The 144179-nt window shown below is 42.5% G+C and overlaps 1 protein-coding gene across 2 annotated transcripts; it reads right to left on the minus strand.

Annotated features, from left to right (window-relative positions):
* Positions 1–55397: 55397 nt before the first annotated feature.
* On the minus strand, positions 55398–115097 carry ZNF280D (zinc finger protein 280D). 2 transcript variants are annotated; one of them, XM_063449088.1, is made up of 21 exons: positions 114990–115097; positions 96176–96326; positions 93394–93456; positions 92946–93301; positions 86229–86343; positions 85381–85593; positions 85098–85265; positions 84267–84385; positions 83770–83999; positions 79262–79419; positions 78222–78322; positions 74921–75067; positions 71836–71970; positions 71010–71284; positions 68925–69065; positions 64774–64836; positions 64512–64630; positions 64322–64361; positions 59937–59982; positions 58235–58275; positions 55398–56643 (listed from the first exon to the last, which is right to left on the minus strand). In XM_063449088.1, exons 2-21 carry the CDS (start codon positions 96318–96320, stop codon positions 56016–56018), a joined length of 3303 nt encoding a protein of 1100 aa, XP_063305158.1. In that variant the 5' UTR covers positions 96321–96326; positions 114990–115097; the 3' UTR covers positions 55398–56015. The 2 variants fall into 2 exon arrangements, with proteins under 2 accessions (XP_063305158.1, XP_063305159.1); XM_063449089.1 differs by having other exon boundaries at positions 56532–56638; positions 114990–115041.
* Positions 115098–144179: the final 29082 nt, after the last annotated feature.

Consider the following 144179-nt stretch of genomic DNA (forward strand, 5'->3'; position numbering starts at 1 on the left):
CCAATTCAGTGTCCTGCTGCTGGGGAATAGAGACTGGGCTCTCTATTCCCAAAAAATCACGCTGCTGCTGGGGGGTAGGACCAACTACCTCTGCCCCCTGTAACTCAGCCTTCCGCTGGGGAGGGAGGACGCTGCTCTCCTCTCCCTGCACTTCACACTGCCTTCCCGGCATATCACTCTGCTGCTGGGGGGTAGGACCAACTACCTCTGCCCCCTGTAACTCAGCCTGCCGCTGGGGAATGGGGACTGGGCTCCCAATTCCCTGCAATTCACACTGCCGCTGGGGAATGGAGACTGGGCTCCCAGTTCCCAACAAATCACACTGCCGCTGGGGAGTGGAGACTGGGCTCCCAATTCCCAATAAATCACGCTGCTGCTGGGGGGTTGGACCCACTACCTCTGACCCCTGTAACTCGGGCGCAGAGACCACGGTCCCATCTGCACTGGTGTGGGGCTTACTGTCTCCCCTTGGTGTGCTAAGCTGCCGCTGGGGAGAGGGGGTAAGAAACTCCTCTCCCTTACACACTTTCAGCAGCTGGGGAGCAGGGCTGACCCTCTGTACTCCCTGTAGGCAGGGCGCAGAGACCACGGTCCCATCTGCGCTGGTGAGGGGTTTACTGTCTCCCCTTGGTGGGTTAGGTTGTCGGTGGGGAGAGGGGGTAACAAACTCCTCTCCCTTACACACCTTCAGCCGCTGGGGAGAGGGGATAACAGGTTCCTCTCCCTGCACCGTAGACTGCCGCTGGGGAGCAAGAACGGCACCTTCAGCTCCCTGTAACGCACACTGCCGCTGGGGATCTGGGCCGACTGCCCAGCATCCCTGTAGGGCCGGTAGAGAGACCGCAGTCCCATCTCCACCTGCCATCTGTGGGTCTTCCCAGGACCAATCCGTGAGGCCCCTCAACATTTGTGAGTAAGGGCCACCTGCTTCCCCACCTGGCAACTCTGGCTGCTGCTGGGGATCTGGGCCGGCTGCCCAGCATCCCGGTGGGCCCGGTGGAGAGACCTTGGTCCCATCTCTACCTGCCTGTTGTGGTTCCTCACAGGACCAGTCTATGAGGAACCCCACTTCGGGTTCCTCCCGCCGCCTCAGGGAAAGACGGCTAACCTCCTCGGATGCAGCCTCTACTCGGCTGATGTAACGCTCCTGCTGCTGAGCATACTTCCTCTCTTTTGCCAACCGGAATTCTCGGTCCAGCCTTGTGTTTCGCTCAGCCATGACCTGGTTCCAGATCACCCGGCGTGTCTCCATGGGTATATCATCCCCATACTCGGCCACTCGCTGCCTCACCTCGGCCAGCCAATCATCTCCAGAGCCAGAACCTTCCATACTTGTCTGCTCCCAGGGGCGCTGCACGACTGCTAGCGTTGCCCTCAATTTGTAATCCAAACGAACTGTGTCTCCGAGCTGCTTTACCTCGCACTAGGACGCCATCCCACCGCTTGCCACCAATGTAACGGATCACCTGGCACCCCGACTGAGTACCTCCGTTAATGGATGCTCCTAGTGCTTCCTGAGGACTCCAAGCACTCTGGCAGACACCACAATCACCGAATCCGAGAAACCTTTTAAATTCTCCCAAGCATATGAATGCTGTAGACCATTGAATAGGAACCATACGAATAGGCTTGTACTCCTAGCAGTCAACTGGAACAGCACTCAATAAATCCTTCCCCCCAATAATGAGACGACACATCACTTTGAGGGTAAAACAGGAACTCTGGACTGGCTCATCCAGCCTGGCTTTTATTACACTAATCCACATACAGGCCACACCCAGGGGGAGGCATAAAATAACCAATCACATACATGGTTCAGCCCACACATCCCCTCCCCTCAGATAACATTAAACTCAATTATCCGGTACACTTTTTCAGCCAAGTTCTGGATGTACCCCAAAACCCGGGGGTACACCTTTAAATCCAGCATCGCTGGATAGCCCTTATTCAGGGGGACAACATATCCAAAATTCAAGTAATTCGGATGAATGGTTCGTGAGATATGGGGTTCTAAAGATTTGACCGACCGCATGGGTAAAGTATCCGAAAACAGTTCCATGCATTTTGGCCCTGCGGTCGGTCACAAACAAGGGAAGGAAAACAGACGAATTGCCTGTGTTATAGAGCCTGGAGAGGGTTTGAATGAATTCCCTTGTTTATGGGGTTCTTTCTACCGAACGGCGGATCATTCGGTAGTTTCCATACGAATTTCTGGAAGTATGGAGGTCTCAGCGGTGTTTGCCTAGTCAAGTGTCCGATTTTAGTTCCAGACACTCGACGGCAAAACACCGCTGTTCGGTAGTTTAAGATGGCCGCCGCCACGTGTTTGTTTCCCGAATGGCGGCCACCCAGAGGACAAAGAATACATTACACTGATTGCCAATTACCCGTTTGCAACATTGTTGCAAACTGTAATTGGAGGCACACTTATTCCTGGGTGGTCTGGTTGTTCGGTAGTTTCACTCAATATAATAAATGGAGTGATTCTACCGAACAATCAGAAGAATGCTGCATACATATCCCAGGTTAAACTTAATACACATATAATATTACAGGCAGTACACTAGAGTATGTATCACAGTCTTAAAGGGACAGTAGTCCCAAAAGTCCCAATATGTCCATAGATGCTGTTAAAAGGGCCAGTAGCAGCAATATACAGTACAATATGCCCCAAATAACCCAGGGGCCATAGTCAGCAGGTAGGAGGCTAGCAAACAGGCTTCTCCAGGGCCCAGTGGCGAGGTTGGTTTCGCCACAGTGATGTAGCTAGTAATTGTGTTTGCAGACATACACTAAACAAAATTATAAATTTTAACATTTTTCAAGAGCTGAACTCAAAGATCTAAGACTTCTTCTATGTACACAAAAAAACTATTTCTCTAAAATATTGTTCACAAATCTGTATAAATCTGTGTTCATAGGCGTGCGCACGGGGTGTGCCTGGGCACACCCTAATACCTGCGGCACGCCTATGGATTGAGACCGGCAGGGGAGATCTCAGGATCTCCCCTGTCGGCTAATGCAGAGCCGGCGCTATCTGAGCACTGGCTCTGCTCTAAGCCTCCATGGGCCGGTGGGGAGATCAAAGATCTCCCACACCGGCCCCCAGCAGCAGGGAGGGAGGCAGGAGAGGACCCAGGGAGCACTATCTAGCAGCTCCGCCGGGTTCCTCTCGCGAGATCTGAGCATTGTTTGTAATTGTATTTAGCTATTTATGTTTATTTCAGTGTTAGCAGCATTGAGTTGTTAGGTCACATATTCATTGTCAATATTTAGGTGTTAGATAATTAAGAACATTAGATTGTAAACAGTGCTGAGGTTTTTTTTTTTATGGTTATTTTTTTTACCCTTTCCATAAATTTTAACAGTGTTATTTTTTAATTTTGAGCCAGTCTTTAATGGGTTGTAAAATGTTGTAGTATCCTTAATTCGTAGTAAAAACATTTTAGACCAACAATTAGATTTAACCCCTTAAGGACCAAACTTCTGGAATAAAAGGGAATCATGACATGTCACACATGTCATGTGTCCTTAAAGGGTTAAAGGGACACTCCGTTGCCCCCCCAAAATAATTAATATCACTGTTTAGTAGATACACTTCAAATGAATACTTGCATGCATTTAATGATGCATTTTTTTTATCAGTAGTATGTCTAAACACTACTTGCAAAATCTGCAGTTATCTTGTCTGCAACCTTTTAAAGCCCTCCCCTTCTAACCCCGCCAGACTTTCCTTGGCTGTCCAATCACAGACTTCCCCATGCAGATGAGAAGTGTTTACAATGCAGGTGCTCTGGGCGATTGCTGCCTCTTGAGTTTAGCTCCACTAAGCTAACCAAACCAGGAAATAACATAACCTGCTGTATGATTGAAAGCCAAGGAGTGTAACCAGGATAATTTATAATAGTGTCAATTTCTAATGAAATCTGCATTTTTTTGCAAAATGAAAAGAAGAGGGCACAGTCTTCACATATAAAGCTTTTCAGCAAATTAAAGTGCTTTAGGAGTCTGGAGTATCCCTTTAATGAAAATTAAAGAGATACTCCAGACTATAATATTTAATAGCTCTTTTTGCATATGTAATATACATGCCATTTCCATCTTTTTTTTTTCTGTTAGCTGAAATATGCTATTCCTATAGGTGGCAGATCTTGGCATCTTACCATAAGAACAAATTATGTTATGATACTCAGAGCTAAATGAAAACTTATTATAGTTTGAAGAATCCAGCTATCTTAAGTTATCACTAGCCAATTTTTGGAGAAAAAAAATGGGTGAGTCTGCCAACCACGTTTTCCTGGGAAAAAGATAGATTGAAGACAGGACTTACTGTATGCACGTCTTGAATTAGTTTGTCCTTTAGAGTCTCGTCTATCTCATTCACATCCACATTGAGGAAAGAATTTATTGAACTCAAATCTGTCTGAATGAGTCATGGGATGAATGACCAGACAGACAGCTCTGTCCCCTGCCGGCTTGCCAAAAACTTTATTATTAAACACTTTTTGTGTTGTTGAAATTTTTTTTTTATAATACCAATGCAAGATAGGTTACAGAAATAAAGTAAAAGGTTTGGCACATACGATTATAAACATGTTTGTACATTTCTCAGTAAAGAGGTAATTATCACACGTACAACAACCCAATATTTATACGTTAACAGGAGTGTGTGAAGTTCTTAGGGAGAACGGCCATGTAGAGCAAGAGAATTTTAAATATAACCCGAATGGGGTGTTATAGTGTGGCCTTCTTCTACTTGTGACCCTGATCAATGTGTTATCGGGGAGGGTGAGGGTGGAGAGTGGGTTGTCAGTGGTGTAGTATAACACACCATACTATAAGGGCAAAGCCCAAAGTTCCTGAGTGCCTAAGCATAAAATTGCGGGCAAGTCGGCTTCGTAATGTAGTAAAAAAAATTAAACTGGTAGTAAATCAAACATTATCTAAACAAAACATTAAAGTTAGAGCTCCAGATGTATAATTTGGCTCTCAGTGTAGTCAGGTTTCTGGTTGCGGAATCAGGCGATCTGAGGATGGAGATGGAGCTGGCTGGTACTCAATCGCGCATGCTGGTTCGTTCGTCAGTAGCCTGTTTGGGGATAGATAAGCCCAGAGCCCTAAAGAAGATTGGTGACTTGGCAAGTGTACAGATTTTGTGTACAGTCACATTGTGTGTGACCACCAGGAACCTGGGAGATCTCCAGTGGTATTCCACTCCCGCTGCTCTCAAGTAGCTGGTGACCGGATTCAGGGATTTTTGCCACTGTAGCATGGATCTGGTGAGGTCCTGGTAGATAGAGAGACTTGCTCCCTTGAAGGTTAGTGGTGTCTTGCCTCGGAGTGCTGACATCAGGAGTCTTTTGTCCTGTGAGGTAGAGCAACGCACGATCACATCTCGTACCATAGTAGAGGCTGCTCTGCCTGATTATGGTAGATGATAGATCCCATCCAGGGTATATTTCTTAGCATGATTCAGGCTACGAGTCACCTCATATAATGAGGGAGCTCGTCAGGTGTAATGGTGTCAGGTATCCCTCTAAGATTGAGGTGATTGTGTCGTGTCCTGTCATCCAATACTATGTAGTGGATTGAGAGTGCTTGTTGCTGGGCTTGTATGGCCAGTACAGAGTTCTGTAGGGATGACAGTCCCTGCTTGACAGGGCCGGACTGGGGATACAAAGGAGCCCTGGAAAAAAAATCTATGCCAGCCCCATAAGTTATTGCACCATATATTGTTGCATGTAATATGTAAGTAATATGTAATATGTATGTATTGCTACCTCAGATGATTGAGTAAAATATATATATATATATATATATATACACAGTTCGATGGGAGTTTTGCACTCCAGCTCTCCTTTAGATTTCAGCCCGGTGCTCAGCTGCACATAAATATAACCTCCAAAAAGAAAGCTAACACTCAAGGACTTAAACGTGAAAAATATAGGCATTTAATCCAAATTGTCACGACTGTGAACTGAAACGTTGACAATTTGGATTAAATGCCTATATTTTTCACGTTTAAGTCCTTGAGTGCTAGCTTTCTTTTTGGAGGTTTTACATATATATATATATATTGCTATATTTCAATATTTTATATGGTCCTTTCAGAGTAAACCGTTTAATTATACAGTAAGCAACTCACATGCAGACACAGACAATCTCACTGACACACACAAGCTCATTGATACACAGCCTCATAGACAAACATTCTCACTGATAGATATAAGCTCACTGACATAAAAACACAAGCTCACTCACTAGCAGGCACACACACATGCAAGCAAGCCCACTAACTAGCAGGTGCACACACACACAGCTTAATGTAGTGGTTCTGGTGTCTATAGCCTGTCCCTGCAGGCTTTTTAATGTAAACACTGACTTTTCAGAGAAAAGGCAGTGTTTGCCTTGCTTCCTAGTGACAGACACTCCGACGGTCACTAGAGGTGCTTCCTGTGTCAGTGCGGATTGGCTGAGATCATCAAGCTTGATGATCTCAGCCATAGAGGCAGGGCCAGTCGAAGGGAGACCAGCACGACGTGGGGTGGGGGGGAAAGTGAGTAAAAACACTATTTTTAAAAACACACACAGACACACACACATGCCATGACAGACACAAACACACCTTGAAAGACACACACCTTGAAAGACACACACCATGACAGACACACACACATTGACAGACACACACACATTGACAGACACACACACACCATGACAGACACACACCATGATACAGACACACACACACCATGACACAGACAGAAACACAAACACACCATGACACAGACAGATACACACACCATGACACAGGCACACACATACCATGGCAGACACACACACACCTTGATAGACACACACACCTTGACAGACACACACACCATGACACAGAAGGACCATGACACAGACACACACACACACTGTGACACAGACAGACACACATTACATGACACAGACAGACACACACACACCATGACACAGACACACATTACATGACACAGACAGACACACACACCATGACAGACAGACGCACACACCATGACACAGACAGACACACACACCATGACACAGACAGACACACCATGACACAGACAGACACACACACCATGACACAGACACACACATACCATGGCAGACACACACACACACACCTTGATAGACACACACACCTTGACAGACACACACACCATGACACAGAAAGACCGTGACACAGACACACACACGCCGTGACACAGACAGACACACATTACATGACACAGACAGACACACACACACCATGACACACACAATACCATGACACACACACAGACCATGACAGACAGACACACACACCATGACACAGACAGACACACAAACACACATACCATGACAGACACACACACACCTTGACAGACACACACACCTTGACACAGACAGAACATGACACAGACACACACACACACCGTGACACAGACAGACACACATTATATGACACAGACAGACACACACACACACAGACCATGACACACACACAGATCATGACACACACACACATCATGACACAGACAGACAAACACCATGACACAGACAGACACACACCATGACACAGACAGACACACACCATGACACACACACATACACTCACACTGACACACATAATTGCTACATGTGTGCAGAGAGCTGGCTGACCTGCGGCCGCAGGGGGAGCTCTGATGGCGGCCGCAGGGGGAGCTCTGATGGTGGCCGTAGGGGGAGCTGGCTGTGCTGGCTCTGCTTCCCCACCCTCACGTCATATTCCGGCCTCTGTCTCATTAAGCTGCGCGCTGTGACGGGGAAGCAGAGCCAGCACTGCCAGCTCCCCCTGTGGCCACCATCAGAGCTCCACCTGCGGCCGCAGGTCAGCCAGCTGTCTGCCCTGCCCCAGGTGCCGACGGCCCACTGGGAAATATCCTGGTATCCCGGTGGGCCAGTCCGGCCCTGCTGCTTGAAGTCTGATATGTCATCCTCCAAGGTTTTCACCCTGTCAGTGACTGCTTGCACATCTGCCTTAATGCCTGCCACGTCGGCCACGAGTTAGGCTGTATGTGGTCTGCTTTTAACTTTGTGGGTTCATGTTCAGCTGTTCCTGATATCTTAGCAGGTGGTTGCCGCTGCAGAAGTTCCCCCTATGTCTCTGGACACTGAGGGTGATTCCAGAGGTGGCTTTTTAGACCCTCAACCCATCAATGCTGGGACAGGTAAGTAAGTGGCAGGGTAGTCTTCTGCCTCTGGGTCCCCGGAAGGCTCAAATCTGCTCAGCAGTGCCGGATAATATAGGCTTGCAGTGGGTCTGTAGGCTCCAGACTTGCGTTTCTGCCATTTCACCTTAGTGAGATGTACAAATGGCATAAGGTACTCCTGTGGTGTGTAGTTCTTGTAACGCTGGCCAAGAGTAGGGTGTTTGAGTGGTTGAAACCTCTAAAATCAGGTTTTTTATCAGCCTGCTCCGGTTCGTGGTTACGCTCCGCCCCATAACACTTTTTTTAATTGAAGATTGAGCCTTGTCTAAAACCACAAAAGTCCCCACAAGAGTGCTCAATTATTTGATCAATTTGATTCCATATATAAGACCATTTGCCTTCTTGCCTTCAACACCATATTAGTAAGGTTAGGCTCAAACATGCTTGGCAAATTCGATTCGATTACTAGGATGCCAACAAAGCTTAGTGGGGTTTTGGAACATTTTTGGGTGCACCTCAGATGTGCACAAAACGTTGTAGGTATAGAAGGGCGTGGACAGCCTTGTTGAAAAAGGTGTTTCACTCGATAATCAAGATAGCGTGCAACATTATCCAACAGAATCCACTCCGCTGACTATGGAGGTTCCTCAAGAGAAAAGAATGGCTGACCCCTACTGCTGTAATAACAGATTTGTCATCTGTGTCTTCCTGTGTGTCTTCCACCTTGCCCTTTTCTGAATTATACAAATTCTCATGTGAGCTATTCAGAAGCTCCACTTCTGCCTCCTCATGCATATGACCAGAGTCTGTAGTACTGTCAGGTGCAGAGGCTTTAGCTTTCTTCCAAAGTCTAATCACTTCAGCCCGATGAGCATGGGATCTTCTATGTATATCTTGCGCTGCATCAAATGTAGAAACAAGTCTACTGTTCTTAGTTGATCTGGAGACCTTATGAGAAAGGTATTTAGTCATAGACAATGCTCTGCTAATAGGAATACATTTAAACCAGTAATATGTGTATACCATTTTGGAACCATTTGGGAAGCCGATTCTAAAGATTGGAACTGGTCAGCGTCAGGGGTCTTAAAATACACATTTTGTGTGTTGCAGATTTAGTGGTTGCTTGTAAATAGGCTTATGAAAGAGATTTAGAAAGTGTATTGGTCATAGCGCCCATTGCAGCAAATATCGTGTCCGGAACCGATTTAGACATTAAAGTATCTATAAGGATCATATCTTATCTAAGGATAAATTAATATATGGTTAATTTTTTCCTTCACTGGGGACAGTAGATAGAAAATCTATTTTCTGAACTTTAGAAGGGTCCTTAAAATCACAATGATTCCTAAAGGGTCCAGCATTATCATTAAAGTTTGGCATTCTGTATGAATATATAACATGTGAGATAACAATTTGAAAGAGAAAGAAATCCTCAAAAGATTAAAATTAACTCAGAAAGAAAACAAATCTACCAAAAAAAAACAATTGTATCAAAATAATGAACTAAAATTAAGCAAATAATTGGAATATAAAATGCTAAGTGTAATATTAAATTATATGAAACAACCTATTCAAAATTATGGCAAATTTACTACAGAATAGATTAAATTCAGTTAAGATTTCTGAGGAACTTTAATTCCTGCACACATCCCACAGAGGGGATTTTACCAAACAACAGTTAATATACAACTGTGCTCAAAAGTTTGCATACCCCGGCAGAAATTCTGAAATTTTGCATTGATTTTGAAAATATGACTGAGCATGCAAAAAATATGTATTTTATTGAAGGATAGTGATCATATGAAGTCATTTATTATCAAATAGTTGTATAGTTGATAACAGAAATCACCCAAATGGCCCTGATCAAAGTTTACATATCATTGAATGTTTGGCCTTGTTACAGACACACATGGTGACGCACACAGGTAAAATGGCAATTGCAATTAGTATCTGTGTATTAATAGTCAATGAGTTTGTTAGCTCTCACGCATTTAGACTGAGCAGACCAGATACTGAGCCATGGGGAGAAGAAAAGAACTGTCAAAAGACCTACGTAACAAGGTAATGTAACTTTATAAAGATGGAAAAGGATATAAAAAGATTTCCAAAGCCTAGAAAATGCCAGTCAGTACTGTTCAATCCCTTATTAAGAAGTGGAAAATTTGAGGATCTCTTGATACCAAGCCAAGGTCAGGTAGACCAAGAATGATTTCAGCCACAACTGCCATAAGAATTGTTCAGGATACAAAGAAGAACCCACAGGTAACCCTTAGGAGAAATACAGGCTGCTCTGGAAAAAGACAGTGTGGTTCAAGGATCACAATACGACAATAGTTGAACAAAAATAAGTGGCATGGTCGTGTTGCCAGAAAGAAGCCTTTACTACACCAATTCCACAAAAAAGCCCGGTTACAATATGCCCGACAACATCTGCATCTCTATGAGGAAAATTCAGCGTCCACTTGCAGAGCGTGGAGACGCTGAACGGCAGTGCTTCCTATTGTGCATCACTGAGCCAGGAAGCACCTCCAGTGGCCATCTGAGGAGTGGCCACTTGGAGGTGTCCATAGGGGCAATGAAAACACAGCCTTTTGTCTGAAACTGTAGCGGTACTTATCTTATCAGCAGTTTCTAGATACTTTTGGTGGGCTTCCTTACGCAAGGACGTCACCGATTATGTACAGGCATGTACTACTTGTGCCAGTATGAAGTCTTCTCGTAGAGTTCCTTGTGGGTTGTTGCACCCGTTGCCCATACCCGAGAGGCCTTGGTCCAATCTATCCATGGATTTTATTGTTGAATTGCCTCCTTCGAATGGTAAAACAGTCATCCTGATGATAGTGGATCGGTTTTCTAAGATGGCTCATTTTGTGTCTCTTGTCAAATTGCCCTCTTCCAAGGAACTTGCTTCTATCTTCACCAGGGAGGTGTTTCGGTTGCATGGTATTCCTAAATCGATTGTATCCGATAGGGGTAGCCAATTTATTTCCAGATTCTGGAAAACCTTTTGTTCAGAAATGGGTATTTCTCTCTCGTTTTCGTCCGCCTACCACCCCTAGTCTAATGGAGCTGCTGAACGTGCCAACCAATCCCTAGAGCAGTATCTTTGTTGTTTCGTATCCCATCATCAGAACAATTGGGCTGACCTTCTTCCTTGGGCTGAGTTTGCTCGTAATAACGCTGCTCATGAATCTTCCGGTAAAAGCCCTTTTTACGTTGTTTATGGCCGGCATCTTGTTGTTCTTCCAGCTGCATTCTCCTTACAGGGCATGCCAGTTCTGGATGAGCATTTGGCTGGTTTACGTACTACTTGGCAGCAGGTTCAGCGTTCTTTGGTGGACTCCACTGCTTGCCAAAAGGTTCAAGCTGACAAGCATCGCAGGGCGGCTCCATCCTATGTCGTGGGGGAGAGGGTTTGGCTTTCCACTCGCAATATTCACCTTAGTGTGCCTTCTATGAAGTTGGCTCCTCGTTTTATCGGTCCTTTTCGTATCTTACATAAAGTTAATCCTGTTTCGTATGCCTTGGATCTACCTAGGAACCTATGTATTCCTAACGTCTTTCACACCTCCTTGTTGAAACCCCTCCTGTGTAACCGTTATACAGGGGTCGCCTCCAGTACCTGGTGCATTGGAGGGGCTATGGGCCTGAGTAACGCAATTGGATTTCCACTGACGCTGTTCACGCTTCTCGCCTTGTGCGTTTCTTCCATTCTCGTTTTCCTGCCAGGCCGGGCCCTCCCCGCCCGGTGGGCGTGTTTTATGGGGGGGTACTGTAGCGGTACTTACCTTATCCGGGGCTGGCCGAGGTCCTCAGTTCCTGCTGCGCGCGGCTCGCTCAGGGCTCGAATGACGGCGGGCACTGACCGCGGGATGCGGTCACGTGTCCCGCCTAGCTCCAAGAGCGCGCCGCACGTCTCGAGCACTCTCTTAACCCCTTAAGGACCAAACTTCTGGAATAAAAGGGAATCATGACATGTCACACATGTCATGTGTCCTTAAGGGGTTAAAGGGGAAGTGGGAGCCGAAAATTAAAAAGGGTCTCCCATTGGCCCCTGTCATCCCACATTCTCCATACACTCACATTTTCGGGGCGTGGATATGACAGGGGCCAATCAAATTAAATGTTAGGGTATTTATACTTACCTCTCCCTGTCCTATCGTGGTTTCTGTTTCAGTTCCCTTTAGCGCTTGTTGTGATTTTTCGTACTTGACCTTGGCTTTGTATTTGACTCCGTTAATCTCTTTATCCCTGTTTTGTACTGTTTGCCGGCTTACGGATTACTGTGTACCAGACCTTGGCTAGTTCTTGTTTTCGCTGTCTCTTTGTGCTCTTGACCTCGGATCGTTCCTGACTCTGTATTTCTCTCCTCTACGTCTAGTCCGGCCATTCTAAGGTCCGGTAAGACGTATCTCTGCTCTATATTGTCAATTGTTGGACTAAATCTTGCGAGTTGGGGTAAACTACCATGACAGAAACAAACTGTGTTTGCATGAAAATGCCTGAATGCAATAATTATACTCACCAGAACAACTACATTAAGCCGTAGTTGTTCTGGTGACTATAGTGTCCCTTTAATATCATGGAGTCACTCTGGGGAGATTTTAAACATGCGGTTCATCAAAGACGACAAAAGACTTTGCATGAGAGAATGAGTGCGTGAGCACACCAGGCTGCCTGCCAAACATTTTAGCCAGCTCCGATGATGCACTCGTTCTATGATTGTTAGGGAGAGTTCCCAGGTGTCCCAAGAACGGGATGGCTGAAGAGGACCAGAAAATTGTGTCTGTCCCACCAAAATCAGGACAGTGGGAAGGCATATATTGTGTATTCCCATTCATGTTAGGTTAAAAAATGTTGCTGCCGGGGGCGGGGCCGGGCCGCCGGGCCGACCAGACGCCATCTACATGAGCTCCGGCGTTGCTCAGAGTAAAAATGATCAAAATACAGATCCGAGGCACCCTAAAGCCGGGTAACCTGTCAGCAGAGGAAGAGGAACTACTCCGGCTACCTTTGGAGGCCGACGGGACGACATACCATAAGCAGGGTGAGCCAGAGAGGCCATGCCAGACCTACACGCGGCTGAACACCCGACCCGGCCGCAGTCAGCACACGCGGCACAAAGCCACAGCCCCGAGACATCAGCACGGGGGACAGAACTGCCTAATGTGGGCTTACCTCTGGCCCGGGGCACGGCCCTGCCCCCCCCTCTCGGCCGGCGGGGGTTATCCCGGCCACATGGCGGTGACCGGCGCCTCAGGGGGAGCTCCCACATGGGGCGCATGATGGCCGCCTATACTGGCAATAAGCTGTATGAAGAACAGCAAGCCAGCAGGAGTGGAATCTGGAGGAGAAAACGGAGACACCCCGGGGAGCCACGCAGACCCTGAACTAGCAGGGACAGCTTACCACTGGCAATACAGCCTGCAAACAGCATGGGCGAGAGGGCCCTACAACCAAACACGAGGAACATTGCCTGCACCTGCATAGAGCCATTTCAGCATCCCACATAGGTGGAGAAGGCAAAACGTGAGAGACCGATAATAAGAGCAATACTCACCAGGGGGAGCTGACCTGGACGGCCTGTGCGGAATTTGGCACTATTGAGTGCCGGACAGACCCACCGGGATTGCAACTGGCCAGCAGGAAAAGTGAGTGCCCTCACCTCTGGGTATGTGGGGTCCCCAGAGAGCTATGTCCCTGATGCCGCGAGCCCTGTGGGGCGGGATCACGCGGCCCTCCCGGCGGACCGGTGGCTGGGAGCGGCGAGCACCGGCCCCAAGAGTGTGGCCGGCACCAGGAGAGACATTGGGACACACGCTTCACTGAGTCTGAGGCGGCGATGGGGAGGTGCAGGGAGTGGGTAGCCCACGGACTCTAGGTGTGGGGGTCGAGTGAACTGATTCAGCTCCCGAGTGCCCACAGCGCCGCGGAGGACTCGGGTGCTGGGCTGGAGCAGTCTCGGGGGGGACGGATGGAGACTCTAGGTCTTGGGTGACACACTGCGACCGCACCATGGGAGGCCCTCCATGGACTGACATCAAAACTGGTCTTGCTCCCGTATTGACTTGCCGTTATTTTCATCCCCTCTTTTAAATGTTTGTTTCTATCTGCCCTAATGAGCATTCTCTATCATCCTGCTTGTTATTACTAAGTGCAACAGGACAGCCTGTACAACAATAATGTTTAACATGATTATAATGTCATTGCAGGACCTGCTCGTTAACCACTGCTTAGGCTATCTGGGCAAATAGCTACATAACTGATATCCACATGCATACACCTCCATTAAGGACAGCTCTGCTTTTCAATTGCTGTAATTCTTATAGTTGATATTTGTGTACGCACTCCTAAATATAGAAAGCCAGAGATGAGACGCGCAATGAGCGACCAACGCACCTACTATAAGTTCTTGATGCATATTAAGGTTTTTAGTCTTAACGTTTTTTTTTTAATTCATGACTGATGCGAACATTTTCTCACCATGTCATATAGACACAGTTTAAGCTGTTTAGCAACCAGCAGCAATTGCATGTTTGTATTACTTAGAATGGCTAAAATGCCCTTACAGGGGCTAAATTATACTGTTAACTGTTTAGTCACACAGCCGTATACGTCACTGCTACATTGACATACTGGAGTGACTCTCCGCATTAGCTCTAGTATGCATAAGTCATCTATGGTTGCTTATTAAAATGGCCAGACGATAGCACAACGTTAACCATTACGCCTCAACCTAATCATAGACATAACTATGCTCATTGAGGCATATATTCGTAAACTAACAGCTCTGATGATATTGCACTCAATCTGCGACATGCTTATTCAATACATTGAGACGCCTGCCTTTTATAATACTGTTGTTATATACGATTATTGTACTACACGTTGTATTACATTCTCAGAAATGCTTGTTCATTCTGATATATATGCCTCTGCGCAGGCAACCACATACTACATTTATCGCCTTAAATTGTGCCTGCTCAAGATCTTTTGAGCAACCAATAAAAATATTCAAAACAAAAAATGTTGCTGCCATCTAGGAATTTTAATAATATATTTGTTTTTGGTCATTGTTTTTGCAGTCCTTGTCATTGAATTCCCACCTCTTGTATATGTCACCAGTATTAAGGTATTAAACTATTAAAGTATGGCATTGCTGTTTAAGTCCCTAACACCAGCCTCACATAAATCATATACAGCTACTTTCGACATATAACACATGATCTCAAGAGTGCACTCACATAAAATCCTGTTGTAAAAAAATATAGTAAAAACCATAAAAAATAATTGTAGGCTGGATTTATTTCCAGCAGTCAGCTGTTCAAGTTGTATGTAAGATATGGCTTCATTATGTTTTACAGTACCAACTAAATGTTTAATCACTACCAAGAAAGCTCAGGACAAAACACAGCATTTAAAGACACATTGAAGAACATTTTTCAAAGTGCTTTGTTCTAAAAAAAAGTGGTGCAAACATTTAAAAGTAGAGGAGTCACTACTGGAATGTGTCTGTTGATTTCGATGGTATTTCCCCACTCCAAACCACTTTTTTGGAAAATCTAGACAAATATGTGTTCACCAAGAAAAAAATAGATATACGTGTATTGGTGTTGGGGATCTCAAAAACACACGTTTCCATGAAGATCAGATGTTGGAGACAAAGTTACTAAGAGCAGGGAACGATTTTGGTCATTCACCCTAATGGTTACATAGATATAGTATCAATTGTTCTTCTGTAAGAGGATTCACTGCTACAAAAACTACAACTTGAGCATATCGATTTCCACAGTTCATTAACTATATCTGGACTATGTGCCATGACCTTGGCTACAGAGTTCCTGGTCAACCTGCAAATTACTGGCATTATGATTCTGGGGTTCCGTTGGTTATTTAGAGGACAGGAATGTTATCTAACTTAACTTAACTTAAATTTAAGTTCTAGGTCCAGAAAAGTCTTGACCACTGAAGCAAACTCAGTTTCTAATTGAACTAACTGCTATATAGAGGAGCAAGAAACAGTTTATTAGTGTTTTAGCCTCCTGAGAACCCTTAGCATTCCATTTTAAAAAGAAATACTTATAGATTAAATATAAAGACAAATAGTTACAATCCATACACCTTGACAGCACAATACCTGCATTGCCCCAGTGCATGTGACCAGGAGGCATACTGTAGCAGATAAGACGAGATACTGAAATGTATTGGTCAGACAAGAAAATGATGTTTGATATTTTCTAGCTTATTTGCAGCAGAGGTGGAGATCAGAAACAGTTTTATTTAAACAATTATGGATTAGCCATTCATGCAGACGGTCATCAAGATGTCATTAAGTCCTCTATCCAACAAGTACAGAGCAATCAGCACATAAAGGATCTTGACTGCAATAGCTTTACATTTAAATGTGTTTGAATTGAGGATGAAGCTGTACCTCTCAGAGTCTGGGTGAACATCCTCCGAAGAGACAGCTGTACATTAACTGATGGCCATAGACTGTAGCCGGGCTGGAATTAACTATTGCTACCTGTAACGGTAATATACCCCAACTCGCAGGATTAAGCTCAACAATGACAACACAGAGCAGAGATACATCTACCGGACCTTAGAATGGCCAGACTCGACGTAAAGGAGAGAAATACAGAATCAAGAACGATCCGAGGTCAAGGGCACAAAGAGACAGCGTAAACAGGACTAGCCAAGGTCTGGTACACAGTAGACAGTAAGCCGGCAAACAGAACAGATAGGGATCAAGAGATAAACAGAGTCTGTAACAGCCTGTAACAAGGTCAAGTACGAAGGAACACAACTGAACAGAACAAGCACTAAAGGGAACTGAAATAGAAACCACGATAGGGCAAGGTACTAAGGGAAAAAGGTGAGTATAAATACCCTAACATTTAATTTGATTGGCCCCTGTCATATCCATGCCCCCTAAACGTGAGTGTATGGGGAATGTGGCATGACAGGGGCCAATGGGAGACCGTTTCAGATTTCGGCTCCCACTGTCCCTTTAAGAGCACGCCCGAGACATGCGGTGCGCTCTTAGAGTCAGGCGGGACACGTGACCGCTTCTCACGGTCACTGCCCGCCTTTCTAGTATTGCCGTCGGAGGAGTCGCGCGCGGCTCGTGCAACAGCAGGACCGCGCGCGGCGCGAACAGAGGACCCCGGCCGGCCCCTGGAGAGGGTAAGTACTGCTACAGTACCCCCCCCGAGGACACGCCCTCCAGGTGGGGAGGACCAGGCCTAGCAGGAAAACGAGAATGGAAAGAACGCACAAGGCGAGGAGTGTGAACAGCATCAGCGGAAATCCAACTGCGTTCCTCAGGCCCATAGCCCTTCCAATGCACCAGGTACTGGAGCCGACCCCTAAGAAAACGAGAGTCAAGCACAGCAGCAACTTCAAACTCCTCATGACCCTCCACAGAAACAGGAGGGGGAACATGCCAGTTATTACGGTTGCGTATGTAGGGTTTCAACAAGGAGGTGTGAAAGACGTTCGGAATACGTAGGTTCTTAGGAAGATCCAAGGCATACGAAACAGGATTAAACTTATGCAAGATACGATAAGGACCAATAAAGCGGGGAGCCAACTTCATAGAAGGCACCCGAAGGCAAATATTTCGCGTGGAAAGCAAAACTCTGTCCCCCACGACATAGGATGGAGCCGCCCTGCGATGCTTGTCAGCCTGAACCTTCTGGTTCACCAAAGAACGCTGAACCTGCTCCCAAGTATTACGTAAACCAGTCAAATGTTCTTCCAAAGCTGGCATGCCCTGTAAGGAGAATGCAGCCGGAAGAACAACGGGATGCCGGCCATAGACAACGTAAAAAGGGCTATTACCGGAAGATTCACGAGCAGCGTTATTACGAGCAAACTCAGCCCAAGGAAGAAGGTCAGCCCAATTGTTCTGATGGTGGGACACGAAACAACGAAGATACTGCTCCAGAGATTGGTTGTCACGTTCAGCAGCTCCATTTGACTGGGGGTGGTAAGCGGAGGAAAACGAGAGAGAAATACCCATTTCTGAACAAAAGGCTTTCCAGAACCTGGAAATAAATTGGCTACCCCTATCTGACACAATTGATAAGGCAATGCCATGCAACCGAAACACCTCCCTGGCGAAGATAGAGGCCAGTTCCTTGGATGAGGGTAACTTGACAAGAGTCACTAAATGAGCCATATTAGAGAACCTATCCACTATCATCAGGATGACTGTTCTACCATTCGAAGGGGGCAATTCAACAATAAAGTCCAAGGATAGATTAGACCACGGCCCCTCGGTATGGGCAACGGATGCAACAACCCACAAGGAACTCTACGAGAAGACTTCATACAGGCACAAGTGGTACATGCACGTACGTAATCGGTGATATCCTTGCATAAGGAACCCCACCAAAAATATCTAGAAATTGCTGATAATGTTTTAGAAATACCAGGGTGTCCAGTAGTCTTAGAGTCATGATACAATGACAAAATATCTAGTCGTTCGGGGACATCAACGAACAGTTTATCAGCAAGTCTCTCACTAGGTGCTATGTTTTCTTAGCTTGTATAACCTGCAAGAGAGAAGAGGAAATAGATAGAACAGTCATAGCAATTATCCTGTCTGGGGGAACGACAGGGGAAACATCAATTTCTTGTTTGTCAGCAGTTTCAAATTGCCTGGACAGAGCGTCTGCTTTGGTGTTACGATCACCCGGTCTGTAGGGGATGATATAATTGAAATGAGACAAAAACAGTGACCACCTGGCCTGCCTAGAAGACAATCTTTTTGCTTCACTAAGGTAGGAGAGGTTCTTGTGATCCATAAAAATGAGAATGGGATCCTTAGTACCTTCTAATAAATGTCTCCATTCTTTAAGTGCTAAAATAATAGCAAGTAGTTCGCGATTGCCCACATCATAATTTTTTTCAGCCTTGGACATTTGTCTGGAAAAGAAGCCACAAGGATGCAATGGCTTTTCAGGTGACTCTCTTTGGGACAAGACAGCACCTACCCTGATATCAGAAGCATCAACTTCAAGAATATAAGGCAACGAGGGGACAGGGTGCTGTAAAAAAGGAGCAGAGGCGAACGTAGTCTTAAGAAATTCAAAAGCCTCAAGCGCCTCTGGGGACCAGACACGAATCATCCTTTTTAGTCAAACGGGTTATGGGCGCTACAATAGAAGAAAAACCTTTAATAAAGCGTCTATAATAGTTAGAGAAACCAAGAAAACGCTGAATGGCTTTCAGACCTTGAGGTAGAGGCCATTCTATGACAGCAGAAAGCTTCTGGGGATCCATACGAAAACCTTTAGCGGAAATCAAATACCCCAAAAACTGGACTTCGGATTGGTCAAATAAACATTTTTCCAGTTTACAATAAAGACCATTCACAACAAGGGTTTTCAAAACCGTAGTAACATGTAAGTGATGAGTGTGGAAATCTGTACAATATATCAATATGTCGTCTAAGTACACTATTACAAATCTGTGAATAAAGTCTCTTAAGACGTCATTAATAAATTCTTGAAATACTGCTGGGGCATTACAAAGACCAAATGGCATCACAGTATACTCGTAATGACCAGACCTAGTGTTGAATGCAGTTTTCCATTCATGGTCTTTCTTAATACGTATTAAATTGTATGCACCTCTAAGGTCCAATTTAGTGAATACAGTAGCGTGTTTGAGCCTGTCAAATAATTCCGTGATTAAAGGTATAGGGTATGCATTTTTGATGGTGATTTTATTTAGACCTCTGTAATCGATACAAGGTCTTAAATCACCCTCTTTCTTCGATACAAAAAAGAATCCCGCTCCAGCCGGAGAAGAGGATCTCCTAATAAACCCCTTTTGTAGTGATTCTTTAATATACTCCTCCATGACATGGTTCTCTTGAATAGATAAAGGGTACACTCTGCCTTTGGGAGGTATAGTGCCAGGCAATAAATTGATAGCACAATCGTAGGGTCGGTAATTTGTCAGCCTCCCTTTTATCGAAGACAGTCTTGAGAGATAAGTACTGAGGAGGTATAACAGTAGACAAAGGAGGAGTAGTAGGAACGTTAATAGAATTCAACGGGGTGACTTCAATAGTGCAAGACTCATGGCAGGCCTTGCTCCACGATACTATTTTCCCTGACTCCCAGTCGAAAATGGGATTGTGAGAACGTAACCATGGGTACCCTAACACGATGTGAGAAGAGGGAGAGGAGATGACCTGAAACCGAATGGTTTAAAAGTGTAAAACCCCTGTATACATGTGTAACGGTACAGTTTCATGTGTAATAACTGGGGAGCATAATGGTCTACCATCTATGGCCTCAACGGCCAAGGGTATCTCCTTCTCTCTGATGGGAACGTTGTTTTTCTTAACAAAAACAGAATCTATGAAATTCTCAGCTGCCCCGGTACAACCAGGGCTAGTATGTTTTCAGCTATGCAATTCTCTCCCATATGCAGAGAAACAGGGAGAAGAAAACGGTTAGGAGGCAATTTAGGAGACTTAGATATCACACCCAAGGCCAGTCCCTATAAGGTCTTAGGTGCGAGAGTTTCCCGGAAGCACGGAACATTCTTTTATCATATGATCCCTCCTACCACAGTACAGGCAAAGACCCTCCCTTCTCCTATGCAATTTTTAGGTATCAGAGAGTTTGGTAACCCCTAACTGCATGGGTTCCTCCTCTGATACTTTGAAGCTCTCCGATTTATACATCCTGGGAGCATTAGGTGTAACCAAACGTCTATTCCTGTTCTTAGTATAGAGTCTGTCACGAATCCTATTATCTATGTCAATGATGTAATCGATAAGATCCTCCAAAGAGATAGGTAGCTCTCTAGCCGCCACCTCATCTAATATAGTGTCAGACAATCCTTCCATAAATGCAGTAGTTAACCCATTGTTGGTCCAATCTACCTGGGAAGCAAGGGTACGAAACTGAATAGCATAGTCAGCAACAGACCAGGATCCCTGTTTAATTCTCATTAAAGTTCTGGTGGCATTCTTTGACCTTTTAGTTGTGTCAAAAGTTCTACGAAAAGCCGTAAGGAAGCTATTGAAATCATGCACCATAGGTCCATTAGCCCCCCAAATAGGATTTGACCACTCAAGTGCTTTATCAGTAAGTTGGTGCATAAGGAACCCAACTTTAGACCTATCAGTGGGAAAGGAACGTGGATACATCTCAAAGTGGAATTCTATTTGATTAATGAATCCCCTGCAAGTCTTAGCTTCCCCTCCATACCTAGGAGGGGGTGTTAAATGGGCTGAAGCATTAGGCAAAGTAGATAAATCAGGAAGAAGAGGTGTAGGAGGATCTGGTACAGTTACTGGAATAGTTCTAGATAATAGCGTCTGGAGAGCCTGGGCTATCTGATCCATACGGTGATCCTGCTCTACAAATCTAGCCTCATGAGAAGCCATCTGATGAGCGAAATCTGCGGGGTCCATGGCCCTATTGTAATGTAACGGTAATATACCCCAACTCGCAGGATTCAGCTCAACAATGACAACACAGAGCAGAGATATGTCTACTGGACCTTAGAATGGCCGGACTCGACATAGAGGAGAGAAATACAGAGTCAGGAACGATCCGAGGTCAAAGGCACAAAGAGACAGCGTAAACAGGACTAGCCAAGGTCTGGTACACAGTAGACAGTAAGCCGGCAAACATTACAAAACAGGGATAAAGAGATTAACGGAGTCAAATACAAAGCCACGGTCAAGTACGAAAAATCACAACTGAACACAACAAGCGCTAAAGGGAACTGAAACAGAAACCACGATAGGGCAGGGAGTTAAGGGAGAGGTAAGTATAAATACCCTAACATTTAATTTGATTGGCTCCTGTCATATCCACGCCCCCTAAACGTGAGTGTATGGTGAATGTGGCATGACAGGGGCCAATGGGAGACTGTTTCAGATTTCGGCTCCCACTGTCCCTTTAAGAGCGCACCCGAGACATGCGGCGCGCTCTTAGAGTGAGACGGGACACGTGACTGTTTCTCGCGGTAACTGTCCGCCTTTCTAGTATTGCCGTCGGAAGAGCCGCCCGCGGCTCGTGCAACAGCACAACCGCGCGCGGCGCAAACAGAGGACCCCGGCCGGCCCCTGGAGAGGGTCAGTACCGCTACACTACCTCTGTTTCAACAACTACAAATAGACTGTTTCATCTTAGATCTGACGTAATATGTATTTAAAAAGCCAGTGGAGAAATAATAATGAGCACATCTAGTGCCCATTTTTACACAGAAGTGAAAGGCCCAGGGAGGTAAACCTATTTCTTATTTCTTCACACTTCAGATCAAATTGTCTAAAAGTTGTGTACTTAGATTGTCACAGATTGTGATTAACTATACAAGCAACATAATGGGGGATCCAAGTGCTATAAATGTTAGAGCATAAGTCTTACATCATTTAAAAACATCTTTACTTATGGTCATTAAACCGATAAATTTCAGTGGCAGAGAATATAATTTAGCATGATCCACCTCAGTTTTGTAACATGATCATATAATTCTTGGATCCCAATCTGTAATCATTCTACCGTTAATATACAAATTTACATAAGTAAATGGGTAAGAACCCATATGTGGAACACCGAATGAACACAAAATTACCCTCTATTGGGGAGGGCGGAGCCTGACCAGCAAGCTAGCTAGAAGTGTCTTGCATGAGCTTCTGCTGCACAGCGACAAACCCGGTGATTTTTAGGGCCGAAGTACTGGAAAACTGTACCTACGGAGCCCTACAAGCAGAGATACTTTACCCACAACTTTTGACACCGGAGCCAACGTTTTGAGTGCCCAGGAACCGCGGCAGCAAGGTGCGGTGTACCAGAGAGCGTGTGGGGGAAAGACGTCCGTTTTCCTCCTGCAGTCCCAAGACTCATCTGAGTGATGCTCTCCAACTGCCCCACCCCCCCGCCCTTGGCCCCCGGTGGAGTTTATCCTGGTTTCCGTTGACCCGAGCTGCCACAGCCTAACCCGTCCCAGAGGACCCTGTACTACTCCTGTGCTGATCGGGAGCTGAGGGAACCAAGATGCCGGACACACAAGGCTCCTCTACACGCGGCCTAAAAGTGTTACAGCATGACACAGCAGGCCCCAGCACTACAGCACCAGACACTCTTTACGTCATATTCAAAAGATTCTGGGCGAAGCTTTTAGTAGTAGTCCATAATTGTCTAGCTCATTAAACTGGTACCAATCATAGTTTGACTGAGTTTAAATGTTTTGTCACAAGCTTGTTGTTGGAGAGTAACAATGGCACTGCCAATGTTACTTGGCGGCACTTCCTAATTGTCTCTTTGTTGTTGTTATTTTTTTTATAGAATATATATAAGCATGTATGTTGTCTCAATGCTTATGTTTATGATGATGGAACAAATTACGTATTTGCATTTGCACCTGAACCGGTTGAGATATTCTTTTTTTATTTTGTATGAAATTCAAGCCTCAAGGTTTTTTTTCTGATCCCATTGTACAGCGCTGCAAAATGTGTTGGCGCTTTACAAATAATACTAATAATAATTGCTAACTAAAGCACATGTGGCTGCCTCTCAGAGAAGAGTGTGGGCACTGACAGGTTAAAATGAACTAATTAATTAATTGATTTGTTACGTTACCCTGTAGTGTTTATTTTTTTCTAAGCATACTATCTATATAGATAAAAAAAAGAAGCAAGGAGAGCCAGAGTGTGGAAAGAGGAGGCTCATAAATAGGATAAAGGACTACAAATGAGAGAATATCAAATTTTACAGTGGAATGCACAAGAGAAAGGGCTAGTTATTTCACAGACTGGACTGGCCACCAAAAATGAACAAAAAGTCACAAAGTAGACATGGAACTATGAAAGAGAGGGACTTAAGTCACAATGGGAGTCGTTGCCATAATAAGAATTGTGGAATAATACTCACAAATGGGACGGGAAATTGGAGATATAAAAAAGAACATAGAATAACAAAAGATGTTCTGTGTGCACTCTCTACTCATATCTGAGCCATCGTCCTATCACAGAGACAAACACTCCTACCCAGAGTCACAAAGGCTGAACTATATTGAATATTGGAAAGAGAAAGCAGGAAGTCTCAAAGTCACACAATACAGAAGTCAGAACATGTTGCAATGGGTTAAGAGGACAATTAAGTACTTCTAACAGGACACAACACCTACATATGCCCGTTTCATATTCCATGTGTATCGTTACATTCATTCACAGCGTAGGCTTACACAGCACATCCCGTACAGGTGTGCACCCAGATTTTTATTTTTATTTATTCATTTTTTTTAATAAGAGGAAATGATTTACTGAAATCTCAATATTAACCACATTTGCTTTCTGCAAACATTGAACAAAGTAAAGTGTACCTGTATAACTTTTTTTTTTTTTTAAAGAAAATAATACAACATAAATAATAAACTCTTAAAAATATAGAACAAGTTTTATATGACATGGCAAATCCACGGGGATCCAGTCATATGGAATTGCTGAAATATGCTCCATGTTAAAAGAAACCATATTTTATTTTGTATATAAGGGATAGTCGGGGCGGCAGACTTTCCATATCTGGCTATGCCCATTGCCCAATTATGTAACAGACAGATATTGTGGATTTGTTTTAGATGTGTTATGAACTCCAAGCTTTGAGGTCCATAGCAATCTCCAACATGGAACTCTACAGTCGGAAAGCCAAGGGCCCGATCAGGGCTATCAAGAAGCAGCTCCAGCACATGTGTTAGAATATTCCCCTGTTCACTTCAACCCCTTGTACACAATAGGGAGACTGTAGGATAAATATGGTGAAGTCTTGTTGGGTTGTACGTGGTTTTGCAAGAGAACCTTTCGGCAGGTGGTGATCTATGTTGATGTTGAAATAGTCTAATAAAAATTAGGCCCATATATTAGGCAAAATAAAAAAGTTAAATGTCTATCTGTGTTTGCAGTAAGCCAGTCCACAACCCCAAACACAAAAATAATGTTTTATAAATACACTATAATGTATTCGTATGTAGCTAACAGAATACACGTGTTATGGTTGATTATATATTTCCTACCTGTTCTATGTTAAATTTTGTATATATTGTGTATTAATATTGTTTTTGTATTTTATTGTACCATAATGTAACAATGCAGTGTTTTGTGGACCCAGGACATACTTGAAAACGAGAGAAATCTCAATGTATCCTTCCTGGTAAAATATTTTATAAATTAAATAAAATAAATAACTATCATTTTCTTTAATGCCGAAGTTGGAATTTTTATAGTGCATTTTGAATTATAAAAGCCTTTTTTATTTCATTTTTTAATACATTTTTTGTTAAATTTTCTTTTTTATGGTACACGTGTTGAAGTCGACTAAAAATACAGAGTTTCTATCCAAAATTGTCAGAGTTGAAATTATGATTTCTAAGGGTACTTGCACTATGAGCATCTAAATGTTGTCTCATAAGGATTTTCGAAAACCTTTCCTGGGGGGAAAAGATTCATTATTTTACGGGTTTTGGTGGCAGAACTGATAAACAAACATTTATACAAAAACAGAGGGATTTAAAAAAATGTCCAGCATATGTTTGCAAACTTTCCGACAACTTGCCAGTGCTCAATGTTTACTGAATAGGCCTCCAACTTAAAAAAAAAATGTATCTATTTGCACTTTAAGAAGTAAGTGACAGTGTTTTCATTTCTCTCTCGTCTTTGTTTGGAAATGTGTTGGTTGGCCATATGGTTGCTGAGGGGTTACAATAGCGGACTTGGAAAAATAGATGATAATGGTCACTTTGTGGCCGTAGAACCTTTCGTAACACTTTTCCGCAGCTGAGCTGCTAAGTGACTTCTTCAAGCATCTATTTTTAAATTGCAGACTAGGGGGCAGAAGAAAAGCGGGTGATGATTACTGAATGCAGCAGACAGATTTTATTAGGAGACGATACTGGTTTGAGTTCCCGTGCAACATATCTTTATTGGAATTGACAAGCAAAGATGAACAAAGCAAAATCCTCCCTCTCTCGTGGTCATATAAAGAATAGCCCCACGACTATGATAAGTTTTACCTTAATGAAACTGACACAGCACTTGCAGAAGCTGGTAGCGAATCTGGGGGAAAAAAATAATAAATAAGTCCAGCCGTGAGAGATTGCTCCCAAAAAGTGTTATTTCTCTCTGGCAAAATGTAGCATTCTTCTAACAGCAGTCCCCTCCTGATGTGTTCTGCTTTATTTGCAGGGAGGTAAGGTGATGCGTTGTGATCTCTCCATTATTTGAATTAAGTTCTCAGCGATTCCTTTGTTGAAATGTGTGCATATGCTGAGTCTATGTGGAACGTCACCACAGGCACTTGTCACAAAAATTAAACTCCCTCTCAAGCTTGTTTACTGTTGAGCTCTTGTCATACTGCTCCCTTGAGCCTTATACTGTCTGTTTTGTTTTTTTATTTTGTATTTTTATTTTTGAGGCTCTGCTTGAGATTTAATTTCTTCTCTGGGTTTTTTTTTTTTCTTTCTTTTTTGTTTATGTGCGTACTTACATTGCAGGTGCAGAAAAAGAAAAAAAAAATTGTACCAGATGTTAAAATGGAGCAGTAACATTAAGTATACCAGAAATTAAGAAGAACATTACATTAGATGAAGCCACTGCTTTTAGTTTACAGCACTATGCAATATTAATTAAGCTTATCATTCTTCGTTCAACAGGCTTATCCCATCCAATTTTTGAATGAAAAAAATATTTCACATAGTGATTAGATGTGATAGTTCTGTTATATTTTTTTATCCTTTCTTACTCGGAAAAAAAAAAAACCTGTTTAAATGTGTTAATTTCAACCAAATGTTTTTATGAACATACTGTTAAATAGGCTTTTTATAGCCACTGTGGTATATATGTCTCCTGGTTGTAAAAGCTAGTCCCCTGAACACATATCCAGGTTATTAATGTTCATCTTGCCAAGAAAGCAATCCTCCTGCCACTCATAAGCTTTTTGATTACAGGATTCAAAATATTTGCTCGCAAAAGCGACAGAAGGCACTGCACTCAATCTATCCTTGTTATTGTTGCCTTTTAATGTAAAAAACAAAACAAAACATGTAATTAGGACTACATACATCTTTATACGTGCTTGATCTTTTTGTGTGTGATCTCTTTGTGTGTAGCGTGTTTGAATGTAGGGGTGTGTTTGTATGAGGTGTTGGTGTTTGAATGAAGAGTTGAACTTGTGTGTAGTTTTGGTGTTTAAATTGTAAACAATATTGGTGTTTTAATACAGGGGTGTGCTTGTATGTAGTGTTGGTGTTTGATTGCAACATTGGTTTTATATGCAGTTTTAGCGTTAGATTGAAGGGGTGTGTTTGCATGTAGTCTTGGAGTTTGATTGGAAGGGTGTGTTTCTATGTCATGTTGATGTTTTGTATTTGAATGCTGGGATGTATGCAGACACACAATGACACACAAAGATACACACTGGCACACACAGATAAGTACACATACACAAACACACACATTGCAAATGACATATTTTTAGCCCTCCCCCCCCCCCCCCCCACACACTTTCATACCCCCACAGAAGGTCTTTCAGCTCTCCACCCATACAGTGTCTTTATCACTCAGGAGCTTTGCCCTGCTTGGGGAAGTGTCCTCAATTAGGGCAAATCAGTGATCATCAGAAGAGGAGTGCAGGTGGACCGGAGGGCAGCAGGGAGGAGACAGGGGTGGACCTCGCTAATGTGATTGTGGCTGGTGAGTGAAGGCCAAGGTAACTCTTCTAACTCTAATCCCACTCCTACTTAATTAATCTGTTAAAACATATCATCTCATCAGGACCGTATTCAAGCTTGGTCTTTCAATTGGTAAGGCGGGCATTATGGTTTGGTACTAGTTCAGTATGCACCTTAATATGGAGCACTCATTCAGCTATTTTCTACCCAGCTATGATGAACCCAGCTATGACTTTACATTGGCATGATCCTTTGAAAGTTAACATGATGGAATTTCTTCACTTTCCATTTTCCCATCCTTTCCCTTTCTGTTCTTTGATCGCAGAACTTGTTATTTAACTCATAGCATAACATTAGAACTTTTTTCTATGGTCCAACATAGAAATGGATGACTGGTGAGGATAAGTATCATTGCTAGAAAATAACCGCCATATTTTAATTTCTTTTCAAAAAAACACAGCTATTTTTGTTTAGTTCTACAAAATAATCAAAGCAATAATGTAATAAGAATACTCAGTTTCTCAGTTGACTATTTGGAACATGCACCCATATATACAAGAAGGCTACCCACCCGAGAGGATAAAATATATACATACTCTCAAAAACACAAATAAAAGCTGGTTAAAATGCTTGGGTGCAGATGTTTGAATATTTAGCAACATTTATTATCCCCCAGCAGCATCTGATAATACAATGTACCCCCGGCAGGGAAAAAAAGGTTTAATAATACTTTGATAAGGTGTAAGTCACAAAGTAGCCTGCCGAGGCTGGGAGATGGGGTAATTCTAATTAAATCTGGTGCTAACAGTTCAAACAATTCTTGCACCTGTTCCTTTACACAATAAAAAAACCTGTTACAGATTTGCAGGTAATGAATCCATTACATGTGGTTACCTGATGTTGAGAAGCATATAAAATGTATTTTATTTATACAGCCATGTTACATGTCATAGTTGTGCCATGAACTGCTCTTTCAAAGAGCTACTCACACTTGAAGTGGATAGAGCTTGTTATGGTGTGATGAAAGATCAACTTATGTATAGATTTGGACACTAACTTATGTAGCAGGGAGTGATTTTACAGAATATTGTCTCTTAAAGTAAATATCCAGTGAGCGTTGGCCCATGGCAGCTGTTAAGACAGTGACAAGGAAATTAATCTGAGAGGAGGTGAAATCTCATTATAATGTACATGATTTTGAGAGGTTACAAAAATGGATCCAACGTAAACCATTAGAATAAATAACATATTCCGTTACTTGTTAATTATGTTTTTTTTTGGGGGGGTGGAGTGTTCAAATAACCTTTTTTTTTTTTTAATTCCAAGACTTCTATCACCTATTACCCGGATACTAATTCTCCACAAGTACATGGTACGGCAACTCTGATTAACAAAAACTTTATCAGGAAAACGTTATAAAAACGCGACTTTCAATGAAAGGTATGCACAATGTGGCAGCCCCAACCACAAATGGATGAATTCATTGCTTCGATTATCCCGTGTTTTATTGGTTTTTATCTTTATGAATTAAGGTTAAGGTATTGACAGGTTACAAACAGGCCCTGCATGTATGAGGTCTCTTTCAGAAAATGACAAATGAGTCTACACTGATCAGCCGCAACATTAAAACCACTGACAGGTGAAGTGAATAACATTGATAATATAGTTACAATGGCATCAAGAGATGGAATATTCTAGGCATCAAATGAACAGTCAGTTCTTGAAGACCATGTACACCCCTTTATGGCAATGATGTTCCCTGATGGCAGTGGCACTTATCAGCAGGATAATCCATCCTGTTCACCAGTCCTACACGTGTGGGAGTTTGGTTGTAACAACCTCCTATCATGTTGCCTGGGAATATCTACCTTTTGTTTTCCTGCCATCATCCACATTGCCCTGTACCTAAGAACAAAGACTGTGTCTGGACCTTTAACTGTTTTGTGCAAAGGATTGGTACGTTTGATATGGCACTTCGGATACAGCCGAAGTGCCGAAGTAGTCGAAGTGGTCGCCATTAGACAATCGAACACGTGGTGGCGGCCATTTTAATTCAGTTGAACACGGTCAGCGGTGTGTGCCATCAAATCCCTGGAACGGAAATCGGCCACACGTTTGAACGAACACCGCTGACCTGTACCTTCCCCTACCCTTCGACACCGCAGCTGGAGACTAAGTCCCGTTCGAAGATTCGAACCCACGTTCGAAGATTCGAACGCACGTTCGAATGGGACTTTGTAAAATAGACCTCCACTTAACTAACAAACACTGCTAAAACTTAACCCCGTTTTCACTTCGACACTTCGACAGAAGTCGAAGTGTGTTGGACTATTCGAACGCTGCCTTCGGATGGGACTTTGTTCATTTTCAGGGCAGAAATAGACCGACCGCACAGCCTGAATCTGTGGAACTTTTTTCGGCATGCAAACAGGTGTGCGGTCGGTCCAAAGAGACATTTTATTATTTCTGGAACCCCTGAACAGATTTGTACGAATTTTGAATATGTTTGTCCCCAAGTTGTGTTCATAAAAATATAAGTTTTATTCCTGTATGATGAAAAATCAGAAAGTTATAAAAATGCATAAAAAGTCTAAGTTTTAGCCTGGAGATAATTGAGTAGATACAGTAAGAAACTCAATTATCTCCCAAGCAAAGGGGAGGGAATCTGTGGGTTGTAACCATTGTCTGATTGGTTAATATCTAATTGTTTGCGGGTGTCTCCCTTGCATGGGAGCACCATATAAAAGGAGAATACCTGTCATTAAACCTCAGTTCTACTTTACCCTTCAAAATGTAGCTTTGTCTTGTTCTTGAAAGGGAATCTGCTCAGCTAATCACTAGCTCTTTTAAGAGCTCTACCTCTCCCTCTCTACTTGGATCCAGCTGATAGAAAGAAGGCTACTCCATTACTGCACAGCATCTTGCCGGGAAGAAGGACGTCTCCAACGGCTGATACCCCCTCTCCACTGGGGTAGCCATTACATTGGTGAATAATGATATGGATAAGGACTCCAGGAGGGTGGAGTATGCATCTTTCGATCGGGCTTTGGCTCTGGTTTGAGAAGCAGGAGTTGGAGCGTTGTTGCCACAGTTGGACATTGAATCTGCATTTTGGTTGTTACTGGTTAATCTGGAATGTTGTCATCTTCTGGGAGGTCAATTTCAGGGGGTTGTTGTATTATGAAATGTGCCTTCCCATGGAATGTTCCATTTCCTGTTCGTATTTTGAAATGGAGTGGGTTGTTGTTCAGTTCTCGGGTTTTGCTTTGGTTATACAGTACCTCAAGGATTGTTTGTTCGTTGGTCCTCATAATGATGACGTGTGTGAACAGTTGATGATGGCTTTTCATTTGGTGGTGTTGGATTTTGATGTTCCGGTCACTAAACAGAAAACAGAGGGACCAGCGATCGTTTTATCCGTTTTGGTCATGGAGATTGATATATTGAACAGGGCTTTTCGTTTGCCAGAGGAGAAACTGTTGGTGCTCACCCAGGTGGTGGATTTAGTGAAAGGTGCCAAGAATGTACAGTTATGCCAAATGCAAGCTTTGTTAGGTCATTTGGCATTTGCTTGTAGGGTCTTTCCTAAGGGTACGGCTTTTTGACAACGTTTGTCTTTGACGATGGTTGGTATTAAAGAACCGCAAAATTATTCATGTGTTAATGTTAATTTGCAGGTGTGGAGTTCCTTTTTAGGTAAGTACAATGGACATTCCTGTTGGTTGCAGGAAACTGTATCAAACTCTGAATTGGAGCTCTTTACAGATGCGTGGGGTTCCGTCAGTTTTGGCGCAGTCTGGTAAAAATGGTGTGTGGCCATATGGCCCTCCAAGTGGCACGAGCTGGCCATCATGTGCAATTTGACATTCTTTGTACTATTCCCAATTGGCATTGGCATTGTGGGGGAGGATCAAACAGTGTTTTTTCACATGGACAATATGAGTGTTGTCCATGTGATAAATCTGAAATTGTCTGCGTCTTTTGCAACATCTGGTTCTGCTGAGTTTAAAGTTTTAAAGTGTGGATGCAGGCCCGGCCTGTCCCGGGAGTGTGGAACATGGTGACTGACTCTCTTTCTCGTTTTCAATGGGACAGTTTTCGAGAGTCAGCTCCAGAAGAGAATCGCGAAGGTCTTCGCTGCCCTCCGTACATATGGCACCTGGTTTTGGATGGTTGATGCTCTTGGTTTTGGATTCCGTGTATATAGGGTGGTCTGGTCTAGTTGGCTGGCTTTCGTGGATGGTACTGTGAGGCTCCTCGTTGGAGTCTGATCGCTTTGAGGGGCCTTGCGGTACTTAAATATGTTGCTTGTGCAGGGGAAGTTGTGCACAGCTGTGGAAAAGGCATTGTCAGTGCTGTCTTTTCTCTTTTGCTTTTCGGGTTGGATTGACATCACAAAAGAATTTTGCCTTCAACGGGTACTTAGGAGGTGACAGAGTAGGAGTTGTCCAGATCATCGGAATACAATTGCTGGTGGTGTTGCCAGGCGTGTATAGTTTGTAATTAGTTCTGTTGTTGTTGGTGCTTTCTTTTGTGGTGTTATTCTGTTCTCTTTTTGTCACAGCAAAGGCGTAGATCTGGCCTTTGATTAAAGTGCCGAATCGGCTTGGGGAGTCACAGCCTGCTAGGGCTCATGGCAGAAGGCAGTCTGTATAGGACTCTGGAGAAACACAGGTTATCTGTCTGTTGGGTAGTGGAAGGAATGATGGTGAATTGTTTGAAACTTTGATATTAATAAAGCTGTGGCCGTAGACTTTATCCAATACTCAGGCATCCTGTCATTTTCAGAGGCTATGGGGTAGTACAGTTTGGTCAGCATTTAAGGAATTAACTGGCACATGAATAATCCAGGATTTATGTATTTCCATTTTTTATTTCAATGGAAATATTGACAAAACCTGAACTGTTGCTGGGTCGTAAGAACTGGTTTGGGAAATCATTGGTCCAATCAATTATTTTCTTTACTATTCTCTTCTTCTGGAAAGATTTAGGTTTTCAAAAAGTCAAAGAATAATGTCATAGGTATCAACAATTGGATGGCCAAGTATCTAATCAGAGTCATTTTGGCCCATGATTGTCATGAATAGAATGAATTTAACAGGATCTGGTAACCCAATAATGCACATTTTTCCTTATGTTATTAAAATTTCATTGATTTGATTCAGACAATGTAAGGGTGCTCTGGGAATGCAATCATGCAGTTTTTTGGAGAATCCTGGGGTGCTTTGTACAAAACCAATACTTGCCACCAAACTGGCTTTATGGCTTTTATATCAGAGGTCTCATATAGTTGAAGTGAATAGCAGATTCTTTTATAAATACTTTAATACACTTATATGAGACCTGAAGAATATGAAGATGTAGAGTAATGTAATAATGTATAACAAAGGCAAATGAAAACTCTGTAAAAGGTAAAGGCAAGACAATATGCATCAATAAATGAAATTTTGGAATAACACATTAAACCATCACAAAAGCAATCATTTATTCCATGTGCTTTTAAATCCCAATCTCCACAGTAACAATTCTTCAAAACTATTAAAAAACAAAAATAGTTGATTCCCCCATTATATAATAAAAGGATGGGTTGGGATGAGTTCCATAATCCCCTCAACATTTGCCCAATGCAACAGAGTTTCTGTACAGAGTGTGTCCATTATTCTCCCTCGCATTGCTCATTCATTCAGAGATAATTTATTGCATAGAATCTTACGTAATTATACAGCATACGTGCGTTCGCCCTTCACCCAGTAATTAAAGGGTTTAATAAAACAAGAGACAGAGGAAAGTAATGTCACATTAGTCTTAAGTAAATTAACAAATAAATAAAAAATGACTATACTGCTTTCCAGTTTTTTTAAAATTCTGAGATCTTCGTTATATTTTAATCCAAGCCATTAGCTTTCTCTTGAGCTTTCTACTCCATCCATCCGGTAATACTGACGGAGATGCACTCAATATTTTTCTGAAGGACTGAAAAGGATTAATGGTGCTAAAGAGCACAGAGCTGAGTCGTTTTAATTTTTAATAATTGATATATGTCCAACAGATCCATTAACCCTTAATGTGGGGTTAACCATCAGCTTTTTGTAATAATGTCTGGGCTCTAACTGCATCCCTAATATGGAAACATGTTAAATATAAACAAGTCTTGAAAATAATTGTTCAATAAGTAAATTGCAGACAAAAAAATAAAAATCTCTGTATAAGTTAATTTCTATTTTTATAGCAAAATTGGTCACAGGAACCGCACTCACCCCCAGCGACCCCAGCGGACCAACACGTTAAGACAGCAAAAAAGATTTCCAGGCACTCAAAGTGTGAAAGCTGCAGGCAGATTTATTGTAACAAAACAGACAGCAACATTTCGACCTACCAAGAGGTAGGACAAAGCTTGAGCTTGACAAAGACTTCTTGGTAGAATAGGACATTAGCCCCCCCCCTTATTAGTATTTAGGGCCCCCACCTGCCGCTCAGGGGTGGGGGCCAGGGGGGAGGACATTATGTCCCCACCCCCTTATTAGCATTTAGGGCCCCCATCCGCCAGTCAGAGGTGGGGGCCAGGGGGGAGGACATTAGGTCCCCCCCTTATTCCAATTTAGGGCCCCCACCCGCCGCTCAGGGGTGAGGGCCAGGGGGGAGGACATTATGTCCCCCCCTTATTATTTAGGGCCCCCACCCACCGCTCACGGGGGAGGACATTAGGTCCCCCCTTATTCCAATTTAGGGCCCCCACCCACCGCTCAGGGGTGGGGGCCAGGGGGGAGGACATTAGGTCCCCCCCCTTATTTTACTGTAGGGCCCCAACCCGCCGCTCAGGGGTGGGGGCCAGGGGGAGGACATTAGGTCCTCCCCAATTGGTATTTAGGGCCCCACCCGCCGCTCAAGGGTGGGGGCCAAGGGGACATTAGGTCCCCCCCTTTATTAGTGTTTAGGGCCCCCACCCACCGCTCGGGCCGTGGCCGGTTCTAATGCTGGAGCCGCCTGAGCGCTCTGATAAGAGCCTCAGGCGGCTGCAGTTGCTTCTCCCCTCCCCTCCCTCCCCTACCTCCCCTCCCCTGTAGCGTGGCCGAGCTCCTCTCTGGTCCACGGTGGCCGGCCGGAGTGATAGGAAGGTGTGCACTTCCTGTCAGTCCGGACGGTTACAGGAAACAGAAACTCCTGTTCCGTGCGGAGTTTCTGTTTCCTGTAACCGGCCGGACTGACAGGAAGTGCACACTGAGCGTTCACCTTCCTATCATTCCGGCCGGGCACCGGGGACGGAGTAAGAAGAGGGTGGAGGAGTAAGAAGAGGGGAGGGGGGAGAGTAAGAAGAGGAGAGGGGAGGAGTAAGAAGAGGGGAGGGGGGAGTAAGAAAAGGGGAGGGGGGATAAGAAGAGGGGGGAGTAAGAGGGGAGGGGGGAGTAAGAAGAGGGGGGAGAGTAAGAAGGAGGGGAGATAAGAAAAAGAGGGGGGAGTAAGAAGAAGAAGAGGAAGGAGTAAGAAAAAGAGGGGGGAGTAAGAAGAAGAGTGGGGAGTAAGAAGAAGAAGGGGGTAAGAAGAAGGGGGAGCAATAAGAAGAAGGGGATAAGAAGAAGGGGGGAGTAATAAGAAGAAGGGGGGTGTAATAAGAAGAAGGGGGTAAGAAGAACAGGTGGGAGAGTAAGAAGAACAAGGGGGGAAGTAAGAAGAATACAGGGAGGAGGGGGTGAGGAGAACACATAGAGGGAGGAGTGAGAAGAACACAGGGAGGGTGGAGGGGGGGATGAGAAGAGCACAGGGAGGGTGGGTGAGTGTGAGAGACCGCTAGTGGAGGGTGGGGGAGAGGAGAGCTCTAAGGGACAGCTCTATAGGACAGGGGGCAGGACAGGGAGCTCTTTCACAATACACGCGCGCACACACCCACACACACAATGCATCCCTATACATACACAGAAACACACAATGCATCCCTATACATACACAGAAACACAACATGCTTACCTTACACACAGAGAAACACACAATGCATCCATTACACACACACACACACACAATGCAACCCTTACACACAAAGACAATGCATCCCTTGCACACATACACAGAAACAGACAATGCAAACCCTTACACACACATGCAAACACACACACAGCTTTTCTTACATACACACAGAAACACAATGCATCTCTTACACTCAATGCACACACATACAGACACACGCCTTGCATCCCTTATGCATACAAACACAGATTCACACAATGCATCCCTTACACACAACCAGAAACACATAATACATCCCTTATACACAAATACACACTGCTTCCACTACGTACAAACACACTGCATCACCTGCACAAACTGGTATCCCTATACACTACATACCATAAGCACACATATTAGATACTCTACAATAACACATAACACATCCCCTTCACACTCCACTCCCTGTGAGCGAACTCATGGTGTGGTGGAATCTCGGTAAAAAATAAATTTAGTAGGCCGAGATTTCCACGTGGTATGTGCACGTGCATATGCTGATGTATCGGTCGGTTGGTTGCACGTGGCAACGATACAATCAGTAGTGTACGGAGCATGTGCAGGAATACAGGATATACGAGTATTCCCCTCCTCCATTGTGCTGGGCAAGCCATGTGGTCAAACAGGAATTTAGTCTCTATTCTGTTGATTGGGTAAGAGTACGTGTAGGTGGAACTGATTATAGGAGGAGCTATATGTCTATATAAGGTGCCTACACTGTACGATCAGGGCTCAGATTTTAGCTGTTTTTGGTGACATTAGTCCCTCTGAGTCCCGGTCGGTGAATCGAATAAAGATCTCTTCCTTCCTGAAGAAACCTGTGTCCATCTGTCTGTGCTTGGCTTCCGTCAGTTTCTCCGGTATCAATGGGTGGGTGGAACATATAAGTGGACTTATGAGTGGGCCTTATGGGCATACTCACCGACACCGTCAGGCCCTGGGGCCCAGACCTTGAGCTGTGTAAGGGGCCCCAAAAAAATGGAGCTGCTTCCAATTCTCCCAGAACATTGAATTTTGTGACCACAGTTGCAAACAGCCTCCAGAGATCCTGTTCTACACCAGACCATGAAGCTAAACTGCAGCCCATCATCATCCTCATCTGGTTGTAAGTAGGCAATCTAGTATATTATTAGTGACACTAATCTATAATTTACCTCACATTAAAGGGACACTATAGCTTAATAAAGTGGTTCTGGTGTCTATAGCTGGTCCCTGCAGGCTTTTTAATGTAAATACACACTGAGTTCAGCACTGGTGTTAGTTCATATGGCAGATCATATAGGTGGGGCATTGTGATGTCACATGGGGGGGGGCGGCAAATTTTTATTTTGTCTATGGCGGCAAAAATCCTTGCACCGGCTCTGATCCTGGGCAGGTGCACCAGTCTACTGGTGACCCACAGGAGGGGAGTGCACTGATTGCACTGCACTCTCCTCCTGCCCAGACCCGTCTTTACCGCAGTGCAAGTGCCCTCTGCCCTTAATTTACAGTGGCTCACACTCACAACAAGCAGTGCCTGGAGCCCTTTGCAGAGACGGGAACAAAGAGGTTCTGCGGCAGCTGGCCGTCCTGCAAGCATTACATTAAACAGCTGTTCCCCATGCAGCCACAGGTGGCGCTGTGCTGGGAGAATGTGATTACTCCTCACTTCCTCCCAGCCTACAGAGCAGCGCATGGGAGAGAGAGGGGAGAAGGCATGATTTAATCTTACAATAAATCCTCTAAGCAAATCTTTATAAATTTTTGGGGGGGATCAGCTCTGTTTCCACAGTTTATTGGTGTTTACTCTGAAGTTGTGGTGGAATCTCGGTAAAAAATAAATTTAGTAGGCCGAGATTACCACGTGGCATGTGTACGTGCATATGCTGACGTATCGATCAGTTGGTTGCACGAGGCAAGATACGATCAGTAGTGTACGGAGCATGTGCAAGAATACAGGATATAGTATTCCCCTCCTCCATTGTGCTGGACAGGCCATGCGGTCAAGCAGGAAGTTCATTCTTATTTGTATTTGATTGGTCAAGAGAATGTGCGGGTGGAGCTTAATATGGGAGGAGTTATGTGCCTATATAAGGAGCCTGCACTATTGTCCGGGGCTCAGAACTTGCTGTATTTTGGTGACATTAGTCCCTCTGAGTCCCGATCGGTGATCCAATAAAGAATCTCTTCCTTCCTGAAGAAACCTGTGTCCATCTCTCTGTGCTTGGCTTCCGTCAGTTTCTCCGGTATCATTTGGTGCATTGGCCGGGAAGCTCATCGTTCAACGGTAGCTGAGAGGCAGAGGCGTGAGACGGTCTATCTTTGCCCACGTTCTCTACGGCTGCACCCCTGAACTTCTGCGTGGACCTCCCTTCGTCTCGGCGCCACTGGTCTGTTGTCCAGGAGATCATCGGCCTCTACGTAAGAAGTGCTGGGGTGTCCCCGTCGATGAGTGTGAACTCAGGTTCAGGAACGAGGAGGTAAGACAACTGCTGTTTTAGACGGCAGACCCACTAGGGGTATACCGATTGTGCGGTAGGCCCAAAAGGGGTTTAAATCTGTGTATGGAATCTGCCCCCTCTGTCGGAGGGAAGGAGCGAAGGCGCACCGCTCAATCGAACGCTCTTTAGTAAGACCGTTTGATTTGGTTTGGAGTCAGGCGGGGTTCTGTGTAAATAGCCCTAGCCGGACACCGGTGTCTTGTCTAGACTAGCGTTCTAGGGTGTATATTTTGTTCGCTAGGTCGGAGGGCCCGGGAGACTAAGCGGCGTCTGTGTAAATTCGGTTCGCTAGATCTCAACTCATCTTGACTAAGTGGGAAGGCGTGTAAATTTGGAACCCACTAGATTTTTGATAGAGTAAATAGACTAAGAGGGTTCTGTGTAAATTCCGCCCTCTAGTTCGCTATATGTGGTGCTTGGGCAGTGTGGCTAACCAAAACGGGTGTACATAGTTTTAGGTAGTCCATTCAAGGTACTGGCCAATAGTTTAGTTGGGATTGTATATGTGTTAAAGATTGTTAGTAAAGTGTATATCTTGTTAGATAGCGCGAGCTCAGCCGTCTAGCGAGAGTGTTAATAGTGTGTTGCTGTATCATAGTGCACGGTACCATAACCCTGTATATTTACTGACACTGTATATAAGTACTAATCATTGTCGTCTATTGCATGTTTAACACCATAACCACTAATAATTGTATTGTGACCTTAAATTGTGCTTTGACCTATGCTAACCGTACTGTAACCGCTATTTGTAAAAGACGATGTTACTGGGGTGTGTTATAGACGGGTAATTCGTATATAGAGAATTATAGCGTGGGTGACTGTATAGTTTCGCCAAAGGGCATAATATTGATTATTTAGTGACTGGTGTAACAGCTGTGTGTGTACGGGAATTCCCTGAGTGTTTATTGTGTTATTGTGTACGTTTCACTTGGTAACCGTACCACGTGGTGCTGTTGCCAGAGGAAACGGGTGTGACTGTTGAATAGAACGCGTGCATAGTATTCGTTGTCAACGACGTTCCATTGATAAGTATGGGCGCGTCGGAGTCAACGATTTTGGATCCCTTAGGTTGTATGGTAAAGCATTTTAAAAAGGGATTTAAAACATGTGATTTTGGGGTTAAAATGTCTCCTGTGCGTTTGGTCACTTTGTGCACTAGGGAGTGGCCTATTTTGGTTGCGGCATGGCCGCCACGTGGTAGTTTGGATCCAACCCTGATACAGCGTGTACACGTGGCTGTGTCAGGTAGGCCTGAACTTTACGGACAGTTTCCATATATTGATTGTTGGAGACAGGCCGTAAACGACTCGCCAAAATGGATTCAGATATGCCACGAGGAGCAATGTCGCCTCATGGTGGCCAGGACTTGTTTGGCCACTAGGACTGTGGTTAGGCCCATTTTGGACACGCCCCCTGAGTCCGAGATCCCTTTGCCGCCCCCTTACTTCCCTATAGGAAGAGGTGACGCGAGTGCAGGAAGTTCTATACCCCTCCCCTCATTGCCCTCATCCACTTCCGCTTCCTCCTCCAGTACAGAATCCACCCCCCCTCGTATTAAACCTCCCCTTCCGGAACCAGAACCACCATTCGGTGGTGACTGACCTAGTTGCTCCTCCATCTGGAAGAACTATTACTGTAATAGGAGCAACTGGAAGAAGTGCTGCAAAACCGGTTCTTAAAAGTCGACTCTGTACATTGGGAGGCCACGTAGTAAAACATCAATTCCTTTATATGCCTGAATGTCCAGTCCAATTGCTGGGACGTGATATGCTATCTAAGTTACAAGCGCAGATTACGTTCCTACCAAATGGAACAACATCCTTAAAGTTTAATGGACCTTCAGGTATTATGACATTATCCGTACCAAAGGAAGAAGAGTGGCGACTTTATACAGCGTTGACTAGCCAAAACCCTAGGAGTGATGAATCCTTATTCAACATACCAGGAGTTTGGGCAGAGAACAACCCACCAAGACTGGCCCGCAATATTCCACCTATTAAAATCGAACTAAAACTTGGGGTTTATCCAGTGAGCCTAAGACAATATCACATCCCGCAGAAGGCTAAGAAGAACATCCAATCTTATCTGGATAAGTTCATACGGTATGGTATCCTAAAATTCTGTACTTCCCCCTGGAACACCCCATTGCTGCCTGTTCAAAAGCCCGGTACAGATGAGTATCGACCTGTGCAGGACTTGAGAGCAGTCAATGATGCGGTTGTTAGTATACATCCAGTTGTGCCCAATCCATATAACCTGCTTGCTTTAATTCCGGGCGGGGCTACTTATTTTACAGTCCTAGACCTCAAAGATGCCTTCTTTTGCCTCCGAATTGCCGCAGAAAGTCAATGTATCTTCGCTTTCCAATGGGAAAACGCTGTAACGGGCTCAAAACGCCAAATGACTTGGACAAGACTGCCCCAAGGGTTTAAAAATTCACCTACCCTATTTGGTTCAGCTCTAAGTCAAGATCTACTGGATTTCAAGTCCATCCCAGGAAAGTGTGTATTGTTACAATATGTAGATGACTTGTTGATAGCAGCAGTTACAAAGGAAATATGTCAGCAAGCAACGCACGATCTACTACACATTCTCTGGAAGGCAGGATACAAGGTGTCTAGAAAGAAGGCTCAGTTGTGTTTGCCAACTGTCAAATATCTGGGATTCCATATCTCTGAAGGTCAAAGAATTATGGGGCCAGAGAGAAAAGAAGCTGTGTGCCAAATACCGATACCCAAGAATAGAAGACAAGTGCGAGAATTCTTGGGGGCAGCAGGCTTCTGTAGGATATGGATTCCCAGCTACGCAATACTGGCAAAACCTCTGTATGCAGCTATCAAAGGTACAGAGCACGACCCCTTCTTATGGACTCAAGAACAGCAAACGGCATTTGAAGATGTGAAGAAGGCTTTGATGAGTGCCCCAGCATTAGGTCTACCTGATCACACACGACCATTCTACCTGTATGTACATGAGCAAAGAAGAATGGCTGTGGGAGTATTGACACAGTACTTGGGATCATGGCAAAGACCTGTTGCCTACATGTCTAAACAACTGGATGCAGTGGCCAGCGGACTTCCACCTTGTCTAAGAGCCGTAGCTGCAGCCGCCCTGCTAGTAGCTGAAGCCGATAAACTCACTCTGGGTCAAGAACTTTATGTACGAGTCCCACATGCAGTACAGACGTTGTTGGATTACAAAGGAAATCATTGGTTTAGTAACAGCCGTATGACCAAGTATCAAGCAATGTTGTGTGAAAACCCAAGAGTGCATTTAGAGACTGTAAACACCTTAAATCCAGCTACCCTTTTGCCACAACCTACTGAAAGTCAACATGATTGTTTGGAAGTAATGGATGAAGTATTTTCAAGTAGACCAGATCTTCGTGATTTTCCCATCCAGAACCCCGATGTTCAATATTACACCGACGGCAGTAGTTATGTGAAAGAAGGGATCCGCTATGCAGGATATGCAGTAACAACGATAGACAAGGTGATAGAAGCTCGGCCACTGGCAAAAGGAACATCAGCACAAAAGGCAGAATTGATAGCACTGACACGAGCGTTACAATTGGCTGAAGGTTTAAGAGTGAACATCTACACTGACTCCAAGTATGCGTTTTTGACCACTCATGCCCACGGAGCTTTGTATAAAGAAAGAGGACTATTGAATTCAGAAGGCAAAGAAATCAAGTACGCAGCTGAAATCCTACAACTATTGGAAGCAGTGTGGGAGCCGAAAGAAGTCGGTATTATACATTGTCGGGCACATCTGAGAGGAGATGGTGATGTAACCAAAGGAAATCGGATGGCAGATAGTGCAGCTAAGCGTGCCGCTGAATCGGGAAGACAAGAGTATGTGGGGCATATAGCTGCTCTTATACCAACTCCACTGTCTCAATGGACTCCAGTTTATACAGCTCAAGAAGAGGAGTGGTTAAAGACTGAACCTGGAAAGTATTTGGAGAACAAATGGTATCAGTTAGAAGATGGAAGAATAGTCATTCCAGCATCACTAGCGGTAGAAATTGTCCAAAACTATCACAACGGGACACATTCTGGGAGAGATAGTACAGAAGAATCTCTCAGAAAACATTTCTACATACCAAGATTGTCCAACTTGACTCAGGCCATTGTACGAAGATGTGAAACGTGTGCTAAAAATAATGCAAGGCAAGGACCAGTAAAGCCACCAGGAGTCCAGTTTATGGGTGGACTCCCCATGTCCAATCTACAAATTGACTATACAGTAATGCCGAAATCTGGTGGACATCGGTACCTACTGGTAGTTGTGTGTACCTATTCAGGCTGGGTAGAAGCATGTCCTACTCGTACAGAGAAAGCAGGAGAAGTTGTGAGATTCCTGCTACGAGAAATAATACCCCGATATGGACTACCCTGCTCTATAGGATCGGACAATGGTCCAGCTTTTGTTCATCAGTGCCTACAACAACTGACTCATATGCTTGGTATAAAGTGGAGGCTTCATACGGCATATAGACCCCAGAGTTCTGGTAAGGTAGAGAGAATGAATAGAACTATTAAGAATCAGTTGGCTAAAATGTGTCAGGAAACCCAACTTAAGTGGAACGTTCTCTTGCCCATAGCTCTATTGCGAATCCGCAGTACACCTACCAGAAGGATGGGCCTCTCTCCTTTTGAAATCATGTATGGGCGACCACCTCCCGTACTTGGTAACTTAAGGGGGGATTTGAGTCAGTTGGGAGAAGGAATTACCCGGCAGCAGGTTGTAGAGTTGGGTAAGACTATGGAGGAGGTACAGAAATGAGTACAAGATAGATTACCTGTGAATATTTATCCCCCAGTTCATAGTTACCACCCAGGAGACCAAGTGTGGATTAAAGAGTGGAATAATGTACCGTTAGGGCCCAAGTGGAGAGGTCCTTATGTTGTTCTTTTGTCTACCCCTACAGCGATTCTTGGCAAGCTACAGCAGATCCAGAGAATCCCTGCAAGATCCGGTTAAAACGGTGACGAGGAACCTTGTGGATTACAAATTTTATTGTTTCAGAGATTTGGTAAGTGAGTGAGAAGGCCATAATAAAGCCTGTCCGCTCACCAACGAGTGTATAAGTCAGGAAAAGTCTCGAAGGGACCCCTGTGAAGACGAGCAGAACTCCATTCCCTGCAGCCCTTACATCCTGGAAGCTGAGGTGCCTTCGCACGGACGAAGACTGAGGATGACGACGAAAGATGTGTTTCTGATAATGTTTTTATATGTGTATTTTTATATTCAGGAAGGTAGAGGTACCGACACTCCTAGCTGTGAGGTATGCATTAAGACTACAAGAACAGGTAACCATATTTCCCAAACCCTAATTTGGCATTCGCAATACGAGTGTAAAGGAGATGTATCAAGATGTAGATACTTAAATATAGAATATAGTGTGTGCCATTTAGGAGTAGGAGAACCTAAGTGCTTCAGTCCAGAGTATCAACCTCGTACAATTTGGTTGACTCTCAGGAATGGAGATCCTCAGGGGACCCTAATTAATAAGACGGTATTAGAATCCGTACATTCTTCGGGTGTTCTGCTATTTGATGCGTGTAAGGCGATATCAAGTGGTAGAAAGCCGTGGAATGTATGTGGGGATCTTAGATGGGAGAGGACGTATGGGTCTAACGATAAATATATTTGTCCCAGTAGTAAAAATAAGTATGTGAGCCCTAGATGCCCAAATAGAGATTATAACTTTTGCCCATATTGGTCTTGTGTGGGGTGGGCAACTTGGGGACAGACAGTAGACAAGGACATGATTGTGACTAAGTTGCCTACCAGCCCATATTGTAAGTCTATGGAATGCAATCCAGTCCATATACTTATAAATAACCCCGACAAGTTCTTAGATAAATATGGTAATTTATTTGGGTTTCAAATATATGGGACGGGTTTAGATCCTGGGACAGTATTGTTTATAGGGATAGAGACTGATACGGTATCCTCCCAAACTCATCAAGTATACCATTCCTTTTATGAAGAGATGAGCATAGATAATAAGATCCCCCATAATGCTAAAAACCTGTTTATTGATTTAGCCGAAAGTATTGCTGGTAGTCTTAATGTTACCAACTGCTATGTGTGTGGAGGTACTAACATGGGAGACCAATGGCCTTGGGAAGCAAAGGAGGTAATGTCCGGTTCTGAGGCAGTTGACCAATTAATATCTACACAAGCCGATTATCATATGGGTGTTAGAGGTAAATCTGAGTGGAGATTAAAGACCTCCATCATAGGTTATGTTTGCATAGCAAGGAAAGGAATGATGTATAATACTTCTGTAGGAGAATTAACTTGTCTAGGGCAAAAAGCTTATGATGATGATACAAAGAATACAACTTGGTGGTCGGCTTCAAATGTCTCAGAACCATCTAACCCGTTTGCTAGATACGCCAATTTAAAGGATGTGTGGTTTGATCTATCCATCACATCTAACTGGAGAGCCCCAGCAAATTTGTACTGGATCTGTGGTAAGAAAGCCTATTCGGAGTTGCCACAGGACTGGGAAGGGGCATGTGTGTTGGGTATGCTCAAACCATCCTTCTTCTTGTTACCTATTGAAACAGGTGAGACTTTAGGTGTTAAAGTGTATGATGTGAATCATAGGAAGAAAAGGGGACCCATAGAGATGGGCACCTGGGAAGATAATGAATGGCCTCCCCAGCGTATTATAGATTACTATGGGCCAGCCACGTGGGCAGAGGATGGTACCTTTGGTTATAGAACCCCAATTTATATGCTCAACCGTATTATAAGATTACAGGCGGTGGTTGAGATCATTACTAACGAGACATCACAAGCGCTCAATCTTCTAGCGAAGCATAATACCAGGATGAGGACAGCAGTGTACCAAAATAGATTAGCCTTGGATTACCTTTTGGCAGTAGAGGGAGGTGTATGTGGGATGTTTAACCTGAGCAATTGCTGTCTTCAAATAGATGACGAAGGGCAAGCAATAGCTGAGCTTACTAGCCATATGGTTAAACTAGCGCATGTGCCTACTCAGGTATGGAAAGGGTATAATCCAAGTAGTTGGTTTGGTAGCTGGTATGAGTGGTTTGGAGGGCTTAAGGCAGTGGTAGGTGGAGTCCTACTGATTTTAATGTTGTGTCTACTCCTGCCGTGTCTTATACCCTTAGTAGTTAGGTCTGTGCAAAGCCTGCTAGAAAATATAGCCGAGAGGAAGGCTGCTGCACAGATAATGGCAATTTATAAATATAAGGCTCTAGATCAGGGAGAACCAATGCAGGAAGATGAGTGTTGAAGATTCACATCATAGATAAGTCTGGTCTGGTTCAAGGTAACTTGCGGTGTATGCAAACTAAGGTTAAGTGATGCCTCAAGTAATTGTGAAATATCAAGAGGCATCAAAGGGGGGAATGTGGTGGAATCTCGGTAAAAAATAAATTTAGTAGGCCGAGATTACCACGTGGCATGTGTACGTGCATATGCTGACGTATCGATCAGTTGGTTGCACGAGGCAAGATACGATCAGTAGTGTACGGAGCATGTGCAAGAATACAGGATATAGTATTCCCCTCCTCCATTGTGCTGGACAGGCCATGCGGTCAAGCAGGAAGTTCATTCTTATTTGTATTTGATTGGTCAAGAGAATGTGCGGGTGGAGCTTAATATGGGAGGAGTTATGTGCCTATATAAGGAGCCTGCACTATTGTCCGGGGCTCAGAACTTGCTGTATTTTGGTGACATTAGTCCCTCTGAGTCCCGATCGGTGATCCAATAAAGAATCTCTTCCTTCCTGAAGAAACCTGTGTCCATCTCTCTGTGCTTGGCTTCCGTCAGTTTCTCCGGTATCAATGTCTGTATTAATATTGAGGGATGTCTAAGTAGTAACGTCAGTGTGTGTCAGCAGGGCCAGCCTTTGGGGTGTGCAAGCTGTGCGGTCACGCAGGGTGCCATGACAACAGAGGCACCCGGTGGCCAACACAGCTCACAAGTTGGGTACACCAGCATATTTAATTTAAACGATTCGCTGGTGGTCCACTGGTGCGCACCAGCAGTAGGTGCAGTCAGATCATATCCTCTCCCTCGTGGTTCCGGCGCTCAGTTAGTGAGTCGGAGCACAGGCTCAGAGATTCTCAGCCTGCGCTCTGACAACATTGAAAGTCAGAGCCGTGAAGGAGCGGGTATGGCAAAGAGCTACTGATTAGCATAACATCAATATCCGTTATAAAACCAGGAAAAGGTGGGCATGGATGGTGAACTGATTTGGTGGTGCAATGGGCCACTTGACTGGTTTTGCCCCCCAGGCCTAAGGCTTCCAGCCCTCCCCTGCATCCGGCCAAACAAATCACTCACACAGCATCTGAACAATCCGGAAGTTTTTGCACCTACATCGTGTATCCGTGTATCCATGAGGATTGAGCTGCGAGGAGGACACTCTGATTATAGACCTTCTCTCTCTTTCTCGGACTATCGGTAGCAGGTTACAGGAGACTGGTGTTTTATATTTTTATGCATTGGTAATAAAGAAATTCTTGTTTTACACATATCCGGACTGGCCCACGTTCTTTCTACACTGAGTGGATCCTACGATCACTGGGGGCTGATCCTCCCTGGAGCCTGATAGTTTGGGGTGGTACTTCAACCCCTCCACCATTGTGAGTGAGATACCTATTTATTTATTGTTAATTTTGCACTGTACAAACATATTGCACTAGGTGTTGTATTACTTGTATTACAGAGCCGTGTATTATTTGTTCCAGAAGCTCTGCAAGTATATCAGTCCTTTTTTTTTATTTATATTGGATATCCCTTGTCTGCACATATATGCACTTTGGAACTCCACATATTGTGTAAATTTCTTAAAGCACTATAGCACTTTGGTATTATTGCACTGTAATCAAATGTGTTATATGCCCTCCAGATTTTTTAGGTGTGATTAACACTGTATTTTATTTATTGTAAGCGCACTCACTATTCCTTATTACCTATAAATCACTCACCCAGCCACAACGGGGCGAACGGATTGATGCCGTTCTTTCAAGCCGCCAAGCAAACCAGGCAACGGCGCAAATCTGCAGCCTACCGCACCACACCAGCCCTCAACCTCGAGGTGCTTTTCGGCGGACCGCGAGAGGGCTGTGATTATCCGGTATACTCACCGCCGGACACACCAACCATGGGCCGCCGCACTCCAAAACCCCCTGCAGGAGTCAACACCCAAGGTAGGAACATTGGGGAAATGCTCCTGAGACCGGCACAAAACGCGCCAAGGCCCGCGGACCACCCGCAAAACATGGCCCCTGTCCCAGAAACAGAGGGAAGGACGACCCCAGAAACGCAGCACCCCCAGGTTGGGCTTACTAAGACCCCAGACCTCCCCAGAGGACTCAGCCCCCACCACTAAAGGGGATCTAAAATGGCTCCTAGCAGGTATACAGAGGCTACTGGCTGCTGACATAGCCCTGATTAAAAGAGATGTGCAAACAGTCACAGACCAAATCATAACCACAGAAACAGACATAGCAGGAGTGCAGAACAATATGTCCACCCTGAAAGACTCACTTCAACAGCTACACACTGAACAGCAAGTACCAGCAGCCCAAATAATGTCCCTCGAATACAGACAGCGGCGAACACACATAAAAATCCGTGGCATACCCAACACCATCACCACTGAAGAACTGCCACACTATACGCGACGCCTCCTGACACCGATCCTGCCACACTCAGTAGCAAAGAAAATCACTCTGGACGGTATATATCGTGTAACAAGTTCTGTCCGCATCACACAAGATACCCCCAGAGACGTCATCTTACGCTGTGTCACCATACATGACAAGATTCAAATAATGACTGCCCTGGGGCAAAACGCCACTAGAATTTGAGGATGCAAAACTTTTGTTCTTTCAAGATCTCACCAGAGCCACACTACTCAGACGTAAAACCTTTGGTGCGGTGACGACCACCCTACGTAAAGCAAACATACCATACAGATGGGGCAACACCGGCTCCCTACTCGTCCATCACGAAGGGAACACTCACAACCTCACCTCCCCGACGGGAGCTCCGGCCTTCCTGACCGCCCTAGGACTCCAACCGGGGCCACACCGCACTACAGAAGACAACCAAAACGCAACCTGGGACCAAGCGGCTAGCACTTCAACCGGACCAGCGATGACGAGCCTGCAGCCCTCGAATACCTGACCCACGACAGGCACTGAGATAACCTTATCTACGTTCAGCCCTATGACTAACTAGACACCATGTATAGAAATAGAAATAGAAAGTGCCGTACCAGGGAAATAGAAAGTGCCGTACCAGGGGGAATAAAAGATGGGTCTTTACAGTCGTTGACCTGGCCCATAGTTGGCGGGCAGGAGGCCAGCTTCCACACTCCTCTAGGAGTCCATGCCAAATGTCTGTGGAAAGTGGCGTTTGTCACACATCCTATAAGGAAGCCAATAATGCAGGCAAAAAACCAATTAAAAACTTCAGAATGAAAAAGTGATAGCCAAAGAGAGCAAAACCAACCCTAAAGCATTTTTTAAGTACATAAATTCTAAATAAAATAAAAAATGAAAGTGTAGGTACACTAAAAACTGGGATGGGGGTGCTAGTTAATAAAGACCAGGAAAAGGCAGACATTTTAAATAACTATTTCTCCTCTGTATGGCAATATATTTGCAAACGATTACTGCAAAAAAATTGCAGAAAAATTGTAATTGGATGACTCAAGACAAGGTGCTGCAGCAACTGAAGAAAGTTAATATAAACAAAGCTCCAGGGCCTAACGGTATTCATCCATGAGTACTTAAGGAACTAAGTGTGGAAATAAGTGCACCTCTGTTTTTCATCTTTCAAGATTCTTCTCTTTCAGGAAGTGTACCGAAGGATTGGAGGAAGGCAGATGTGGTTTCTATATATTTAAAAAGGGTTCAAAATCCTTGCCTGGAAATTACAAACCTATGAGCTTAACTTCTGTGGCTGGGAAAGCATTTGAAAAGTTATTAAGGAATAATATTCAAGAATACCTTTAGAAGAACGTGGTTATCAGCAAAAATCAGCATGGTTTTATGAAGCATAGGTCATGTCAAACTAACTTGATTGCATTCTACGAAGAAGTAAGTAGAAGTATAGATCAGGGTGTTGCAGTGGATGTGAGCTATTTGGATTTTGCCAACAGCTTCTAGTCTGCAATGCCGAGAAAATCAACCATGTTCAGCCCTTGGTTGGACAAAATAGGTGCACTCTTCCTCGGCATCCACCGGGGTGCATTGCGCATGCACTCACCGATCTTGGCCTTTTAAGGAGCCTTTCCATTTATTTTGGGTGCAAATTTTGTCCAGAATATTCTTTTTTTTTCAGTCCTCTTTGGATTTCCCCCTAGAAGTCTACTGTGGTTGCCAAGGTCAGAGTAAATGATACTGTTTTCTGTATGTTTTCCAATATAGTTTGGTTAATTGTATTATATTGAGTTTGTCAGCGCAAGTTTGATGTAATGAACATATGGGCTATTCCCAAGTAAAAATAAAGCTTTGTATGTTCGTTCCTTTTGGAACTGTGTGTCTTGTATTGATTTATTCAGGGATCCCAGTAACAGAGTTATTGTACCTGTTGGCTGACTGCCTTGTCCCTGTAGACTGGGACAAAGCCAAAAAGAGCTAGGCCTGAGAGCCACAAGTGCCTTTGTAAAGGCAGTAGCTAATCACAGTGGAGGCAGAGATTTGGATACCTGGCTAGGTGAGGAGCTGATGCGTGAAAGGCTGATGCGACAATACCTGCATGGAAGGAGAGAGCTGCAGCCTGGTCAGGTGGAAGAGTTCCTGAGAGACCTCAGTCAAGTTTTGGCAAAGCGGTCTAAAGTGTTTCAGAGTCCCCTGTAACCGTGAGGAAGCAGACTTGGCGTGGGTAGTCAATCGGAGTAATGGAGCTCCGTCACAGTGATATCTTTACTATATGCTTCCCTGTCCTAATGCAGGTTGTTTTGTAGTTTAGACCATTCAGTGCCGTCTTTGGCTGAGCTGCATACCTTTGATAAATAATTATTTTTCTGCAGTGAGGAGGTATGGCGAAAGCATATCCCCCAGGCAATTTAACTAAGAGCATTTAGGCACATTTCATTTAACCATTGTATTTTTCACGTATTAATTTATTGGGAAAGTTCCCCACTACTATGAAGAACCCATATTTGTATTCTGCTACTGTTCTCGAGAACAATGATACTCCATAGGTGTACCCAGGGGCGTATTAGCCGCGAGGCAAACAAGGCATTTGCCTTGGGCGGCATTTTCCAGGGGGCGGCAAAAAACGCCACCCCCAAATGCCCAAGGCAAATGTCTTGTTAGCCTTGCGGCTAACAGACATGCTGGGCTGGTTGCTGGTTGCTGGGCGGCCGGCGAGGGAGCTCTTCCCCTGAGCTCTCTGCTCAGCTCCCTCGCGCGCCGCCCGCAGAGTGAGACTGGGAGCCGGAATATGACGTCATATTCCGGCTCCGCCTCCCAGCCTCATTCTGCGGGCGGCGCGCGAGGGAGCTGAGCAGAGAGCTCAGGGGAAGAGCTCCCTCGCCGGCCGCCCAGCCTGCCCGCCAGTGCCGCCCTGCAGCCACTGGACCACCAGGGAATGGGAGAACCCCCCCACCCCCAGCATTCCCAAAGGTAAGGAGGCTGGGGGGGGGGGGAGTAAATTAAAAAAAAAAGTGTTAATGTGAGTGTGTGTGTGTGTCTCTGACTGTGTGTGTCTGATAGTGTGTGTGTGTCTAATAGTGTGTGTGTGTCTGTTAGTGTGTGTGTGTGTCTGTGACTGTGTGTGTTAGTGTGTGTGTGTGTGTCTGTTAGTGTGTGTGTCTGTTAGTGTGTGTGTCTGACTGTGTGTCCGACAGTGTGTGTCTGTTAGTGTGTGTGTGTCCGACTGTGTGTGTTTGTTAGTGTGTGTGTGTCCGACTGTGTTTGTTAGTGTGTGTGTCCGACTGTGTGTGTTTGTTAGTGTGTGTGTGTCTCACTGTGTGTGTCTTTTAGTGTGTGTGTGTGTTAGTGTGTGTCCGACTGTGTGTGTCTGTTAGCTAGTGTATGCGTATCTGTCAGTGAATGTGTGTGTATTTAGAAGGCGGGGCAGGGGGGAAGGGATGGGAGGGGGGGCGCGCGCGCGGGGGGGGGGGGGTGTCTGAGTTTTGTCCTGCCTAGGGCAGCACAAAACCAAGATACACCACTGGGTGTACCCCTTATCCAACTACAAATTCTAGCCCTAATCCTAACCATAATCCAACATCAGTGATTCCCTCTGCTGCCGTAAGCACTAACATCTGGAGAGGGATTCTCAGGTCACACGATACAGAGCACACTGTGAGTTGCATGCTGCTTCTGCCGATTACACATTGACCTGTTCTGGGCAGCTGGGAAAGCTCAGCGCCATTCACTGGGCAGAGGGGCACACAGTGAGACCTCACTGGGGTCTTGTCAGGTCCTGGTGATCTCTCTGGCGGCAGGCTCAGAATCATGATGGCTGAGCACAAACACTCTATCATGGTGATTTAAAAGGCTATGTGGGGCTCTTGCTTTGAGTGCTGCACAAAGCTCATCCATCAGTTTGGGGCCACTAATTGTGACCAAAGCTGACAGAGTGGAACCTAAGGAATCGAAAGATACCTGAGACACTCTGATGTCAGCAGATACACACAAAATCACCACCACTGAGCGTGACTGAAAAGGCTATGTGCACACAGTTTATCTGTAAGACTGGGGACAAGAATTGTGACCCCATGTGACAGAGAGGGCCCTCAGGTGTATATATCTCAAAATTTCCACTTGCCACTAGCCTTTGAGGATTTTGAAAACTTATCCTTGGGGGTTATACATTTACCCTGGGTAAACCTTCCAGGTTTGCTTTGGTGAGTAACTTGGAAGTTCTGACTAATATGCACAAACACAATAATAAAAAAATAAAAAAAACAGCTGAAAAGTAACCCCAGAAAGTTAAACCGGTATTCCCATTGGCTGGTAATAAATAACAGTTTGCTTCTGTAATTTGTCTCTCTCCCTTCCGAAAATTGTGCTATGCACTCTGTCTTCAAATGAAGGCTGAATAGTGAAAAGGTTTGCAAGTGTCAATCTCAAAAAACATAGTGAAATGGATCATTTCCTCTGTTACGATATTAAGACTCTGCAACAACATAGTTAGAGAATTTGATATGCAAGCTAATATTTGCTTAGAGTCCAATAGTATCTGTCTAAACTAAGCACTAGTTTTGTTTGCAGATCTAGAATTAAACAGGCTAAATTGAAAAGCAAACACATTATGCTCCCATTATCCATGTGGATGTCATTTAAATTCTTGGCCTCTTTGAAATAACCATTAGAATAGTAAATAAACCTCAAAATAAAAAAAAAAATAAAAGAGTACTACTTTATGAGAGTAGATGCATTAGCTTTATTGTGGCTTCCAGGCACCAGCAATTAGATGAAACTCCTGGAGGATGAAAACACTTTGCATTTAACAGTTTTTCACCCCTGCTTTCATCTGGTGTAGAACACAAACATTAGCAGCATAATGTGACTGGTTAGTTTTGCCCAATGAAAACTATGAATATAAATTTAAGCTGGTGTTTTGGAATTGTTGCTGCAAAACAATAGATTTAAAGACGGAGTCTTAGCAATACCTGCTGTTTGATTCCTGCTGTTTATTAGGGCAGAAAGGGCTTGCTTGGTGCCAACAGACTGAATTCAGTAACAGTGGTGCAGCATCCTGGGATGCATTGCTTCCAAAGTACCTATTGGTATTACCAATGTCATGGTCTGTTCAATAACAGGATTATTTACATTTGTACATGTTAATTTCTACATCTGTGTTATTGACTATCTTCGCACCGCTTGAGACTACAAAATCCATTTTAATATTTAAAAACACATGTACTGTTTTCTAAACATGCCCTCTGAGTCACGAATACATTGAAACGGAGCTATACACTATTGGTGTCTTAACATCTATAAACCATAGCTCTTGTTCAGGGCTATATGTGATTTAAATTAGATGCAATTTAAAAAATAAAAATTGCAAACTGCTAATTGTTGTCCTCCACATACAGTATAAAACAGACTCGAACAAGCGTTACCAAAATGGTGAATAAAAATTCCAAATCCCCCTACCCCCCTGACTTTCCCACCCAATATGATTAGTCAAACCATTTTAGAACTGCTCCCTGCCCTCACCACTTCATACAAAAATCTTCAGTCTATCAGTGTGAGCTGAGCCTGGCAGTGCAACGCTTAGCTCATTAGCTGAGAGTGATCACTGACACGTTCAGCCAATGAGCTAGCCTTGTAATCCATGTCTTAGTTGATGAGAGCTTTCTGACTCAAAGGAACACTATAGGGCCAGGAACAAAAACATGTATTCCTGACCCTATAGTGTTAATAAAACAATGTAGCCCCGTTATTCCAGTCTGCTGCTGTTGGCTCTGCCCCTGATATCATAAGAAGTGTTGATCAAAGGCAATCACAATGCTTTCCTATAGGAAAGCATTGGAATGTCTGTGACTGTCAATGAGGCAGATCAGTGCATCTCTATGAGGAAAGTTCAGTGTCTACATGCAGAGAGTGGGGACACTGTGCAGCACTGCCCCAGGAAGCACCTCTAGTAGCCATCTGATGAATGGCCAGTGCAGTTAATACTAGGCTGTAATGTAAACACTGCATTTTCTCTGAAAAGACCATGTTTACTGCAAAAAGCCTGCAGGGACAGACTATACTCACCAGAAAAAATACAATAAGCTGTAGTTATTCTGGTGACTATAGTGTCCCTTTAAATAATGGAGGTGGAGAGTAGTACCCTGCAGACCCCAAGTAAGAAGTCGAAAAATGCACTCCTGGCAGCATAATGGATACAGCATGCTCTGGTGATCATGGCGTTTGAAGTTTTCCTTTAATTAATTTGCCCTTTAGATTTGTTTTCTGTTTTTAGATTTTTTTTGCATTTTCTGTTACCCTCAGTGTGTAAAAACATGAAATTACAAGCAAATTGGTTAGGATGAACTTTACATAGATCACAAAATAAATGTAGCAACGATGGCAAATATGCTGGTATATCTACAGAAGTTTAATGTAAGAAATAGAGACTGCTGCAGTCTGTGAAAGCCCGACTCATGTGAAAAATGCAGAAATGGGGCAAACAGTAGCTTATCCAAGGCAAGATGCAAGTTTAGGAACGCCAACATTCATTTTCAGTAAGAGGAAGAGTAAAGTGACTACAGCAATGACAATGTACAGCTTCAGAGGGCCACACATTTTATATAGGAAGTTTAACAGATTAATGTAAACAGGAGTCAATAAATGGATGACTGCCTACACAGACAATACAGGTCTTAGTACCATTTTAGAATGACCCATCAATATTTCACTGCAATTGAACTCATAAGACTATTATTTTCTAATGATTTTAGTGTCCTTTATTAACTGTTCACAATTAACTAATTTTGGCAAAATTAATCAGATATCCACAAACAGTCCTTTTGTTGTAAATATTTACTTAAAAAGTAATATTTACAGCACACTTTGTAACCTATTTTAAAACACTGAAAACATCCATCTGAAATTGTAACTAACTGCATAAAATGGATCTCAAAAACTACATTTAAGTAGTTTAATTATTATGGCAAAGGTTATTAGTTTAAAGCAAACTAACAAAAAAAAATGTAAAAAAAGAAAAAAACTAAAACAATATAACAACTTAAAGACAAAATAATAAACCAAATATTAAATAATAAAATATACTGGGCTTTTTCAACAAGATGCATAAAAAGCTCTTCAATTTTCCTTTGTTATTATTTGTGGGTAAGTCAGCGTAGACTGCAAATTGCAATGTTTTCTAAAACTTACATTTCCTTTTTTTAAATTTGGCTTATGGAAGTGTATTCTAGCACATTGCATTTTTTTATTCAACTGTAAAATACATTAGGGTTAAGAGTGCAGGTTTACAGATAGATGTTCTATCATGTGTTTGCACATAGGAAGGCATCAAAATAAAAAATAAAAAAAATCCACAACTGCAATATGAATATTTCCTATATATATTTATATGTATATACACACACATGTCCACAATGCAGTATTGTCTCACTTTCACTGAAAGTTTAAAAAAAAGCCTTGCCTGGCAGTATTGCACCTGTGCAGGTGCAGATATTTCTAACAGGTAAAATTTTAAAAAGTAATCTCAAAACTAAGTTTTCCAATTTTTTCTCCTACAATAACTGAGAATAATGCATAACTTAAAAATTCATAGGATAATATCATTCCACAGTTGAAAAAAAAATGACAAACTCGCTGCCATATTACATTGTCAAATTCTTTTTCTACTAAGTAAAAAAAAAAAGAAATAAAATAAACAAAATACAATTCCAGCCTATGTAGTGTATTATCGTTCCCCTTTTCATTCTTCAATATGTGTCTCATACTGTCTTTGTAGTAACACTGACTTTTCAAGCAGCTTCTAACCTCAAAGTCCCTAGATTCTACGAAGCTTGTATTCAAAGCATAAACCGTTTTGCAATCAGCTGGAAGTGTGTTTCCTTAGTCTTTGTTGTCCACACATACACAATGTCCACTATTAGCACAACTATCCATTACATACTGCATAAGCAGGAATGTTTCAGGTTATTTTCATTTACAGCTCAGCTTTCCCCATGGTCTTCCTCAGTTTTAACTGCAACAACATGAGTTTTTGTGCCAGCATCCTTAACATCTATTGCTTGGTCACTGCTTGAACATTTCTGCGGAGAAGTAGCAACAACACCCTTCTGTAGTATCTCTGTAGCCTCGTGCTCTAAAACTTCTGAAGGTGTTAAAGGCTCCAGATGAACACTACTTTGATAACTGGTGTCAGAACCTACATATTCTGTGTCATCCCTTCTCCTCAAAAACTGCACAAAGCTGACATCTTCGTCAGAATTACAGTCCTTATTGTCCTCTATTTTGTCCAGTGGTTCAAGGAATTGTTTAAGATCTTCAGTATCTTCAGAGAATGCTGTATTGTCTGGAGCCTGACTTGATTCATCCTCTTTGGAAGCCACTTGCTCTTCCTTAGCACTGCAGTTATTTTTTTCACACAGTTCTGCTTTTCCTACATCTGCATTTGTAAAACAGTTTTCCGTATTATTTTTAGCAGAGTCGTCTTTGGGCTTCTCAGATGCAATCTCTATGTTACACAAGGATGTGTTTCTTTGGACCGCTTGAAACGCATGACTTTCAACAATACTGCTTTCTTCTTGTTTCATCACCACTTCATTTTTTTCCCCTGTGCTAAAAAAATAAAATAATTTTGTATAAAAAAGAAATTAAAAAACAAAAACATTCAGAAACTTGACAGAGCCAAGTTACCTTAACTACATTGCACATTTTTTAAGAAAAAAAAAAAATAGCATAAATATGGAGTATCGAAGTGGAACATTAGATGATGTTGCACATAAAACATTCACCTAAATCCATTTTTGACCTGAAGTTTTCTGCGAGCGATGAGCACAAGCATAGAAGGTATATGAAAAGTCTCCTCCAACATCCATGACCACTTCTGCTTTTTGAAGTGGTCATGGAGGAAGGGATAATAATGTGCAGTGTTTCTGCTTAAAAACATTGCACAACCAGAATATTTACACTTGATGCTAGTTTTTCCTCCACGGAACACATGACTGTTTCGGGCTTCAGGGTGCACTGCAAGCTGGCAACATGTAATCTGATTCTCCTCCCTGCAGCCTTTGACCTCTGTATCCCCTCTGTGTAATCTTTTTTAGGCTCCCTCCCCAGCCCCTCTCTATGACAGGCCTCTGATTGTACCACGCAACGGCCAGGGTAAAAATTTATTTTATTCCTTTTTTGTAAGAAGGGAGGAATCAAAAGAATAATGTCCAATAGAGTACTATTCATTGAAAAGAGAAAAAAAAAAAAGATTAATAGTTATAAGGGTTGGAGTAACCCTTTATGTGTGGTATAGATTTTTTTTATCAGATACACCGCTTTGTTTCTTCCTTCAGCACACTGACTGGAGAAGACATATTTTGGATTGATTTTTACCTACTTGATCTCTTGAAAAAGTATCAGTTTTTCCACTCCGATAACACAACTTAAACAACCCAAGGCATATCAGATTGTTAAGGCAAAATTATATATTATAATTTACCAACTATGTTTACCTAAAACTAAGATTTTCTGTTTTTAATTTTTTTTCCCCATCTCTTTTCAAATTCCATATTGACAGACTGCTATGTCATACAAATCTTGTGTCTATAGAAAAAAAGACGTCTAAGGACGAATAAACTCAAGAAAACTTTAGGTAAACTAACACTATAGTGCCAGGAAAACAAACCTGTTTTCCTGGCACTATAGGGTTATTAGGTCCCCCCTCTCGCTGGGCTGAAGAGGTTAAAACCCCTTCAGCCACTTACCTTAATCCAGCGCCGGGCTCCCTCGGCGCTGGTGACCTCTCCTCCCCCTGCTGACGTCCGCTCTGAATGCGCATGCGTGGCCAGAGCCATGCGCGTATTTAAACCGCCCAGAGGAAAGCATTACTCAATCCTTTCCTATGGACATCCAGCGTGAGTTCAATGCGATTTTCGCATTGAGGATCGCGGAAGCTGCCTCTAGTGGTTGTCAGGGAGACAGCCACTGGAGGCTGGATTAACCCTCAATGTAAACATAGCAGTTTCTCTGAAACTGCTATGTTTTCAGCTGCAGGGTTAAAACTAGGGGAACCTGGCACCCAGACCACTTCATTGAGCTGAAGTGGTCTGGGTGCCTATAGTGGTTCTTTAATATCTTTTCATGAGTTAACTACAGAAAGTGAGAAAGACAAGCAGAGACAATGTGAAACTCTAGACAATTAATATATTTTATTTACCTGTTATTTGTTTTTTCCAACACATGTGTGCCAGATTCTTTCTGCAAACAAAGAAATCACAATTACAAACCGCACTATGATTTGTACTCTATTCATTAAATAACCTTTTAAACTGTAGTTTATCATTTTATCTTTGAAAAAAATGCACATTTGAAAAGCAATGTTTCATTTGCATTTACTTTATCAAAATCTTGCATGTTTTCTCTCTCTCAGTTTGCTAAATCATTGGTATTTTCGTCCTTGATGGTCCAATTCACAGTTACAATGGCAAAAATAAAATAAAATAATAAAACATAAAAACAAATTTCATGATTTCAAACGTTCAAATTATAATTTCCAAACACCTTAAAATCAAACACTAGTTTAATTATAGCAACGCAGCACACGGTTTAGTAAAAATAACAGGGTGAAACACTAGATGTGTTTTGCCCTCATAGAGCTCAAGATGTTGCATACTGATGAGCAATTCAAAAATGTTTCACACATACATGTATGTTGGGTAACAAGTCATTATTTAGGAATTGCTAAGAATAAAAATCTTTATCCAAAAAACACATGACATTTTCCCTGCCGCTCTTCCTAGCGCAAGTATTACTTTACTAAATCAATGAGTTTTTTGTTTTTGTTTTTAAAGACATAGACCACATTAATTCAACTTCATGTGGCTCAGAGAGATCCTGGTGAGCCAGAAACATTTTACTAAATTTTCATTAAATGAAATTAGAACATCTAATCAGATTTAGCAATTACCAGCACATGAAAAACGGTTTCTATTGTTTAAAAAAATACTATATAATGTTACAAGTTAAAATGCTTTATTAGGTCTGCATTTAACCCCTTAAGGACCAAACTTCTGGAATAAAAGGGAATCATGACGTGTCACACACGTCATGTGTCATTAAGGGGTTAAACACAGAATGCAGTTTGAGGCTTAAGGAGAATTGAATTTATCTCAAACATTTCCCTCTCTATAAGAGTATTTTCAATTAATATCAAATCCACACACTTTGCACAACCCTTCCAAGCAAAGATGTGAGAACAAATTAATTATCTCAAAGCAAATGATCCCTCTAAGCTAGCTCTGTTGCCTCTAGGCTAGGAGGCAAGAGAACCAGAGACTAATTTATATTGAGAACCCAGGGCAACCTACTGCAGAGGATGGAATAGCACACACATATTAAACGGACAATATTGCAATTTCTGAAATATACACATACACACACTACTCTCATTCCTACATAATATCTACTCCATTATCTCCTACAACGCAAGCTGTGAAAACCACAACTCTCAGACTCTACTTTTGGGATGGATTTAACAGATTTGGGGTTTTGCATTCCACATAAATAAATCTATTGTAATAGTTGAATTTATGCATCATTTTGATGCCTACAGAATCACACAGACACAAAAACAAACAAACCACAACTAAGGATTTCTTAGTTAACAGCAATCGGTGTAGCTAAAACACAGACAAGTTATTTTCCCACTAATAAAAATTAAAAACCTATTCTCTAAAACATAATCAGGTTTTAAGAGAATCAAAATGGCTTGTCCACTAGAACAGTAAAAGTGTTTTTTTTTTTTATCCAGTGCTATAACATTAAACTACAAAGTAAACAGATATATGTCTGAGATCTATTTAGCTATATATTCATATTTCAGTATACAAATAAATATTTACATAATAGAAGAAGGTTACCTTGCAATATGTTTGCCTCAGTCCTACTGAAGGGTCATATATTGATCTACAGATGAGATGCAGATACAGGAGTTTAAAAATACAAAGCAATAAACCAAAATAGATTTTCATAAAACATGTAAAATAGATTATATTACGACTTTTTATGGTGAAACATGAGGTGAAGTCACAGAATAGACCAGACCAAAACACGCACATTTAATCAATTTAAGTGATTGGGAAACCAAAAGAAAAAACAAAAAAAATTAACAAAAAAAACAAAACTACATGATTTCTTTTTTAAGGTGGCAAAAGGATAATATTGAAATCAAGTAAAATCAAAGGAATAACATTCAGCTGGTGGGTTTGTAAATAATGTAAAAGATTAAAGATTAATGTAAAAGATGAATAAGATTAAATTAGGGCTGTAAAGATTACAACCTAATAAGTCTACTGTTTGAAAGCATGTATCAAAGAGAGTTAGCCATTGAGAATGGGTCTGATTGGCAGAATATACAAAGAATCTATTCACTATGTGCTGAATTTGCTTTAGGAAATTTGTCTAATTTCATTCAGATCACAGAATCCCTTTGAAGTACAATGTATTCTCTACTGACTAAAGTGAAAACATTTTGAGTCAAATGGGTCTCTGCTATCAATGAAGCAGTGAGATTCCTTTAAAAATAGATCCAGTTGATCGGAAGCTGAAAGGTAACCGAATGGCAACCAATTATATAAAAGAGAGAGAGAAAAAATGAATACTGCTAAATAAAATGCAGTGTTGAAAGAGAGGTTTTAGATACTAAGTATTGTTACAGGGTATAGGAGAGTTTGGGAGAAGTGTTAGGGTGGCTTGGTACAGTTCCTTACACCTTTGTGTGGGAAAAAAAGGGAAAATTGATCAAACAAATTAATGGGATTCAGTGGTAGTTTGGATTTTCGAGAGTAGAGATGAATGCATAGATATTTAGCTGATATTAACAACTATTCAAACAGCAGCAGAACTGTAAACTGCTCAAATAAATAATTGATAACTGACTGAATGACTTTCACACATCAAACTTTCAACTTAAATATAGCAAATTGATGAATTTGGAAAACCAAAATATTTTGTATAATGTTGCATTTGCTAGTGCACACAACAACGTTGTCAACCTAAAAAGGTTGAATTCGCTCTGGTTAGCTGACTATGCAATATACAACTGCTTGCTAAGAGGTATAGTATGCTATACTTGGTATAGTATGTGCCTGTCAAACATTCCCTTCGTTTTATATAAGAAATGTCATTTAAAAAAAACTATGCACAAGAATATCAGCGGGTTGAGGAACTTCTATATTTCACGAATTTGTATCATGAAAAAAATAAATCTAATAAAAAGTATACACACCACACACAACAAAAATAAAAAATCCATAATTTGTAAAATTCAAACGGAATTTGTTTGCTAGCCTTTCAAATACTCTTCCACTATGCATTAGGTAGGCAGGAGACAATTCTGTGTAGCACACACCATTCTTTTAACAGCCTGTAAATTATTTAAATATAATGACAAGGCCTATTAATTACTTTGCTTATCGCAACATCACTGTGATTGATTTTCTCGGTTTAGTTAAGAAAAACATTGCTTGTGATATAGCAATACAGCCCAACTTCTTCCATGCTTGTAAAGTCATCAGTTTTAATATTTATCTAACCTTTGGAAAGGTCCTTTGTTTAGAAATAGCTGGCGACTGTATCTTCTTTTGTTGAGGCAGCACAAAGTCATTTTTAATCTGCTGAAGTGTGTTGCTATTAGCTACTACACCTGACTTGAGATGTTATTAATCATGACTTAAATGATTCATGACAATGTTCTCTTCTGGGACAATTAGCATACTGGGTGCAATAGGATGTACGAGACTCTGGAAATCCTTTCTAGGGCATTGCCATTTAAATCAGCACTCATTTATTTATTTTTAAGCAATTCTGATTTAATACAAACACTACAAAGCATGAAGACAACAACGATTTAGGCAGGAAAGGGAAGTATTGAATGATACATAGATATTTGAAAAACAGTTAAAAGTTGAGTCTAGTATACTATATAGAAATAAGAATACACTATTTAAACATTTTCATTTTGTTATGCATGGAGAGGGAGAGAAGGTAGGTTACAAAAAGGGACAGTGGTTCAAGCAGTTTGCCAAGAAAGTTAAAATAGTTAAACATAACAAAAAGGTCTAAAGAAAATGAATCCCAAAGAGGTCAAGTAAACCATAAATCCGTACAAAAGCATACAATCCTACAATGCTTCCACCTAGAGATGTCCCGAACAGTTCGCCGGGAACTATTCACCAGCGAACATAGCTTGTTCGTGGTCGCCGCGGCGGGCGAACATATGCGATGTTCGGTCCGCCTCCTATTCGTCATCATTGAGTAAACTTTGACCCTGTACCTCACAGTCAGCAGACACATTCCAGCCAATCAGCAGCAGACCCTCCCTCCCAGACCCTCCCACCTCTATGACGAATAGGGGGCGGACCGAACATCGCATATGTTCGCCCGCCGCGGTGACCGCGAACAAGCTATGTTCGCCGGCGAACATTTCCTGGCGAACTGTTCGGGACATGTCTATGACCACAGCCCCTTTTGGGAAAAAATGGTTACCAATTATATTAACATTTCCATCATTATTTGCTGGATAAAATAGGTCCTATAGATTGTCGAAAAACCTTTCCAAATTTACCAATGTCTGTCAGAGGTGTGTGGAAATAGTTCTGTCTCGCAATGTATGTTGTGCTGAAATAATAATCTGCCACAATCTTTCTTTCCTTTGCTATGTTTCTTTTTCTTTGTGATGCAGTCGTGATTAAATTTCTCAGAACTACTTATGATCAGAATCCATTTCTTTGTTTTCATCAGAGCGATATCTATACATATGTATCACATATGTTTCTTTGTATAATGTGAAGATTTCCGATATATTTCTACATGGAAAAAATTAATTGCTGAAAAATCTGCGTGAACCTATTTATCAAAACATTTAAAGAGAGTGTAATGTCGGCTTTTCCTTCCTAAATAAATGCACATATTACCATGTGCACACTTACCTTTTCTCAAGGTTCTTGGCAGCCAATGTTAAAGCGGCACTGTCACACCGAACTTACCTTTCATCTATAGTTTCCTTTTCTCTTCCTCTCTCAGAATCTGTTCTTTTCTTTATTTATGATCTATATTTCTTTAATAGGTAAGACAAAGTAGGGACTACTTTGCCTTGTGTATTTTTCCTAAGCCTGACGTTCTCTGACACACTCAGAGTATTATGGGAAAACTTTCTTTGACAAGTGACCCTTGGTCCGCACCCATGTGTAGGTTTTAAAAAAATATATAACTTATAAAACTGTATATTTCTAGTTCAATTTCTGAACAGATTAGTGAAGGCAGTTGCAAGCACCATTATATTTGCATGTATGGTAGGAAAAGCAGCTCAGTGCTATTCCCATATCTTTGTAATCAAAAGCAATTATTGGCTGAAATTGCTCAGCTACTTTCTTGCGGTCACCACGGTAGGCAGCTAAGTAAAATATGGCCTAAATAAAATAAATCTCATAGGTTAGTATCCTTTTTTTTTTTTTTTAAACATCTGTTTCCTAATGCATTCTGAAACTATGGTGAACGCTACCTTGGAGCAATCCTCTAAACTGGTCAGTGGAATAAGCATGCTTAATTTCTGTAAATCACAATCTCATGTTGGATTAGTCATATCAGATATGCGCACATTACAAATATAAGAGGGAAGATAGCAAGACTACTTTTTTTTTTTATAAAACCTGAGAGCCATTTAAACGTCATAAACGAAATAAAAAAATAAACACATTTTCAATGCCAAGATTCCATTTTGGATCAACTTCGTATCCATATATCTTACAATGCTGAAAGAACAAATTTAATATGATATAATCTTTAATATATTTTATATATGTCAGTCTGCTTGGCTTCTTTTGAAGTAGCTTTTACAGTTTTGGTGTGAAATATATGGAGAGAAAAAAATAGCAGGCGAAAGCATAGAACAATGGCAGCAAAAGAAAAAGCTGTTTAAAGACAACCAAATGTTGGTCAGTGAAAAAGCGGTTAGTTCACCCACAGATATAAATAAAACAACAAATAAATAAAAATAAATGTTAGCCAAGTAATTTTAGTAGGCATATCAAGGAGAGCTGTTGTATTTTTTACCTTTTACCATAATTGTGTTTGTGTTAAGGGATTAATCCCATTTGTGAAATGCTTAACATACAGAGCCCAGCATAGGAAACAAAACACACTAAACACATATTATACAAAGTAAACACTGTCCTAATACTACTAAAGATGAGAAGCCAAAACTTAATAGAATAGCTTAAGGGCAGGAAGTAAAAAGCTAACTTACTTAGATATGTCTCCTTGGAGGGTTGAGGAAATTATGGAAACTGAGATCAAAAGAAAAAAAAAATATGAATTTACTTTGAAAAAATAAAAAAAAAATCTCAAAATTCACAATACAAACGATAAAATGAACAGTGAGAGATGAGAAAAAATTACATGATAAAACGTGAAACATAGAGCCACTGTATTCTTACCCGTCTCCATGATAACTTGGCATGAGTGAGAGTGGCTTTTACCCAAATGTTTTGCCATGTCATCTATACCAGAAACATCAGTTAGGAAGTCACAATTGAGGCAAACCAGGGTAATACGCCTAATAAAATAGAAATGGAAGCTTCTATTAGGTAATATATTGCTACTTTTTAAACAATTCAGAAAATGTTGGAAAAAAAGAGCTAATGGTTTGCAAAAGGCAAATTAATAAAATTAAAAAGGATCATAGCACAACAATATTACCTCTTGTCTTTATGAGTCTTTTTAAAACCTTTAGATCGTTTATGCGAATTTCTGCCATGAAAACTGTAAAACAGACAAGAATATAAACATTACTGAATGCACAAAAATAATATATGTCCATGTGACCATTGTTATCCCTACTACATTGATATTAATAAGGTTTATGTATTCACTAAGCCACTCAAACATAAAATTCCACTGAAAATGAGAGGGAAGTAAGGACGGGATTCAATACAAAAAGTAGTACTCTAGAACTATATACCGTATATACTAGAGTATAAGTCGACCCGAATATAAGTCGAGACCCCTAATTTTAGCCCAAAAAACTGGGAAAACTTATTGACTCGAGTATAAGACTAGGGTGGGAAATGCAGCAGCTACTGGTAAATTTCTAAATAAAATTATATCCCCCCAAAATTATATTAATTGAATATTTATTTACAGTGTGTGTATATAATGAATGCAGTGTGTGTGTTTGTATGAATGCAGTGTGTGTGTGTGTGTGTGTGTATGAATGCAGTGTGCATAGTGTGTGTGTATATAATGCACTGTGTGTATGAATGCAGTGTGTGTATGAATGCAGTGTGTGTGTGTATGAATGCAGTGTGCGTAGTGTGTGTGTATATAATGCAGTGTGTGTATGAATGCAGTGTGTAGTGTGTATGAATGCAGTGTGTGTGTGTATGAATGTAGTGTGTGTGATGCAGAGTGTGTTTGTGTGTGTGATGCAGAGCCTTGGTGGGGGGTGGGCATTTTTATTATTATTTTTTAAAATTATTATTATTATTATTAAAATATAATTTTTTGATATATTATATTTTATTTCTATATTATTATTATTTTTACTATTATTATTATTATATAATTATTTTCAATTATAATTATTATTTAATTAAATTTTTTATTTATATTTTATTCGTCCCCCTCCCTGCTTGTTAGCTGGCCAGGGAGGGGGGCTCTTATTCCCTGGTGGTCCAGTGGATGGGCTGTAGGAGGGGGGCTGACAGGAAGCTGTAACTTACCTTCACAGCAGCTCCTGTCAGCTCCCTTCTCTCTCCTTTGGTCAGCTCCCTCTGTAAGTCTTGCGGCCGCGCGGAGTAACCCGTGGCAACGCTCTGACCCCACGGCTCTCGCAAGGGAGCTGACCGGAGGAGAGAGAAGGGAGCTGACAGGAGCTGCTGTGAAGGTAAGTTACAGCTTCCTGCCAGCCCCCAACAGGACCGCCGGGCTGGTAATGAGCCCGGCGGTCCTGTCTGTATTATGGCAATGTAAGTTTCCATAATACAGGCATTGACTTGAGTATAAGACGAGTGGGGGGTTTTCAGCACAAAAAATGTGCTGAAAAACTCGTCTTATACTCGAGTATTTACGGTACTAATACTAGTCTGTGGAACCTGTTTAGAAGAATCTCCTTATTCTTTAGTCTACTTTAAACACTTGGAGCACATGTATAAACTTTGAAGCCCAAATGAGAAATAAAAAGCAATCCAATCTTTCTACAGAGCATTTCTACAAGACACACTTACCTCCCAGCCCTTTCCTGTGAATCAACCTGGCCAGTCAAAAAAAAAAAGGAACAACAACCACCCAGTGTTTATGCATGCAGGAGTGCCACCAAAAACAGCCTCCATTGGCCATGTTCATAATTTAACCCCACTGGGTACACACCATTCCCTTGTCTGTAAGATAACTTAGGTTTCCCGCATGTATTTAGAAAAAAAGATGAAGCTAGGGTCTATACAGCATTCATCAAAACGGCAATAGAGTACTTGGATGCAAAATCAATCCAAACCTTGATTTTTTTATTGTATTTAAATAGTCATAGTGACCTTTAAGCATCAGTAAAACAAACCATATTCTACCAACTGTTTCACTTTATTAAGTACATCATGGATGTATATGTCAACAACTATCTATCACTATACATTTTTGTTTAAAAGGGAAAATGTAGATTGGAATGCTTCAGTACGGTCTTCCTCAAATCAAAGTGATGGACTTAAAACAGACTTAAGGGGACATGCATCACTTTACAATTATATTTTTAAACCAGCAAGCAAACTCTTTTAAATGAATATACAAACCAAAATAAGGAAAGAAAAAATTTGCCACCCATTTCAGTTTCAGACCAGTCTAATAATGAATGAAACAGGGCACCATTTTGCAGCAGCAGGAGAAAGAAAAAGCAGACACTGGAGTCTGCTCTGCACATTGATCAGACTCCCTCTCTATTTCCCCTGTCCGGATGTTGCATGGTGAAGAGATCTTCACTTGTCTATATCTGTCAGGCATGCCCAATGCATTTTTCCAGCATTCCTAGGGATAGGACACTAATTGGTTAGATCAGTGTTCCCATTGGAAGGTGTCTGGAAAGCATAAGGCAGAAGAAGTAGGTAAATATGAAAAGAAAAAATCATATTTACCTGCTTTCTTCAGTCTGCATAGTGAGGTAACTGTATCTTTGAATAAGACAGTTGTCTCAAAGAGATGCATGTCCCTTTAACATAAAAATCTGCTGTGTATATTAAACAGATTTACAAGACTGCTAAAGCTGTTGAAAAAAAACAGTTGTCTCAGAGTGATGCATGTCCTTTTAAAGAGTTGCAAACTGCATTGTGTTTAGAGCGCTCTGAGCCCACTCTCATTGCTCAGAATGGCTTATAGTTGCAGTGAGCTGTAATATCAATCAATCAATTGTTGCTGCTATAAGGCAGCCCACAATGGGTTGCAAGTGTCAATTTTGCAATTATTGTACATGTAAACCAAACCGGTAATGCCCTCTGTCTTGTCTGCGGCTTCTCAATAGTAAAATACAGCCTGAATTTGCCGTTGAGAATGGGTCTTCTTGGCAAAATATACAAATAATATATTCACTATGTGCTGAATTTGCTTTAGCAAATGTGGCTAACAGAATCCATTTGAAGTTCAATGTATTCTCTACTGACTGAAGTGAAAACATTTTGAGTCAAATGGGTCCCTGCTATCAATGAAGCAGTGAGATTAATTTAATAATAGATCCAGTTGATTGGAAGCTGAAAGGTAACCGAACGGCAACAAATTATATCAAATGGAGAGAAAAAAAAACCTGAATAATACTAAATAAAATGCAGTGTTGAAAGAGAGGTTTTAGAGACCAAGTATTGTTACTGGATAAAGGAGAGTTTGGGAGAAGTGTTAGGGTGGCTTAGGTACAATTCCTTAAACCTTTGTGTTAAAAAAAGGGAAAGTTGAGCAAAAAAATGAATGGGATTCAGTTGCAGTTTGGATATTCTGGAGTAGAAATGAATGCGTAGATTATTTAGCTGATATCCCTATAGTAAAACACAGCCTGGTTTACAAAACAGTGAATCTTGGTGTGTATTGACAGATTGCAGCTGCTTTATAGTATTATCGTATGTGATGATTGGAACTGGTTATTCCATAATAACTCGCTGTTCACGAGATTATGAAAAAAGATTAGTCCACATAGAGCACAATAAGGTGGTCCTGAGTAAAAGGTCTCATTGTAATGTAGGAGTCTTCTTGCAACTGCAAATATACACAATAAGTAGTGTACAAATAGACACAATAAGTAGTGTACAAATAGACACAATAAGTAGTGTACAAATAGACACAATAAGTAGTGTTCAAATAGACACAATAAGTAGTGTACAAATAGACACTTTAAAAGTGGAGTAACTTCTTCGTGTTTACTTAATTTTTGTCAGGTTTTTGTAAACTCATGATCTATATAATTCTTTAAAAATATAGGGTCTCAATTCTGAATGGAGAATTTTGAAATATTTGCTTTGAAGTGACTATTTCCCATATGCTTAATGGAAATAATGATAATGTATACCCTCTCTCAAAAAAAGATTTATAAAACGGCACAACAGAGACTGTATAAAGGTTTGTTATTGATGTTTTTCTTAGTAATATCCTCCTCACCAGGTGTATTTGATCAAGTTACATTGCCTGTCTCATTAAAGATTATGAGTCTTAATCAAATTATATATTTGAAAGCCCCTACTAACAAGCATTTGCTAGAAGTCAATATAATAAATAGATTGGAACCTTTGTATTTAATCCGATATAATAAAGCATATTTATACACAAATGGGAGAGAAATGTTTTAGCTTAACTTACATATTTTAGAAAGGAAAGTAACAACGTACCTCATCATGTGGTTCATGTAGGCTTTATTACAACTTGTACTGAACTTGCACTTGCTGCAGTGTACATATGTATGGTAATGACTTTCAAAATCTTTCACTTCCAGCTGGCACTCAATACACTTATGAAGCCCAGAGACACACCTAATAGGATAAAAAAAAATGTGAATTATACTGTGAATAACAGAAATGGAAATCACTGGAACTGTAAGAATTGTACAGTAAATGTGTATTTTTAATCCCAACCTGAATATCTCAAACTGTGCAGGACACCACTATTGATATACAGTGAGGGAAAAAAAGTATTTGATCCCCTGCTGATTTTGAACGTTTTTTTCCACTGACAAAGAAATTATCAGTTTAGAATTTTAATGGTAGGTGTATTTTAACAGTAAGAGACAAAAAAAATCACAAACAATTCCAGAAAAATGCATGTCAAAAAAGTTATAAATTGATTTGCATGTTAATGAGTGAAAGAAGGCCTTCGACTTAGTACTTGGTGGCAAAACCCTTGTTGGCAATCACAGAGGTCAGACGTTTCTTGTAGTTGGCCACCAGATTTGCACACATCTCAGGAGGGATTTTGTCCTACTCCTCTTTGCAGATCCTCTCCAAGTCATTAAGGTTTTGACGTTTGGCAACTCGAACCTTCAGCTACCTCCACAGATTTTCCATGGGATTAAGGTCTGGAGACTGGCTAGGTCAGTCCAGGACCTTAATGTACTTATTCTTGAGCCACTCCTTTGTCGCCTTGGCAGCGTGTTTTAGGTCATACTGGAATACCCATCCACGACCCATTGTCAATGCCCTGGCTGAGGAGGTTCTAACCCAAGATTTGACGGTACATGGCCCCGTCCATCGTCCCTTTGATGCGGGGCAGTTGTCCTGTCCCCTTAGCAGAAAAATACCCCCAAAGCACAATGTTTCACCTGCATGTTTGACGGTGGAGATGGTGTTCTTGAGGTCATAGGCAGAATTTCTCCTCCTCCAAACACGGTGAGTTGAGTTGATGCCAAAGAGCTCGATTTTGGTCTCATCTGGCCACAACACTTTCACCCAGTTCTACTCTGAATCATTCAGATGTTCATTGGCATATTTAAGACAGGCCTGTACATGTGCTTTCTTGAGCAGGGGGACCTTGTGGGCACTGCAAGATTTCAGTCCTTCACGGCGTCGTGTGTTACCAATTGTTTTCTTGGTTACTATAGTCCCAGCTGCCTTGAGATCATTAACAAGATCTTCCCGTGTAGTTCTGGGCTGCTTCCTCACGGTTCTCATGATCATTGAAACTCCACGAGGTGAGATCTTGCATGGAGCACCAGACCGAGGGTGACTGACCGTTATTTTGTGTTTCTTCATTTGCAAATAATCGCACCAACTTTTGTCACCTTCTCACCAAGCTGCTTGGATCAAATACTTATTTCACTCATTGACATGCAAATCAAGTTATAACTTTTTTGACATGCATTTTTCTGGATTTGTTTTGTGTTATTCTGTCTCTCACTGTTAAAACACACCTACCATTAAAATTATAGACTGATCATTTCTTTGTCAGTGGGCAAACGTTCAAAATCAGCAGGGGATCAAATGATTTTTCCCCCTCACTGTACTCTATGAGTGCAGAACGTGAACATGTTGCTGTTTTATGTCATACTCTAATGAAACCATTATGGGACTTTACTTGAAGTTACTATCAAAAAGAAGACACATTTTTAAAGAGATGTATTTGCATATTGATGGGTTTTTAGTGCAGACTTTATTTACTTTTATTCACCAATATTTAAACTAGGTCTCAATGTGTATTGCCATGAATTGCATGTTGATTTGTAAAAACCCATTACACAGCACCGCTAGTTATCACTGCACAATAGTTTAACAGGACTACAGAATGCCTGTTTTAAAATGTGTAAAACTAGATCACATGGCAACAGTACTATATAACAGAATTGAACTATTAAGGTTTGGGTTTAACCCCTTAAGGATCAAACTTCTGGAATAAAAGGGAATCATGACATGTCACACATGTCATGTGTCCTTAAGGGGTTAAAGATCATTAGTTTTGACATGCTTCAGTTATAGGCAAGTTACCCTAGGTTTCGCAAAGCAGAATTGATAATCTTGATCCTTTTTGTAGTTGTTGTTGTGGTGGTGGTGGTGGTGTTAGCATTTCCCAGTTTCTTTTGAGGTGGTGGTTTGGATTTCACTTGCTGAACATTAGATTTGGTTGCAGAAGCCTGGTTGGTTTTAGTGTTTGTGTTCTTGCTTTTAGGTGTCTGTACAGGGGTGGATGGAGGGCTAGTACAGATGGAAGTTGTAGTAGTAGATGCTGTATTCACATTCCCAACAGATGCACGAATTGTAACCTTGGGAAAGGAGAACAAAAAATAAATAAATCCAGGAACAACTTACGTAACTGTGGAAATCCATGCAACAGAGGCTTCAATGTAAATTATATTTCTCTTTGAAAATTATAAAATGTTGTGAAACAATAAGCAGCCTATAAAGGCAAAGTATTAGCAAGATTAGAAGATAATTTATTTTGTTACACCTCTCAGCGTTCATTTACTTTCTTTGACTTTTCTAAGCTAGGACCTGCAAATAGCTGATGTTTCAGACAATGAGCTGAACACTGCTTTGAAGAGCCTAGCTCAGGTGAGCTAACGACAGTGCCTACTGTGGAATTTCCAGATTCCAGATGAAGGTAGTCAAGGCAGAGAGGCAGCCCTTAAGTAAGAATTCAATCTGTTTCAAAACGGTCTGACTCCTTACAATAGGAGTTGCGTGGGTTCCTATATTTGGTATATTATATTTGATGATTGGAGTGTTCCTTTAAAACTGGCCAAATAAACCTAATTTCAGGTTGGCAATTTGTTCATAAAATGTATGCTTTCAGACCAGTTGCATTTCAACTTACCTTTGTCCCAGGAGGCAGTCCTTCTAATTGCTTTGGCTTTCTGAAAGTCCTATGATGCTGAGTTTTATGATCCATTTTTTCTTTACAAGTCAAAAACTGCAGTCTGCATTTGGCACATCTATATACGCCTTTATTCTACATTGAAGAAAAAAACATCATGATGCTAACTATCAAATTTGTTTTGAACACAACAGACACAAAAAAAGAAAAAGGGAAACAAACTAAACAAAGCGTAATTTACCACATATATATTGTACGTAAACACTATCTACTTCGGGTGATGGAACCATTACATTTATCAGTCTGATCACAGTAACTCATATTTTATAGTACACATTACAGCTTTTCTGATGGTTAGTGTGCAAAAAGCGCCCTTGGTGTTGTGTCAGTGTAGTTTGTTAAACCATTTAATAGTAATTGACTACTTACCTGGGTCCCTGTGCTGCATCTGGTCTCCTGCAGAAGAAGCCAGCTGTTTCTATTCAGCTAAATACTGCAGTGGTTATAGAGCAGGGGTAGGCAACCTACAGCACTAGTGCCATGCACGGCACTCGAGGTGCCTTTGCCCGGCACTCAAGGCTGCTAGAGAAAAACAGGCTCTAACCTATCAGGAGTCCCAGTAAAACTTCAGATATCTGCTAATCCGAAAAGGTGGTGAAGGACAATCCTCAATTTATGCATTGCAGCACGTAGAGGTAGTGATCTCAGAGCACTTGTGAATAGGAATCCACACTGTAGTAGAGCAGCCTGCAGCTGCTGTTGCAGCTCCTGTCCTTGACATGTACCTGGCCGGACTAGTCCCCACTGGAACCCAGGGAAGCCACCCACACTGCTAGATATACACAGAAATGCAGAATAACCCTCCCCTCATACAAATAATACGGACAGCCCACACACAAACATACACACAATCCGCACAAACGAAACACCACTAACAATCCACATACATGCACACAACCTCACATGCAATACCCCAAAAAGCCCCCACACACTACCAAACACACACTGTGACATATCCATCCACACACACACACACAATTGCACAAGCGGCCCCCATACACAGCCCACATTCATATGTATCATACACAATACCATAAACTACTCATGAACATAAACAATATAATAGCTCATATACGCAGGGCCATCTTTAACGCAGGGCAAACTGGGCAGCTGCACTGTGAGCCCTGCTGGCCTCAACTATTTCTAACCCTCTGGCCGGTAATCTGCACACTAAGGAGGCCCACCGGGTGGCCCATGCACAAAGGACCACCTGGTGGGCTTCTGTCAGCAGGGGCCCGCCGCACGCTGAGGCGCTTTAACAGCGCAAGCGGGCCCCTTGCTTTTCGGCAGCAGGCTGGGAGGAAGTGACGGCCGCGCATCACTTCCTCCCACAAAGAGAGGAGCGCCCGGGAAAGAAGAGTAGGCAGATGCGAGGGGGGCTGGCCGAGAGCGCTAGACCCCAACTCCCAACACCTTCAACCACCAGCAGGAAAGGTAGGAAACTGGAGGGTGGGTTTTAAAGTGTATGTCTGTGTCAATATGTCTGTCAGTGTGTGTGTGTGTGTGTGTGTGTGTGTGTGTCTGTATGTATGTGTGTCATAACTGTGTGTGTCAGCATGTGTCAGTATGTCTGTGTGTCAGCATGTCTGTGTGTCAGCATGTGTCAGTATGTCTTTGTGTGTGTCTGTGTGTCAATATGTCTTTGTGTGTGTCAGTATGTCTGTGTGTATGTCAGTATGTCTGTGTCAGTATATCTGTGTGTGTCAGTATGTTTGTATGTCAGCATGTCTGTGTGTGTGTCAGTATGTCTGTGTGTGTATCTATCTCTGTGTGTGTATATGTGCATACATCTCAGCATTCACACACTAACACTACACACAAATACACCTCTGCATTCAAATCTCAACACTACGTACAAACACATGTATGTGTTAAGAAGAGTAGGCAGATTGGAGGGGGGCTGGCAGAGAGCGCTAGACCCCAACTCCCAACACCTTCAACCACCAGCAGGAAAGGTAGGAAACTGGAGGGTGGGTTTTAAAGTGTATGTCTGTGTCAATATGTCTGTCAGTGTGTGTGTGTTAGTGTGTCTGTATGTATGTATGTGTGTCAGAATGTGTGTCAGTATGTCTTTGTGTGTCAGCATGTCTGTGTGTCTGTGTGTCAGTATGTCTTTGTGTGTGTCTGTGTGTCAGTATGTCTTTGTGTGTGTCAGTATGTCTGTGTGTGTGTCAGTATATCTGTGTGTGTCAGTGTGTTTGTATGTCAGCACGTCTGTCTGTGTGTGTGTCAGTATGTCTGTGTATCTGTGTGTGTGTGTGCGCATTTCAGTGTGTATATATCTCTGTGTGTGTATATGTGCATACATCTCAGCATTCACACACTAACACTACACACAAATACACCTCTGCATTCAAATCTCAACACTACGTACAAACACATGTCTATGTTACACACCAAAATTATATGTAAATACACCCCTGCATTCAAAAACCAACACTACACAAATACATGCTTGCAATCACGCCAACACCACGTACAAACAAATTCCATACAAAAACCTGTTTACATTCAAACAAACAAAATCTGTTTAGTGCTAAATACAGACCTGCAAACATGGGTAAATGGTAGAGCCCCAGCTATCAATGCATTTCTGGAGTTGCACGACAGATGGGGATCTACCTTTTAATCACCCGTGCAACAGGGAGACCGCCAAGAATTCTTGCACCTCTCTACTTTTGGTCCGCCACTGCGTTGAGGTGGAGGACGTGATTGCATGGCTGGGAAGGAGGGACAGGGTCCAGGGGGCCCTAAGCAAATGCTTTGCCCAGGGTCCAGTCACTATTAAAGAAGGCCCTGCATATACGCACAAATACAACAATACAAAGCAATTACAGTAAAAGTAACACAAGCAGAATACGGCAGCATACACACCTTGAATTAAAAAAAAAAAATAGGACCGGCACGCTACGGGACATCACAATCCTATATCGGCACAGTGCTGCTAAAAGGTTGCCTACCCCTGTTATAGAGTTTGGAGTGTTCCTTTAAACCAGTCTTAACAACCTATACAAGTTCAACTTACTTGATGCTTCATGTAATGCTGCATAAATGGTGTTCCACATTTAATGACTTTGAGACAAAATGGGCATAGCAAACTTTTTGTATTTTCATGGGAATTTCTGAAATGGGTGTCCACTTCCACAAAAGATGAGGATCTGAAATTACATACCTAAAGGTAGAGAGAAAAACAACAATTCTTAAAATTTGTGGCTGACAACAAAGCCACACTGAAGGGAAAATACCCTTTTAATCAGTATAGATTTTCAGAAAGCTTCTCCAGTTCAGCTCATTCAAAATTAACAAATTGAATATAACAAGCTCATTTACATTTAAAGAGAAACACAAATCCAAACTTCCACCTGCAAAGACTTTCATAGTGTGCATGTGCCTAAGAGCACCCCAATAATGACAGGTTTGTAAAAAACAAACAAAAAACACCTGTAAAAACATATACTATAATATAAGAAAAAGAAATGTAATTGTTCACTTATACTATTGACATCCTATTTACAAGACATCATAAAAACAAATTGCCTCTTAACGAGACCATTACTTATGAAAATGACTCACATTGAATAAAATATTGAAAATTGCCTATAACTTGTGTTAAGCTTTTTTTATTTTCCAATGTTATGATTCATCACGCTTTAAATGCATATTAAAGATGTATCAAACAAAACCCCAACATTCAGCTATGTCCAGGCACAGCCAGGGTGCACTTTGCGTTTATCTGTTTATCTGTACACCTTTACTATGCTAGTGAAAATGACAGCGCTTTTAACAATGATTGACAGGGAGCTAAGATGGAGATGTCCAGTTGCAGGATAAAGTGGTGTAAATTTCTACATTTAATTTCATTTTTCACACTTCAATACAAATATACATATTTAAAATTTTGGGAAGTAACCATTCTTAGTATAGGCAGACTACATCTACATAATTTTGCCCCTCCCTTGCGAGTTTTTCACATGAGCAAGAAAAAGAAACACAAGGGGGGCGGGGCCTGACTACAGAGTGGAGCAGACGCATGTCGCTGCTGCTCCCGCATCTAAACTCACCTAATGGCAATTCTCGATGAACAGCGGCGGTGAGCCGACATCTTGTTGCTCCCAAGCGATAGGGGACATCGAGACCGGCATGATGACACCACGCAAGTGGATCTATGTACCGGATCCGACCCACCCAGGATTACGGCCTACAAGCATGGCGGCGGTGGGGGAGACGGACGCTCTCCCACTGCTGATACACACGGCAAGGCGAAGTTGGAACCCCCGTTCCCCCCCTATGGACCGGTGGGGGTTATCCCGGTCCCCACCAAAGCGACACACATGGCTGCACGGACTGCACCTGCCCACTCAGGCTTGGGCTCCGGATGCTCCGGGCCCAGCAGTATGGCAGAAGCCCTGTACTATATGGAACCTGTACCTGCACAACCCACAAGCCTGGATTTGATATTCCAGCAATTTATGGAAAAGCTGGACCGACTCTTTGCAAAACCCCCTATGAACCACGGAGGTAAAGCACGGGGGCCGGGGAAGCAGAGGCGGAATGGGCCTGCTACGGGCAATACATACCCTTTTGCGCCAATGTCGAGCACCGACCGCCCACCCGGGCCGAGGGTCACCAGGAGGCTAACTCCTCAGCATCGGCCACATCGCCGGAAGCCTAACCGCCGCTGGCGGCGACGGAACACCAGGGCTCTCCGAAGCGCCCTTGCAGGGAAAAACTTGGCCTCTAGTAGCACCCGAGTTTGTGGCGCCAAGATGCAGACCCCACACAGAGCCTGGGGCCAAGAGGAGGCCCGGCAGCCCCCGCACCTCTCCCGCATTCAACGGACTCTCAAAGTACCGACACCCACAATGATAACACAGCTTTCCACCGGCAGCAGATATGGACGGGGTCCCTCCTCAGGGCCTACTGGAGAGGATGTCTTACCGAGGCATCAACCCTGCCACTGTACATGGCCCACCTGTCCAGCGCTCAGAGCCGGCATAGGCTGAACAAAACGGACTGAAATTAAGATTGACTATAACCCTGCAGACCTAACTGCGGAGAAGCAACAGGTTTCCATCGTGCAATTTATTGTTTAACGCTTCGTATGCAGTATAGCGCTAGTATGTTTAAGCATTTTGTTTTACTTTACTTTATTCTAACCTAGATAATTTCAATCACTAGTCACTACCTTACACCTAGGTATTACGGTGAAACTAAAAAGTTTAACAACACAGAACAAGGAATGTTAGCATGTACCCTACTGATACTACACTTTGCTATGGCATCTCATACTACTTATTAACTGCGTGCCTAAGTTATTGCATAGTCTACTGTCACTTTTTAATAGTCTGTCAGGATAGGCATAGCTACTAGCTACAACATGCTTTTGTTACACGACAAGTTAACACTATTTAAAAATAAAAAATGAGGCATCATTACTCAGGAAATGTAATTGTCCAAAGCTATCGATATACTAAACCTTTATTGTAAACCGTTATTGCATTTCCCTCTCTTTGTTTCTGTACCCCATCCAATATGATTCAATAAAAGAAAGATTGACAAAAAAAAAAGAAAAAGAAACACAAACATGCAACTGAAGCATAAGAGAAATTACAACTCCTGACTTTTAAAGGAAGGGTAGGGACATTTGTTCACACATCGGTAACCTTAAATTGTGTTTTCTTTAGAAGATTCCACATTTGCGTTGGCATGGGTCCTGCAATGCCCAAAAGGAGATAGACATCCTACTTACAATAGGTGATTCCAAAATCTTGAGAGGGCTTTGCAGAAAATAAGAGGTTATTATAAAACAAATGTTTAATATTTGAAAGTTTTTTTTCCCCTTAAATTAATATGTTGTTCCTATCTGCTAGTATGCAAAAAATAATTGGATTTGGTTACACTAACCCTTATGAAGATAGCTGGGTTATTACAAAATTCATAACTCCAGGAACCTTCTACATATTACTTTGGAATACAAAAATCGTATCGAGAAATGGTTCTGTTTCATTTACATAGGCATCATCTGTATTTTCCCAGGGACAGATAGATTCTAGTCTGCCATAAAACACATGGGGAGGACACTAAATGGTGGAAATGCTTTATTTCCTCAGTAAAATAATTTTTACATGTTTACGTGCTCATTGTGTGTTTAAAACTATTTTGTAAACTTTGTACTGGCTATCTTCAGTAAAAAGCTGTTGAGTGGAAAAAAAAACTATTTTACAAAGAATAACATGATATTATATGCTTAACACATTAGGGAATCCGGTAATAGAAAATAAAACACAAATCGATATTCTATGCTTTACTGATTTTTCGCAACTTACTTGGCAGACATAAGGCATTTCTCCAGGCTTATGATTGTCTTTCATATGTTGCAACAAAATCTGCTCAGATTCAAACGATAATTCACATATCTTGCAAATGGCTAGAGAAACGATAAACAACAAAATAGTTAAATATTTAAAATCAAACAACTTGTTAAAATAATCACTATAAAATCCAAGGATTTTACCCCACCAGCCAAAAGCAACAAACAAACAAAAAACAATGATTGATGAATTCAACTTGTATTACTGAACAGTCTTACCGCTTCCATTGCTCTAGATGAAGAGAGAGCAAAGTACTTAAGCACACCTACTGCAGAGGATGGAGACACTGAATTTCAGTGTGCAGCACTGCCCCAGGAAGCACCTCTAGTGGCCATCCGAGGAGCGGTTAGTGGAGTTATCACTAGGGTGTAATGTAAACATTGCATTTTCTCTGTAAAGAGACAGTGTTACCTGCAAAAAGCCTGAAGGCAATGATTCTATTCACCAGAACAAATACAATAAGCTGTAGTTGTTCTGGTGACTATAGTGTCCCTTTAAACATGACAGCAAACACTTATTCCATTCCGTCGTCGTAAACATACTTGTGTTAATCAGTTCTAGTCAACTCAATTATATTGTATTTTAACATACAGCTGAATCCAGTACCAAAGTATGAGAATAAAACAGCTATGGTAATTTACAGATATGATCCAGTGGGACACACCTACTGTGCCATAAAATATATTAAATGTTTCTTCAATATCAGAATTGAACGGTTGTTCCTAATGACAATGCAGATGTAAACTTAATCTAATTAAACATGTGTCTCAAAACCCAAAATGTTTTCTGGAACATCACTTTCACCGGTGTTTTATAGACACAAAAATAAAATTATTCACAATGCATGAAAAAAATTTAATTTTAATTTGCATCATGATTTCACTTTTCCCGTTTGGAATATGGCAAAAATAAAACATTTGTAAATGATGGATGTAACGCAGATAAAAAAAAGCCCCTCAGACACACATAAAACGTTTGCTTTCTAGTGATCTTACTTGTTGATTCGTAGAGTGTATGAGAACTCTCAATATGGCACTGCAGCTGAAATGGTGTGGGAAACTGCCGATAACAGTGGTGGCAGGTAGTGTGGTTTTCCCAGCTTTCGGTGCTTTGCTTCTCAAGCTCTAAATGGTGCTTCATATGGTTCATAAACCTACCAATGGGAAAACAGGTGCACAAAATTACCAAATTAACCATGTTCAATGTATACGATATAAACTATTGATATTATGCTGGAACAAATAGAAAACTTCCAACTTACAATGGTTCTTCAAACATATTTCATACTATTAAGTATGCATACTTTTTTAATGATATACTAGGTAAAAAAAGTGTTATGTTATAAAAGTACTGAAAAGTATTCATTTTCAAAGCAAACTAAGGCCTCAATCTAATTTAGTTTGGTAACACTTTGATATTTGTTTTAATAAATGATAAAGTTTTTGATATTTAAAAAAAACAAAAATATTTTACAAGTTTATCCAAAATATGAAATAATTTAGAACGCTTATCCAGAATTATTAAATCCATGCCTAAATATATATATATTTTTTTGTAAATATGGTTTTTATTTATGAAAATGCAGATGTGTACAAGCATGCAAAGTTGGTGAGGAGACACGCAGGTCTCATGCGTAATGTTATATATCAATGCATCTAACTTGACATCATATTCCTACGGGCTCGCAGGCCTCGTTTTCAGTAGGTCGTGTTTCAGTACGTTTGCCAGCTTCCTCTCTTCCCATTTTCCTTTCCGCTGCAATTCCCCTTATCTGATTTGTGTACCTGTGCTCAGGGTGTTGTGCACCTTCTGTCAGGGTAGGTAGGATTATCTGGTTATAACCTGGGAGACTCTGTCCCCTAAGTCCCCTGGGTTCCTGTATTTATTGGAGTCTTCCCCATGTGTGTTTTGTGTCTCGGAATCCTTTTTTTTGGGGGGGGGAACGTGGGGATTAGTCATAACAACCTAGATGTCAGTTTTGAGCGTTCCTTTTATGCGTTTATATTTTCAATATATGTTCGCTGGGCCATGTTCCTAGCAATTCGCTAGGCTTCTCCTATGCATGCCTAAATATTTAAGCGAGAGAGACAACACTAGCCAGTAGGCTATCAAGCTGGTGTGAACTTCCTTTCAAAACATTCTATTCCGTTTAACCTCTTAAGGACGGAGGCAATTTTCAAACTTGTAAAACAAAATCTGTAAAACAAAACCTAGAATCTGAGCTATATGTTTGCTCAACCATATGTTTGCTCAACCATAATTCACCACTTTCATATTAAGTGCTCTCACACATATGACATACAATTTTGTTCAGGAGAAATAGGGCTTGTATTTTGAATCAATATTTATATGAGAAATATGTATTAAATCTTTGTATGAAATTAAGAAGTTTTCTTATTTTTACATATCACCATGTACAGGTTTCATGGTGTTTTGGAAGGTTACAGGGTCAAATAAGGGGAGCTTGCCCATTTCAGTTTTTACACAATGAAATTTACCAGATTGGTTTTCTGGGCCGATGTTGCCTTTGAGATTGTATGGCAGCAGAGGAATGAAAACTACCTCCAACATGGCATACAATCCACAAAAGTAGACAACCAAGGGTATTTAAAATGGGGAATGTCAAGTCTTATTTAGTAGCCACTTAGTCACAAACCCTGGCCAAAGGTAGTGTTCATATTTAGTGTTGTTTTGCATTTTTCATACAAAAACTGCACTTTCACTGATAATATCATCGCCACTATACGTTTTACTGCTCTAAACCACTTCTATCTGTGTTCAGTGATGTCTTACGGGTACAAAGGTACAAACCATGTACAGGTTGTATGGGGTTTTGGAGGGTTACAGGGTCAGAGCTTGCAAATTAAATTCTCTGAAATGTTTGCCTGGGTTGTCAGGCAGGTTTCCCACTATATAATTAATATAAATACACTTAGAATGAAATTATACATACATACATACATATATATATATATATATATATATATATATATATATATATACACATACATACACAAACATAGATAGTTTCATTCTACTTTAATCTTGAGTGTATTTATAGAGTATTTATATATAATTATTGTATTTTATGAATTATATATTGGGGGACCTACCTGACAACCCAGGCAGTCTTAGTCTAGCCAATCTGACTGATGTGTCCTGTGATCGCAGTGTCACCGAGATCACATGACTCATCGCTGGGTTAGCTGCAGGGGGACTGCCTGGATTGTCGGCGCGAGGACCAGATCGTTAGGGTGTCTTATGCTGCCCTAACAGTGTTAAAGCCATCCTTTTGTATGACGCATTGCATGCCCTAATGCCAGGAAGGGATTAAAAAAAAAATACACATGAAATTAATTTAATGTTATTGGCATTAATTGGGGAAGGAAGCCATGATAAAAATGAAAAAACACCTGAACAAGGTGACGATATGATGTGCAAAACAACCACTGAGACCAATAAATTAAAATAAGATGGTTTACTTGCCCAAAAGTGACAAAATTACATTGCCCAAAAGTGACAATCACATTGGCCCTCCAGGGAGTTTTTGTGTTTAAATTTTTTATATATATAATACAATTAACCTGCGTAATGTTCTTCTTATTCCACCATCCAAAAATCCAGACTGAAAAACAATCCCTATCATAAACAAACTTTTTCACAATACAAAAATGCGTGTAGTCTAACTCCAACTCAGACTTAGAAAACCCAGCATCAATTTTATTTTCATTCATTAAATATGATTATGGTAAGACAACAGATCTTAAAAGAAAGAAAGGAGAAAAAAAAGAAACCAGCCACAAACTGTCATGAATGCTACCCTTTTGAAAGTCTTGACTATGTACATTAGCTTCCTGCTGCTTACAAGACAAATTGTCTGTGCTTCAACCTGCATCTTCCATTCTAAATGTATGTAATAGCGATTTTAATGCCTGCAATTACAAGAACCTTTTGTTTTTCTTAATGACATGAGCCAAAGCAAATCTGTTCAATTCAACTTGCAGACTGTGCCCTTTTTAGGCTCGGGCCATTTTTCAGCTTTACAATCTGCTTTTTCAGCTTCTCTTCATAGGATCTTAAGAAGAAGAACTATGACCTTCACTGCCAGGCAGAGGTTCTGAAAAACACTGGTCTACCTATTGAAAAAGCTGACAATACCCTTTCTTTCTGAACTGGAAACTAGTTGTTCCAAAAAATTTTTTTACAAAAATATCACAATCAAAACAGGGGTTCTTACCAAATACAAATACCCCACTATTATTCATGTATGTTCCCAGAAGGGGCTCTGAGAGTATAAGATCAATAATCTAAACAGCAAAGTGCATTACAAGAGATAAGTATATCTACGCATACGATTGATACTGAATACACAATTAAATTCTAATTCAAACGGATCTTGACTAGAAGAGTGGCATCTGAAGTGCACTAAATACCCATTTTCAAGCAATGCCATGGTTGTCTAGTAACTAGATACCAAATTGCTGATCAGGGACACACAAGGATAGAGGAGAAAGGGTGACATAATGGATTTTTTTTGTTTTTCTTTTAAAAACAACTATACCCTAAATGTGTATGTTGGTCATCAGTTTGCCACAACTTACGGTTTAGAGAATAGATCCGTAGTTGTGCTCATTTCTAGAAACATACATGGTTATTCACTGACTTTTTGTTATCTTTGTTTCTATTAACACTTGTAAATACCTTGGTTCACACGTGTCCTATGTCTGATACTTTTTTAATGTGGTAGTATTCTACTATCCAATCGATTTATTTCACGTATTATTTACAATCATATTCTCCAATTTATAAATTATACCAAATAAAGGTTAAGTCTTAATTATTTTAGCGACTTTTGTGGTCAGGGTACCTGTTCAACTACTTCCAGTACTCCATGCACCACTTCAGTAAATCATATCTTGCATCACACCTGTAACTCGAGTCTGCAAAGCAGTAAAGACGATTTTTCCTATGTAAGAACCATGTTTATGCTTGAGAGGATGGTGCATATACTTGGCTGGCCCCAGGACATTAAAGAATATACATTACTGGCCAAAGTACATTATGCTTTTGACTTCCGATTGAAGAGCAGGAGGCTCAACTGCTAATCCAAAACAAAAAAGGACTGCTTTTTTTTTTAAATGTTTCAGCCTTTATGCCAAAGGTTTCATTTCCTGCTGTGTTAAATGCATTAAATTATATCACATATATAACCAATATAATTTGCAGAAATGTCACTCAAAAATAAAGGAAAGGGGAGAAAAAAAAAATCAACATCAGTCCCACAACTGGCTACTTGAATAAGTGAAATTACAATTCATGCTAGTTTGATCTAATAAACAATAAGTCCATTTAAATGTTAAAGGTGCACCATCTCTTGGAACTTACAGGTCAATCAACACTTTCTTTACAAAGGAATTTTCAAATACCTAACACTTGCAAGAATAATATTTTTCCTCTTCTAACTAATACACCTTATTATGATTTTTTCCAGGCTTGCACATACCTTATATTGTTCTTAAGGAGCTTCTGACAACTGAAACATCTGAAAGTTGTGTGAGTCTTCTGCTCTTGCTGTGCCAGCTGAACGTCTCCAGGATGTCGTCCATAGTAAAAATCACTCACTAACATTATTAGCTTTCCCTTCTCAGATTCCTCTGCCATCCCTTGTGAACTTGTAACTTCTGTGTCTGTTATGCCATGGAAAAAATTATGCATCTTGTCCGAACAACAATACTGAAGGAAGAAAAGAAATGTTAATTTATTCATATAAAGAAAATTGCTCATATCTGAAAACCTTTTTCCCCTTCAAATAAATATATAAAAATAACTTAAAATTAATTATGTCATGTCCCTCCCTCCCCCCCCCCCCCTTGTTACTTGACAACAGCATAGCTCACTTCAAAGACACTTAAAAAGAAATAAAAACACACACACAAGCAAACAAAGAATTAGTAGTCTATAAACACTGTAAACAAAAGTATGCAGGAGCAGTTATTTTACCGTCATATGCCTCTTCATAGGTTCCAAAAGGTTAAAATGTATGTTGCATTTTGGACATGCTCTTGGAAATGGTGCCCCATTTTTCTGCGGAGACGGTCCTGATGTAGTACCTACATTAACTACAAAACAAGTAACAAGTAACTATTAAAAACAGAATTATTTTAGTCCAGTGTCCATAGTAAAATAGAAGCAGGTCCCCTTTCAGGACAATTATCCTATTTAAACATTATTATAGGAAACACCAGCTTACCACAAAAGTTGTAGACAAAAAGCAACAAGCAACACTCAGCCAACGCATAATGTCCACACATGGCATGAGTGGGTATTATAAATAGGAAGTATGAACTTCTGCTTTTGGATATCAGCTCAGACCAAAAGTAGTGTGGGTGCCAGGCAAAGCCGGATAAGTGTTAATTCGTTCGGAAATGGTTTGTTAGTTTACTGTTGAACAGCCCCAGGAAAACAGTTTTCCTGGATAATAACCATATTTATCTTCAAGATTTCAAAACAAATTATTTAGGCAAGCATTAAAGGGACACCCCAGGCAGCCACACCACTTCTGCCCATTGGAGTGGTCTGGGTGCCAACTCCCACCACCCTTAACCCTGCAAGTGTAATTATTGCAGTTTTTATAAACTGCAATAATTACCTTACAGGGCTAAGTCCTCCTTTAGTGGCTGTCTATCAGCAACATGGGATGGGGGAGGGAGGGAGAGGGGCACTACAGGGTCTTGCAGTGCCAGGAAAATGTGTATGTTTTCCTGGTACTGGAGAGTCCCTTTAAGCAAATGCTCAGTTTACAAATCCAAAGAACTCTTCAGTTAAATTTACCGTTAACAGGTGAATTTTGTGCTTGAGCTGTTGGTTTATTGGACAATGTTGCTACTGGTCGAATGTTAGGACCATTTTCATTGGTTTTTGTTTTTTTGGGCGAAATGCTGGTAATCTCTATGGGAGCTGGACGTTTCTCCGTTGATGCATTTTCAATGCGTCCTGCACCTGTTTAAAGAATGTTAATTACATTTAAGATTTTTATTCAGATTATTTAGATTTATCGTCACAATATAATAATGTACAATTTCTTTTTATTTATTTGGCGTGGTAAGATATTCACCTGGTAAATTCTGTCCATGTATTCCTTGCTGATTTTTCTGTGAATTCCCTGCGAATAAGGGCTGTTGCTGTACTTGCACTAGGGAGTTTTGCGTCACCAATGGTAATTTGGGGGCAGGCCTCTGGACGAGAGTGGGAGCTGTTCTTGATGGAGTTGAAACTGGACGAATTTGGGTCATAGGCTGGAGTGGTTGAACCAACTGAGTAGCATTCCCTGCAAATATATATGTATTTAAAGCAACAAAATAAGAAACTACTACACTACAACATGTGGTTTTCGTGAACTCAAAAGAGAGATTTCAAATAAGCTTTCTTTTCTGCAGAATCATAGACAAATTAGAAAACAATTCAACACCACACTTGCAGTTCTATAGGCCCTGTAAATCTATATGCCACTATGCAAAAAAACTGAGGCAACATATCCTTTATATCTTCAACAAATCCCAACGAGGACCAAAACAATGTCACATTGTAAATTGTCAAGTCACTTTACACACTGTCATTTCATCCATTTTGTAAAATACTCGCTAATGCAAATTTAGATGCAACAGGACCAGTTGCCTGATTGGCAAAAATTTGTTAAAAAGTGACAATTTCAATTGAAATCTGCAAGTTAAAGTACTTTAGGGGCCAAGAGTGCCCTTTAAGTGTTTTTTGAATTCTATAAAGTAAAAACAGAAGGGGACTACTAAACAGGAAAATAGAAGTGAACATTATTTTATAAACATATACCTTTGCAGGTATTTAACAAAAATGACTGTAATTTTAAACTCAATACTATATATACACACAAATAATCTCAAATTACAAAAAGACTAAAAAAAGATAGATAGCTAAATATTCACAAACCTGTTGCTGTCACAGCTTGCATACCCTGGAATTGTGTTAACGTTGTGCCTGGCCGCAAAGCATACATTACATTTTGGGAATTTGAAGAACCTTGGGGGGAGTTCACAATATAACCCTGAAATAGTTAGATTAAAATAATTTATTACAATAAGCAGTCATGGTCATGGAAGAAAATAAAATTCTCTGCAACACAATTGTTGCAAAAAACATAATAAACGGTCTAGATAGCAAAAGTGACACTTTCAGACACATATTACCAAAGTTGGAAGATGTACAGAGAAAATGACATAGGTAAGCCACGTTTTGCGGCTTCAGTCTTTTCACAATCAAAACACTCATCTCTCCTCACACCTTTGTTCCACAGTAAAACTACCAACCCTTTATAAACGCTACCTTGGCATTGCTGACAAACTTAATTTCCCATGTCCAGTGAATCACTGAGTCCTAATGACTACATTATAAAAGTTCTATACAAACTAAACAATTGATTTTCTTATTAAGAACTACACCCTCTTGAGGGGCGGAGCCTGAACTCGGAGCTGAGCGGACATGTGCTGTATGAGCTCCCGACCGATGGACCGGCTTTTTGTGGAAAAACCCTGGATATTTCACAGCGACTGATGCCACACTAGGCTAAATCGACTGGGAATACAGCGACAAAACGGCAGATAAAAGGCCTATGGTACCATAAACCGCGGCTGCACGTTGAGGCCTGCAGACAGCTAGGAGGGGGAAGGGCGGCCGACCCACTCTGCTCCAACCCCTCCCTCCCCCCCCGGACCGGTGGGGGTCATCCCGGTCCCCGCTGGCCGGCAACCCGGAGTCTCTCTGGGAACAGAGTCGTCGCATGCGGAGGAGCCGTGCCCAAGATGGTGGCCGAGCGGCAAACCACAGCAATGGACACAAGCACCAAGCCAGGCATATGGCCCCTGGAGGCTTTTGATCAGCACTGTAAGAGCTTCTGGACGATACTCTGCAACCAGGGCCTGACCCGCAGACGAGCAGTGGCCCCCTGGATCCGCTCGGTAATCCGGCGCCGCTACTATGAGCCCCTACCTCGAATCCCCAAAACGGCCGCCCAGCAATGCAGACACCAGCGACCAACAAGACGGGCGGGAGAGCCGCATGGCACTGGTGCCGACACTCGCTCCCACAATCACAGGAGCTGGACCGTCAGGCTAGCCCAACAAACACGTACCTCACATGACGCCAGAACCTGGGACCGGCATGGCGTACCTCCACACTCTACAGCCCTAGCGACAAACAGTGGCATAACATGGAGGTCCACCCCACGGTCTAGCGGCGGAGCTAAATCCCGACCGCGGGACACCCTTGAAGAAGCGCAACTGGAAGCCCTGCAGGGGAGCTGGGAGAAACATAGGCTCAACGAACCAGAAACCGGAGAGCGGGAGAAAGTCCACACACGGGAATCGGCTGAGGGACCCACAAACTTCCAAAGTAACACTGCAGAACCAATATCGCACAAAAATCAATAAGACTTTCGTTCTGTCTCCATGGTTCCTATAATGTTATCATATAACTCTCCTACACAATATGTTGCTGTGACTATCCTGACAACCCACACTAACCTCTGCCAACACTCTTCCTACATACCCAGTGGTTATATGTCGCAGATGACCAGAAAAGTTTGCACCCTATATGTTTTGACAATACCTAGTACCGGATTAGCCTGACTCACATTCTTCATCTTGTTTAGCAAACTAGGGTTCACATATACATTTCTCACTATACTCGATGATACCAAATGTAATGTCTTAAAGGACCACTCTAGGCACCCAGACCACTTCAGCTTAATGAAGTGGTCTGGGTGCCAGGGCCAGCTAGGGTTAACCCATTTTTTTTATAAACATAGCAGTTTCAGAGAAACTTCTATGTTTATTAATGGGTTAAGCCTTCCCCCTAATCCTCTAGTGGCTGTCTCATTGACAGCCGCTAGAGGCGCTTGCGTGATTCTCACTGTGAAAATCACAGTGAGAGCACGCAAGCGTCCATAGGAAAGCATTGTAAATGCTTTCCTATGCGACCGGCTGAATGCGCGTGCAGCTCTTGCCGCGCGTGCGCATTCAGCCGACGGGGCGGAGAGGAGGCGGAGAGGAGTAGGAGAGCTCCCCGCCCAGTGATGGAAAAAGGTACGTTTTACCCCTTTTCCCCTTTCCGATGCGGGGCCGGAGGGGGACCCTGAGGGTGGGGGCACTCTCAGGGCACTGTAGTGCCAGGAAAACGAGTATGTTTTCCTGGCACTAGAGTGGTCCTTTAACTGTTAAAGCCCCAGCATGTTTTCATCACTAATGACCCGTAACTACATTATTTAGATTGTTCATAGCCTAGTTCTCATACCGACCTAAATGCATCATACTCTAAAACTGTGTTTAAATCCAAATGTATAAGCCTGATTAAAACAAAATTTGTGCATGTTATTCATATGCCCCGCATGTTACGCGAGGGAAAAGCCAGAGGATTGCCTTTGGGGCACCTCTCGCCAGCTTGTATTATATATCTGCACTACAAAAATAAAGAATTGAAAAAAAAAAGAAAAAAAAAAAGAACTACACCCTCTCTATTACTGTCCTACCCGAATGGGATGCTGGTCCGTTTATTTTAGAGAAAGACCATAACTTTTCCCCTCTCCTTTTCTGCTCCTCCTCCAGGTATCCCCAATTATATATCACAGAGATTAGGTAGTTTTTCGCGTATAGACCATGCTGTAACTGATGCAGACTGCATAAAAAAATTATTTCATTTTTGAACAGAAGTGAACTTGCTTTAATTTTTCTTTTTTATCTCCTGCTCTGTAAATTGAACTTTAATCACACAGGAGTTTCCTGGGGTTATTAACAGAGTAGGCGATAAGAAAGTCTACATTAAAACCAATCTATACTATACAGTAACCTAAAACATGTAGGCTTGTTTTCAGGAAGTGTTTAGGAAAGCCGTGCACATCACAGGCAGGGAGGTGTGACTAGCACTGTATTAACCTCATAAATGCCAGAGAATTGAGCAGTTACACTAATGGGGCATGATCTATATGCCAGAACTGCTTCATTAAGCGGAAGTTGATTGGTTGACTGTAATGTATCCAGACAACAAACCAGGAATACAAAACAGGGCAAATGGAGCACAGCTAAAGGAACCAGTGCTTAAACAATAAAAGACAGTGCAGCTTCAATTACACTTACGGGGAAAACTGAAGGAAATAAATGTGAAAATCTCAGATAAATGTGCTATAAATCTTCAAAATGTGTTCTTCGTACACGAGTAGAATATGAGATGAAGCCACAACCAATAGGCTTAGCGCATGTGGTTAGGCACAAACAATGGTCTGCCAAACATTCTTACAAAAGCTATAACAGATGATGTAATGGCATCACAGTGACAACTTAAAAAGTTTTGAACCCAAATATCAGGCCGGGCATCACAGCCTGGTCTGTAGGTGGAGACAGCCTGTGACTCGAGACACCGAACATCACAATTATAGTCCCCCAAGGACACACTTTGGGACATATTCTTAAAACTCCAAATAACACTATACTGAGAATCTGTCCTTAGCTAAGGAAGAAAGATGCTTCTTTAGGTGCTCCATGACAACATTCAAGACACTCATGGGATGGATGAGCTATATTGCTCAGGCTTGCAACCACAGATATACCAGAGGTGCATATTGTTGCAATAAGAATGCCTGGCATCTTTTTAAATGCCCATTGCCAGATCGAACAGCAAATGTCAAACAGGTAGTGATGGTCTAAGAAAATGCAATACATGAAGGCTTAGTTATCTGGGTGAAGTGAAGATCAAGGATATTTTAGCTAAACAGGGCAGTTTTATATAAATCTTTTAATGTTTTTATTTTTTTAAATCTTCATTATTTTGAAGTACATGCTCTGCCAGGTATAGGATGCAAGTTAGTCACCTCCTACAGCGCCATATGCAAGGTGTATGCATGTGTACTGCACTACTGAAGAAAATTCTGAGTGTGCATACACTTGTGCTATATAGAAACTGCTCTCACTGAACACGGCAAACTGGGCTATTTCATTTTTTCACTAATGGCAGCAAATTTTGCATTCTAAAGCTCTCTGCAAGCATGCCATCACCCGAACAGCTCCAGTGATTACATAAGGTATACAATTTAATCACGGGCAGCTATCACGAGGACGTCCAGATCTAATAAAACGTGTCATGATCAATGCGATAATATAAAAAATAATCCAGGGCGGAGTCTGACCGCCATGCCAAGCGGACGCACGGGGTCTGAGCTCCTGGCGGGTGAGAGAAACAGAGGGCACTAGTGGCGACTATACAGCCCAAATACACCCCAAAGTGTGATACCCACGTTGGGGGCGCACTGAGGTCTCAGGGGATACCCTTTGGGAGCCTGTCGGGGCATACTAAGCGACGGACAACCCGAGGCCTGCAGGAGCGGGAGCCGGAGAGAGGCGGCCGCTCCATCCGACACCGCATACACCAGCAACCACAGCTAACCTCCTACCCCCCCCCCTGGACCGGTGGGGGTCATCCCGGTCCTCGCACGACAAGCGGACGAACGCTGACAGCGAGCGAGCTGAACCACATAAATAAATGGAAGAAGCGAGGGGCAGTCGGAGCGCGTCCAAGATGGCCGCCCGACAACAGCCACTGAGAGAGACCAAGTGCAGCGGTCAGAAGCCTACCTCCCTAGAGGCCCTCGACCGACTCTGCTCGGCTTTCTATAAAATGATGAGCAGTCAAGGTATGCCCCACCGTCAAGCGGCCAAGACTGTAGCCTCGTGGATCCGCCCGACGACCCGCCGAAGCTACTATGATGTCCCACAGCAGATATTTCAGGCGGGCGTCAAACGGAGCAAACACGGACAAACACACAGGCGGGAAGCAGACCGCGCCAACCCGGGCAGAAGGGCACAAACTATAGGGAAGACCAACAAGCGACATCACTCACCTCCCGGTGGCCTGAAACGAGTAGCAGGTGGACCAACCCGACCAGCCCACAAAACACAGACAGCAGGGGAGAAAAAAGCCGTGCAGCTGCGACACCCTGCAGGCCTAAACGGTCAACTTACAGACCTCAACCGACCACCAACAGGCCGACTCTCAATCCGGCAGGAAGAACCTCCAGACCGACCAGAACGGGTCACGCAGAGACTAAACGCAGGAATCGGCTGAGTACAGATAAGGGGCCATCAAACTGCATCTACCTGAGCATGGGACACAGAGTTTAGCGGCTGCTAACTCTATCTTACGAGACTCTTGAAAGCCAGCTGGATGATGCACTTAAAATAGTTATTATACTTATATGTTTTATCCGTAGCCCATAGACTGCATGTTGAGTCTAATTATGCGTAGAAAAGTACAGCTTTCAGTGTGTGCTATACTCTCAGATGCCTTGTTAATTTTACTTGCATTTTTTTTTCTTCACTTTATTTACGTTAATGCACTCTTTACTGATATACCACCTAACAGTTAGGTTCCACAAGATATGTCTAATCCTTTAGGCAATCAGATCTGATAGATACACTTTTTTTCTTTTCAAAAAGAAAATGTGCGCTTATCCATAGAGCTTCAATTTACCTATCAGAGGTTTATATTGTACCAGCATAATTTAAACCACTTCAAGTTAAGTGACTGTTCCTACCTTATGTCCACTCTGACATAGCCAACCTGCCAAGCATCACTTACTCTATTTTATCTATTACCACTATGCTACGAGCGGCTCACAACTTGTACCCTGGTATTTGTCTCTGGTTAACAGTCAGACTAAATAAGCATAACCCAATCTAATACAAGATTGTTCTATAACATTGTCAGACTTACTTTTATGTACCTCTAGTTTACTGAATTGACAATTTGCATGTCCTAACGGTTTTCTTGTTTATATAATGCCTTAAAACGAATAAGCTTGTGTCTTTAAGGAAAAAAAAAAAAAATGTGCACTGTTTCAATGCCATAACTATACGATAACTGTGATATGTTTAGACTTACAAACGCTGTTGTGGCGTGGTAAGCTGTCTTGTACCTTTCATGCACGCAAAAATAAAGAATTTAAAAAAAAAATAAAAAATAATCCAGGCACGCCAGCATATTCCAAAATGTAGGCAATTTTTATTGGAACAAGAAACCAAAAGGCAAAGTTTCGACCCCTTAGGGCCTTTGTCAAGCTTGACAAAGGCCCTAAAGAGTCGAAACGTTGCCTTTTGGTTCCTTGTTCCAATAAAAATTGCCTACATTTTGGAATATGCTGGAGTGCCTGGATTATTTTTTATATTTAAATGCTTCAATTGGTCCTTTTTTGGTACCAATTAGAGCACCACTAGAGCACCCTGAATTCCAGACGAAGGATTGAGTGCACTTCCATCACCTACATATACTATATGATCAGTGTGATAGTGATGTGTACTGTGCTTTTACTGGATGTCTTAGCACTGAGGATTCCAGTAACATTGTCTGTGCCTGCATAACAGTGCAAGGATAATCCTGGCATCATAACCACTACAGTTGTAGAGTAGTCCTGTTATTTTTTTTATGCGTTATGACTTCACGCGTGAAAATACTCCCAAATAAAATTTTTCCTGAAACAGGTCCACTCATATTCAGAGCATTTTAAGCTTTTGTGAGATTTTTCATTCATTCAAATAATTATGCAATCCTCTTCATGCTGTAGATAGGACTTGCTCAAAAATGTTAACTGTACAGTGCTTTACATACCTGATTTAAGATTACTGGTTGTGCTGTTATGGTGGCAACTGGCCGTAGGGCTGGCTGGGTCATTGCTGGAAATGTAATATTTCTACATACTGGCTGAGAGTTTGACACAATAGTCACAGGTCTACAAACAGGTTGCAGTATAGCTGGATTAGCTCTAGGTTGAGCTGGTAAACATCCAGGGAGGGTTCGTTTTATTGGCTCTGGGGGGCATACAGGTCTTGGCAGTGCTTGTACAATGGCAGAACTGGACGCTGGTCTAGTTACAGACTGGTATACAGATGTAACTGGTTGAGTACCAGTATTTGATGGAGGGTTCTTATAGTGGTTCACAGGAGATGTAAATGAAGCAGCGACTCCTATATTTTCATAAAACAAAAAGAAACAAAATATTAACAAAGGAAAAAATAAATAAATAAATGAATGCATTAGTTAGACAAAGTATTATTACCTCTGTTTGGTGTCCCATTCTCTACACGTGGAAATGTGCTTTGTTGTGTTCCAGGCGTATTATCTGGAATAATAGTATACATAGTCATGTTCAACAATTTGTTTTTCTTTTTCTTTCTAATAGGTTATGAGTTATGCAACATGCCTTTTTATACTTTCCTTCTGATAGTAGCATGCCATACTAGAGAATGCAGGTAATAAGTGTTAAAGGCAATCACAAGATAAATTTACATGGCATTTTGCCATAACAGAATTAATATATGAAAAACAGATTTGCTAATTTAATAAAAGAAATACATATAAATAAGTGCTATCATTTGGCATTTCAGCGTAAATTACCCTTCCCCTCTATTAGGGCAGTCACTTTTTTAATATGTCTGGATGCTTTGTCATCCTCCACATTGGAAAAAAAGGGTAAAATAATAAATAAATGAACTTTGATCTAAAATCACCCTATTTCACTTAAATGATGCTTAACTACCAAAAATATGACTTAAAGGATCACTATAGGGTCAGGAAAACAAACTCGTTTTCCTGACCCTATAGTGCCCTGAGGGTGCCCCCACCCCAGGGTCCCCCTCCCATGGCGCTTAAGGCGTTAAAACCCCTTCAGTTCCTTACCTTTTCCAGCGCCGGGCTCCCTCGGCGCTGGTGACCTCTCCTCCCCCGTCTGACGTCAGCAGAGTCGAATACGCGGCAAGTCTAATGCGTGCGCGCATTCAAAGTGTCCATAGGAAAGCATTTCTCAATGCTTTCCTATGGACGCTCTGCATGATGGAGGCATAATATGGCTGGCTTAACCCCAAATGTAAACATAGCCGTTTCTCTGAAACTGCTATGTTCGCATCTGAAGGGTTAAAACCTGAGGGACCTGGCACTCAGAACACTTCATTGAGCTGAAGTGGTCTGGGTGACTATAGTGTCCTTTTAAGCCTAACTTAAAGGATCACTATAGGGTCAGGAACACAAACTTGTATTCCTGACGCTATAGTGTTAAAACCACCATCTATCCCTCCTGGGCCCCTCATGCCTCCATAGATATAGCAAAATCGTACTATATTCAAGCCTGAAGCTGTAACTCTGCATGCTGTTAGACTCAGAAAAACAAGCAGTCTGCTGACATCATTAGAATTGGTGGCCTGATCCAATCACAATGCTTCCCAATAGGATTGTCAGAGACTGACAAAGAGGCAGATCAGGGGCAGAGCTAGCATGATTCAAACACAGCACTGGCCAATCAGCATCTCCTCATATAGATGAATTGAATCAATGAATCTCTATGAGGAAAGTTCAGTGTTTGCATGCAGAGGGAGGAGATACTGAATGTTTGGATGCATTCTAGGCAGCCATGACCCAGGAAGGATCTCTAACAGCCATCCGAGGAGTGGCCAGTGAAGTGATCACTAGGCTGTAATGTAAACACTGCATTTTCTCTGAAAAGACAGTGTTTACAGCAAAAAGCCTGAAGGTAATGATTGTACTCACCAGAACAAATTCAATAATCTGTAGTTGTTCTGGTGACTATAGTGTCCCTTTAAATTCCAAAAACAAATGATTTAAAAGTAAACAAAAGTGATAGCTAGCTGAACAGAAACGAACACAAATTTGGATGTACTAATGCGGAAGAATGGCAGCTGTAATTAAATGCAAGCGGCAAGACAACATTTATTAAGCTGTATTAAGAGAGCTGAATTTGCAGTACTGTTTCTGTTGAATTTATGTATGGTTTTAAAGCACATTGAATAAACACACTGCACCATAGTGGTTCCCTTTGTTGCAGCTATGTTCTAAATATATGTGAACTTGAGTATATACAAGTGGAGAGTGGAGGGTGCCCATATTGGTGTAAGCTTCATGTGATCTTATAACTGGACACTAAAAGTTTATATTATGTTGATACAAATACAAAAAGAGAAGTCCTGCACTCACTCCCATCACTACTGGGCCGACAGCAATGACTACAGTACACATCAGCCCCAATATATAGTAGAAAAGAAAAAGTTACCTGCGCTCTCTCCTTAATCCCTATGTATATTTAGACAAATGGAGGTCATTTAGTTGCTCCAATGGCCACTGGAGGGAATGCCCGCCTGCAAACGTCAAGGCAGACCCCCCTAAAGCGGGTCCTACACTGACCCTTCAGCCTGCTTCCTTGAGCTTCTGGCTAAGATATCTCTAATGAGACAGAGAGGGGTATTTTTTATATACACCCCTATATACTTATTAACCCTTAATAGGGAACACATGGGATGGGCAGCAGCATTGTAACCAGGCTGTGTGATACAAAGTAAATACAAATACAAAAAGAGAAGTCCTGCGCTCACTCCTATCACTACTGGGCCTACAGCAATGACTACGGTATATTATGCTGGCCTAGCACTATTTCAGCTACCTTTATGAACTTAGAATCACCAAATATTGTAGTATATACCATATTTTGACTGAGCACATTAACCAGTATTCTCACTACGCTTTCCTGGTAGAGTGTGGATTGTAATTTATGTGTATGACAGTTTATTAATTTGGATAAAATTAAATGTAAAAATACACACCTCTTAAAAATGTACCTCAATCCTGCAACAGGTCTCCTCGTCAGTCATTATTATTATTACCGTAATCTTGCCCTTTTATGCCACTGAACATAGTAAGTGAAAAAGGAGAAGTTTTTGTTCTCATTATTTGCATTGTGTGCAAAACTGCTACAAAGAGCATGGACTCAGATGTCTGATTTTATATTATCCACAGCTTAAATAAAACACATGATGGAAAACAGAAATCCTTACTTGTATTGGTTACTTTTGCACTACTAATCTCCCGAACAAAAATTGGCTCATCGTCGTCATCATCATCATCATCTTCAACTTCTTTTATTCTCTGTTGCCATGGTTCTAATTCTTCCTCCTCACATTCCATTAAAAGTTCGGCCATTTTACTCTAGAAAACCAAAGACAAATGTAATTGTGGAGTGTCTGGGGAATTTTTTTTATTTTTTTTTTTTTTTAATATTACTTAAAATAAAAGAATCCTTACCAAACACCACATGAACCTTTTTTTTTTTTTTTTGAAAAAAATAGATATTTTTTTATTGATTTCACAAACCTTTTACTAATCAGAGTGTAACATTGTCTTTATTTGCAAATTCTTCTTATATCTGGTTTAATTCTCAAGAAAGTAAAGTAAGTAGGATTTTGGCTCAGTATTGGCAGTAAAAAGATTACTTCTCTAATATGGAAAAATAAATTTTTTACTATCTAACTATAAAGTTTTCTTCTCGGCTCTTAGTAAGCAAGTAAAGCACCCGTACTTTTTGGGTAGGTATTGGAGCAAAATGCACTTTTGTATGGCATAGCTTCAAAGTAAACCAATTATTTTACTTTTAGAGGAAAAATAAAACTATTTCTAAAGAAGTTTAAAAAAAAAAATTAATAAAGCACAACCCAAGTAAATTGGAAAAAAACACAGCGGTCTGCACACATGAGTAAATCCAAACACTCAACAAATGAAAGAGGTAATGAAAAAGTAGCACATTTATTGAAACAAATAATAGAAATAAATACACATGGCATCACACTGTAACTGCAGTCTTCATGTTTGCTAAGGTAGTTCCAATATCATATGTAGAAAATAGTATCAAGTGTTAAAAGCAACACAGTATTAAAAAAAAAAGGAAGAAGATAAATATAGAGTGAATGAGCTACCCGCAACTACTGTTCAGGGGAGAGACCACCTAAGAAGACCACCCAGAAAATGGTAAGTGATGCCCTGGACACTTTGTGCACCCCACCTGGTGCTTTCTCAACCATGGAGGTGGGGCCAGCCACTGCATGGAACGTATGGTGAGTAAAAACACCTTTGCCATGTGATTGGAGAGAAGCAGGTCACAAACACACTCACGGACAGAAATCCACACACTCACTGAGATATACACACTCACTGACAGACACAAATCATTACTTTTATTATTTTAAATCCACCAAGCCTCCCCCTACCTCTGGGAGAGCTGGAGTGGGTTGGCTTTCCCTGGGGTCAAGTGAGGCTGCTCTGCTCCCTATAGTGCTGTTTAGTGATGCAGGGCCGGAATGACATCATATTCCAGCTTCCAGCATCACTGGATTACAGTTCCCTCTCTGCCACACTGTTTAAGCCGCCTGCTGCCCGTTTCCCTCAGCTCTCAATAAGCGGACTGTTCACCTGCCTGCCACAGTCCTGGGTTAGACGACTACCCGCCTCCAATCTCAGGAGGCAAGTCACCGCAGGGGCTGAACAGGCTCACAAATCCCAGGCGCCAGGACAAATATCCTGGAGCCTGAGATTTGTCGAGCCCTGATTTACTACTCTGATCTGATTAGGGTAAGAACAAAAAAATAAAATAAACCCCATTCTTTCAGAGGGTCTGTATAAGGATTAGAGAAGGTGGGAAAAAGAGGGGGGACGACAAACAAACAGAGCAAGAAATTGTGCTTTAATTCAATAGCTGCAAAACAACTTAATAAACTAGCTTTATAAAGATGTTCTAGTGTATATATCCCGTCCCTGCAGTCTCACTGTTCAACTGTTTGTCATTTAGGAATTGATTCACTTTTGCTTCTGTTTTGCAGCCCTAGCCACACCTCTCTTGGATGTGACTCACACACAGGCTGCACGAAAAACAAAAAACATTTTCAATCAGATCTATAAATACCGTATATATTCGAGTATAAGCCAACCCGGATATAAGCCGAGGCCCCTAATTTTAGCCCAAAAAACTGGGAAAACGTATTGACTCGAGTATAAGACTAGGGTGGGAAATGCAGCAGCTGCTGGTAAATTTCTAAATAAAATTAGATCCTAAAAAAATTATATTAATTGAATATTTATTTACAGTGTGTGTATACAATGAATGCAGTGTGTGTGTATGAGTGCAGCGTGTGTGTGTATGAGTGCAGCGTGTGTGTGTATGAGTGCAGCGTGTGTGTATGAGTGCAGCGTGTGTGTGTGTGTTGCAGAGCCTTGGTGGGGGGTGGGCAATTTTATTATTATTATTTTTAATTTTTTTTATTATTATTTTTTATTTTATTATTATTTCAATTTTTATCGTCCCCCCTCCCTGCTTGATACATGGCAGTGAGGGGGGCTCTCACTCCCTGGTGGTCCAGTGGTGTGCACTGTGTAGGAGGGGGGCTGGCAGAGAGCGTTTACTTACCTCTCCTGCAGCTCCTGTCAGCTCCCTTATCCTCCGCGCCGGTCCGTTCAGCACCTCTGTCAGCTCCCAGTGTAAGTCTCGCGAGAGCTGCACTATGACCCCGCGGCTCTCGTGAGACTTACACTGAGATCTGACAGGACCGGCGCGGAGGAGGAGGGAGCTGACAGGAGCTGCAGGAGAGGTAAGTAAGAGCTCTGCAGCCCCCACAGCTCCCAGTCTGCATTATGGCAATGTAAGTTGCCATAATACAGACATTGACTCGAGTATAAGCCGAGTTGGGGTTTTTCAGCACAAAAAATGTGCCGAAAAACTCGACTTATACTCGAGTATATACGGTATATACTTTAGCAGTTTTCATCTCTTGCTCTGTTATTTGAACTTTAATCACACACAGAAGGCTCCTGCAGGCTACTGACAAATAAGGAGATAAAAAAAATCTAAATTAAACAGAATGTGCAAAAAAGGAAGTTTGAACATTAGATCTATCTTTGCATGTGACCTACATAGACTCCCTACACATTTCCTGTTGAGAAGGCGTGGTTAGGGCTGTATAAACAAAGTTATTTAACTCCTTAATAGCAGATAATTTACCAGTAAGAGCTACAAATTCTAGTCCTTGGCCCAGCTTTTAGCCACTATTTTCTGACTATACTGTATTGTCCTGCCATTGGTTTTTTTTTGTCAACTAGTTACAGATTGACATGAAATGCCCAAAACTTTTTAGCCATTAGCCAGTTTTTAGCCATTATTTCATGACTGACTTAAACAACGGGGGTGGTAACCAAGATGGATAATAAAATTGGGCAGCTACATACCAGCAAGCGACTTAGACAAATAGAAATATATAGCATGTCCGTTCCACAAATAATTAGAGGAAACAAAAGAACATTCCTATAAAAAATATATATATACCTTTATTAAAAAAATATAAGCTAAAACAATGAAAAACAATTACCCTAGATGTATTTAAAGGACCACTATAGTCACCCAGACCACTTCAGCTCAATGAAGTGATCTAGGTGCCAGGTCCCCCAGGTTTTAACACTGCAGCTGTAAACATAACAGTTTCAGAGAAACTGCTATGTTTACATTGCAGGGTTAATCCAGCCTCTAGTGACTGTCTTCCTGACAGCCGCTAGAGGCGTTCCACGACAATCAATGTGAAAATAGCATTGAGCATGCAGAACGTCCATAGGAAAGCATTGAGTAATGCTTTCCTATGAGCGGTTTGAATGCGAGTGCGGCTCTGACCACGCATGGGCATTCGGCTTCACTCGGGAGCTGACGTCGGAGGGGGAGGAGAGGGCACCAGTGCTGGTTTAATGTAAGTGGCTGAAGGGGTTTTAACCCCTTCAGCCCAGCGGGTGGAGGGGAAGGGGGACCACGACCTAAGGACTATATAGTGCAAGGAAAACGAGTTTGTTTTCCTTGCACTATAGTGGTCATTTAATAACTATTTGGTGGGACATATAACACACTAAATAAACGATGTATCAAATTCTAACATTGGTTCATAACATATACTTCCCAAAAACTGCAACATTTTCAATAAATACAGAAGCAGCATGTTGTAGTCCAAAGGGGGTTGAGCAACTAAATGTTGCAAATCTTTTTGAAAAACCCTTTTATAACATTGCATGTAAATTGTATAAAAACTGTAGGTAGGGGGGCGGGGCCGGACCGCCGAGCTGGCTGGTCGCATGCAGGACCAGCTCCTGCAGCATAAGCTTAAACGCAGATTTACAACCACTAATTTGGGCACAAAACCTACCGGCACCGGTGGCCCTCGCCGGGCAGAGAGCCCTAGGATCCAGGGTGAGGCTGGCCCAACAGGCTACAGTCCCCTGGAGGAGGAATCCTACCCGACGTTCTACAGGCCTACTCCGGAGGCGGGCGGGGCGGACGGCCGCTGCCTTGCCGCTTGCTGTTCGGGGCTCAAAGTCGGGCCCGCTGGGATACCGGTCCCGTTCCCCCCCCTCTGGACCGGGGGGGTGATCCCGGTCTACGCCCTCGAGACCTGATCGCCTACAAGTACTTCAGGCGAAGCAGCAGGACCGCTAGGACCCACGCTCCAGGCAGTGACTCCAAAATGGCGGAGGCCATGCGGGATGGCGCTGAGCTGCTTAACCACTGCAGCAGTATATAGAGCGGAATGCATACATCGCAGGTACAGACCCATACAGCAACCATCCAACTGCAAACTCCCTTGAACCCTGGGAAGCCTCCCACCCTCACTGAGACAGGACCCTCAGACAGCCCCCACAAGATCCCTGTATACCCTCATTACAGAGAACCGAATCGCCCCACAGGGACTTCTGTGCCCCACAACCACCGCTGCACTAAGGGGCTTACCTGACAAGTGGAGAAGCTAAAATCGATCATCCACACCCCTGTTGTCGGAGAAAAGCTCACGGGCGGAAGGGGCATAGCAGAGGGCTTGACAAGCACTCAGCAACCAGCCACAGACCATGCTCCCTGACACCAAAGATCAGCAGCTGCAGGGGACACCTCTTATTCATCTAAAGCAGGACTTTTTAAATCTGACACTATCTTGCCTCCATCTTTTCCACTGGAACTATGTACCACCACCACATGAGATCCGATGCCTGGAGATATCCTCCATCAACATACTCACCTATGGTCCACACTGTACACACGGGCACACAGCTTGTTAACCTAACCAGTCATTTTTTTTTCTGATGTGTTTTTTTTTTTTTTTTTTTATATATGTGTTTTTGTTTCTTTAGATAACTATTATAAGTTATATATAATATAAGTTATTTACTGGATACCTAAAGTATGGTAGATTAACCCGACAAACGCAGGATTTACATAAACTCACTTAATCTCTCGTACCAATGTGACTTAACTAGCGACAGACACAATGCTTGACACATGACTGGTTAGACAGCCTGTTAATGCTCGGAGTACTTATGCCACACTCGAGCATGATAAAGCGCGACTAATCCTAGGGCCTGAGGCTAAAGCGACGACATATAACACACTGACTAACCTAACGCTATTGTTGATAAACGACTGAAGAACCCCTTATGACCAACCAGCATGTACCCAGCTTGATTTAGTTACTCTCACTATATGTATACATGTGCATGCCTCCTAAATGCTACTTAACAGCTTACTAGCTACCATCTTGTTTAAACTATGTTTTAATATTTGTTTTAAGCATCAATAGGACCCTAGCGTCTGTCTACAAGGCGAAATAAGCTCTCTGTTTTGCGTTTTGTAAACATATCTAGTATAAATGTCAATCTATACAAGCTAAGCAGCTGTACACCTAAATATAAAAATGTGCTGAAGAAGCGAAATGAAACCAGCGAAAACTCATGATGTTCAATACCCTATGTAATCTGTTTCACTGTGTTTTATACCTGTTCTTGCATTCGTTATTGTGACGGTGCGGGACGACTTGTTCACTTACGCACAATAAAAATAAAGAATTAAAAAAAAAAAAAAAAAAATTAATTTTGCACTGCAAAGCAATGCATCAAAATTAGACCCACCTAACTTCTAACTCGCAAAGCAAACATTAGCTAAAAATTTAAAGCAACTGAGTATCTACATCCCTTTAGCATATTGCAACAAAAGAGAAACTGTGGGGTATAAATTAACTTCCTATTTTTAATGTATACTAAGATAATGTGCTTAAAAATATAAAAATAAAAGTTACTCGCCTTCAAAGTTTAAAAAAAAAAAAATAAAAAATAAAAAAAAAAAAAAAAAAAAACACTGTAGGTAATGTAAGATACTGGATAAATACGAGGTGACGATCCAGATGGTTCAAAAACAGAAACAGCAGCTCTAAGATCAAAATGTGGGGGGGCGGGGCCTGACAGCCAAGATGGCCAGCCGCACAATTTGAGAGCTCCAGCAACCGCGGACGAAAACGTGAAAATACCGACTGACACTATAATACAAACGGCGCCCGGTGACCAGGAACAGTCACAGAACGGCAGTGGGAACACAATGATACCATCCCGGCACCGACATAACGCGGACAAGCCTCACACTACCATGCGGCCTACACCGGAGCAAAGCCTGCAGCCTGAAGTTGGCGGCCGATATACCGGCCAGGGGCTCACGCCTAAACGAGAACCAGCCCTGCCACCCCCCCCTGTGGACCGGCGGGGGACATCCCGGTCCTCGCTGGGGACGACTACCCCCACAATCATACCTGCACAAGCGACCCAGTCGTCAAACGGACGAAAACTGCAGGATCCAGCTAAAATGGCGGCGCGGACGCGACCTAGGGCCAAGCACCCATGCACCGCACCAAAACACACAGGGGACTTCCTAAACTTGATATGCTCCTACCTCTGGGCAAAGTTCAAAGCCAGAAGGCAGCCTCATCGGATGGCAATGAGGGAAATGGTGGCGTGGATCCGCCCGGCCACGCGACGCACCCTGCAATGGCATCCCCCTCGCAAACACAGAGCGACATCCAAAACCAAGCGGCACCAAAGCTCACGCAAGAGGCGGGAGACAAAGCCGGATCCCTCGATTGCCACAATTCATCGTCCCGGGCCCCGAGACAGGCTCGGATATACACCTCGCACAGCGGTCCCAGAAACAGAGGACTGGCACAGCACAAGCCTGCACACTACCATCCACAAAGCCCACGACTACGCAAACCAAAAAGCAGCGAGACAACACCCAGGGAGACGAAACCGGCAGAGAGCCCCTTCACGACCCACTGGGGAAAAGCGGGGACCCCCGTGTGTGCTCGGGACCCAGAAGAACTGCCCGACAGAGCGTCAGCGCTTCACAATGTCAGGGATCGGCTGAACTTTAACCGAACTTACCCGCTCGTGCCAGAGCTTTGCAAACAGATATGTATTTTACTATACGCACATAGCTGAAGCACCAAATGCACAGCGGGCAGGTCCATAAACGTTATTCACTGTTTAACATAGTCCATACTGGTTAATTCACCTAGCACAGAGATATTGAGTCAGTCCCTACTTCATACATATATCTACCGAAATTGTGTACATTTGCAATAATCTTGTTAATTCTTCTCTACTCGCCTTCCACTGATTCAATACCTACTAATACCTCAACTGAGCAGTTTACCCTTAGGCACAGTACAAATCTGTATATGTTATGTCTCTCATGCCTGTATGTTAACCGTAAACTATGTTTAATACGCCCCTAAGGCCAACTTTGTTCGTGGATATTTTTAGTTAATCACCTTGCTAACCGAACCCTGTTTAACCACTAAAGCGATGACATACACTATAACTTTTCGCCCTAAGCTACCGTTACCTAGCGATAAGTAACATAACGTTTATCACATAATTTACTTAGTCACCTAAAGCGCAGCTAGCTATATCCTGAAGCATATTATACTGCATAAGCGATGCCTAATAATCTGTTACCTTCATATAATTTGTATTCTCAATCTACGTTTGAACCTGTTTGATATGTAACATAAAACAAAAAAGTGCTTTGTCTATCTAATACCCACTGTAACAAACGTTTAGCAATCTACGTATGGAATGCTGTTGGGGTACCATATGTAAACCTGTAACCATTCTAAGCACTGCAAAAATAAAGAATTTAAAAAAAAAAAAAAAAAAGATCAAAATGTGGTAATAAAAAACTGCTTGACTTGTTGATGAAAGATAGAACACATAGGATCTCAATGAAGGCAGTAAACTGTAGATATACTTGATGGATATCAGCACACCAGAAAATCAATACAGATAACAGAGAGGAGAAAGGCACTGCGTCTACGCATTTCGTCCTGTTCACAGGACTTTCTGAAGACCTACCTTCATTGAGATCCTATGTGTTCTACCATTCATCAAGTCAAGCAGTTTTTTTATTACCACATTTTGATCTTAGAGCTGCTGTTTCTATTTTTGAATCATTTGAATAAAAGGGTTTTGCATGAAGATTTACAACATTTAGTTGCTCAACCCCCTTTGTGTTCACAGCTACTTTCCCTTTGGAGTACAACATGCTGCTTCTGTATTAATTGAAACTGTTGCAGTTTTGGGGAAGTATATGTTATGAACCAATGTTAGAATTGGATACATCGTTTTTTTTACGAGTTATTAAATACGAGAGAGAGAGTGTGTGTCAAGGTGTGTGTATCTGTGTGTCAAAGTGTGTGTATCTGTGTTTCAAGGTGTGTGTGTTGGTGTTTGTATGTGCCAGTGTGTATGAATCTGACACACAGATACACACACCTTGACACACTGTGTGTGTGTGTGTGTGTGTGTGTGTGTATGTATGTATGTATCTGTGTGTCAAGGTGTGTGTATTTGTGTTTGTATGTGCCAATGTGTATGCATCTGACACACAGATATACACACTGGCAGATAGTGGCACACAGATACACACACCTTGACACACAGTGTGTATCCGTGTGTGTGTGTATATCTGGGTTTGTATGCGCCAGTGTGTGTGTGTATCGCTGTGTCAGTGTGTATATGTATCTGACACACACACACTGGCACACAGATACACACATCTTGACTCACAAATACACACACACTCAGATACACACAGTGACATACTCACATTTGCACCCACATATACACACTGACAGGATACACACACACACTAATACATACTGGCACATACACACACACACTCTCACTGACAAACACACACACACTTTGACAGACACATACTCTCAATGACAAACACACATACTCTTTTACAGACACACATACAAACAGATATACACTCTCATTGACATGAACAGATACATTCTCACTGACAAACAAATACACTCACACACTCACTGACAAACACATAAACTCCCTAACAGACACATACAATTTATGAATTTATGGCATGAAGTCCCTGTGGTCCAGTGGGGCTTGCTGCAGCTTGGCGGGCGGGAGGTCTGGCAGACAGGTGAGCGAGCTCTGATCTCCCTGCTCAGCTCCCTCGCGCGCCTCTTAGTGATGCCGGAGCTGGAGCGACGTCATATTCCGGCTCCGGCATCACTGCTGTGCGCGCGAGGTAGCTGAGCAGGGAGATCAGAGCTCCCTGCTCCCTCTCCGCCCGCAGCCATTTTGTTTTTAAAATTTTTGGCGGAACCCCAATTTGTGTACACCAACTGGGAAACGCTGATCTAGGGTAGTTGTTTTTCATTGTTTTAGCTGGTGTTTTTTTTTTTTATTAAAGGTAAATATTATTTCATGACTGAGCTTAACTCTTCTGCCCTGGGTTCTAGTCTCTTGCATAGTATAGCCCACGGAATTAAAGTAAACTAAGAGCTGAATAGCTTTACCAGTTATACTTCATTGGAATCAGATATTTGATAGCACAGCTGGTTTAACACTAAAATATTGATGTTCGTACAATTTGGGAAGTCTGCCTTCGCAGAAACAGACCATTGCTATAGCTGTATTAGCCTAAACTATAAAAATGAAATGCATTTCAATAACACATTAATGGACAGCAACCACCTGCAATATTTTACCATAGATGCCATATTACATATTAAAAGAGAGTGATACTAAATTACACCTGCTTTCATTGTGTTTTAATATGACAAGTAATGCATAAATAATAATTGTTTATTTTTATTTGATAGTGATTCACTTACATGAGTGATGAAAGGAGGACCTGGCCAGCCAATAATCAAACTAGTGATCCTGAGGTTTAAAAATGTACCATAGCTGGCATTTTTGAACAACTGGGTAATCTTGCTGGTCTGTAAGAACCTAAAAAGTCCTCATTTTAAAATGATCATTTTAATTTCCAAGTCTTCAGGGGCAGAATCCCCAAATCACTTAATGTTTTCTGTGTTCGTGTTCTGGCTGTATGTTGTCAGACTACAATACATGGAGCACATGCCTCAGACCACAACCTCAGTAATTCCGTCCTCGTGATCCCGGCACCGACTCACAAGAGCTCCAGAGCCATGGATTGGGCGTCTGAGGTCTACAAGTCCTGCAACTATTGCACTGATACACTGTGCCCTAAACACTGCCATCCTTCTACTAGCTCTGCTGTGCTTAAAGGGACACTCCAGGCACCCAGACCACTTCTGCTCATTGGAGTGGTCTGGGTGCCAACTCCCACTACCCTTAACCCTGCAACTGTAATTATTGCAGTTTTTCATAAACTGCAATATTTACATTGCAGGGTTAACTCCACCTCTAGTGGCTGTCTATTAGACAGCCACTAGAGGTCACTTCCTGGGTTCTAGCACAGGTTTCCTGTGCTAGAGCGTCGCTGGACGTCCTCACGCTGTGTGAGGACCTCCAGCGTCGCTCAAAACCCCATAGGAAAGCATTGAAATGATTTTTCAATGCTTTCCTATGGGGAGACGTAATGCGCATGCGCGGAATTTCCGCGCATGCGCATTAGGTCTCCTCGGCCGGTGAGCGAGATTAGTCTCGCCCACCGGCCGACGTAATCACTAGGAGGAGCGTCGCGGAGGCAGAGACAGCGGCGAGGGACATCGCCGCTGTCCCAGGTAAGTCACTGAAGGGGTTTTCACCCCTTCAGTAACCGGGGATTGGTGGGTGGGAGGGAGAGGGACCCTCCAGTGCCAGAAAAACGGATCGTTTTTCTGGCACTGGAGTTTCCCTTTAAAGTCAAAACAAACTGCCTGTCTGCAATTGCATGTCCCGGGCTTTAACTAAGACAAATTCCGCACTGCTGAACCCTAGACATATCTATCTGCCGATTGTGTCTCACACAGCCTGCTTACACAAGTCCTGAAAAAGAGGCCAAAGATTTTAGCTTCCCTTATTGCACAGAGTTTAATCTAGAATATTTTGTATCTCTTGCTCTGTTGGTTGTCAGATAGAGTCTGCAACAGCCTCCTAAATGTGCTTAAAGTTCAATTAACAGTGCAGGAGCCAAGTCCTATTTCAAGATAACACACAGTGCTGTAAGATCCGATTGGAAATTAAATCCTATAGAGACTGTGAGAATCATAGACAGGGGAGGTGTGGCTAGGCTGCATAAACAGAATCAATAGTGATTTAACACCTAAATGGCAGATAACTGAGTTGTGACACTACAGGGTCAAGATCTATAATAAACATTAATAAATGTAAACCAAAACTGCATTATTAAGCTAAAATTGGTTTGGTACTTAGATTGACCCTTTCATATGAAGTGATTTTGCTTCTTAGATTGTCCCATAACAACGTGGTTCTGTGGGTGCCCTCTCCTGGTTCCTCCAGAGCATCCCTCTGCACCATACTAAAACAGTTTGACTAATTATACTGAATGGGAGTCAGGGCACTGCTGGACAATAACCACTACAGCAGGCAGTACATGGTGCCTGGAGTATTTTTTTAATGCAAGAAGCACGATTTATATTTCAGATAAACTCTCGGCACAATGCATCTGATAGCAAAAAAACTCAGACTCTTCTTTTCATTTTCCAGACCAATAGAGGCAGTCATGGAAGTTGATAACAGTTTTCCTTCTAAGCTGGCACTAGGAAAATCGTGTAGAATGCTCCTATTTATACAGAATTACACCAAGTGATGTTGCATTTGTCAAGTGCAAGTAGTGCAATGGAGCTGAAGTGGTCTGGGTGACTATATTGCCCCTTTAACCCCTTAAGGACCAAACTTCTGGAATAAAAAGGGAATCATGACATGTCACACGTCATGTGTCCTTAAGGGGTTAAGCAAAGTGTAATTTCAGTTGCTAAGCTAATTTACCCACAATCCATCAGTCAAAAGATTAAATTGACACTATAGTCACCAGAACAACTACATCTTATTGTATTTTTTCAGGTGAGTAGAATCACTCTTCAGGCTTTTTGCAGTATCAGAAAAAATTACAGCCTAGGGATAACTTTACGACTACTAGAGGTGCTTCCTGGTGCAGTTCTGCCATTCAGTGTTGAACTTTCCTCATAGAGATGTATTGATTCAATGGATCTCTATCGGGAGATGCTGATTGGCCAAGGCTGTGTTTGACTTGTGCTGGCTCTGCCCCTGATCTGCCACCTTGACAGTCTCAGCCAATCCTATGTTAAAGCATTGTGATTGGCTCACAGAATCACTTTTGATGATGTCAGGCATGCAGGCTGACCAGGGATAAATGCAGTAGCTGCAGACTTGAATACAAGTAAAATGTTTACTGTATTTAGGGAAGCAAAAGTGGGAAGGGGGGGGGGGGAGGAAGGGGGGGCTAGATGGTGGTTTTAACACTATAAGGTCAGAAATAGGTTTGTGTTCCTGACCCTATAGTGTTCCGTTAAAAGAATCACACACAAGGGCAAACTGCAGACAAAGAATAACATGGAGGCACTTGGACATTGAGATCTGGCACAAGAAATATAAATAAAGACAAGTAGCAAAGACGGGAGTATCAAAACATGGCTTTAAAAAAAACGAGTGATTACCACATATTCTATATATTGTAATAGGAAAACCTTAACTGAATGTGGGTTCACCTCACTCATTCTGAAGGATTTTTATTAAAAGAGGACTCCTGGCAAAACACAAATAGCAACGTTTTGACGCACAAGAGGGTCTTTGACAAGCTTGTGGTTTCAAAAGTTGCTATTTCTCTTTTGTTCTTGTAAAACTGCTTTTTAAGTGACCTTGAGTGTCTGGACTACACTACTTTTTACTTAATGTATAGGGGAAGCCAGCCCCAGGTCTGGTTGCAACCAGTGGTGTATCCTGGTTTTGTGCTGCCCTAGGCAACACAAAACTTAGGAACCACCCACCCTTCCCCCACTGGCCCGACTTCTAAATACACGCACATTCACTGACAGACATGCATACACTAGCTAACAGACATACACACTCACTAACAGACACATACAGTCACTAGCAGACACACACATTCACTAACAGAAACGCATACACTCTCACACACACATAGTAACACACTCCCTAACATACACTAACAGACACACACACTCACTAACACACTCACTTGTGTTGTTTTTTTTTTTAGATTCAACCCCCCCAGCCTCCTTACCTTTGAGAATGCTGGGGGGGGGGGGGGGGAGGAGGGGGAGGAAGAGGGTTCTCCCTTTCCCTGGGGGTCCAGTGGCTGCTGGGCGGGACGTCATTTTCCGGCTCCCGGCATCACTCTGCGGCGCGCGAGGGAGCTGAGCAGAGAGCTCAGGGGAAAGTGCTCCCTCGCCAGCGCCGCCCCCACGGATTTTTACTAAGCCGCCCGCCTGCCTGGACTGTTAGCCGCAAGGCTAACAAGACATTTGCCCTGGGCATTTGGGGGCGTTTTTTTTTTTTTTTTTGCTGCCCCCTGGAAAATGCTGCCTAAGGCAAATGCCTTGTTTGCCTCGCGGCTAATACGTCCCTGGTTGCATCGAGGTCTAGCATTTCTTCATTTTTTAAGTGTGTAGATTGCTCCTCTTCAAATGATTTAAGCTCGTACTGAGAGCTTTCAGCAAGAGAGAAGATTGCAGGTGGTGGCTGGGAGCAGCGCCTGGCAAACCTCACATAAGACCGCTCTAAAATGGTCCCTTTAAATAAGGATTGGTACATATTACATAATTAGTAGTATATCATATGGGCACATGCTAGTGTGCCCACTTTACTAATTAAACTCAACAGCACCAGGGGTAATGAATCAGGGTTGCCCATCGCATGAGAAATTATGTTATTTTTAGAATAACTCGACCAAAAGTGCACTTATGACCTTTGCGACTCTGGGTGTTCCGCTGGCACAGGGGCCCAGTCCCAGCGGATCTAGGCATCTCTGATCAGGAACCCTATAACAATGCACCAGACTGGGCTCTTGTCAGATCATTAGTTTACCTGCGGCCTGCTGGAAGGAAGTGAGTTTAGGTCACTTCCTCCCAGCTTCCAGGGAACTGCATGGGAAAGAAGGATGAACACAGAGGATTGGGAAAGGGATTTCCCAATCCTCTGTGTGCCACCTTCTTTCCAGTGCAGCCTTAGACTCCTATTGTTTTTTATCAGCCTGCTCCCACATCCTGCAGCCATCTCCCTCTGGACTCACGAAAAGTCATCCTCTTCCATCCAAAAGGTAAGGAAACAAAAGAGTTACAAAAATGTGTAAAATAAATTGCGACTTCTTTCACACATGAGCCCCCGGCTATCAAAGAGTTGCCGCGGTTTACCACAGCAATGTTCCGTGCAGAAAACCAAGCTCTCGAGAGTTGGAGAGAGGACCAGCCGGAAAGAGAAGAGAGCATGTGCTGGGTCCCAGCCGTCCCCAATTCAGTGTAAACACCAGGGAGTGTAATGTCCCGTTCTCTGGCCATATGTAAATCACAGCAAGGGGGGGGGAAATATAATTATATAATAATAATATCAAAAAAATTTATTTACAACTTTTAGCTCACAGAATTGGATCATCCACAGAAAACTACCCCACATACTTTACACACACGTGCTGCATACACTAAACAAACACAAATATTATTGGGGAAAAAATGAAAATTTGACTGGGATGTATATTTTGTGCATTTACCAGTCAATAAAAGAAAGATTTACAACAAAAAAATAATTGAATACTAAACATGTTCAGTTAATGGCAGATTTGTGTAGAAATTGTGTTTCTTTTTTCAAAACTGTCAATGTACAGAATATCGTGCTGAAAAGCCCCAGGTTATCTGTATTGGCCCTAAAAAACGTAAAATTGGTTCATTCCTAATTCAAATGCCAACACTGCAGACAAATATGCCCCTGCATTTAAACACCAACACTACATACGAATACACCTCTGCATTTAAATACCAACATGCACACAAACACACTTGCATTCAAAACACACACACTACACGCATTCATACGCCAATAAAACACTCTTGAATTGCAATGTCAACACGACAAACAAACCACTTCATTCAAACACCAACAATACACACTGTGTTTCTGTTTATGCAGCCCTAACCAAACCTCACCTGGCTGTGATTCACACAGCCTCTATGGGGAAAAAATGGGCTCATTTCCACTCAGATCTTCTAGTACAGTAGGTTTACTTGAAATAGTTCTTATCTCCTGCACTGTTAATTGAAATGTAATTGCACGTAGGAGGCTGCTGCAGGCTCTAGCAGGAAATGAACAGAGAAGGAGATAATAAACACTATATTAAACTCACTGCAATAAAATAAGCTAACAATTTAGCCTCTTTTTCAGGACTTGTGTAGGCTGAGAGATAGATGTGTCTAGGACTGCATATACAGAGTGGTCCACTTCAAAATTGTAGAGAATATTTAGAAGGTTCAGGTTCCCCCTAAATATATAGCATGCTCCTCCAGCTGTTTGAGATCTTCACTCAATTACCTCTTAATTCCCTTTATATTTTACCAATAGCTGCTTCTCTCTGTTAACTCTTTTAGACATCACCTCCAAATTTCCCCTGTTACCTCTTGTCTCAAATCCCCATTGGATCCTTTAGATTGTAACCTCACGGGCCATCTAACTAAGCACTTTGTATAAAAGCTTTAATGGCTAAATATCAGCTTACAGGCAGGGCTCTCTCTACCTCTTGTATTTGTCTGTGTATATTGTACGTTCTCCACTAATTGTACAGCTCTGCGGAATCTGTTGGCGCATTATAAATACCAGTAGTAAATAAATACGGTATATAGCAAGGAAATTACCTACACACCATAACCACTTCATTGAGCTAAGTTGTTTTGTTGCTTAGAGTGTCCATTTACTTAAGTATTTTGGGAATTCTGCCTCTGAAGACCTGGAAATGAAAATTCTAATTTTAGACAAATTGAATTGTTTTGTTATTTTTTAATTTGAACTATGTAATGCCCCTTTTTCTTTTGTAAAATCTAGTTGTCTTAAGGGAGTTTATTGTTTCTTTAGAGTGGTTGGCTTTTGGTTTTATGTAGCAGACCAGGGTAAAACAAGGACTTTTTAGGCTTTTATAGTTCAGCAACTGGACTATAAACCCTGTTGTTTAAAAGTGTCAGCTGTGGCTCAGAGCTTTACAGTAAGCAGCCCTGTCGTTCAACGTCCCATGCTCTGCATAGAGACGCTCAATTTTCCTCATAGATATGCATTGATTCAATGCATCTCTATGAGGAGGTCCTGATTGGCCAAAACAGCATTTGGCCCTGTGCTGATTTTAGCCAATCCAATGTTTTCCCTGGATTGAATAAAAATCTGCCATTTGATTTGTTGATGTTACAAAGGGGACAGCGACAGTGCCAGCACACCCGCGCGGCGCTGGAAATAAGATGAGATTTGTATAGGGGGTCAAGCCACCTAAATGGTAGCTTTAGCACTATAGGGTCAGGAATATATGTCTATAGTGATCCTAAATGCATTCAGACACACATACTCCATGTAAATATATGTATACATTCAAACACTGCTCACAAATACAATCCTGCACAAATGGTACATCCCCCCATATATATTATATATATTTATTTTTTTTATTGGGTTTGGAGACAGGATTTCAATGCTTCTGCCTAGTTATCAGGGTTAGTAGGGACCATGCATTAACATCAGTTATACTCCCCACACTACAATGGGAAAGGAGAAGGAACAGGTAAGCAACTAAATGCCTACCCAGTCAATGTTAACCATCACACCACTGGCCATTGGCTAGGGGTGGGAGTGATTCTACTGCAAAATCACCACTTTACTTGTTTGCCCTCCCCCACATGACACACACTGGTTTAAGAAGGGAAAGAATTCAGCAATAGTGACAACCTCCTCCCCCATCGAGGGTGGTGGAAGAGCAGGGAGCTAAGCCATGGGATCTCTTTTTTTCTAAAGAGTGCATATTTGCAGCTAACTAAAAGGTATTTGGGAGCAATCTTATCCTATACTTTGCAATTATATTGTCATTATTTCTCAATGGCAGTAAACAGAATTTGCAAATATGTGCACAAATCTATCTAGCGTGTAGCTAGCTTTGAATTTTTTTCCCCCCATCCAGAGTTACTATACCAAAAATGTATTGTCTGGATGCAAATTAAGACTTTAGTAAAATTATTTCGGTGAAGTTGGTGATAGCATCACCATCTTTGAGAGATGGTGTTTTGAGGACTTCGATGGGAGAAAAAAAATCCACAAGTGTTTAGATCAAAAGCGTGTTGAAACATGTACAGCTGTGGTTATGCTTCAAAAAAGTTAACATGCTAAACCTAATCACATTTCATTATCCTTCAGCTATGGCCAATATGCTGAAAAGCTGTTTACGTGATATTAAAAAGGGGATATTAACAATTAGATTTTCACATTCTAATCCATGTTTACGAATCAAAACAAGATCACAAAAGAAGACAAAGTATCTGATTCTAATCAAATGTAGCATAAAATGTATGTATATAAACACACATTTACAGTGTATCACAATGTTTAAAAATATGTCAGTGTGTAAGTAAAAAGCATTCACTCCCTGCTTGAGATTTGTTCAGCAAAGATTTAATCAGTTGAGTGAGTCTTACACAATCTCCTCATCCATGCTTTATTATTGTTTTTGTTACACTTTTACATTTGTACACATGAAACCTGATCCATCTCTGCCTGTAGCAGCTCAGCCCAGGTGACAGATAACTTCCACTCTTCCCATTTATACTGTATTATAATAATTTTAATTACTGGTATTCATTCCCCCCCCCCCCCCTTTATACGACCCTGATCCATGTGTGTCCTCTACAGCTCAGATGACAACTCCATCACTTCCCACACGTTTTATAATAAATAATAAATATCAGTTCTGCACAATACCCTGTACCCAGGGACCTGCTCCATGTGTGCCTCCAGCAGCTCAGCATTGGATTCCCCTTACAGTCAGTATTTAGCAAACACCACACACACACACACACTATTATTATTTACGCACAGACACACTATTATTATTTACAGACACACACACACACACAATTATTATTTACAGACACACACACAATTATTATTTACAGACACACACACAATTATTATTTACAGACACACAATTATTATTTACACACAGAAACACACACACACAAAACAAATGGTGTGAGAGGGAGATGGCAGCCAACAAAAGGTTCAGGTATGGAGAGCCAGGCTGGGAGGGGGGAGTGAGAGCCCGGGCCCCCGCCTGGCTGGCTGCTGAGGCCATCTCCCTCTCCCCCATTGTATGGCTGCCTCCATGCTCCCCGGCTGCCATGGCGGCCATGGACTCGGCTGATCCCGTCAGGAGAGGAGAGCCGGCCCGTGTGACGCTCACTGCTCCCCGCCTGTTTGTGTAACACAGAGACAGAGGACAACAAACACACACACACACATACAGACAGGCGGCTCACAGACACAGAGAGAGACAGGCTCAGCCAAGATGGCGGCCGGCACAGGCGGCGAGGGTCGGCGAACCATCGCTCTATACCCCACCTCCCCCTCCTGCTCCTGCTCGCAGTATCCCAGGCCGCCGGGAGGTGGGCGGAAGGATTCATTGGGTTTTGTCTCCCCTCCCCCTCTCCTATTTATTTATTATTTTTGTGCAGGGCTTACCGTGCGCGCTGTGTATCCGGCCGGCGGGGAGCGAGCGAGGGAAGGAGGGATGGCGGACTGGCTCCGGAGGGATGGCGGATAATGCGCCTGCGAGCAGCGCCGGGGCTGCTAACGGGAAGTTCGCGTGAACTGGCCGCGGTGGATGCTGGGTAATGGTAGGTCGGACAAGGAGGCTCGTTGTCTGTCTGTGTGTGAGTGTGTGAGAGAGAGTGTGAGGGGAAGGCTGGAGGCGCGCAGGCCGGGGAGCACGTGCTCTCCTGCACCTCCACAGCGCCATAGACAGGCTGGAGTGAGCCACACCTTCCTAGTGAGAAGGAGTGCTCAGTGTGGGAGCACAGCGAAATAATCACCCCGTTACCTCACAGAGGGCGATAAAAATAATAAAACCCACTGAAACTGCTGGCTCTGTCTGGTTTTATTTTTTATTTATTGTATATTTTTCATTGGGAATGTGTCATTTGCTTGTATGGTGCTGGTTGTCTTACTATGGAAAAAAACCAAAACAATTTATTTTGAGCTAAACAAATATGCTAGGTATGACAAAATGGGAAATGTATTAAGTCAAATGAGAAGGCATTGATTTCCATTGAATGGAATAAAAAAATAGAGATTAAAAATAAACAAACAAACAAACAATGTTGTATTTGGTGATTGAATCCAACTTTTCGTTTGTAAATAAAGACGGTGGACCTTAGAAACGTTTACATATTCTTTATAAAATGTGTAAAAAGAAAGAAAATAATTCATGATTAATAAAATAAATAAACAAAAATAATTTACCTCGTAAATTGAATTGAATCCTATGTTTTGTTTTGTGAATAGAGCCTGTATACATTAGAAAAGTTACATATTCTTTCTGAAATATGTAAGTTTTTGACAGAGAATGAGAAAACAAAATTAATGATTAATAAAATAAACAAATATGTTATATCTGGTGATTGAATGCAACGTTTCGTTTGTAAAAAGAGCCTGTATACATTAGGAAAGTTGTATATTCTTTCTGAAATATGTACATTTTTGACTGAGGAGAGGAAGAAATAGAAAAATAAAATTATAAAATTGTGACTACTGAAACCATGTTACATTACAAAATATTAGATATGATAATTGGCATGTCCGAGGATGTCAATATTTCCAGGTGACTGTATTAATCTGTGAAATACTTGTGTCCATGGGCGTCCGCAGCATGGGGAAAACCCCCTCCAAGCCCCCTTCCCCATATTATCATTCTTTTGATTTAAATGTTGTACTTATTCAGATAATGGGTTTTCTCCCCCTCTTTGGAATTTTTTTTCTGTGGATCCTGTCTGTGTTCTCTTATTTGTTTTATTTTGGCTCATGAAGAATTCCTGGTAGTTGACGAGGAAATCTACCGACACTCCTAGTTAGTCTTATCTAGCTGTATATCTCCAAACTTTGAAAGGTATGAAGAGAAGACATGGTGGGTGGGCAAGTGAGACAACCTGTAAAATGGACCATTCCACTCAGATAGGGAGCAGGTTACCACAGGGTGTGTCACCCCGACGTGGACACACGTCAGGCTAAATGGCAGAGAGTGCTGCTGAAGTGCTCTCTGCACCGTCCTATTGCCATTCACATCTAATGATCTACTCGCACTGTACTAGATGGGATCTATTCCCTGGGTTTCGGTACTACAGAGAGAAAAATCAGTATGGTGAGACAGTCCCGCCTAAGTCAGGACTGTTAGGGGCCTGTAACTGTCTGGCAATGTTGAAATTAATGAACAGACAGCCCTAGTGTAAATCCCCCAAACTAACTCAAAGTAATAATAGTAATACACCCCAAAACTAACATTTACATACAAGAGACATACATCTGCTGATAAATTCACCCACATGTTGACAACACACATAAAGTGTTGAATACATTGATCTAATAACCCATCTATATACGCATACAACCATCCCTCCCCATAGCCAGTAGTAGTCAATTCCCCTCTTCCATAGCCACTAGAAGTCCATTACCTTCTCCTCCTCTCCCCATAGCCAGTAGTAGTCCAATCCCCTTCCATAGCCACTAGAAGTCCATTCCTCTCTCTCCATAGCCAGTTGTAGTCCATTCCCTTCTCCCCTTCTCCCCATAGCCAGTAGTAGTCCAATCCCTCTTCCATAGCCACTAGAAGTCCAAACCTCTCTCTCCATAGCCAGTTGTAGTCCATTCCCTTCTCCCCATAGCCAGTAATAGTCCAATCCCTCTTCCATAGCCACTAGAAGTCCATACCTCTCTCTCTATAGCCAGTTGTAGTCCATTCCCTTCTCCCCCTCTCCCTATAGCCAGTAGTAGTCCATGCTCCCTCTCTATAAACCCAGTACTGCCCATTCTCTTCTCCCATTTCCACAGGTAGAATAAGCCCATTCTCCCCTCACCCTCATGCATCCAGTAGTCTATGCTCCCCATCCTACAGCCATTAGTAGTCCATTCTACCCTACCCTCCTCATTTACAGTTGGAGGGTGAATCCTGGTTAAAGATGAGCCTGCTAAGATCTGAAGAGGGAAAATGACTGCACACAGGGAGAAAGTTCTAGGTTTGAGAAGACTTTTCCCTTCATTTCATCCCACAAGCTGCAGGTTGGTTACCAAGGAAGATGGCTGCTTAATCTATTGATATTCAGATAACTTATGATATATTGGCTTCAGTCCTGCTCCTAATGGCACTAAGTGGAAATCCTGCAAGCCCAAAGACACCAAGAAGAAATCCAAGATAAAAAAGGGATATCTATTCTCCTCACTGCACACTTATTTGATCACTCTGGTATACAAGACCTCACAGCCGCAATTCTCTGGAATCCCATGTGCCTCGGAAGTTTGAAGGACAACATCTCTATCATCATACCACAATGCAAACTCTTTCCAAGAGGATCCTGACTTGATCCAACTAAAGGCCCTTCCAACCAAAACAGAACTCAAAAAAATGTAATCCATTTTACAAGCCTTAGTCTGAGCAAATCTAGCTATTAGCTTATTAGGGAGCACTTAACCCACCATAAAAACAAAAGACATGTTTCGACTGTAAGTCTTTATCAGTCTTCTTCAAAGCACAGGAAGTAGACGAACAAAGTCAAAATGCGTTTGCTATTTGTTGTTATGAATTCAAGCGGTGTACATTATATGCTAATTTATTTACTACTTGCTATATACACTACACAACTGAAGTTTTGTTCTCTCCCTTTTGTATTGTATTGCAGTTATTTCTTTAATATATGTTTTTATGCTGCCAAATAAAATATATATTTTAAAAATACATCTGGATTCCCTATTCCATACTTCTGACGCTTTGAGGTCGGATCAAGGCCTGGATAGGCACCCTAGGGCATTCTATATAGAGCCTGATATGGCTCCTCTGAATGTGAGTGAAATTCTTATCAAACATTTTATGAACTATTATCTACAGATCAAACTGTGTTTTTCTTTGCTTTATTTTAGAAATACCTACATTTGTTGTGGATACTCTATATAATCGGTTGATTAGCTTCATCATAACATTGGAAACAACATACAACATTAATTATTTGCAGAGACACACACACACAGATACAGAGGCAGGCAGACAGTCTCACACACACAGACATACAGTTATGGGCAGGCAGTATCACACATTCGCAGACACATAGCCACAGACAGTCATACACACACACAAACACACACACACACACAGTTACAGGCAAGCAGACAGTCTCACACACACACATACAGTTACAGGCAGACAGTTACATACATACACACAGTTACAGGCAGGCAGTCTCACACACACACATAGCCACAGGCAGTCACACAGACAACACACACCCACACACACTTACAGGCAGGCAGACACACACACTTACAGGCAGGCACACGCACAGACACACTCTTACTTACAGACAGTATGGGCTGAGGAGGAGTGGATTCACTGAATTCCTTCCCTGGAACCTGTTAGTTGGAGAAGCAGGGATTCCTTCTTGCTGCATCTCCATGTGCAGCAGTAACAGCAGCGGGTAAGAGCCGTGACAAGCCCGCCCTTGCTGCCAGTTTGGTTATGCCCTGACTTTTATTAGCCTTGCCCTCTCCGTCCGTGCGGCCATTTCAGCTGGTAATTGCTGGTCTCAGCACACCAGCTGCCATGGGGCACTGTGTGCAGGGCCGGATTAACATAGGGGCTGATGGAGCTGCAGCTCCAAGCCTAGGCCCATTTAAATTAAAAAAAATTTTGTTTTTTTTACGCACCGGCCAGTAGGGGTCACTGTGTGTGGAGACAGGCAGGGATAGGAAGTAAGAGCATATCCCTCCCTGCCTCTCTCTACTCACTGATCCACAGAGGAGCAGCAACACAGCACAGAGTCCAGGCAGCAGCTCCCAACCTGCAGAGACAGCCTACAGCAGGGAAAGGCAGCAGGGAAACATGGGGACACTAGGGGGACACATGGGGACACTGAGACACTAGAGGACACATGGGGACACTGAGACACTAGGGGACACATGGGAACACTGAGACACTAGGGGACACTGAGACACTAGGGGACACGGAGACTCTAGGGGACACATGGGGACACAGGCACTAGGGGACACTAGGGGACACTGAGACACATACACTAGGGACACAGACACTAGGGGACACTGAGACACTAGGGGACACAGACACTAGGGGACACTGAGACACTAGGGGACAAATGGGGACACAGACACTAGGGGACACATGGGGACACTGAGACACATGGGGACACAGACACTAGGGGACACAGACAATATGGGACACAGAAACTAGGGGACACGGATACACTATGGGACACATGGGGACACTGAGATACTAGGGGACAAGTGATAAAGCCTGTTTTGGCAAAACACGTGTTTTTATAAGAATCCAATAAAAGTATTTTGCACACTTACTTTTATTTGTTGCTGTTTTATCCTGGCTGATTTTTTATCATTTTAAAGATCCAGTACTACAAAAGAAATCCCTGGTGGGGATTATTCCACCTACGCCTGGTTCATAGAGCAGTGTGGCTGCTCTGAGCACTGTAAGTACGTTTCATTTTACCTTTTACTGCTGTTTTTTATACGGTAAACACTATGGGCCCTCTCTTGTGATTTTATTTCATAAGACTGGCACTGCAAGCATCGCTAGAAGGATATCCTACATGTGGGGAGTTTAAATACCACTGTATGCTGTTTTACTCCGAGCTGGTTATAGCTCTCCCAATTGTAAGTTGGCACTCTTAGGACCTCAGTATTGTCTGTAGTTGCAGTTAACCTACGTTATTGCACCATTGGGTTTTTCCCCCTTTTATGTATTTTATATGCTGACGCTTATCTGGAATGCTGTAAGAAGTCTTGAGGATACACCTCCAAGTGTCCAGTTATATCCTACATGTGGGGAGTATTAAATACCACTGTATGCTGTTTTACCTAGAGCTGGGCATAGCTCTTTAAATTGTGAGTTGGCACTTCTCTACTTCTATGTTGTTCGTGATACAGCTTTCCTAAAACGGTTTTGCACTATTGGTCTCTATTTTTGCTTTTGTATTTCATATTTACCACTGAGGATTCAAAGCAAGAACTGAAGAATATACACTCCAGGTCTTCGCTGTACTTTAAGAGACTCTTTATATTATTTTTGTTTATTATCTCTCATTGTCCTACTTAGCGCACCCTGTATTTGTTGTATCTTGTTCTCTCCATTCTTTGAAGGGTTTGAAGGTTACCCTTCCCCTCAGGTGTGCAGCTCTATTCTCCCCTGTGATCAGTACTGTAGCGCTGTTCCTCTCCTATTTTTTTTTTCTGTTACGTTTACTGCAAAAATCCTAAATGGAATGATTCTAATTACCAGAACAAATGCAATAAGCTGTAGTTGTTCTGGTGACTATAGTGTCTCTTTAAGTTTGGAAGCTTAAGAGGGATGTATGGGAACAAAACTTGTGTGGATTGGCTGACAATAAAATTAGTTTAGGTAATGCAGACGTTGGTCTCTCCAATACTGTGGCATGTCCACTTTCTTCTACACTCACTACATACACCTTTTCTCTGTCTCAGATTATATACCAGGAACTTCTGCCTGCTAGTAAGAAGGTAAGGAGACTAGTGGACCAGCGAGTGCTAGGGGACAGTCCTTAGAAAGCATGGAGTCAGCGCATCATTAGATGCATTTATGTCAAGCTCAAGGTGCTGCCTGCATAGTATGCCCTTAGTTGGACAGCCTGCAGGATTGGCAGGCAGCCTGACATGAATTCATACCCGGCTGACCTTCCAATTCTTTGGACAAACATGCCCCCTTTTTGGGCATGTTCATCCCTTTTGGCAGGTCTGGTCACGTGATTCGTGCCAGTGGCACACCCTTTTACCGCACCCATTGATTTCCTGCTTCACAGGACACTGCTGTTAGGGGTTATGGATTTACTTGAAAGATGAAAGCATAAATTAGAGAGAGATTAGCATAGAGTATGTGTTTTCTTATAGCTGCATCCTATGAGTTTCCCTCCAGCACCATCTCCATCAGATACATGATGCTTGGGAGGTATGACTGTTTTAGTGTTTTTGGTTGATAAGATTCCGTAATTAGGCCCATCATAATTGTCAGCACCAGGCCCACTGGGCTCTTAATTCAGCCCTGACTGTGTGGCCCCACAGATCACACATCCCCCACCAGCACCCACACCAGGGTCATGGAACCCCTCTACCTGGTGGCACCCATGGCATACCGCCCCCCCCCCCCCCCACACACACACACACACACCCACACCCTTAGTACGCCACTGCATCAGACAACTTTAAAGGTATGTTCCATTAGAACTAAGATATCAAAATGTCATAAATCCTTTGTGTCAGTTAAAAAATAATATGTTCAAAAATTATGGAATGGATTAAAAAATTTAGCAGGTTTAATAAATTGTGTCAAAAAGTTGGCGAGAATAAGACGAAAAGGTGTCACAGACACTTTGATAAATCTCTCCATTTATTTTTATTTTTTTCTCCTCTCTGTATACTTTCTGTATGCTGACTGTCAGGCGCAAAGAACAAAGTTTATAACAATGATCGACATGGAGTGAAGACACAGGCGTTCAATTTAAATATTAAGAAGATTTCTATATTTAATTTAACTTTTTGTCCTTAACAAATATTTACTTCTAAATATAAAAAAATAACTAACCATTTCTTTAAAATCTGGGAAAGTGACAAATTATTTCCCAGCCAGTGTAAGTGTGGGTTCCCAAAAAATTAGGTATCAGATCTCTGTGGGTTTCCAACCTTTGCACAACATATATTCAATATTTTTTTAGGGGGTTGGGGGGGGGGTTTCACAAACAGGCTACACAGCTTGTAAACAACAAAACATTTCTGTACATTTTAGTATTTCTTCACATCAAGGTTCCATTCAAGACTCTCAGACATTAAAGGAAATGATGAAAGTATAATTGCTGTTTGTGTTTTTTTTAAAATGTATAATCATTTAGGTTTGTCACTAAAGTTTTATGTTTCATATTATAAATGGCTACATTAAATCTATCCCCCTGAATTGTGTTTTTATGAAGTCTCTATCTTTTTTCTTTTTTATGCCTCTCATAAATGGAGTGATAAAATAATCGAACAGTCTGTGATAAACAATTAGAGTTATAACTATGAATAGAATTAACTAGACTATTAGCTTTTTCTACAGCAAAATATTTTTTAGAAATTATATAGCTCTTTTATTTCACGGATTATTCGCAAGTGTTTAACAATAGATTGTAGGGATGTCCCAAAAGTTGCATAAGGAAAGAGGTAACAGCAGAACAGAGGTTATTGCAAAGATATGTAACTTCTAGCAATCTCAGGCATATTTTAAAATTTCAAAAATAAATACTTTGATCTTAAAATTACCTTAATTTCGTCATAGGAAATAAAATAATAACTGATTTAAAAACAAAAACAAAAAAAAAACAGGGTGCAAAGTGAACATACTGTGATTCCAATTCCTAGGCTAACAATATTTCAAGAGTTTTCATGGACCTTTAAACTATACTCTTCCTAACATTTTGTTAGACATATATCTCTATTGAGTTCTAAATAATATAGGGTTTAGGGAGATCAACAAAACATGTAGTAATACTATAAAACATGAACCTAGTTCCTATTTTGTAACATAGCAAGGCAACAAAGTGTTACAAATGAATGTAACAGAAGTATACACAAAATTGCAGCTAGGCTCAATGAATCAACTAGAAAGTACAAATGTAGCCTAATATGTAAGAGAGAAATCTGTAATGAAAGATCTGGCAGAGAGCCAAGAGTGTAATCAGAAAGTCTAGGTTTCTAAATGCCACTTCACAAGGCTCATATCACATATTGGTATGTTAGTCCATACCTAAGGAGGCCACCTCACCCTTCAATACACAGTTGAAGGAGAAAACAGGAAAGAACAACAATTTGGGGTAGACTCAAACTTAAATTGCATCTACATAACAGGAGCATTATACTGGCATTTCCAGGGACACAGTAATCTATAAGTTAAATACCCTGTGAACAATATACCTGGGTAGTCCAGCAAAACTAACCTCTGGAAGATCTACTTAATCAAAGGGAATAAAAAGGTCACTACATTAGTATATCAGCCTAAGAAAGAAAACAAAATATTTAATAAATAAACCACCCATCTTACTGTTTTGTAGAATGTCAAAACAAAAAGAAAAATAAGAAAAATAAGAGAAACGCCTGACACACATTTCGGAAGTGCCTTCGTCTGGCGCTAAACAGTAACTGAGGTGGACCAACGACTTTTATATATGTGTCTCAATGAAGGGTGCCTCCTCTTGATTCAGTGTCCACCCCCTCAGAGGCTTTGAAGATAGGCGTGATCTTATTGCGAATCGAAATCCAATGATGTCTGCCTGTGTGTATAGTAGGGGAGGGACTCCACGGCACACAAGTGAAGCTTTTCGTCCAATTCAGCAAACTCCGGTGTAACAGGGGGCATACCGAACGACCATTGGCCACTCCTTCCAAATAAGGATAGACGTGGCCCTGTTCCTCCCTCCTAATGATGGAGACAAGTAGGAGAGTAATGGGTGGACAGTCAAACATCCCGTTTCCTTGATAGTATCCAAAAATAGTGAAAATGAAATGAGTCTTACTGTCATATTAGTGCACTGGATAAACTATTCCAACCATCAAGATTCACTGTGTCATGCACATCCTAATGTTTGTAAAATCACCCATGCCGCATTATCAATTTGGGTGGATGAGTGATATACGTCTCACCCACTCTTGCCATAGGGACAGCCCTATACACTACAACGTTTCTGAAATACACTACTAACATCATACAAATAGGTGTATTATAATTGGCAAGATTTATCTCCAAAAGTGGTACCACACAACAGATCCCATACACCTTCATTATGGCTCAAAGATGCCAACTTGTTTTAATAAGTAATAACCATAGCCTGCCCACATTATACATGGATCCATAAACACTAAAAAGTTAGATTGCAATCCATATCCAATCTTGAGCAGTCTCATTTATCTGGACTGGTAGGTTGATCCTACCAGTCAAAACACTCACTTTATTCTTTAGTATCCCTCTGGGGTTAGGAGTTCGCATTTCATGCTGTATGTTCTGGAATGAGTCACTGTCCATATCTGATGACTCATAGTCAGAGGGTGCATAGTGTTTGCAATCCTCTCTCATAGTCTTTTTAAAACTTCTGTAAACTTTACCTGTTTTGTAATCTCACAAATTGTAACGAAAATATACCCCAACTCGCAAGATTCAACTCGACAAAAGACAACACAGAGGAGAGATACGTCTACCGGACCTTAGAATGTCCGGACTCGACGTATATGAGAGGAGACTGAGTCAGGAACGATCCGAGGTCAAGGGCACAGAGAGACAGCGTAAACTAGGACTAGCCGGGGTCTGGTACACAGTAAACAGTAAGCCGGCAAACAGAACAGATAAGGATAACGTAGTCAGAAACAAAGCCAAGGTCAATACGAAGTAACACAACTGAACACAACAAGCGCTAAAGGGAACTGAAACAGAAACCACGATAGGGCAGGGAGTAAAGGGAGAGGTAAGTTTAAATACCTTCAACTTATTCTTGATTGGCCCCTGTCATATCCACGCCCCCAATATGTGAGAGTTTGGAGAGTGTGGGGTGACAGGGGCCAATGGGAGACCGTTTTGATTTTCAGCTCCCACTTCCCCGTGACGCGCGGCACGCTCTCAAAGCTAGGCGGGACACGTGACCGCATTCAGCCCGCCGTCATCGGCGCTCTGAGCGCGTCGGGAACAGAGGACCTCGGCCGGCCGCCGGACAAGGTAAGTAACGCTACACAAATTGATTTTTGATGCTTTCTGGTTTTGATAATATTTTTTAGATGTTTCCAAATTTTGTTTGAGCTTGGATTGCAATTGACTAAAGAAGGGTTAATTTTTACATTTTTGGACACTTTCCACTTCCAATGTTGACTTCATCATTCATGGAGATAAGTCTTTTGGATTCATAGTTACAGATAATATCCATAAACCTAGCTGAACATTGATTAGCAGTCTCTTCCCATTTGTGGGTGAGAACTTCCTCATTGTGTGTTGCAGGTAAAGTTGTACACTTAATCTCTTGCAGATCATGGATTTCTTAACCCCTTAAGGACACATGACATGTGTGACATGTCATGATTTCCTTTTATTCCAGAAGTTTGGTCCTTAAGGGGTTAATATAGTTTTGTAGAGAGAAAACCTCCCAGCCCCACCCAATCTGTTGTTTGAATACATTTGTTCTCTCTCTAAAAGCCGGATTTATGTCTTCCACCATTGAGCTAGGGTCCAGAGAGTTGTCTGAAAAGACTGTATCGGTATATGAACATCAGAGATTTTGATATTTTTTCTGAGTTAAAAAGCCACCATGTTTAAATATACTAGGGAAATGCTACAACCAAGTGATACTAAAACCATTATGCACACATTGAGAACATTGCTAATGGCCCCAAAGCAATGAGGCCAGGACTCGGCTGTGCAATGAGGATCCTTCAAAAAGTGGGGCGTGACCCACAAGTCACTAAACACACTCAGGCTAATAAATGGAAGCTCTTTGAATGAAGTATTGGATGCGAGGAGCAACATGCAAACAGGTTAACCACTGAGAATGACGCCAGAGGCAGTGGCGTACACACAACCCATGGGGCCCCGGTGCAAAAACTGATCCGGGGCGCCCCCCCTCCCCCCGAGCGAGCGCTTACTCTGCGCAGGCTGGGGCCGCAACACATGGCGGCGGGCACCTGGTCGCAGGGCTGCGACCCGTGCGACCGCGGTATGTATGCCAGTGCATGCATAAACACATACACTTAAAGGACCACTACAGACACCCAGATCACATCAGCTCAATGAAGTGGTCTGGGTGCCAGGTCTCTCTAGTCTTAACCCTGCAGCTGAAAACATAGCAGTTTCAGAGAAACTGCTATGTTTCACTGAGGGTTAATCCAGCCTCTAGTGGCTGTCTCATTGACAGCCGCTAGAGGATTTTCTGCGATTCTCACTGTGAAAATCACAGTGAGAAGACGCTGAACGTCCATAGGAAAGCATTGAGTAATGCTTTCCTATGGGCGGTTTGAATGCGCGCGTGGCTCTTGCCACGCATGTGCATTCGGAGCTGAGAGGCGGATGGGGACAGAGAGATCCCCAGCGTTAAGGGAGTCCGGCGCTGGAGAAAGGTAAGTGCTTAAGACACACACACAAACACTCTCATGAACAGACGCACACATTTACTGACAGACACACACTCAGTGACAGACGCACACAAACTGTCAGGATCGGGTCAGGGATCCAACACGCAGAGTACAAAGAGTAGCAGATACGTATACCGGTCCTTAGAATGGCCGGACTTAACGTAAAACTACGATAGAATGGTCAGAGACAAGCCGAGGTCGAGGGAACGAGAAGACAGGTAAGCGAGAGACAAGCCGGGTCAAGGATAACAGAAAGACAGGAGAGTAAATATCAAAGCCGGGTCGGAACCAAAAGACAAGAGAATAACAAAGCACTGTGTGACTAGGCGGACTAGAACCACGACAGGGCAATGAGTGAATGAGATAGCCACTGTTAAGTATGCTGGTTAGGGAGAGGAGACACGCCTCCGGCGAGTCCTGATTCGTCTCCACTGATTTGAGTGACAGGGTGTTCCGGGTTGGCGTCATGACGTCGGCCTCTGAGCCTCCTGGTATAAAAGGAAGTGGCTCCCTCGCGGCCGGCGTTAGCAAGACCGGGTGAACCGCGAGGAACCGAGGAGACATGCCGTCCGGACGGATAAACTTCTAAGTCTCTACCTCTCTTAGAGGTAGAGGCTTCAGGTACCCTGACAGTACCCCCCCTCTCAGATACGCCCACCGGGCGGAAGGAGCCGGGGCGAGATGGAAAGCGGGAGTGAAATGCCCTGCGAAGGTGAGGAGCATGAACATCCTCTTGTGGTACCCAACTCCTCTCCTCAGGACCATAACCCTTCCAGTTAACCAAATATTGTACTCTCCCCCGGGAGACACGAGAATCAATAATGGAGTTAACCTCATACTCCTCCTGACCCTCCACCTGAACAGGGCGCGGAGGGGCGATTGTGGAGGAGAATCTGTTACAGATTAGAGGTTTCAGCAATGACACGTGAAAGGAGTTTGGGATGCGTAAAGCGGCTGGGAGAGCTAGACGATACGCCACTGGATTAATTCGAGTCAAGATCCTGTAGGGACCAATATAACGAGGAGCGAATTTCATGGAAGGAACTTTAAGGCGAATATTCCTAGTACTCAACCAAACTCTATCGCCTGGAACAAAATTCGGGGCCGCCCTTCTACGTTTGTCAGCATGTTTCTTAACCAGCATAGAATTGTGTAGAAGAATCTGTCGAGTCTGATCCCACAACTTCCTCAAATTGGCCACATGGACATCAACCGACGGCACTCCTTGGGAAGGAGAAACCGAGGGAAGAATAGATGGATGAAAGCCATAGTTCATGAAGAAGGGGCTTGAATGCGTAGAGTCACAAACGAGATTGTTGTGCGCAAACTCCGCCCAAGGAATCAAACCGACCCAATCGTCCTGGTGTTCGGAAACAAAACAACGTAGGTATTGCTCAATCTTCTGGTTGGTACGCTCGGCAGCTCCGTTAGACTGAGGATGATAGGCGGACGAAAAATTCAATTTGATGCCTAATTGAGAACAGAATGATCTCCAAAAGCGTGAAACAAATTGGGAGCCTCTATCAGAAGTGATCTCCGAGGGAATCCCATGCAAGCGAAAAATTTCTTTAGCAAAGATTTCCGCCAATTCAGGAGAAGTCGGGAGTTTAGGCAACGGTACGAAATGTGCCATCTTGGTAAACCTATCGACTACGGTGAGGATAACAGTGTGCTTTTTAGAAACAGGCAAATCCACAATAAAGTCCATTGCCACACAGGACCAAGGTTTGCCAGGAATTTCCAGAGGCTGCAGAAGACCACAAGGAAGCGAATGCGGTAGTTTAGTTTTAGTACAGACCACACAAACTCCGATAAAATCCTTAATATCCTTCCGTAGCGAAGGCCACCAGAAATCCTTGGAGATCAAAGAATACGTCTTGCGAACACCCGGATGACCGGCCACCTTACTCTCGTGAAGACACTGTAAGAGCTCCAATTGGAGTTCAGGAGGAACGAAAAGTCTGGAAGCCGGAGTCAGTCTAGGTGCCAGATGCTGCAAGCTCCTTATCTGATCAAGTAGCGGAGAATGGACTTTGAGAGTAGTGTTAGCAATAATGTTACACTTGGGTACTATAGAGGACAAAACCGGCTCAGATACGGCAGCAGGTTCATACTGGCGAGATAAGGCGTCGGCTTTAGAATTCTTAGAACCTGGCCTATATGTGAGTACGTAGTTGAAGTGAGTGAGAAATATGGACCAACGAGCCTGTCTAGATGATAGTCGTTTAGCCTCTCCAATATAGGATAAGTTTTTATGATCTGTCAAAATAGTAACAGGATGCAAAGTACCCTCCAATAAATGTCTCCACTCCTTCAAGGCCATTATAACCGCTAGTAGTTCCCTGTCACCAATGTCATATCTGCTTTCAGTACCTGACAACTTTTTGGAAAAGTATCCACAAGGATGTAATGGTTTATCTACACCCAACCTTTGGGACAGAACAGCACCTATACCTGTCTCAGAAGCGTCAACTTCGAGTAGGAAAGGTAGTGTAGTATCAGGGTGAACTAAAATTGGTGCGGAAGCAAACAGCTCCTTGAGTGTCTTAAAAGCCAGAAGTGCTTCAGTAGACCAATTCTTAGTGTCGGCCCCTTGTTTGGTCATATTGGTGATGGGAGCAATGATAGAGGAGTATCCCTTAATGAAACGTCTGTAGTAATTGGAGAAACCAATAAATCTCTGGATAGCCTTGAGACCCTTAGGTAAAGGCCAATCTAATATGGATTGGAGCTTCTCCGGGTCCATTTCAAACCCTTCCCCAGAAATCACATAACCAAGAAAGGTAGTTTGGGATTGGTCAAAGCTGCATTTCTCTAGTTTGCAGTATAAGCCATGCTGAAGGAGTTTGTGTAAACCCCTTCTGACTTGTCTGTGGTGAGTCTCAATATCCCTGGAATGTATAAGTATATCATCAAGGTATACAATCACACAGTCATCTTGAAACTCCCTAAGAACCTCATTAATAAGGTCCTGAAATACCGCCGGGGCATTGCAGAGACCAAAAGGCATTACAGTATACTCATAGTGACCATATCGAGTATTGAATGCAGTTTTCCACTCGTCACCGTCGTGGATTCTCACCAAATTATAAGCACCTCTAAGGTCTAACTTAGTGAAAATTTTAGAACTTTTTAATCGATCAAAAAGCTCGGTGATCAAGGGAATCAGATATACATTTCTGATGGTTATCTTGTTAAGACCTCGGTAGTCAATGCAGGGTCTTAAAGAACCATCCTTCTTTTTAACAAAAAAAAATCCAGCCCCAGCAGGAGAGGAGGATCTTCTAATGAACCCCTTGTCTAGGTTCTCACGAATATACTCCTCTAGAACTAAGTTTTCATTCGTAGACAAAGGGTATACATGACCCCTGGGGGGCATGGTACCAGAAAGTAAATTAATTTTGCAATCAAAAGGCCTATGTGGTGGTAAGGTATGAGCCTTTCCTTTGTCAAATACTGCCTTTAAATCTTGATACAGGGACGATATCTGTACTTTGGTAGAGTCGGTAGTGTTATTAAGTGAGTTGACACTACAAAGAGGTGACACTTTCTTTAAACAATTCTCTTGACAATCCTGACCCCACGAAACTATTTCCCCTGATCTCCAATCTATAACGGGGTTATGTCTCTTAAGCCAGGAGTATCCCAGGACTATGGAAACAGAAGGAGATGAAATGAGTAGTAGGGATATTTCCTCCTTGTGTAGAATACCAGTAGTTAAGTAAAGAGGTATGGTCTCCCGGAAAATCACATGCTCAACTAAAGGTCTACCATCAATGGCTTCAACAGCCAAGGGTGTCTTCCTTAACTGGGATGGGATAGTGTGTTTGGTGAGAAACTCTTGGTCGATAAAACTCTCAGCAGCGCCGGAGTCTATCAATGCCATAGTCTCTAAAGTTCCCTTCTCCCAAGTTAAAGAGACCGGTAATAGGAGTCTATGTTCTTTGTAGTTATGAGTAGAGGACAAAATCGAAACACCCAAGGTCTGTCCTCTAGAGAAACTTAGGTGCGAGCGTTTCCCGGACGACTGGGACAGCTCAAACGTACATGACCTCTGGCCCCACAATACATACACAGTCCCTCCCTTCTCCTGTACTGTCTCTCCTCCTCTGATAGACGAGTAAGGCCTAACTGCATAGGTTCTGAAACCTGTGGATTTTTGGTTTCAGAAATTTGAAATGATGGTGCTAGTGTAAAGGAAGATTTACCGGTTCTATCTCGAGTATTTTGTCTCTCCCTTAGACGTTCGTCAATACGAGAGATAAAGGAAATTAAGTCCTCCAGATTCTCGGGAAGCTCTCTTGTCGCTACCTCATCAAGTATTACATCAGATAATCCATTTAAGAATACGTCTATATAGGCCTGTTCATTCCATTTTACCTCTGACGCCAAAGACCTGAACTCTAGTGCGTAATCCACAAGTGTTTGGTTGTCTTGTCTAAGGCGCAACAGTAATCTGGCTGCATTGACCCTCCTGCCAGGGGGATCAAAAGTTCTTTTAAAAGCAGCTACAAAGGCATTATAGTTATAGACTAATGGATTATCATTCTCCCACAACGGATTAGCCCATCTCAGAGCTTTCTCAATGAGTAAGGTAATAATAAATCCCACTTTTGCCCTATCAGTAGGGTATGAACGAGGCTGTAGTTCGAAATGAATACTAATCTGGTTCAAAAAGCCACGACACCTTTCAGGAGAACCAGCATAACGTACAGGTGGGGTAACTCGGGAAGAAGCACCTACAGTAACTACCTCTAGCCCTGAACCCACAGAAGAAGCAGACATATTACGCATCTCTTCAGGTGGATTAATAGGACGAGACAGCAGCGCCTGTAGTGCTAGAGCCATCTGATCCATCCTATGATCCATGGCGTCAAACCTAGGATCAGGAGAACCAAGCTGACAATTTGTACCTGCAGGATCCATGGCCCTGTCGTAATGTCAGGATCGGGTCAGGGATCCAACACGCAGAGTACAAAGAGTAGCAGATACGTATACCGGTCCTTAGAATGGCCGGACTTAACGTAAAACTACGATAGAATGGTCAGAGACAAGCCGAGGTCGAGGGAACGAGAAGACAGGTAAGCGAGAGACAAGCCGGGTCAAGGATAACAGAAAGACAGGAGAGTAAATATCAAAGCCGGGTCGGAACCAAAAGACAAGAGAATAACAAAGCACTGTGTGACTAGGCGGACTAGAACCACGACAGGGCAATGAGTGAATGAGATAGCCACTGTTAAGTATGCTGGTTAGGGAGAGGAGACACGCCTCCGGCGAGTCCTGATTCGTCTCCACTGATTTGAGTGACAGGGTGTTCCGGGTTGGCGTCATGACGTCGGCCTCTGAGCCTCCTGGTATAAAAGGAAGTGGCTCCCTCGCGGCCGGCGTTAGCAAGACCGGGTGAACCGCGAGGAACCGAGGAGACATGCCGTCCGGACGGATAAACTTCTAAGTCTCTACCTCTCTTAGAGGTAGAGGCTTCAGGTACCCTGACACAAACATACTCAGTAACAGACACACACACTAACACACACACTCTAACACTAACACACACACTAACACACACACACACACACTAACACACACTCTAACACTAACACACACACTCACTAACACTAGCACACTCACTAACTAACACACACACTCACTAACACTAACACACACACACTCATTAACACTAACACACACACTCACTAACACTAACACACTCACTAACACACACACACTCACTAACACTAACACACTCACTAACACACACACACACTCACTAACACACACACTCTAACACTAACACACACACTCACTAACACTAACACACACACTCACTAACACTAACACACTCAAACGTTTTTTTTTTATTTAATCCCCCCAGCCTCCTTACCTGTGGGAGAGCTGGGGGGATTCCCTGGGGTCCAGTGGTGTTGCTGGCCCTGCTGTCACCCGGCTGGCTGTCGGGAGCGCGAGGGAGCACTGTCCCCTGGGTGCTCCCTCTTCGGCTCCCTCGCGCGCTGCGTACTGATGCCAGAGCCGGAAGATGACGTCATCTTCCGGCTCCGGTTTCAGTGCGGTGCGCGAGGGAGCTGAAGAGGGAGCACCCAGGGGACAGTGCTCCCTCGCGCACCCGACAGCCAGCCGGTTGACGGCAGGGACAGCCTCGGGGGGCCCGGAGGTGGCCGGCTCCTGGGCCCCCCAGCAGAAGAGGCTGGCCCTGTGGGTACATACCTGGGTCGCAGGGCGGCCGGGCCCCCTGGTGGGCCGGGCCCGGTCGCAGCCGCGACCCCTGCGACCCTGGTATGTACGCCACTGGCCAGAGGTGCCAGGCACTACACTCATCGTTCCTGCTATATCTCGCAGAAAAATCCAGCTAATGACGTGCTCAAAAATGCTCTTGAAAGCAAATGCAAAACAAAATTGTTTTCTGTTCTGTTGACAATTCACTAAGTAATTTTAAGGAACCCATGTTCAGTCAACGTTGGGAAATTAATCTTACAAAAGCTACAAATTGTTCTGTTAGGCTGATACCACCTAAGTGAAGGTTTTGCTATCCTTACGTTGGACTGCCATTTTTAAGGGACACTATAGTAATCCAGAACTACTACAACTTAATGTAGTGGATCTAGTGTCTGTAGTCTGTCCCTGCAGCCTTAGCAGAGAAAATACAGTGTTTACATTGCTGATAGTGATGGCAATCACTCAAAAGCACTGGTGTTCTGACTTATTCCAAAGCAAGGTTAGGGACCTCTTTTGTTGTACATTACATTGTTCACGCACAGCATGAAGGAAGGGGTAGGCTTCATCTGCCAAGTGTCAGGATCGGGTCAGGGATCCAACACGCAGAGTACAAAGAGTAGCAGATACGTATACCGGTCCTTAGAATGGCCGGACTTAACGTATAACTACAATAGAATGGTCAGAGACAAGCCGAGGTCGAGGAAAACAGAAAGGCAGGAGAATAAACAACAAAGCCGGGTCAGAACCAAAAGACAAGTGAATAACAAAGCACTGTGTGACTAGGCGGACTAGAACCACGACAGGGCAATGAGTGAATGAGAGAACCACCGTTAAGTATCCTGGCTAGGGAGAGAGGACACGCCTCCGGCGAGTCCTGATACGTCTCCCGAGATTTGAGTGGCAGGATGTTCCGGGTTGGCGTCATGACGTCTACCTCCGGTCCTCCTGTTATAAAAGGAAGTGACTCCCTCGCGGCCGGCGTTAGCAAGACCGAGTGAACCGCGGGAGACCGAGGAGACATGGCGCCCGGACGGATAAACTTCTAAGTCTCTACCTCTCTCAAAGGTAGAGACTCCAGGTACCCTGACAGTACCCCCCCCCTCAGATACGCCCACCGGGCGGAAGGAGCCGGGGCGAGATGGAAAGCGGGAGTGAAATGCCCTGCGAAGACGAGGAGCATGAACATCCTCTTGTGGTACCCAACTCCTCTCCTCAGGACCATATCCCTTCCAGTCAACTAAATATTGTACTCGCCCCCGGGAGACACGAGAATCAATAATGGAGTTAACCTCATATTCCTCCTGACCCTCCACCTGAACAGGGCGCGGAGGGGCGATTGTGGAGGAGAATCTGTTACAGATTAGAGGTTTCAGCAATGACACGTGAAAGGAGTTCGGGATGCGTAAAGTAGCTGGAAGAGCTAGACGATATGCCACTGGGTTAATTCGAGTCAAGATCCTGTAAGGACCAATATAACGAGGAGCGAATTTCATGGAAGGAACTTTAAGACGAATATTCCTAGTGCTCAACCACACTCTATCGCCCGGAACAAAATTCGGAGCCGCCCTTCTACGTTTGTCAGCATGTTTCTTAACCAGTACAGAATTGTGTAGAAGAATCTGTCGAGTCTGATCCCACAACTTCCTCAAATTGGCCACATGGACATCAACCGACGGCACTCCTTGGGAAGGAGAAACCGGGGGAAGAATGGATGGATGAAAGCCATAGTTCATGAAGAAGGGACTTGAATGCGTGGAGTCACAAACGAGATTGTTGTGCGCAAACTCTGCCCAAGGAATCAAACCGACCCAATCGTCCTGGTGTTCGGAAACAAAACAACGTAAGTATTGCTCAATCTTCTGGTTAGTTCGTTCAGCAGCTCCGTTAGACTGAGGATGATAGGCGGACGAAAAATTCAATTTGATGCCTAATTGAGAACAGAACGACCTCCAAAAACGTGAAACAAATTGGGAGCCTCTGTCAGAAGTGATCTCCGAAGGAATCCCATGCAAGCGAAAAATCTCTTTAGCAAAGACCTCCGCCAATTCAGGGGAAGTCGGGAGTTTAGGCAAAGGTACGAAATGTGCCATCTTGGTAAACCTATCGACTACGGTGAGGATAACAGTGTGCTTTTTAGAAACAGGCAGATCCACAATAAAGTCCATTGCCACACAGGACCAAGGTTTGTCAGGAATTTCCAGCGGTTGTAAAAGACCACAAGGAAGCGAATGCGGTAGTTTAGTTTTAGTACAGACCACACAAACCCCGATAAAATCCTTAATATCCTTCCGTAACGACGGCCACCAGAAATCCTTGGAGATCAAAGAATACGTCTTGCGAACACCCGGATGACCAGCCACCTTACTCTCGTGAAGACACTGTAAGAGCTCCAATTGAAGTTCAGGAGGAACGAAAAGTCTGGAAGCCGGAGTCAGTCTAGGTGCCAGATGCTGCAAGTTCCTTATCTGATCAAGTAGCGGGGAATGAACTTTGAGAGTAGTGTTAGCGATAATGTTACACTTGGGTACTATAGAGGACAAAACCGGCTCAGATACGGCAGCAGGTTCATATTGGCGAGACAAGGCGTCGGCTTTAGAATTCTTAGAACCTGGCCTATATGTGAGTACGTAGTTGAAGTGAGTGAGAAATATGGACCAACGAACCTGTCTAGATGATAGTCGTTTAGCCTCCCCAATATAGGATAAGTTTTTATGATCTGTCAAAATAGTAACAGGATGCAAAGTACCCTCCAATAAATGTCTCCACTCCTTCAAGGCCATTATAACCGCTAGTAGTTCCCTGTCACCAATGTCATATCTGCTTTCAGTACCTGACAATTTTTTGGAAAAGTATCCACAAGGATGTAATGGTTTATCTACACCCAACCTTTGGGACAGAACAGCACCTATACCTGTCTCAGAAGCGTCAACTTCGAGTAGGAAAGGTAGAGTAGTATCAGGGTGAACTAAAATTGGTGCGGAAGCAAACAGCCCTTTGAGTGTCTTAAAAGCCAGAAGTGCTTCAGTAGACCAATTCTTAGTCTCAGCCCCTTGTTTGGTCATGTTGGTGATGGGAGCAATGATAGAGGAGTATCCCTTAATGAAACGTCTGTAGTAATTAGAGAAACCAATGAATCTCTGGATAGCCTTGAGACCCTTAGGTAAAGGCCACTCTAATATGGATTGGAGCTTCTCCGGGTCCATTTCAAACCCCTCCCCAGAAATCACATAACCAAGAAAAGTAGTTTGGGATTGGTCAAAGCTGCATTTCTCTAGTTTGCAGTACAAGCCATGCTGAAGAAGTTTGTGTAAAACCCTTCTGACTTGTCTGTGGTGAGTCTCAATATCCCTGGAATGTATAAGAATATCATCAAGGTATACAATTACACAGTCATCTTGAAACTCCCTAAGAACCTCATTAATAAGGTCCTGAAATACTGCCGGAGCATTGCAGAGACCAAAAGGCATTACAGTATACTCATAGTGCCCATATCGAGTATTGAATGCAGTTTTCCACTCGTCACCGTCGTGGATTCTCACCAAATTATAAGCACCTCTAAGGTCTAACTTAGTGAAAATTTTAGAACTTTTTAATCGATCAAAAAGCTCGGTGATCAAGGGAATCGGATAAACATTTCTGATGGTTATCTTGTTAAGGCCTCGGTAGTCAATGCAAGGTCTTAAAGAACCATCTTTCTTTTTAACAAAAAAGAATCCAGCCCCAGCAGGAGAGGAGGATCTTCTAATGAACCCCTTGTCTAGGTTTTCACGAATATACTCTTCTAGAACTAAGTTTTCATTCGTGGACAAAGGGTATACATGACCCCTGGGGGGCATGGTACCAGAAAGTAAATTAATTTTGCAATCAAAAGGCCTATGTGGTGGTAAGGTATGAGCCTTTCTTTTGTCAAATACTGCCTTTAAATCTTGATACAAGGACGGTATCTGTACTTTGGTAGAGTCAGTAGCGTTATTAAGTGAGTTGACACTACAAAGAGGTGACACTTTCTTTAAACAATTCTCTTGACAATTCTGACCCCATGAAACTATTTCCCCTGATTTCCAATCTATAACGGGGTTATGTCTCTTAAGCCAGGAGTATCCCAGGACTATGGGAACAGAAGAGGATGAAATGAGTAGTAGGGATATTTCCTCCTTGTGTAGAATACCAGTAGTTAAGTAAAGAGGTGTGGTCTCCCGGAAAATCACAGGCTCAACTAAAGGTCTACCATCAATGGCTTCAACAGCCAAGGGTGTCTTCCTTAACTGGGATGGGATAGTGTGTTTGGTGAGAAACTTTTGGTCGATAAAATTCTCAGCAGCGCCGGAGTCTATCAGTGCCATAGTTTCTAAAGTTCCCTTCTCCCAAGTTAAAGAGACCGGTAATAGGAGTCTATGTTCTTGGTAGTTATGAGTAGAGGACAAAATCGAAACACCCAAGGTCTGTCCTCTAGAGAAACTTAGGTGCGAGCGTTTCCCGGACGGCTGGGACAGCTCAAACGTACATGACCTCTGGACCCACAATACATACACAGTCCCTCTCTTCTCCTGTACTGTCTCTCCTCCTCTGAGAGACGAGTAAGGCCTAACTGCATAGGCTCTGAAACCTGTGGATCTTTGGTTTCAGAAATTTGAAACGATGGTGCTAATCTAGGGGAAGATTTAGCGGTTCTATCTCGAGTATTCTGTCTCTCCCTTAGACGTTCGTCAATACGAGAGATAAAGGAAATTAAGTCCTCCAGGTTCTCGGGAAGCTCTCTTGTCGCTACCTCATCAAGTATTACATCAGATAATCCATTTAAGAATACGTCTATATAGGCCTGTTCATTCCATTTTACCTCTGCCGCCAAAGACCTGAACTCTAGTGCATAATCCACAAGTGTTTGATTGTCTTGTCTAAGGCGCAACAGTAATCTGGCTGCATTGGCCTTCCTGCCAGGAGGGTCAAAAGTTCTTTTAAAAGCAGCTACAAAGGAATTATAGTTATAGACTAATGGATTATCATTCTCCCACAACGGATTAGCCCATCTCAGAGCTTTCTCAATGAGTAAGGTAATAATAAATCCCACCTTTGCCCTATCAGTAGGGTATGAACGGGGCTGTAGCTCGAAATGAATACTGATCTGGTTCAAAAAGCCACGACACCTCTCAGGAGTACCAGCATAACGTACAGGTGGGGTAACTCGGGAAGAAGCACCTACAGTAGCTACCTCTAACCCCGAACCCACAGAAGAAGCAGAAGTATTACGCCTCTCCTCAGGTGGATTAATAGGGCGAGACAGCAGCGCCTGTAGTGCTAGAGCCATCTGATCCATCCTATGATCCATGGTGTCAAACCTAGGATCAGGAGAACCAAGCTGACAATTTGTACCTGCAGGATCCATGGCCCTGTCGTAATGTCAGGATCGGGTCAGGGATCCAACACGCAGAGTACAAAGAGTAGCAGATACGTATACCGGTCCTTAGAATGGCCGGACTTAACGTATAACTACAATAGAATGGTCAGAGACAAGCCGAGGTCGAGGAAAACAGAAAGGCAGGAGAATAAACAACAAAGCCGGGTCAGAACCAAAAGACAAGTGAATAACAAAGCACTGTGTGACTAGGCGGACTAGAACCACGACAGGGCAATGAGTGAATGAGAGAACCACCGTTAAGTATCCTGGCTAGGGAGAGAGGACACGCCTCCGGCGAGTCCTGATACGTCTCCCGAGATTTGAGTGGCAGGATGTTCCGGGTTGGCGTCATGACGTCTACCTCCGGTCCTCCTGTTATAAAAGGAAGTGACTCCCTCGCGGCCGGCGTTAGCAAGACCGAGTGAACCGCGGGAGACCGAGGAGACATGGCGCCCGGACGGATAAACTTCTAAGTCTCTACCTCTCTCAAAGGTAGAGACTCCAGGTACCCTGACACCAAGCCCATACCCAAATAGCATTTTCCAACATCTCCCAGCATTAGAGATGAAGGAAGAGGCAAAATATTTCTCCATACCTTCTCTGGCTTATAGCAGGGTCTAGGAGACCCCACACTTTCTTAATATCCCTTTCTTAATATCATCTCCCTTTTGTTACATAACAAGGTCACTGAAAGAGTTAATTTAACAATGACTTGCATGCGCAGTCATGCTAACTGTCAACCCAGCTTCTAAATATAAAATCGGAGTTTATAAATAATTACATAAATAAAAAGACCAGGTCGAGTTTTTTTTAACAGATTATCATTTTTATCTTTTAGAGCTCTTATTATTTCAAAATTCTTAAAAAATTTTTACAAAAATAAACATTTCACAGCATCTGCTTTTTCTTTTTCATTTCACTCACCGATTTTATATTTGGTAAAAAAAAAAAGTATATTTCATCTGTGGAATTCCTTGATGCCACCTGTTACAATACACTGCTCAGCAAAAACATTTAAATGTTTTATCAACCTCTTAGTTTATTCTTGCAAAACATCTACAGGTATCTACAATCTTGCAACTCATATTAAAGTTCAAGTGACAAATATATATTTTTGTACAAATATGATTATTAAGAACACTAGGAGAATATTTATTGTTCTTCTATTTTTTTGTTTGTTTGTTTTATAAGCATATCTTGAATGTTAAAAATAAACACAATAAAGTGTAATAAATGCTTTAATTTACATACGGAATAATGTGAAATAATTCTACAGATAGTTTCCCCATTTAAATATCACGCAAATGTGATGTAGGAAAAAGCATACCAATATATGCTTATTTATTAGACAGATCCTTTAATTGCTTCAAGGAACACTATAGTCACCCAGACCACTTCAGCTCAATGAAGTGGCCTGGGTGCCAGGTTTCCCAGGTTTTAACCCTTCAGATGTAAACATAGCAGAGAAACTGCTGTGTTTAAATTGCAGGGTTAATCCAGCCTCTGTCTTCCTGACAGCCACTAGAGGCGCTTCTGCGACGCTTGATGCAAAAATCGCATTCAGCGTGCAGAACGTCCATAGGAAAGCATTGAGAAATGCTTTTCTATGGACCGTTTAATGCGCGCAATGCAAACCTAGTCTACACAGAGCCCTCAATGGGATAATGTGGATTGGATTTGGTGGAGCATTTTTTTTTTTGTCAGTTATTTTTTTTTTTTTATTTTGCAATAGATCTTTCCTACCTTTAAGAGTTATGCTGGGTCTTAATAGGTTTTTGACTGGCCTGAAGAAAGAAGACATGGTGGTTGGCTAGGCTTGGGATAGCCACCTAGTTGGGGAACATTAGTGACAATTTTGGGGGGTGGACAATAGCATGATGTTATAAGTGGGGTCCATGAAATCCCCCTGTTAGTGATAATTATAGTGACAACCCACCGCCTAGGCATGGAGGCTGGAGCGGGCATTAGTTTCCTCCAGTAATATTAATAGCATTCCCTTGGGGGGAGCATTAGGTCCTCTCCATTAATTTTAATTAGATACTTCAGTCACTGTCCACAGATGGGGGCACTGAGGATGAACAGTGGTACTGAGAGTGTAATGGGCATATTCCTTAGGATATAGGTATATTTTACGTTTATCTAAACCAGTGATGGCGAACCTGTGGCATGTGTGCCACAGGTGGCACGCCAAGCCCTTTCTGTGGGCATGTGGCCATAGGTCGCCGAGGGAGGGGGCTGCTGGTGCCGGTCGGCAGCAATGCAAAGTAGGCGCCTACCTTTCCAAAATGGCAGGCGCCTACTCTGCTTTCGTGTCAGGAGGACCTGGAGGCAGGAGAGGGATCTGGGAAGCAGCTATCCTGTTCTCCCGCGAGCAGGCTGTGTGGAGCATTGCCACGCGTTCCCATGGCAATGCTCCACACATAATTGCGCAGGAGGACAGGCGAGCTGCAGCCAGGCACATACTTACCACCACCGGACCACAAGGGCTGGCTGTGTGTCCTCCTCCTTCACCAAAGGTAAGAAGAAGGGAGGGGGATAAAGATTTTATGTATCTTTTTTTATGTTTCTTTACCACCCCACTACACACACAGCACCCCTACCCCCCACACATAGAGCTCCCCTACCCCCCCCCCCACACACAGCACCACTACACACCACACAAACAGCACCCCTAAAACTCACACACACCGCACCCCTACCCCCCACACACAGCACCCCTTCACCCCACACACAGCACCCCTCCCCCACACACAGCACTCCTCCCCCCACGCACACAGCACTCCTCCCCCACACACACATCATCCCTCTGCCACATACACAGCACCCCTCCCCCACACACATCACCTCTTACCCCCCCACACACAGCACCCCTTACCCCCCACACACAGCAGCCCTACACCCCACACACACAGCACTCCTCCCCAACAAAGCACCCCTCCCCACACACACAGCACCCCACCCCCACAAACAGCAGTCCTCACACACAAACACACACAGCACCCCTCACACACAGCACTCCACACACACTCTACACCCATACACACAAACACATACACTGCACCCCTTAATGCAGTATGCGTATGTGTGTGTATTCAGTAGTCTGTATGTATGTATGTTTCTTCCTATCTGCTCTAGTTTTCTTTAACACATAAGACAAAGTAGGGACTACTTTGTCTTATGGAGTTTTCCTACGCCTGACCAGCTATGACCAGTGGAGGAGCAAAGTGTGCTTCATTTCTAGTGGTCAGAGCAATTTTCCCACAATTCTTACCTTTGCTCCGCGATGCTTCCTGTCAGTATTCCCGAACATGCTGTTACTTAGACAGAACGCCGGCGAAACTACCGAATTTCGTCCTAACAGAATGAGAACAGTTTGTTCATTCGTGTGAGGACACAATTCGGGACTTTGTTCGGATAGGAATTTCATTAAAATGAATGAAATTCCGATTCGATTCGTGCCGCGGCTGCATCTTGCAGCCGCTTAGTAGATAGCTCCCTAATTCCCACAGTATCAGGGAGCTATCTACCAAAAGGCTGAAAGACCTAAATTGGTCTTTCAGCCAAATTTACTTATACTAAGTAAAGATTATAAAATCAAATAAATTGGTGAGAGCAAACTAAAATACATGCATATATTACCACTCATGTACAGTTGATACTCGAAAAATTTGAATATCGTGCAAAAGTTCATTTATTTCAGTAATGCAACGTAAAAGGGAAAACTAATATATGAGATAAACCCATTACATGCAAAGCAAGATAGTTCAAGCCGTGATTTGCCATAAGTCCTATAGAATGTAAGCTCGTTTGAGCAGGGTCCTCTTCAACCTATTGTTCCTGTAAGTTTATTTGTAATTGTCCTATTTATAGTTAAATCCCCCTCTCATAATATTGTAAAGCGCTACGGAATCTGTTGGCGCTATATAAATGGCAATAATAAAATAAATAAATAAGTGCGATGATTATGGCTTACAGCTCATGAAAACCCCAAATCCATCTCAGTAAATTAGAATATTACATGCAATCAATAAAACAAGGAGTGTACATAGAACAATATCGGACCTCTGAAAAGTATAAGCATGCATATGGACTCAGTAATTGGTTTGGGCCCCTTTTGCAGCAATTACTGCCTCAATGCGGCGTGGCATGGAAGCTAGCAGCCTGTGGCGCTGCTGAGGTGTTATGGAAGACCAGGATGCTTCAATAGCGGCCTTCAGCTCTTCTGCATTGTTCGGTCTCATGTCTCTTATCTTTCTCTTGGCAATGCCCCATAGATTCTCTATGGGGTTCAGGTCAGGCGATATTGCTGCCATCTGTTGCCGATTGAGATTGATTTTCAGGGGGCCCGGTCAGCGCTCGGCACTGTAAAAGCGCAACCGGGCCCCCTGTGATGACATCACTGCTGGGGGGAAGACTGCTCTGGTCACTCCTCCCAGCAATCACACAGAGCCCGCGCGGGAGAAAGCAGAGGAAGGAGTCAGAGTGGGAACTCTGACTCCCATCAATCTGAGCCACTACTAGACCCCAGGGAAAGTCAAAATGTAGGAAACAGGAGGGTGACTAAAATATTTTTGTGTCTGCCTGTCTGTATGTGTGCCTGTATGTGTATTTGTATGTATGTCTGTATGTGTCTGTCTGTATGTGTCTATGTATGTGTCTCTGTATGTATATGTGTCTCTATGTATGTGTGTGTGTCTGTTGGGGGGAGGGGATAAAGGCGGGGAGGAAGGGAGGGAGGAAGGGAGGGAGGGCCCCATGGGTCAGTTTTGCATAGGGGCCCCATGGATTTTGTGTACGCCAGTGTTGACAGGTACACAACACATCACAGTATGTATCTGGCAGTTTGTTTTTGGTATCTGTGTGTGCATGTCTGGCATTATGTATCTGCGTATGTGCTAGAGTGTGTGTATGGCAGTGAGTTTCCTTTGTGCATCTGTAAGTGTATATATCTATGTGTATGTATAGCCTTGACTGTATCTGGAATGCATATTTGTGTGTATCTCTGCATCTCTGTGTCTAGGAATGTATGTGTATGGGAGCTGCTTGCAGTATGAGGGGTCGCTTGTAGTTTTGATGTGTAAATTGTGTTCATGGCGAAGCTTTGTTGTGTGCAATGTCTCTGTGGTACCACACATAAGGTCAACATAAAGTCTTTAGCTGCTGCTACTGGTCACTTCCGCATCTACTGCCCCACTCCCATGTGAAAAATGGGAACCACTGGCTTAGGGTTTAACTCAATATATACTGGAAAAATTCCAAGCACCATAACCACTGTTGTCTGTTTTAGTAGTTATGTTGCCATGATTGCTTTGTCTTAGAATGGTTTAAACTTCTTACCTGGGATCCGCCAGGGTCCGCTCCCCACCTCGACTACATATGACACAGAGCTAGAGCACTCTTTCTGAGCTAAGACCTGCCATGCAGGACTTGGCTCATTGGCAGAGAGTGATCAGCTGACGCTTTCGCCAATGCGCTAGTCTTTTATTAAAATAACTAATGAAAGTTCCTATCCAGCTCTCTGCTGGATAAAGTGGAGGCAAGGAGTGTTGCCCGACAGACCCCAGGTAAGAAGTAAAGCGTTTTTGATTTGTTACAACTTGACTACTTAGAATTAGCAGCACCTGAGCACATTAATCTTGGCACCAAAGCTAATACAGCACACCGCAGTGGTTATGGTGCTTGGAGTGTTTCTTTAAGGTGATTATACTGCAATATTCCCATCATCGTTCAATGCAACACAGATCCTGCCCTCAACGGCACTGCTAACTAAAATATCAGCTAGATTACCATGCTAGGAAAGATTTACAGCACGCGTGATTGATACCTAATGTGTGTCCAGGGACACTGCACTTCACAGCACCATATTAATG

This window comes from Pelobates fuscus, chromosome 3, assembly GCF_036172605.1.
Source record: "Pelobates fuscus isolate aPelFus1 chromosome 3, aPelFus1.pri, whole genome shotgun sequence".
Classification (NCBI taxonomy): Eukaryota; Metazoa; Chordata; class Amphibia; order Anura; family Pelobatidae; genus Pelobates; species Pelobates fuscus.

Bases quoted from the DNA above. Each gene is read 5' to 3' on its own strand.
- ZNF280D (XM_063449088.1), bottom strand. From the start codon at position 96,320: ATGGCCGAACTTTTAATGGAATGTGAGGAGGAAGAATTAGAACCATGG. The intron at 78,323-79,261 runs GTAAGATCACTA...TCGTTTCTCTAG, and splicing joins TACACTCTACGAATCAACAA to CCATTTGCAAGATATGTGAA. The intron at 58,276-59,936 runs GTAACCTTCTTC...CTTTGTTTGCAG, and splicing joins TGAGGCAAACATATTGCAAG to AAAGAATCTGGCACACATGT.